General features: G+C 39.1%; 2 protein-coding genes and 1 long non-coding RNA gene across 10 annotated transcripts; 2 read left to right on the top strand and 1 right to left on the bottom strand.

The window, feature by feature from the left end:
* Window positions 1–2168: 2168 nt before the first annotated feature.
* On the top strand, window positions 2169–7062 carry LOC103460551 (uncharacterized). Of its 4 annotated transcripts, XR_014089324.1 has the most exons (5): window positions 2171–2377; window positions 4967–5041; window positions 5438–5494; window positions 5639–5720; window positions 5855–7062. It is a non-coding gene; the product is annotated as an uncharacterized LOC103460551 (long non-coding RNA). The 4 variants fall into 4 exon arrangements; XR_014089323.1 differs by having other exon boundaries at window positions 5438–5720; XR_532948.2 differs by having other exon boundaries at window positions 2169–2377; window positions 4967–5720.
* Window positions 7063–18590: 11528 nt separating this feature from the next.
* On the bottom strand, window positions 18591–88935 carry csnk1a1 (casein kinase 1, alpha 1). Of its 5 annotated transcripts, none has more exons than XM_008402774.2 (11): window positions 88819–88935; window positions 87881–87987; window positions 86040–86166; window positions 74189–74287; window positions 57311–57394; window positions 50247–50386; window positions 42010–42088; window positions 41428–41502; window positions 37858–37964; window positions 35604–35752; window positions 18591–19261 (listed from the first exon to the last, which is right to left on the bottom strand). In XM_008402774.2, the coding sequence occupies exons 3-11, from the start codon at window positions 86127–86129 to the stop codon at window positions 19254–19256; spliced, it is 831 nt and encodes a 276-aa protein (XP_008400996.1). In that variant the 5' UTR covers window positions 86130–86166; window positions 87881–87987; window positions 88819–88935; the 3' UTR covers window positions 18591–19253. The 5 variants fall into 5 exon arrangements, with proteins under 5 accessions (XP_008400996.1, XP_008400990.1, XP_008400993.1 ...); XM_008402768.2 differs by having other exon boundaries at window positions 88204–88855; XM_008402771.2 differs by having other exon boundaries at window positions 35640–35752; window positions 88204–88855.
* Window positions 88936–92991: 4056 nt separating this feature from the next.
* On the top strand, window positions 92992–103331 carry LOC103460553 (storkhead-box protein 2-like). Its single transcript, XM_008402777.3, has 4 exons — window positions 92992–93911; window positions 95973–96125; window positions 96743–99116; window positions 100596–103331. Exons 1-4 carry the CDS (start codon window positions 93572–93574, stop codon window positions 100798–100800), a joined length of 3072 nt encoding a protein of 1023 aa, XP_008400999.2. The 5' UTR covers window positions 92992–93571; the 3' UTR covers window positions 100801–103331.
* Window positions 103332–137834: the final 34503 nt, after the last annotated feature.

Here is a 137834-nt window from a genome sequence, read left to right as displayed (position 1 = left end):
AAGAGAAGAAGGATAGATCTATGTTCCGTCTCAGCCTTTACAAAGAAGTGAAAAAACAACCAGTTCAGGTGTTTCCTGTTGGTTTACCTGCTGGATGCCAGCCAACGGGTTCTTTCCTGCTGCAGTTCAGTAAATAGTCTCCTGACGATTAGCTAAGACACAACATACACGTCCAGAAGTTCATCCATCCGTGGCACCAGATCTCCAGTGATGTGGGCAAGAAGCATGTTACACAGCACAGCTCAGTTCGTTCATAAGGATTTGGACTGAAGTCACTTGTTTTGTATAGTCAAAGTACAGAATCCATATTCTCAGCTCTGGGTTTCAGGATTCATTTATAGCCAGTATCTCTATTAGTTGGACCTGAGTTTTGTGAGTCCTTGTGAAAAAAGGCTGTACAGTTCACTGCAACTGTTAGCAGTTCAGGCCAGTCAGTTTCTTTACATGGTCAATTATCCCCAAACATGACCTTATTAAGAGACGAACCAAAGAGCAAACAGAGAGTCGGAGCAGGACCCATCAGGCCCTTATATGGCCTCAGCAGGGAGATACTAAAGCAAACAACAGAAAATAAGAGTCCAAAGAGAAATAAGGAAAAGACATTATGTTTGTAATGTCTTTCTTGAAGAAGGACGTTTATAACTTATTGCAAACTGAAATCCTCCATTAGTCTGGGCCTCTTTACAAAAGCATATAATGTGTGTTGGCACATATCCTACCTGTTGGGAATGAAGGAGCCCTGATTCGCTGCTCTGATGGAACATCTGCTGTTTTACATGCTGCAGCGTTTTATACACACGACTTGAGAGTAAAAACGGATTTGGAGAAAAAAGTTACTCTGGTACTGAGTAATCTTAACATTAATTAATTTAACATTTAGAAAACTATTTAATCAGACAGACAAAGTTATATGCAATTTCTGGCATTTGAAAACTTAACTAAAATGAAACAAATATAGAAATAAAAACCAATAACTAATTCAGGCAGAAGAAACATTACATTTTAAGCAATATTTACAATATTGTATTGGCTCTAGAAAAAACCCTTGGACAAAGAAGCGTTCCTATTTTTATTATTATTGTTCCATTTTCTGGAGGGGAAAATGGGTGGATGTGGGAAGTGGGGTCAGGAGAGGAGCTGGTGCCTCTCCAGCAGGGCATTAGAGGGGAGAGGCGGGTCACCCTGGACAGGTCACCAGTCCATTGTTGGGTAACACCGAGACACACAGGACACACAACCACACACACAAGGAGAATGTAGAGAAACCAGTGAACCCAACAGTCACGTTTCTGGACTGTGGGAGGAAACCGGAGTACCTGGAGAAAACCCACCATGCAGGGAGAACATGGAGACTCCATGCAGAAAGACCGGGAACCGAACCCAGAACCTTCTTGCTGCAAGGCACCAGCTCTACCAACTGGACCACCGTGCAGCTCTGTTTATTATTATTATTATTATTATTATTATTATTATTATTATTATTATTATTATTATTATTATTATTATTTTATTATTAATTTATTAAACCAGAAGTCTCATTTTAACAAATTGCATGTGTGTATCCATTTCTGGTAAATATTTTGCTAAAACATATAAAACATGAATAAAGAAAATTTGTTGAATAGCCACAAATTTGCTTAATTTCTTCTGAATAAAATTCCTCAAGAATGTTGCAGCAAAACTACTGCAAACTTAAATATTATTATTATTGAATATTATTAAATCTAATTGATCACTATCATTTCTGCTTTTGCACAAATGTGAAGTTTCTTTTACATGTAGATTAATCATCAACTAGAAGGAGCAGAAATGTTGGTCAAGCTGACAATAAAATCCTGATTTTTAACCCTTTATTCACAATTTTTGCTCTTCTATTTCACTTCTTTTCCCAAAGTTTCTTTATGCTCTTTTTATTTCTTTCAGGTTTTTTCTCCCATTTTACACATACCACATTTACCAATAATTTATTCCATCTTTAGTTTCTCTGCAATATTCTTACGTTTCCCTGAAATATGCTACATTCATAGTGGCAACATGAGCTTTACGGTCCGAACCAGAACCAGAGGAGCCTTTTCTGTTCTAAGTCCCACCTTCAGCATCCATACAAGGAGATGGTGGGACGCTTTGGACTGGGGTCCAGCTGCTCCATAAAAGAGGCACGTGCAAAAATCAGAAAGCAGGAATCTGGTGAGAAATCCTCTGATTGCACCTCCGTTTGATCTTAAACTTCAGACTTATAAAATCTGTTATTTATTTCATCACCTCATACTTTCAGGTACATCTGCTGAAACATATAATGGTTGTTTTCAACTGGAAGAAAGTCCACATCGCATCGGCTTCAAAGGACAACATCCAGTTCATCTCTGCTGACCTTCAGGTATGACCACATTCATTTCTCCACAAAGGAAACCAGCAAGTCAACTTTTCAATTTTAAGCTTAAATTGCGTTCTTACAGAAATACGTCGACTTTTTTGGTTGGTTAGGGGGCAATAAATGATCTAGATAGATCCTGTTGGCCTGGTTTTGTGTTGAATCCTGGAGTGAGACATGAAAAAGCTCTAAAGTGTCAGATTCCTCTGACCTGATAGGAGATTTGCTGCTTCCTTCCCGTGTGCACAGATTTGTTTCCACAGACTGAGATACAGTAAACAATATCTATTATAGTATTATATAATGGAGATACAACACTGTATGTGTTCCAGCACACACACACACACACACACACACACACACACACACACACACACACACACACACACACACACACACACACACACACACAGACCTCAGTCAGTACAGAACACAGCAGCTGTAAAACTCCAACTCTTGCTTCTTTCCACTTGTTTCCTGGGATAACAGTGTTGATTTTAAGAGTCTATTTTTCTTTCTAAAGAAAAATAAAATAATAAAAATATTGAATAATAAATTAAAATCAACACTGTCATCCCACTTCTTACACCACCGTCCTGCAGCTGGTCAGATGATCTGTGTCCAGATCCAGACTGAAAACTGAAGGTTATGGAGGTTTTGTGGTCAGGATCTGAACTTATGATTATACAAATCTCTTCAATTGTTCTAAGTCTCTTTTAAGCAAATTTTACACATAAAAAATAAGCTTTTTCCAATTAAGCTAATTTTATCAAAAGATTGGCTTTCAGGTCTATTTTACACGTTATGCGTTTCCAGTTTATACTATTACTTTGTTTAACTCAGATTTTTGAAGGTGCTATACAAACACAATTATATTTAGTTTTATTTAATTTATAAAAGTGTTCATTTATCAGTTACTCGGTATTTAAGTAGCCATTTTATAAAATATTTTTCCAAAAAACAGAGTTATTTTTTGGATGGATGTTTTTTACCTGGGTAAAAATATGCAGAAGTTTCTTCAGTACAATGTTCCTGGATACTCTGTCCTCCTCTGAAATAAGCTTTGAGCTGAATTTACTGGTTGACACTAATCTCACATTGTGGTCCTGCTGCATCAGAAGTTTTGCTCATGTTTTCTCTCCAATGCATTTGAAATCATAAGTTATGTCGGAGTAGCTGTGGCTCTTTGAGTAGCGTAGAAGGTTGTTGGTTTATTTACAGCTTAAATAAACCTACAACAAATAAACCAAGTTAAACTGAGTGTTTGGTCAAAATGACTGGAAAGTGCTTTGTAAGTTCAAGTTTCTTTTATGGATCCATCAAGATCCAACATATTTTATGATCATTTTAGGATTTTATTTTTAAAAAACTGGACATTTTTCATTGTTTCTTCTGTAAAGTTTCCTGCATACAGTCAATAACTCCAGCACACAAACAACGTGTCCAGACTGTATTTGTGTGCTGCTCCATGTTCTGGATGTTTTCCTGCTCCAGCATAACTGAGTCAACATCCAGAGGTTGATTTGGATCAGCAGAACCAGGGGAAACATTTTGATGTTTGGATTTAAGTTGGTGAGCTGGTGAACAGTGTGTCTGAAAATGCTCTGAATATGACAGAGAGGAAAGGAAGTGCTGTATTTATTTACCGTCTAAACGTTTCCCATAACCCTCGACATTGTTTCCCCAGTGGGATTAAGAAACGACCATTCCCAGGATCATGTTCACATGGAGGGGGGGGAGGGGGGGGGGCGATACTGGGATGAGAAAGGTTAATACAAATTGACTGCAGTAAAACTCAACTTATGCAAAAGTTTGCTTTAAAACATTTTGTATATTTGTGTACGAGTGAATGTCTGCGACATTCTAGGATATGAAATTATGAAATTATGTGACTAAATCCAAACAACTTCCTTCCAGTGAAACACCAGTAGAAACCAGCAACAGTTAAAATCACTTATAAGATGTAAATCTACTGGGCTGTTGATTAATTATCTCTATTTATGGTTTAAAACAGATTAACAACAACTAAATCTGATTTCTACTCAAATGCCAAATCATTCTTGATCTGCGTGTGAATCAAAGGGAGAAGAAAGAAATGAGCTGAAATGAAGCTGAGAACATAGAACTGTTTGCTTCCTGCATGTGATTTAAAGAACAAGAAGGAATGAGAAGGACGACCATATTAGGCAATGTTTGGATTAGCAGGAGAGAGAGAGAGAGAGAGAGAGAGAGAGAGAGAGAGAGACAGAGAGAGAGAGAGAGAGAGAGAGAGAGAGAGAGAGAGAGACAGAGATTCTCTGACTCTTATCACAGTCTGCATAAACACACCATTCTTTTCCCAACTGTGGCCAAAAAAGGAGAGACTGAAATCAATCTGATCTTATCCTCACAGTCTTTCCTCAGTAACTGTAATAATGTTTTCTAAATGGCCATAAAAGCCATTTAGCAGAACAAAAATATTTTTCATATGAAATAAACAAGCAGAGGATCCTGCTGACATGAAATACATGTTTGGTGCATAGACATAGACATAGACATAAAAGATTGTGGGGTTTGTCCATTCAACTTGTTTCTTCTTCATTTGGCCTCATTCAGTCTGTTGAGGATGGAGAAACACTGGAAGATAAAAGCTGCCTGAGCTGCATGTCCACTCTGACTGGAAAAGGGAATGTATGTAGCTCTCTCTCTGTCTCTCTCTCTCTCTCTCTCTGTCTCTCTCTCTCTCTCTCTCTCTCTCTCTCTCTCTCTCTCTCTCTCTTTGTCTCTCTCTCTCTCTCTCTCTCTCTCTCTCTCTCTCTCTCTCTCTCTCTGTCTCTCTCTCTCTGTCTCTCTCTCTCTCTTTGTCTCTCTCTCTCTCTCTCTGTCTCTCTCTCTCTGTCTCTCTCTCTCTCTCTCTCTCTCTCTCTCTCTCTCTCTCTCTCTCTCTCTCTCTCTCTCTCTCTCTCTCTCTCTCTCTCTCTCTCTCTCTCTCTCTCTCTCTCTCTCTCTCTCTGTGGGCGGAGCTGTGGACCAATCACAGTCTGGAGGAGCAAATGTTTATCGTATTCTCCTCCAGACTTTTCCAAGGTCCTCAAAATGCAAAAACTACCAAATAAGGACAGAAAGAATTTCTACCAAAGAAAAGTAAGAAACCTCCAGTATGAATTCTTTCTCATTTAGTAACTTCTTATCTCAAGTTTAATTCCTGCAGTGTGAATATCAGATCTGGGCCATAAAATCTTTTTCATATGAAAAGTCAGAACCTGCTTCCTGCTGTGTTTTTCTAAGGTGTTAAACTGATCAGCAGCTGTTCAGACGACAACATGACGGATTCACATCTGGACAAAACGCAGCTCTTCTGATGGAGAAGGTGATATTTCTAAAGTATTGTTATTTGCCTTTGATTAGGATAAAATATGTATTTAAGTGTAAAAGCACATTTCCTGTTCCAACTGGAAACATACATGAGAGAAAGTTTACTTATTGTTTTCTGCTTATTTCTAGACAGAAGTGAAGAATCTGTTTCTGAACCTGCAGCAACTTGAGCATCATGTTGGAAATGAAGTTTGTCTCTTTGGTCTCTTCACACATTTCAATTCAACCCAATTCAAAAATACCTTTTGATTCCAAACGGAAATTAAATATTAAATGTAATAATATGATTTCATTTATTAATGTAGTCATTCATACATAATTCACTCTTTTTATTTCTAACACATAAGTAATGTTAATGACAGAAGATTTTTTTAGTCTTTTGTTTGTTTTTATACAAATGAATGTGCTGCTCATCCCTGTGGCCCCTGGTGCAGTGCTGCATCTCTGGTCAGTCGGTAGTCTGAGATGAAGCACTGTAGCTCGGGACGGAGGGCAGACAGAGCTGCTGTCAGTAACGAGGAAGAAGCATCTATGAAGATTGGCAGGACTGTGACATGTTTCTCTAGAGAAGAAAGGAGAAAGTGAATCTGGCATCCATGGAGTTCTAACGGATATTTGGTCAACCATTCTGTCATTTTTTCTGTTTTGTGTTGCTCCTTTCTTATTTTATGAACTCCAGCTGAGTTCATAAAATACTCAGCTTTTCTTTTCTTTTTTTTCCAAAAGTAGAATTTTGAACAGTCACTCTTTTCAGCTTGTTTTTCCTTTACCCTTTTCTCTGGGGTCCAGTTTTCCCAGGAATCCCTTCACTCATGAGAAAAGGGGATTCCTGGAAATACTGATCTTGGGGGCGAGGCTTCTCACCATGAACAGAGTAGAAGGAATTCATGTGTGTGTGTGTGTGTGTGTGTGTGTGTGTGTGTGTGTGTGTGTGTGTGTGTGTGTGTGTGTGTGTGTGTGTGTGTGTGTGTGTGTGTGTGTGTGTGTGCTCTTCAGCTGAACTCCTAAAAAAAGAGTTGACAGCTGTCCATCCATCCATTTTCTGTCCCTTACGGGGGACGGGAGGGTTGCTGGTGCCTCTCCAGTGAACGTTTCGGGCGAGAGGCGGGGTCACCTGGACAGGTCACCTGGACAGGTCACCTGGTCACCTGGACAGGTCACCTGGACAGGTCACCTGGTCACCTGGACAGGTCACCAGTCGAGTTGACAGCTGTGAGATATCTTTAAGAAGACAAAGTGATTTACGCTCCTCATGTTTTACTTGCATATCATTTCAAATTGTACATCTAATGGTTTTGGTTGTCTGACAGAATAAAGAAAATAGTTCAAATAATTTATATTTTTCTCTGTTTGCTCATTTTTTCCCCAAGGAAAATAGATATGAAATAGATATGTATGTCATGAAATCAAAAACCAATAACTGAATCACCTCCATGCAAAACAATTAGTGATAAAACCTGATTTGTCATAGAACATTTTGAACATTAAATTTATTTTCATGTAAGATTCTGATCATCTCAATAATGCAGAAGTTCAGTGGCAAAAACAAATTTGTGAATTTGTTCTGCAAATGGAATCACATAGTTTTTGCCTTGCAGACTGAAAGCTGTGGGCCGTTTCAGTTTCCTCCACATGTTCATTAGTGCCTGGTGTCACTGTTGCCTTACAGCAAGAAGGTTCTGGGTTTGATTCCCGACCCGGGGTCTTTCTGAGTGAGGTGTTGCATGTTCTCCCTGTGCATGGTGGGTTTTCACCGGTTTCTGCTAAATATGCTACTGGCAGAAAAATGACTTACAGTTACAGGAAAACTGTTGACCTGCCATCCTCAGTGGCTATGCTAACTAGACTAGCACCGCAAATAGTAGTGTAGTGGAGATCATTTTTTTGTTTTTTTTACATATTTTTACAAATATTTAAAATATATATTTTTATAACAACTGCTGAAAGATCCTGAAATGCTACCACATTCTCCTTTCTCATTTTAAGCTGCTGAGCAGCTGGAGGCTAAAACCTGGTTGAACTGCTGAGCTTATCTTAGCTACTTCTCAGTCCAACGTTTCTATAATGGTTCTAAACAGCATTATAGAGAAATATGGCTGTGATGACATACTGAAGGGAGTGTGAGAAAGCATAAGTGCTACCCAGGTGGGCCCCATATGGTTCCCAGAAGGTTTTATCCTTGGTTTTTCATTTATCCCATACAGGGACCCACCTTGGTTTGCTGGCTGGGTTCTTCAAGAGATGGAGGCCAATATAAAGGCATCAGATCCAGCCAGCTGGTGTGAAGTCAGATTTATTTCAAGTCATTTTTGATATACAGGTGCTGGTCAAAAAATTTGAATGTCATGAAAAAATTTATTTAAATCAGTAAATCCATTCAAAAAGTAACATTTGTATATAATATTTATTTATTACATACAGATATATTCCAGATGTCAATTTCTTTTATTGTTTATTTTATTGTTGATGATTATTACTGATAACTAATGAAAACTCCAAATTCAGTATCTCATAAAATTATAAAATTGTGAAAAGAAAGAGCAAGTTTCTTGACACTAGCTAGCTAACATTACTGTATGTATTCTATTATGCTGTGTGTATCACACATGTGAGTGTGTGAATGTGCGTGATTTATTTATCCATCCATCCATCCATCCATCCATCCATCCATCCATCCATCCATCCATCCATCCATCCATCCATCCATCCATCCATCCATCCATCCATCCATCCATCCATCCATCCATCCATCCTCCGTTTATCCAGGGTCGGGTCGTGGGGTCAGCAGCCCAAGTAAGGAGGCCCAGACTTCCCTCCCCAGCCACTTGTTCCAGCTCCTCTGGAGGAATCCATGGCGTTCCCAGACCAGCTGAGAAACATCGTCAGCGTGTCCTGGGTCTTCCCCGGGTCCTCCTCCTGTGGGATGTGCCCAGAACACCTCACCAGAGAGAAGTCCAGGAGGCATCCTGACCAGATGCTCGTCTCGACGTGAAGAAGCAGCGGCTCTACTCTGAGTCCCTCCTGGGTATCTGACCTTCTCACCCTTTTTCTAAGGAAGAGCCCAGCCACCCTGCGGAGGAAACCCATTTGGGCTGCTTGTATCCGTGATCTCTCTTCACCACGACAGATCAGTGCAGCGCCGCTTCACTGCAGAGCTGCACCGATCCGCTGCACCGATCCGCTGCACCGATCCGCCTGTCGATCTCCTGCTCCCTTTTTCCCTCATTGGTGAACAAGATTCCCAGATACCTGATCTCCTCCACTTGGGGCAGGACTTCCTCCCCGACCCAGAGAAGGCACTCTATTGTTTTCCAGCTCATTTATTTATGCATTTATTTATATAGCTATGAATTTTTATTTTATTTATTGAGATGATAAAGAAAGAACCTTGAACACATTGATCAACAGGTTTTGTCATTCAACACATTCTCTCTCTCTTGGTTTTCTTATCCAGGATGTCAGACACACAAATAATACACATGCCCAATAAAGTATAGGTGGTAATGTTAGCTAGTTGGTTAGATAACTAGTGTTGGTTAACTTTGAAGAAGGCCAGCATGTTGATTTGTGACAATAACGCTGTCACAGTACTCATGATTGACACACAAACACATTTGTGAGGTAAAAAATATAGATAATACTTATATTTAGGACTTCTTGCTGTGTAAAATATTATTATTCATGTGTGACACTTAGGTCTCAGTGTGTTTGGTTCACAAAAGAATATTTTCCTGACACTAACAATTGGTAAGAAACAAAGATTCCCATTAAACTCCATAGGAAATGAATGCGGGTCATTTTGGACCCACTGATGGAAGAATGGGGTAGTGATAGAAAATATATTTCTTCAAATGTATTAAAGGTAAATTAAAAAATTTGAATTGCATGATATCAGTAACATGTTTCTTGAGGAATACCTGGAATATGAAGTGATGAAAACGTTTCATTACAAAGGTATTGCAAAAAGATGACCTCACCGGGTCAAAAGATGACCTCACCGGGTCAAAAGGACCCACTTACACATCAATTTTGGGGAGGTCAGCAAAATTCCACTGAAATGTAACGTAACATATAGTTTAAAAAGATTTTAAACCACATTCAAGCTGCAGGACCAAAAATGACTAATAATGCACATGAAACATTGTTTTATTCTCAGTAAGCCTGCAGAGAAGTAAAATTAAAGTTAAAATGTTGCTCAGTCTCACTGATCTAATTTCTGCTACACCTTTACAAAAATTTTAAGTTCCAATTAAAAAAGCTTTAATGTGTAACTGCTCTTAATAAAATAAAACATTGGTTTATTGAAATTGCTCCCAATACAAGTTATTGGCTATTGAAATTATAACTTGTTAAGTTGCTTTATTTTTAAGCCTTTTTTAGTTTTGTCATATCCTGGCTGACTGAGAACCACAAGTAGATAGAAATGAATGTCTGGGGAGAATCATAATTTAAACGTAACACTTAAAGCACCAGGGTTCATATAGAAATATATTCAGATTTTATTTTGTGGTTTTAAAGGCTTAGCTTCCTGTTTTTTCTATCTGTTCTCGACTCAAACTGAGCTGCCGACCTCCCTCCCGTTTCAAACTCTTCTAATTAATGTAAAAGTTAGAGTTAAATATGAATGAGATGTTTGTTACATTTGACAAAAAGCTTAAGTCTATGAAAGCAATGTAGCCAGTTTCGCTAGTTTTGATTTCCAAGGCATAGCAAAGCAGCTTATCATGATTAAGTAGTAAAATAACAAACTTCAGTCTGATTTTTATTGTTAATGTTGTTGAGAAAAATTATTATTTTGAGTGTTTAACACAGTTTAAACCTTTTAGAACGAATTTCTTAAGTTTGAACAGGTTTGTGTTAGTGATTTAAAACCTGAAGAACTATTGCTGGGTTAAGTATTTAAAGTACAAAGGAGAATAGAGGATCTGCAAGAGAATTTCGGCTCAGACCCCTGGAGTCTTATCATTAAAGACAGCAGGTCATAAATTAACATGCAGGAAGGTGGAGGACAGCATCACTTGAATTACTGTGAGAAAGGAAACTTTGGTCGGTTCACGTAACCAGGATGAGAAGTTTTATAAAACTAACATCTGACATGGTGAAAAACTGAATATAACATAAAATGTTTTAAATCACTAACAGTTAATTTGTAAGACATTTTTCTTAGTTATTAATAACATGTTTTGACTGAAAATTCTATTATCTTGTTTTAGAATTAATTTAGTCAATGATGTATTTGAAATTGTATTATTTCTGACTATATTAGAATCACATGAAAATGTTTTTAGTATTAGAAAATACTTAGGTTTATGGTGAATAAATGTCTTAATTCTTATTTTGAATATTATATTAGGTTAGAAACAGGAATTGTACTTCATTATTTTCTGTTGATATTATCTATTGCTTTTGTTTGATATCAGGACTAAACTTTGGAGATGCTGAGTGCAGAAGAACAAATTGGATTTTTGGAGAACTTTTCATTGAATTAAAATACAGTATTAAAGGTTTGTTCCTGGCAGAGCAGAAGAGAAACCAGAATTTCACAGCTACCTGTGAGGTTCATTCATCTGTTTCTCTTTGCCCAGATGGCTGTAGAGCCGGATAGTGTTAAGAAAATAAATTTAAAATAAGTTAGTTTTAGAATTTATCATGACTTGATTGAAATACCATAATTATAGTTTTAAAATGTATAACATATTCTGACCTATTGATCTTTATTTTACTTGTAGTTAAAGCAGATTGTCAAGATCTCTGATCTGCTCTTTGTCTGTCTGGAAACAATCAGTAGGAAGTTCTAACTTTTCACACTGATCTGTGAAAGACATAAACCACCATGAATTCAGAGAGTCTGCTTCCACCTTATTTAACAAAAGGTGTTTGATCTTGTGAACAAATTTCAGGGACTTTCTAGATTCAAAAAGGGCCAGAGATGCCTTCCAGTTGGTCAAGTAGAGATACGCCTTATTTGAATACATTAAAGAGGAAAACACACCTACAGGTATAAAAGTTTGTGCACAAGGGAAACAATTCAGAAAAAAGCTGATTTATTTTACTTCTGCACCAGCTCTTTCTCCAAGGACGTCCTTGATATTTCTTTGTCTTCTTGTCTCAGGTAACAATGTTTGTATCTGTGTTTCTTCAGTTTCCTGTACTATCTTATATTTTCTTCTGATTGGATTAAATTCTGTAATTCTGTGACGTCAACACGCAATGTTGTGTTTTTGTCCCCGCACGTGGCCACGCGAGAAAACCCGGGATCAAAAGGAAGAATCAGAGCCAGAGTTTTGCTAAATTTACCAGTGATATAAAAATCCTTCCTTAACAATGTGTTTCACTCTATTGAGCAGTGAAAGTAAATAAAAGATGTTATATGTCTTTTGCTTTAAGTATTTACTTACTGGAGGAGTTTTTGTGCTGCAGAGCTACAGCTAACAGCTAACAGCTAACGGCTAACGGCTAACAGCTAGCTCCTCACTTCAGCGGCTCTAACGGAACCTGTGTCGTTCAGCGCTGCTGTCCTACAAGTTGGACTGAACCATTGTTCTAACAATGGTAGGGGGGATCTAAAAATGTATTTATTTTTTTTCTTAGACAAATGGCAGATTTATTTAATTCTTTGTTTCTTTTGCTTTTCATAATGATCTCTTGCTGGATGCTGGAGCGGTTCGCAGCCGAGTGTGAAGCAGCCGGGATGAGGCTCAGTGCCTCCAAATCCGAGGCCATGGTCTTGAGCCGGAAAAGGGTAGAGTGCCTTCTCCGGGTCAGGGGGGTCGTCCTGCCTCAAGTGGAGGAGTTTAAGTATCTGGGGATCTTGTTCACGAATGAGGGAAGAAGAGAGCGGGAGATTGACAGGCGGATTGGTGCAGCGTCTACTGTGAAGTGGGCACTGTACTGGTCCGTCGTGGTGAAGAGAGAGTCGAGTCAAAAAGCGAAGCTCTCGATTTACCGGTCGATCTACGTTCCCACCCTCATCTATGGTCATGAGCTTTGGGTCATGACCAAAAGAATGAGATTATGGATACAAGCGGGTGAAATGGGTTTCCTCCGCAGGGTGGCTGGGCTCTCCCTTAGAGAGAGAAGCTCGGTCATCCGGGAGGGACTCAGAGTAGAGCCGCTGCTCCTCCACGTCGAGAGGAGCCAGTTGAGGCTCGGGCATCTGGTCAGGATGCCTCCTGGACGCCTCCCTGGTGAGGAGTTCAGGTCCCACCGGGAGGAGGGGAGACCCAGGACACGCTGGAGGGACGATGTCTCTCTATGGCCTGGGAACGCCTTGGGGTTCCTGGAGCAGCTGGAAGAGGCTGGGGAGGGAAGTCTGGGCCTCCCTTCTGAAGCTGCTGCCCCCACGACCCGACCCCGGATAAGCGGAAGAAAATGGAAGGAAGGAAGGAAGGAAGGAAGGAAGGAAGGAAGGAAGGAAGGAAGGAAGGAAGGAAGGAAGGAAGGAAGGAAGGAAGGAAGGAAGGAAGGAAGGAAGGATGGATGGATGGATGGATGGATGGATGGATGATATTGTTTAAATGCAAACGTTTCTTCAATTATTTTTTTCGGGCGTGCGAGGGGGGTGGGGTGGGGGTGGGAGGGCAATTCTAGCCTTTTCCAAGAATGGGGGGTCCCCCGGGATTTATGCCTATGCGTGAAACAAAACCCATTTAAAAATGTGGGGAGGATTCACAGAGTGGACTGTAGCTGGAGTTAATGCTTCAAGAACCACCACACAGATTTATGCAAGACATGGGTTTCAGTCGTCACATCCCTTGTGTCAAACCACTCTGGAGTCAAAACTGTCCAAATGTATTGGGAAAATGATATTAGTCTGTTTGGTGCATGGAGGCATTGGACCACATTTCTTCTCTCAAAGGTTCTATGACCACATTTGTGGCACATTGTCTCAACCTACCCTGGATGAGGAAGTTGCTAACATTCATTGCGACAGCAGCTCAAAGTTAGTGGCAATGTTAAACATTTTGAAAATTGATCATTAGCTTCAATTCAGTTTCACATAATTTATCTTTTTAGATTCAGGATACAAACACAATCGTAGAGACAAACAAATCCATTATGCAGGCAGCAGATACCCTGAGCCTTGTTGGAGCTTTAAGGTGTGTAACTGCTCTGGAAGAGAGAGACTCCCTGTGCAATCTGCTGCAGACGTCTTTGTAAATGGCTGAATGTGCACTGCATTGCAACAGTAAGCAAGACCCTAATTTTTCTATTAGAAATCTTGCTGTATTCTAAAGTATGACCATATTCTAATTTCTTAAAGGTTTTTGGAAGGTTTGAAGACTCTTAATGTCGTAGACGACATTCAGAAAAGCCTGCAGTCTTTCATGAATTGTTTGTCTGTGAGGAGAAACCACTCGGTACGAGACCTGCACACTAATAAAAGGAGGATAGAAAATCAAACCATATGCTACCGGAGAGACTGGTGGGTGGATACTGAAGGTACTTTTATTGTGATACTGTAAGCACAACCGGTATCAATGACATTTTGTGACCAATTTATCACCACTGTCCAAAAAGAAGTAGTCATAGCTTGAGAATAGAAGCAGGTTTTTTAAATGACTAGTGGCAGGACCAAAAACAATTCAATTGCTAGAAAAGGGTCTTTCCTGGAAAATCTTTTTCTTAAGCTGCCATAGAAATGGTCTATCTTTTACCAGTGAATATATATTAGGTAATCTGTTGCATAAATGCATACTTTTACATACTATTTATAATGATCATACATAGTTATGGTTCATCTTCAAAATGTTTATATTTACTAACAAGAAATGCATCGTCATCACCGATCTATCAAGATTGAGGAGGAAAAGGACAGATTCTGATTTAGTAATGTAATTAGATTAGTTGTGTTACCACCCCCACGCCACTAGAGGCAGTAGCAGGCCCGAAAAGATGCGACTAAGGAGCAGATTTAGAAGTATATCAAAAGCTACAGAATTTGCTAAAAACTGTGAGCTGTGCTGAAGTAAATAAAAGAGAGAAGTTCAAATACATTGTGAGAGTGAAACTCCGTCCTAAAGGTGAAAATATATCACAGATTTCGAAAGAAAATAAAAACGGAAGTATAGGAAATAGCGCCCCCTTCACTTCCCGAGTGCAATGGTCCCATTTCCAAATAAGGTATGAGACTGACAGTGGTCCGTCCCGCCTCTTCCTGTTTGCTGCAGCGAGGTTCTTCTCCCACAATGTGGAAGATTTCTTCTTCACCAACACACTGCACGCCTGTTTGTGCACTGCTGCCTCTCACTGGTGGAGATGGTGTATTGCACTACTTAAAACAGCCTTAAATAATGTTTCAAATGCAAAGTTCAAAGTGCTTTGTAGACAACTTACTGTAAAACTTTAGAATCGATTAAATTAAGAAATTTAAGACATGGCAGAGCAATATAATATTACCACATACAGCTGCATCATCGGTAATACTTTTATAACAAATTGATGTCGGATCATGAGTTCTTGGTTAATGTCAAGTTGCCATAAAGACGTTCTGAATAATGTCAACTTTGCATTAAAAGTGTCATGATTTACCAAATGACAGTCATAAATATTCATGAAGACTTTCTCATGTTCATGAGAAAGTCTTCACACCTCATCAAATAAAGTGTTATCAAATTTTTATTTTTATTTCCTTCTCCAGAATGTATATTTAATTAGTCATGTCTTTAAATGCCTTAACATTTTATAATTAAATTTGTAAGGTTACCTACTCATGTTAATTCCAAGTTTTATTTGTAGTAATTGAATCTTACGAACAATGAATCTTAAGATCAAATGTTCTTGATGTTTGTCACTCCTTCTCAAACATAGTGACATTTAAATCAATAAAGAATTTGCAATTTCTGCACAACAGGCCTGGTATTTCACCTTCAGATCTGAAATATGATGGACTGCAAGATTAACTGATTGAAGTTGATCTTTGGTTTGAGTTGGTTCTACAACTACACTAGGGACCTGCTCAGCATCAGTGGTTGGTAGAGGCCAAAGGTCATGCTGTTGCAGAAGTTCAAGTCTCTGGTGCGTTGGAATTTTCACCAAACACGTCGTTAGCTGCTGTGCTGTTGGCACTCATGTTTGCCAACATCCATTCTGTTCAAATTTGTGTTGGCGTTTTGTGGACTGGTGGTTCCACGCCTATATGAATTGTTCTAGTCGGCTTTGAATCTTAGGAAGAAAAACTATGTGAAGAGAAAGTTTGTGCACATCGTCGCTGGGATCCAAGAGGGCTGAATCTTCAAGATTATAAAACGTGATGTAAAATGGTTCAAGAACAAGTAAAAACACATCCTTCTGTAACCTGCATTACATTCTAGGACTATTAGGATTATTAAAAGAAATAATCCAAGTTAAAAAGTCAATCCAAGTGATTCTTAAAACTCGGTTCGTCTGCTGGAGGGAAGTGGCAAATTGTAAAACACAGACACAACTAGATGGTGCAAAATTGGTGAATTGTATTAATATTTACAATATATACACAAGTTAGTCCACAATGGTTCCTTAAACCAAGGAAGTCAGCAGTCTCTTGCTGATGATGAAAGAAAATAATCCAATTCTTTCTGGAGCGGGTCAGTCCAGAGTGAAGATGTTATGGCTGAATCTCCAACCAATTCGGAAAAAGTTTCTTGATGATAGGAAGTTGATGTGGTATTTCTGTGATCCGCTAATTGGTTAGTTCGCCAGTCTGGTCGTCATGATGCCAGACAATCCGTGATTTTTCCTGGATCCTGAAGCAGATTGCTTGACTGGGAGTCTGCAACACACCTGGCCTGTGTCAACAGGCATAAATAATCAGTTCACATGTATTTTCTTATGATTACATGAGTTTACATAATTAACTGCAACTTATGCAAATTCAATTTCTTTTACACAACAGTGTTTTATACCGGTAAGCATTTCAGTTTAAATGCGCTATAATTATATCAGTGTATAACCAACTCAACAGGCTGGGAAGGCTAGTGCTAGCATGCTAGCTCCCGAACACAACACTCACCAGGTCCCTCTGGACAAACCGTGACCGCTACAATGTTCGGATGAATGATCGCGTCTGCAAACCAACAGAGTCACACGATTGAAGGATTCACAACAGACAGTTGACAACTGCTTTGGAAACAGACCAGAATCCAACCTGCACATCAGTCCGACAGCGTCTCCTGCCATGACGCCGATTTGCAGCCATATAAACAGTAGCTGTCAATTTGGGACACGTGACTTTAAAGCCGCGCGAGAACGATTTAGTTTGTAAAGAATAAATTAAGGAAAGGAGGATTTTTATTTCCAATGAAATCTTTAAATCTAACAAAATGGAAAATAAAATAAACTGAATCTAATATAGAGAAATGATCCTGTTTACACCTCCAAAGACGCCCAATTCTCTGATTATGGATGGATTCACCAGTGATGAGACTCCGACATTCAATGCCCTGACGGAGGTTCATCATCATGGACACACCATGATCTGACCTCACTCTAGAAGGTGACCATTGTCTGTGCTGGAGATCAAATAAGTAATTAAGCAAGAACATCCATCGATGCCACCATGGACCACAAAGCCCCACCCAAATGGAAAAACAAAAAATGTATGAGACGCATGTTGCCATCAATATGCCATAAACTGTTGGGATACGTCACATGATGGACACGTCGAGTCACTGCGCTGCTCCACCTCCTTGCAGTCGCCATTGGGTTGACTTGACCAACATGTCACGGACGTTACGCGGTGGAACCGCCAGTCCTCACGCATTGAACAAGCCTCGCATCATCTGGTTCAAACCACCACACAATTTTACATTTTGAATGTAATCTTTTACAAAATATAGGTTTCAGATTTCACATCTGGTCATAAAAGAATTTTTTCTTATCATTTGTGACAGTATTAAATAAAAAATAATTAGTATTCTGCACCACCACTGTTGAACGTATGACCCATATTTGTTCAGAAGCCATTATTTAGATGCCATACATTAGTCCCAGAATTTGGATACAGGGATTGAAGTTGTCTATCAGTTTCAAGGTCTTCATCAGTCACTGCAGCCAGCTTTCCCATTATTGGACTTTGTAGAAAGAAATGATGTTGAGCATCCCAAGATGTTTGCCATCCTCTTGACCGCGTGTCCTTGAGCAAAAGGAAAGTTGATCTGCTCTCTTAATATGAATAGATGGTCTACCTCGACCATCTAAAATAGAATCATATTCAAATGCCTCAGCATAATGTTAACTTTATACAGAAGAGGGTTTTTCACCGCAGTGAAGTTAGTTTCAAGTTGGATATTCAACATTCGTGCGCTAATTTCAGCCAGCTGTTCTCCACTCAGCACTCAGAGGTTCACTTCACTTGACTGTCAACAAATGTCCAAACCAAACACTCCTAACTGTTAATAAATGCCTTGCCTTGTGACCAACTGATACTAAAAAGTGGCAATTCATCCCATTACGTGAGTCACTCCATCCTCCATTAAATCTGAGTCATATTCAATATTTTCAAATAATTTTAATATTAAATATTTTCTTCAATAGCTTCTAGATCACATGACCTATTGATTCAAAAATCAGTGTGAAATTGTTCTACACTGTAGATGAGGCACACTCATTTTTATTCCCCTTTGAAATTGTTCTGAGCTTAGAAGTTGATTAGTCAAGAGATGCTTGTAAAATATTTGACTGTTGCTGTCGACATCACAGTTAATAACATTGGAAAAAGATTTTTCCTAAAAGTAGATAATCATAAAAACCCCTGAAGATATTTACCTCACCTTTACGAAGCTCCTCAATCGTACATAACGTGACTAAGCAGAATGGAAACAGATGATTTTCTTCCCTACAGAAAGATTTCTTACGTAGGTTCGGTGGTCGATAATAACCATCACAATAGAGTTAAGCAATGTTTTTATTGGCATTTCTGAAGACCATTTTACAACAGACTTAATAAATCATAGTTCTAGAGAAAGGGAGAGAGAAAAAGTATCCTACCAACTGTTGCTTTGCTTCTTATATCAACAAGCAAACTATTCACCATAGGAAAAAAAAATCCAAAAGTTCTTTTTAACTCAACGTCCAGGGTTGCGTCATTTAATCATTTAGGAACAAAAAGAACAGGTTTACATATTTTACCATTTTTTTCGGTAAAAGGAGGGACTGAAATTATTGAAGTAGTGAGAAAGGAGAGGATTTGTTACCTCAGACAAAAAAACAAAACCCAGATCAGCTGACTGTCTCACCCAGTCTCCAAAGGAATAAAGATCAATTAAAAGACATTGATAAATGGGGAGAGATGTATCCGATACGGGAAGAGGCAGCTACAGCCTCACTACCCTTAGAAAATAATTAAAAAAAGAAAACCCCATACATTTCCCAATTGGAATTTTATGATTTATACACATGAAAATATAGATAACACAAATGACAAAGCCTTGTGTAAATCTATACATTCCATTACATAGATATTGATGATGGAAGAGAAGACTGTCGTTTGTCCAGGAGAGATCAGGTTGTCCTGGTAACCAACAGCAGATCAGGTTAGGGAGGGGATGACTTAGAACCCTAGAGATGGACAGAAGAACAGACGGGCAGTATCTTCAATCAGTGGTCAGCAACTTGCTACAAAACCTAAAAAGTTGCAACTATTAGTTCACCTGAGGAATGAGGAACTTCAAGCAAAGAACACAAAGAAAATACATGATACAAAGCAGACCAGAGAATAGAAATGTCAGAAATTAGCCAGAACAAAGGAAGAAAACAGCTTCTTAAGGTCATAAGACTTTTAGCCTTTAAAACATCTAATTCAGATTTGATTTTTTTTGAGATGTGCAAATTTAAACTCCTACAAGCTTTTTAAAACAACAGTATGTAACTTTTACAAAAATATGATTGGCACATTTCTTATCAGTGTCACCATGTCATGACAGTATACTAGGAGACAGATAAGATGTGAAATTTCTACCTCCTCTCAGGGCTAATATTACCGCTTGAAGAAATGTACCACTGTCACTCAAAAACAACCAGAGCTAGGAGGAGGGTCTTAGTGCTGTTAATTAACTTCCAGAAAAATAAAACATTTATCTGCTATCAATGGTGGCTATCCTAACTAGCATGAGCATTCATGGCAAGCTCTATTGTAGAGTAGCATAGAGAGAGGGGAAGGATGCGAGCAGCACATTCACAAGTATGACTGAGGGCGTTAAAACCTTACTCTTGGCTCTGATTGGTTTGGTTGTTTCTGACAGAACAGTGCATTTGTATAGACGACGAGTCCATAGGGAGAAGGTTGAGGAGCTTCATTTGAACTAACTTTTGTGTTTGTGCTTCTAAAAAAGCTTGGTGCACCTGTCCAACCGGATCAACTGGTTAGTCTACAAACTAACCAGTTGATCCCTCTAGACTAATGGGACTGGATTAGCAGTTCAGCTAGTTGAATATTAACTAAAACCCTGTCAGTGAATATGATTTTTAAGGTTCTCATTAATGCATGAGAACCCATGCATGCATTCTGCACAGGTTCCCTTTTCTCTTAAGCTAATTATTTGCATGGCTGTTTTATGAATATGGGCCGACTTGTCACTGAGTTGAACAGCTAAGTTACCAAACCAGGCTTTGATCCCATACCATATAATGTTTTCTAGTAATGCACAGTAAAAAACTGGTATGCTAGAACCCATGAACGACTGTCCATGAACAGTCGTCCACTGTTCATGGATGACCATACAGACTTACTCTTCTTAAAAGGTATGGTCACTATTGAAGTTGTGAGGGCAAATGGTTATTGTCCATCTGGGCCCCGAGGTTTTTGTAGACTGACACTTGTTGAATTGCATTGTCCTTCATAATGACAAGCTAGTGGTCCGGGTGCAAGGCAGGGGATGATGCACTGCCTTGTGGAACTCCAGCCAGCCTCTCTCTCGAGGTTCGGGTCTACATTTCAAGTTAACTGGGCTTTATGACGACAGGCTCAAGGTGGGTCTGGCTGGGTTTTCGAGGCTTGATCTAAACTCTTAGACATGGAAGACATGATCTATGTTGTATTAAAGGTTAGGGGTTATTTGTAGAGGTGTGCCGCTCAATTGGTCACCGATGATAATCGGCCGATTTTCGTGAAAAAGTGTATGATCGGTGATCGGCGATCATTGGCTCTTGTTGCCGATACCGATCACCTGCTTCTCATTTTTCAGCCTGCAGGATGTTGCCGGGTCAACATCCTGCTAACAAGTATTGGCATGTGAAGTTACTGCCAACATATGTTGGCACCAGAGTGGCATCTCTGCATGAAGTCTTGGTATGTATAAATACTTATTTTTATAGAACAGTGAAATGCCAACAGACCTGATGTGGTTTTTGGTAGAACTCAGTGATGCAGAGCCTATTGTCTTTCAGCGTTCCTGTTCCGCCAGCAAATGCACTGGCCATCGACAAGCAGGCATATGTTAATTAAAAGATCAGGCCTTTCTGCTCTGATGAAGTAAAAGGCATTAATTACATGACCAGCACCACAGAAGAGGACGATGGTCTGACACTTTTTGTTAAAGTGAATTAAAATTAATATAATAATGCCTGTAATGTCACTAAAACAGTCAAGTTACAGCATCTGTTTCTCTCCATGAGTCCACTAAAATCCAGTGTTCCTGGACAACTCCACGACAAAGGTCAATAAAGCTCACAGCTTTATTAGACAGCGTCTAAAAAATATATTTTTCTTACTAGATAACTCAGACAAAAGGTCAGGTTTGTTTTGAGAGCTTTTGTCTGTACACTTTTCCAGGCATACATGTTGCCAATCAATGCTGAGCAGTGGGACTAATGCAATGTGATGAACAACCAAAAACACATGCAGGAAGACTTGTTACTACGGAAGGCAATATGAATGAAAGTTTATCATAATTCTTTGTGGGAGTAGTTAGGCCTGTTGTGATAAGCAATAAATCAATCGGACAATAAATTAAAATGAGCTTGATAAAATGAGGGCAATAATATTGCATTCTTTTTTGGTTTCATCACGTCAGGTCTCTCTTTCTACAAAAGAGACTGGATGACAAAAAGCTTGACTCTGGTGTCTGGCGTTACTCCTCCCCTCTCGTTCCCTTGGTAAAGGCTAAACAAACGGGAAGTTAAACGCCTCAGTTTCTGCCACTTGGGCTGAACCCCATACACAGGTCATGATGGCGACGATTTTCTTGTGTGGCGTTGCTAGGCTGCGTGTGCACATTGCTATGACAAAACTTTGGGTTTGTGGGTTCACTCTTTGAGGCTGCGGGCCCACGATTGGTTCCCTGCCCGCTTTTAGGCACCTCAAAGGGTATGCACTCTCACACGAGATCAAGAACCACCTTGAGCAACAGGGACCATCTTTGGTTGGTGTACGGTGTATGCGGTGTGCTCTTTGTATGTGCTGAGTGTGCTGCATAGAATATGACTAGCATACTCCAGTGGGTGCAGTTGCTTCGTCTGAGCTGGGCCCAGATGGAGCTTGTGGTGTTCTGTTATGTTGGTGTTCATAATCATAGGAGGAGGAAATTTGGAAGTGTTAGTAACAGGAGGGGGGGGGGAGGAGGGGGTTGCGTGTGTGGGTGAGAGGGTTAGGGTTAGGTCAGAAAAAGGATATGGTTAGGTTAAGAGTTAAGAAATGGTTTAAGAATATGGGAGGGGGGAAGAGGGGGAAGAAATAGGGGGGGGGGGGGTTGAGAATGTTAGGGTTAGGCAAGAAAGAAGGTGTGGTTAGGTTAAGAGTTAAGGATTGGTGAAGGTTCAGAATAGGGGTTAGGGAGGGGGGGGGAAGAAAGAAGAGAGGAATAAAGGTGGGGGGTTGGAGGAGAAGGAGAGAGAAAAGAGGGGGGGTTTGAGAGAAAATTGGTGGGTTTAGGTTAATAGTTTGGGTTTTGTTAAGAATTGGGGGGGAGGGAGGGGTTGGTTTGGTTCTAATTTGTTCTCAGTAAAGGTTTTAAGTTCTATCCTGGTTTACAGTTTTACTGGTTGGGGTTCTGTCTGTTAAGGTTTAGTTTTCTCAAATTTTTTAATTCTAGTTTTTTTTTTTATGTTTCTTATGCTTTATGTTTTCTTCAGGTCCGATTTTTTGGTTTTGATGTTGGCCTTTCTCATAACTAGTTTTTATAGTTCGGGTCCTGATTCATTTAGCTTGGGGAATTTTATAAGAGGTATCTCTATTTTTTGTGTAGATTTTGATTAAGCGGTGTTCTTTTCTGATTTATTATGGAATTATTTCAAATGTTTGTTTTCCTAGAATAATTTCTTTTCTCTGCTGTTTTAGGCTCCTAATCTTCACTTTTTCATTATATTTTGGGTTTCCTGGGTTCTGGTTGGGTTCCAATTTTCCTCTAATTGTGATAGTTATTCCTGTTCTTTATTCTAGTGTTCTCTTCTGTAAGCTTAGTTTTAGGTCCATTTGAGATGTTTAAGTGTTGTGAGTGTAAGCGGGGCTTCGGTCCCCTTAATTTGTTTAAGTGGGGGTTTGGGTTTTTTTTCAATCAAGCTATCAATTTTGTCTATAAACCAGCCTTCATGGTGGAGGCAGATCGCTGGAAACATAATAAAACATAACACAGTCTGCAAGTGCAAATGCCAGAGTTGTGCAGTAAACTGCTAATGTCCCTAACATTAATATGATGCTGCCTGATCATATTAATGTTAGGGACTACTCACAATAGTCATCAGTAATGATTTATCATGGCAGCTATAGTTAATTGTTATGTGATCAGAAGTTCTTAGTTCATGGAGTTTTAAGTTTGATCTTTTGTGTCAAACATCTTCTACGTAGCATACATCAGTGTGAGTTTGTGGGGGTGGGCATGCAAACGCCTAAATCTTATTGATCAGTTTGCTTATTTTAATTGGCGGCTTGGCGCTTTGCAAGCTAAAAATGAATGAGCGGAGTTAGAACCTTCAGTAGTTCTAAGATTCAGCCTGAACTTTTTACAGTGTGCATAGTTCTGGTCAGGTCGTCCATTTATACGCTCTTTTTGTGGTTTCGTGAACTGAGAAGCTGACAGGTCACGATTTGGTTGACATTAGCAATTTATTTTAAACATTTTTATAATTTACTTTTTAAAAAATTCTAAATATAAAAAGTTATTACTTCAATCTAAAAACATTTGAATAATTTTTTGGCAGTGCTCCCTAATGACAATGGCTATTTTTAGAACTTGCTCTGTGGGCGACGGACAATGTCCCCTCGGGGGACTGGGTGCCCGCGGGCTCTAGGACCCCTGCTCTATGGCCATATCTTTATATGCATCACTCTGCTTTTTATAAAGTTCGACTTTAACACAGGGCTGCACAGTGGAACAGTTGGTAGAGCTGTTGCCTTGCAGCAAAAAGGTTCTGGGTTCGATTCCCAGCCCTGGTCTTTCTGCATGGAGTTTGCATGTTCTCCCTGTGCATGGTGGGTTCTCTCTGGTACTCTGGTTTCCTCCCACAGTCCAAAAACATGACTGTCAGGTTAATTGGTCTCTCCAAATTCTCCCTAGGTGTGAGTGCATGGTTTGTCCCGTCTGTCTCCTTGTTGCCCTGCAACAGACTGGTGACCTGTCCAGGGTGACCCGCCTCTCACGTGGAACGTTAGCTGGAGAGGCACCAGCAACCCTCCTGACGCTGCTAGGGACAGGGGTGTAAGATAATGGATGGACTTTAACATAAAAATCTTCATATCCCACAATTCTAATGAAATTGCTCACACTAGTGGAATACATCAGCATTAGTCAATCCTCAAAGTTTGCTAATAATCAGTGCTTATTTGTTTGAACAACACCAAATCAAACTCTGACACTAAGTGCTGTTAATGTTTTCTCCATTTATACTTGAACAAAACAGCATAAAAAATACATTATAAAAAAGAAGTAAGTTTCTTTATTTAATGTAATTTTTTGATTTTTAGCTCAAACTGCCACATTTTGGGGACACTTTCAATTTTTTTTTACATATATATATAGAAAACGGGAGACTGAGGTAACTCACACAGCCTCCATGTTGTAGTCATCCTATTTTGCCACATGATGGTGCCAAACCCACCCTATCTGGGCCAGCAATCGTCTACAATCTAACTCAGTATGCTTCATGTGTGTATTTATATCAACTTCTATGCACTTTAAAAGGCTTAATCCACATGTACTTTATTGTGGCTCACAAGCACATTTATAAAAAAAATCCACCGGCTCAGTTTTTCTTCCTTCTCTGTCTTCACTGTGGGTGTGGCATGGTCTGCTTGCCACACCCAAGCAGACCATGCTTGGGTGTGGCAAGTTCCCAAACATTTCTTCAAATCTGCAAACTTCATTACATGGTGAGTCTGTTATCTTGTAGCAGCATTGTTTTATATCTAAAGCTACTGCTAGATTGCTCATTGAAGTGCTGTCTTTACCAGAATTGCTGACATTGCTAGATCAGATCTCCACCGGGATTCTGCCGTTAATAGCCAAGGGGCCGCACACTGAGATTAAGTAATACAACTCAATTGAAAAGGAAAAAATGATTTTTCGAGGTCTAATGAAAGCCAAATTATGGACAACGGTCTGATATATGCTCTCAATTTGCATCGGTTAGATTTTGTTGTGTTTTGGCACTTTTTGTATTCAAGCAAAAATGGCAATGAAGTAAAGTCAATTAAACAGAATGTTGCTACACTTTTTGGTTAAAATTAATATTGCGCAGGGTATTATTTTTTCCCCTCTCTTTCTCTCCCTTTGCTCGAGTATTTTGAAAGACTTGATAATGATCTTATTTTTGATCATTCGTTGTTGACATTTTTGTCACCAATTCTGTTCATTACTTTTATGGACCGAATTTCTAGGCGCAGCCGAGTGTGAAGCGGCCGGGATGAGGCTCAGTGCCTCCAAATCTGAGGCCGGAAAAGGGTAGAGTGCCTTCTCCCGGTCAGGGGGGTCGTCCTGCCTCAAGTGGAGGAGTTTAAGTATCTGGGGATCTTGTTCACGAATGAGGGAAGAAGAGAGCGGGAGATCGACAGGCGGATTGGTGCAGCGTCTGCCGTGAAGCGGGCGTTGTACTGGTCCGTCGTGGTGAAGAGAGAGTCGAGTCAAAAAGCGAAGCTCTCGATTTACCGGTCGATCTACGTTCCCACCCTCATCTATGGTCATGAGCTTTGGGTCATGACCAAAAGAACGAGATCACGGATACAAGCGGGTGAAATAGGTTTCCTCCGCAGGGTGGCTGGGCTCTCCCTTAGGGAGAGAAGCTCGGTCATCCGGGAGGGACTCAGAGTAGAGCCACTGCTCCTCCACGTCGAGAGGAGCCAGTTGAGGCTCGGGCATCTGGTCAGGACGCCTCCTGGACGCCTCCCTGGTGAGGAGTTCAGGTCCCACCGGGAGGAGGCCTCGGGGAAGACCCAGGACACGCTGGAGGGACTATGTCTCTCGGCTGGCCTGGGAACGGAGGAGCTGGAAGAATTGGCTGGGGAGGGAAGTCTGGGCCTCCCTTCTGAAGCTGCTGCCCCCACGACCCGACCCCGGATAAGCGGAAGAAAATGGATGGATGGATGGACGGACGGACATTTTTGAAAGTGCATTTTAAATTGATCTATTTGAGATGATTCTGAATGACTTTTTTGCTTGACTATACTTAAAGTATAATAATTTAAACTCTTCACTACAAACAGTTTAAAAATTGTCTGAAAATAATGCAGTCCTGCGCTCCTAGACTACGTGGGGGGCAAAGCTCTGCAGCTCCTTTAATTGAAATGAGAGAGGAAGAAATCAGTCAGGAAGTCTCAACATAGCATAACATCTTTAAAAGTGTCTGAAATATAATCTCCTCTGCCTCCTCCCTGTTCTGCATAATTACTCCGCTCAGTCAGAAACAGCCACTCAGAACTAGCAGTAATCAGCTAGCCGCCATGCTATCAGGAAGTTTTCATTCAGTAATTGTAATCTAATTGTCAGTTTATTGTAATGGATCCTGTATTTGACTTTGAATGTTAAGTTTTATACTTGAATCTTTTGGCAATGTTGAGAGGTTTTATTTTGACACTTATTATTTAGCCTCTTCAGAGCCTTCATATGTTTTCAGTCTGTTAAAGATAGTATTACCGATGGCAGTACAATTTGCACAATGCCCGTTTTGTTTAGTTTTTTTCTTGGAAAAAGTTATTAAAAACAAGTTTTTGTCTAAATTAAGGTGAATTAATGGCTCCTTTTTCCACATAATGTAGTGCTTATGCTTATGATTAAAAAATAATTATGTGATCAGTATCAGTGATCGGCCCTCATGGGAAGGAAAAAATCTGATCGGCACATCTCTACTATATAGGTACTCATATTTTTACATTTCTTGTCTTTTTTTTTTTTTACACAAAACCACGGTGAGGCAGTGGTCCCCAACCTTTTTCTTACCGTGGACCGGTCAAGACTTAGAAATTTTGTTGCGGCCCGGAGGTGGGGGGGTAGAGATTGGGGGATGAACAGTCAGTCAGATAAGGCTTCTGCGTGTTTTCCCACTAAATCCTGAATATGCCCAATTTGGGTTGTCTTGGCTCTTTTATTGCAGCCTGTGGGGTTTTCACTGGGAACGAGAATGCAACCTGTTGAATGAGACAGGTAGCCAATCAGAAAGCACGGTGACATAAGAGCAGAGGGGAATCCCAAACGGCTGACATATCGCGCAACTGAGAGTCCGGTGGACATCGGAGATGATATGTGGAAATGTTTATTATATGTAAAGGTCATTATTATATATTATTATGTTTATTCAGTTAAAAATGTTAACTATGAAAAAACATTCACCTCCAAATCATAATGCAGCAAATAGAGCGGCTGCTCCCGTCTTTTATCCACCGCCTTTTCTTTTTGTTACGTCTTTTATCTCTTAAAATGACTCCACAAACTATCACTATTGTTTCTACATCGTCATCCGTGTTTGGTTATTCTAAATTCCTTTTATGTTGGGGGTTTTACTGGAATATCCTCTGGAATCGGGATATTTGCGACTGGAATCGGTTCGTGTTGCTCCTGCTTTGGACACACGAACCGATCTACCCTGTTGTACTTTTATCAGCTCTGTGGTCACAGAGGTTTGGAGAATCGGCCGACAATTCTTAAATCTTTCCGTCTAAACCAGACTTAAGACTCACAAGCTCTACTCATCTCCTCTCGACCACTGCCCAAACGCTCCGACTCTGGTCGAAATGGTAACGTTTATATATCCCTTCAAAATAAGATACAGATGCGCCACAAAAACGAACATTTCACTTTTGTGAAAATTGTAACTCACGATAACGACTAATGGGAGCCCTGAGCTTGTTTCTCTGCAACGAGACGGTCCCATCTGGGAGTGATGAGAGACGATGACACCCGAGGTGTGTTGCTTGAGCACAGCCTGCTTGGTCTCTACGTGGCGAAGCAGTTTGAAGCTTCATTGTCTCATTATCAGCCGGTCGCCGCATGTTATGCAGAGCGGCTTGTAACGTGGGATTCACCTACCGGTCCGGGATAAATCCATTCTCCTGTCTCTTCTCTGGGCCTTTTCCCCTTTGCAAAGAAACTTTCCAAAGACATCTGATCTGTTTCTTACTCATTTTGCTGTTTGTGGCCTCAGTGTTGGCGGCAAGTAATCGAGAGAATCCAGTTAAAGGATTTTCAAAATAAAAGATCCTCCAGACTCAAATAATACATAAAACGGAAATATTTCATTATTTATTGCGCGGCCCGGTACCAATTGGTCCACGGACCGGGGGTTGGGGATCACTGTGATAAGGGACCAAGTACAAGTACTTTTGTACGGGCTACTGTTTTAGGCTGAAATATAGTCAAATCTGACAGCAAGCTCTGTTAAATGATTTGCAATATTGTTGTTCATTAAAACATTTCCAAATGAAGCCTAGAGCAGACAAAAAAACACCAGCAAAAAGATGACATAAAAGGGTGTAGGAAAAAAAAAACTAAAAATACTAACATAATATGGTGAAGATACAATTAACAGTTGTTACAGAAAGCATTACGTTTCACTTTTTAATTAATATTGGTCAATATGAAAGGGAATTTCAATAACATTACTCATAGCGGCTTCAAAGAAACCTTACGATTAATCGAGTAATCAGATAAAAATGGACAAAATAAAATATTGGTAAATCTTCCATAACACAGGTGTTACTATTGATATCAATATCAGTCCAATTTTTCTTATTTGAGCATCCCTAACAGTTTAGAAAACTAACCTGTAACAATAGCTCACTTTCCAAGTTAACCTGAAGAAAAGTTATACAAAGATCTGAAATTATATTCAATTTAATAATAAAGAGGTAAGCTCACAAATACACTTATAAAAAATGTCTATGATCCATCGCTTAGTTTATGTATTCATCTTCAGTCAATTTAATAGATTAATTCTCACCTTGCCCCATACCTGTCAAGCTTTGGGTTTGAAAATATGAGAAGTCTGGGGAGGAAAGACGACCGGTTGACCAGGGGATGAAAGTAAGAACAGAGGGAGCAATAGGGGATATTAACGGCACCTTCGTTCGTCCCACTCATCTACCGCCACGATGCGCTCCGCCTTCCGTTTGTTCAGACCGGGATGATATGAAATTTACTGTGCGGTTCATCCGTAAAGCTACACTTAACGTAAAGCAGCAACTACTCAGCTGCCCGCTGTGTTCAGTCCGTCTGCTTACCTGTATAAATACTCCCGCAGCTCTCTTCCTGCCGTTCGCTTTCAACCAGCATCCCCCGCAGGAGGAAGGTCGCAGTACTCCAGGCATCGCATTAATCATGTTTAAGGATGTTTATTGGTTCCCCAAAAACTATGAAAACCCGGGTATTATCATCAATCAATAAAATCCCCACGGGCAGAACTTGAAAATTGGACGTTATGCCGCCAACACTTAGCTTTCGTCAACAGCTCAGAGGCGGAAGTCAGAGCTCCGCGCAACGCAAATAATGTTCCGTCCGGAACACGGTGAGCTAAATACTAAAACAAATTAAGGAAGCTTCGAGGCAGGTAAATTTTCCTCGAGGAATTTTAATAAATCGAGGATTCGTTTCAGCCCTAAACTCAATGACTTGCAAAAAAGGTAAAAAAAGAAATAGGATAAAAGTTGACACAGATTTGCAAATTACAACCACTATGAAGAGCTCCCTGCCTGGTTCTGGTCCAAAAGAGCGAGTGGACGTTCTACTGCTGCCTTCCGTTTTTCTTGGCTTCCGATAACATGGAAATTAAAATTAGATTTTGCAGCTCAATCAGTATTTCCTCCTCCAAATTTGAGAGCTAGTGCTGCCGTGATCGCTGTATTTATGATATTGTGGTTAAACACACCTATATATGAAAAAACACCATGCAGCATGAGGAGATCCACATGAGCTTGACTCAGTGTGTCTTGTGGACCTGTGTGTGTAAAAGCGAATGTCCTGCAACTACGTGTCAACTGTTGGACTTTGGCCCAAACACGTTGGCTCCTTGACTCAGCTAATCCATCTCTGATGAAGTGATAAGTTAATTTTCTTTTTCTGAAAACCAACTTCCCTTAAATGTGAGCAGCTTTGATGGCTCCAGGATGACACTGTGCTAAACTTCAGCTTGTTAGATCTTTCATGTCCACAGCCATCACCATCTATAAGAACTCTGAAGAATTTTGAATAAATATGAGTTACAACATTTATTTTCCCTTTGGAAATCAAAATATTTTTGTAATTGATTTGAATTAATAGTCTTCTTTATCACTACTCCTTGAACCACAGCAGTTTTCTCTTAATAATAAGTTGTCCTGTCTAACATTCCAGCAGTTGTTGCGCACTAGCTACCCCACCCACTTCCCTTAAACTCCTGGGCTGACTCATGACCAGATCTTCGTCCAACAAGTCCGGAAGACCCCTAAACCCCTTGAGTCTTACCTTAAGATATGGATTTTGGGATAACCTGTTTAAGCTGGTGTCGAGAGAGACTCATCTAGCCACTAACTACCTACTATCCCTTTGAAAGTAAAGTTGACATGCTAAAAGTCTAAAGAAGTATATCTGTTAACCAAAGTGCAGGTTGGCTAACTAAACTGGCCACAATGTCAGTGGTAACACCCGACCATATACTCTGGATTAGTGAATGACTCAGTGACTTTAGGCCCATATCCCATCCAATAATGACATCAGTAACACAGGTATAAAGAGATATGCAAATTCCAACTCTAATGAGGTGAACAGGACGAGCTAAATGAGGACCACAACTGCTTACTTGTACAACAAATGATTTCTGCATTTGTTAATGGCATTGTTAAATACAGTATAGACATCAAGAAAATAGGTGAAATAGTCCAGTTTGTTTTAACACTACTTAGTTTTGAGAGGAAATGTTAAAAAAGAAAGAGCAGAATTAGAGGGTTGAGATCAGATCAGATCTGTAAGCATTAGCTCAATATCATTGATGAGACAGCCCATTGATCAACCCCAATATAAAAACAACATAAGGGAACAAAGTTAGTAGTCAAATTCCCCAAGGACGTCTTTGCTTCTGCAAGGCAGACCAATTGTACCATTTTTTTCCTAGACATTTTGGTAGGGTTTTTGGTGCTTCAACAAATTAGGCCTTGACCAAAATAATGAAAAATGTGCTTCCAATTTGGCAAAAATATTAGTTATATACCACCTGGCCCAAAAAAGTCAGTATTTGTATTCATTTAAGCATGTAGGAGCATGCCATAGGAAAACTACTGCATTAATTAATGCTTTGACTGATAGCATTTAATTTAACTAAAATAATGTTTTCATTAATTTCATTAGTTTTCAAAGCAGATTAGGAATACAACAGTATTATGTCTTAGTTGTCTCACTTCATCAGCTGTATTGACAACAGAAATGAAGACTTGTCGGGAGTGTTTCAGGCAAAAGGCATTTGGTTATTTTTCCATGTATAAGCATACTCTTTGAAATGAAGCCAGTCATGCAGAAAAGCAACTTTTATAAGTTGTTCTTTAAAATCATACATTTCTGAATACTGCATACAGTGATCCCTCGCTATAACGCGCTTCCCCTTTCGCGGTCTCGCTGCTTCGAATTTTTTGTGCAGTTTTTTTTCACAGTGCATTGTGTTCTGCGTCCTGATTGGCTAAACAGTCTCCGAGCTCCTTCTCTACCTGTGTGCCAATAATGTTACAGTATTTAAATTTAAGTAATACAGATTGGCCATTCAGGAGATGAAAACTGAAACTTTGAATGCCTGCTGGAAAAACTGTGGCCAGAGGCAGCAAAACCCGACTGGAGGCTCGCTTGACGAGATCCATGGCTCTGCCGTAGATACAGCTGAGAATCTTGTGGGGCAGGTTGGAGGAGACGCTTTAATGACATCCACTGACCTGAAGACATTTTTTGTTCTTTGGTTTCAATGTAGAGTATTTTATTATGCTGTGTAATGATTGTAAAAAATAAAGGTAACTACTTCGCGGATTTCACTTATCGCGGGTTATTTTCGGAGTGCAACCCCTAAGAAAAACGAGGGATCACTGTATATCGATCCAAGTTGACGTGAACTGCAAAGTACTTGCACTCTGTACTGCATGGTTTTACAGTCAAACTATACAACTAAACTGTAGCTTAGATGTCATTAGCATAGTGTTAAACTATGCAGAGTTAAATACTCTGCAATGTTCAAAAGTTTGCACACTCTGCAAAATTCAGCTTTGATAATAAGCAATAATAAATAATTTTAAAATCTAAGTATTAATGGATAGAACTGTTATCTTTAAGAAACCAACCTCTTGGTCTCATGTTTCCCACACTGGACAAACAGAATCCAAAGCAGAAGTTTTGAGAACTTTTGGAATGTACAATTAAAATGTACTCATGGCTCCAAAGTTAACAAGTCTACATGGAAATGAATATGGCATTACAGTTACAATTAAATTAGAATGTCATTGTAGGGATTAATTTATCCTCTTCAATTCAGAAAGTGAAACTCAGTTTACACACTGAATGATCTATCAGAACTTTATTTCTAATTTTTTAAGAATATGGCTTAGAGCTAAAGAAAACCAAAATTCAGTTTTAGGGAAAATCTGAATATTATATCCCACCAGTTAAAAAAAGGTTACAAGGAATTTTATGACCTACACAATCAGTAAAAAAAACTGCTGACTTGATGGTTGTCCAACAGACAACCATTCACGCCCTCCACAAGGAGATTAAGCGTTAATATATTTTCAATAAAATAGCTGGTTGTAGACAGGATAATGGAAAGGTGACCGGAAGAAAAAGTTAAATGAATAAGCCTAGTTTTTGGAGGATTGTGGTGCTCAGGCCATTCACGAGTTTTGGGTGAGATTCCAAGGTATCTCACCCAGGTCGAGTCAAGAGTTATGTCACATAGATATACTCAGCACATGGGTTACAACTGTCTAGATGGAACAAAGATTCAAAGATTACTTTTCAAATAAAAGTTTGCAATTCATAAGGGTATCAAGGTTCCATAATCTGGAGGATGAGTAAAGAAGCTCAGAATACACACTGCTTCAAGTTCTATGTGCAGTTCTAACAATTGGCGAGGATTTGTTGAGCCATGTCATCTGCTGATTTTGGTTGATTGTGTTTTATAAAGTCCTAAGTCAGCATAGTCCTCTATAAGAATATTTCAGAGCACTTCGTGCAACGACCCTCTTAGAGGCTTTATAGAAATGCTGATGTCAGAATTCCCTCAGAGCCTGAGTGTTTCCTCTTCACTGTTGCTACATGTATGTTCAAAATGAGGGACTGCTGCAATATAAATGACACATCCAGAGGCATGGATGCTCAAAGTCAAGGTAATCTGCAGGGTTTCCTTAGAATTTCTAAATGAATCAAATTGGAAACTCCTTGATAACTAGGATCACTGGGGATTGGGGAGGCTCCGATCAGGTTTTCTGCTGCCGATTCCGATTATCTATGAGGGCCGATCACTGCTGTTCACCAATCATTGCCGATCGTCTGGACTGGCTGTTCATTTTTTGCGTCAAGTATAATGTTACTTTGTGACCTGGTATAGTTAAAAAAATCATCAGGTAATAAATTCCCCAAATTTAAACATAAAACATGCAAAATACTTGCAGGCACAATGCAGCAGGTATTCAGTCAAAAGGACAACTGATAAACCTGCAATCAGTAAAATAATATTTAACAGTAAGGCTCTTAGCCTAAATTATACACGAGTCAAATAAATCTCACAACACTGAATATATCAAATAATGTAAGGTAAAAAAGAAAACATCAAAATAAACAATCCTGAGTTACTAAATCAAAATTTCCTGAGAGCACGACTAGCTGATTAATGCTGGTTCTGATTGGCTGTTTCTGACCAAGCAGAGTAAATCTGCAGAATGCCAGGAGGCAGAGGAGATTGATGTTATTTTCAGAGATCATCTGTCTTATGTTAGGACATAGCGAAAGTTTTAATATATATTTAAAATCTTTTGCTTGTTTAATTACATGCTGCAGCCTTAAGCAGATGTTCAACGGGAGAGTTCACTGTCTGGTGGAGCAGAAACGGTACTCCGGATGTGAAATATTCGGAGCGGTGGTTCAACAGCAAGAGCAGAACCAGCGTCTTACACTGCTAGCTCTTTGGCTTAAATTATTTTTCGGTTCATTTGTTTAGTTTTATGACCATCATGCCTTTCCGGGTGAGCGTTGGTAGTTGTGCATTGCTTTGCCTGCTGTCTGATCACTCTGGATATCTTTTTTTCCTGCAGTGAACCTTGATTTAGCCAAACTACGTCAAGTGCTTGTTTTTTTAAATGTCATATTAGATTCATTGTGTTGATGCATTTTGATGTGCTTCACGCTCGAGGTAATTTTCCATCGCAACACGCAAACTTCCCCATTCACTCTGATCATTAGTTTCTCACCACACCGCTTAGGATTTGTTGCTGTGTGCTTTGCAGTGTGAAGGAAAGAGGAGATAAGCTGCACACGTAGGCTGCGGAGTGAGATACAGGTGATCGGTTTTGGTGACTGGCAACACAAGACAGTGATCGGCGATCACCGGTCATACAGTTTTTCACAGAAATTGGCCAATTATGATTGGTGGCTAATCAATTGGTACACCTCTATTACAGATGTATGTACAAACTATAGAAATTGAATTGATTTTCATTTCAGGACTTGCAGGGCTTGACAACTGCCCATACTGCTACAAGTACCTTATTACCTGCTCTGAAGACTATGTTATTAACAATGCTTGGTGGGCCAGCAAACCTGTCTGACTTAAACACAATTGAGAACTTATGAGCTTTTGTCAAGGGGAAGATAAGAAACCAGAGCCCACAATGTTGCTGAATTTTGGATTTTCATTAGTTGTCAATTTATAATCATAAAATGACCTTCAATAATCAAACCATGCAATCATTTTGTTTAATATTTCTATGCAGTAGTTCCAGTTTCAGAATAGAATTACCAAAACAGATGAACTATTGATTCAAGATTTTCATCTACTAAGCTATGCTTATTGAGTCCATTTGTTTAAGGTCACAGTGAATACAAGCTGTACTCTAACTAATCAAAATGAAAGACTTTGTCCAGGCAAAACTGAGCTTTTCTATAGCAATCTTGTTCCTGAAGTCACAATATTTAAAAAAAAAAAATTGATTCCACTCAAAACACCACTAACGATCCAACATTTAATAGTTAGTAGCTCCTATTTTTTCCCACTGTAACGCGTTTCCAGAAGGAATATTTTTAGGATTCATAAAACAATTATTTCTCCATGCAAAGCTAAAATATTAAACTCACTAAATGCTATTTAAAAGTAAATGGCACCCAGGCATATGACTTTTTTGAGCCAGGCAGTCTTATGTTCAAAAGGATAATGGGGGTATGTGTTACTTAAACAATATTTACTTTTCTACATAAAAAAACCTCAATGAATATATGAGCAATTGGTGTCGGTAAAAAACGTCACTTGGCTGTTTGCTACTAACCTTTCAAGTTAGGCTTGGATTTGTCAGTTTGCTTGCCTGTGGGGGTTTGTGCCTGCTGGCCCTGGCCCCCTGAAGAGGCCCCTTGTTGTGCTGCTTTCTGTTTCAGCATGGTCCAGTCAAATGTGTAGTCATACTGGTGATTCAGAGTCCTAGGTCAAAATAGAAAAACATCAAATTATCAACATTTCTTCCAATAATTATTTATGTCCAGCAGACTGAAGTCCTAGAGAAAATATATGAATGAAAAGCTCTTCAAGTCTTGTTTCATGTTTGAAAACCCAAGTATGTTACTCCAAGTATGAACTTATAAGAATTTATTTTTTTGTCCGACGTATGGTTTTACACCTAGTTCAAAACTCCAGTCTCCACTGCATTTTATGGTTATTGTATAGAACATACTTTCTGTATGCCATTTCTTCAATGGTCTGATTTAATCCATTGTTAGATCGTGTGACATAATGAAAGTACACAAAGACTCCAGAAGCAGCTGATGGGTACCGGCGGGTGAAGCAGCATGCGGCTCGGGTTGTCGCTAAGGCAAAAACTCAGGCGTGGGAGGAGTTTGGAGAGGCCATGGAGAAAGACTTCCGTACGGCTTCGAGGCGATTCTGGTCCACCATCCGGCGTCTCAGGAGGGGGAAGCAGTGCAGCACCAACACTGTTTATAGTGGGGATGGTGTGCTGCTGACCTCGACTCTGGACGTTGTGGGCCGGTGGGCGGAATACTTCGAAGACCTCTTCAATCCCACCAACATGCCTTCTGTTGAGGAAGCTGATCCTGGGGACTCTGGGTTGGGCTCTCCAATCTCTGGGGACGAGGTCGCCAAGGTGGTCAAAAAGCTCCTCGGTGGCAGGGCCCCGGGGGTGGATGAGATCCGCCCGGAGTTCCTTAAGGCTCTGGATGTTGTAGGGTTGTGTTGGCTTACGCGACTCTGCAATATCGCATGGACATCAGGGGCAGTTCCCCTGGATTGGCAGACTGGGGTGGTGGTCCACCTGTTTAAAAAGGGGGAGCGGAGGGTGTGCTCCAAATGCAAGGGGGTCACAATCTTAAGCCTCCCTAGTAAGGACTATTCAGGGGTCCTGGAGAGGAGGGTCCGTCGGATAGTCGAACCTCAGATTCAGGAAGAGCAGTGTGGGTTTCGTCCTGGTTGTGGAACACTGGACCAGCTCTACACCCTTAGCAGGTCCTGGAGGGTGCATGGGAGTTCACCCAACAAGACTACATGTGTTTTGTGGACTTGGAGAAGGCGTTCGACCGTGTCCCTAGGGGGGACCTGTCGGGGGTTCTCCGGAAGTATGGGGTACCGGGCCCTTTGATACGGGTTGTCAGGTCCCTGTATGACCGGTGTCAGAGTCTGGTCCGCATTGCCGGCAGTAAGTCGGGCTCGTTTCCGGTGAGAGTTGGACTCCGCCAAGGTTGCCCTTTGTTCAAAAGGATAATGGGGGTATGCCTTACTTAAACAATATTTACTTTTCTACATAAAAAAAACCCTCAAATGAGGTTCTTCATTCTGTAATGAACAGAATGATTCTTACAGGATCACCAACAAGTGTGGTATTGTGTTACTGTAGTCCATCTACTTCAAGCTTAGGCGTGTTGTACTTCCAAAGATGGTATTCTGAAGACTGTAAATGTTATTTGAACTACTGTTGCCTTTTTTAAAATCCTCTCAAACCAGTGATTCCATTCTCTTCTGATTTTTCCATACAACTGATGTTTTCATTTCTTTTTCAGGCATTCTCTGAAACTTGAGATAGTGAGAGTGAAAATCCCAGTAGATCAGCAGTTATTCTGAGACTAACAACCATACCATGTTCAAATCACTCTCCCCCCCCACCCCCAGCTGGTCACTTTGACCTTGAGCCAGTCATCTTTATTATTTCTAAATGAATAAAAACACTTAGTTGCTTACTTAAGGTTGGTTTAAAAAAAACAAAAACAATAACAACTGAGCAGCTGTACCAATTAAAGTGGTTAGTGAATGTAGATCAACTACAACTACAGTGACTGAGACCATTGCCACAGTTAACCCTAAACCATAAAGCTGGCTGAAACAATCATACATACAATAAAATCAGAAGCAACTAAAGGTCAGTAAAATGAGATTAGATTTTGGGTTCCTTTTCAGACTTGTAGTCAATTTGAACAAGACATTTTCATCTGGTAAGTATTTAAAGGTAAAGAATGTGTCACATGACTACTATTATAATAGTCATAGTGAACCCTTTCCTTGTTTGTCTATGAGCTTACCTGAAGAGAATGCGAAACAGTTGGCGCAGATACATGTAGTCTGGTGCCTCTTCAAAGCGCAACCCACGGCAGTAGTTCAGATACATGGCAAACTCTGCTGGAAAACCCTGTAAACATGCATTAACAAAACTTTAATGTACGTGCAGTTTTCTATATTTTCTGAATGTATCAAAATGTATATGGGATATTCACTTGTATAAACTTTAGCAAATTTATTAAAACAAAGGCTGAATATCTAAAGAATATTGTCAAGTGGTCAATTCACATGTCAAACATAACTTTAGCAACAGAAGAGATTCAACAAAGAGTAACATGGAATAGCAAGAAAGATGGCTTAAACATTAAACAACCCTAGTAACACAAAATTCAGTGTTTAAGTGTTTATTATGAAGTAGAACAAATTCCAACCAGCAGGACTCAATTCTAATTCAATTCAAAAAATACTTTGATTCCAAAGGGACATTAAACAATGTAAATTAAACAACTCACTAAAATTAAGCGACTTGAAATTAAACAACTCATTAAAATTGTTCAAAAAAATTATTGTAGATCGAGATGGCTGTTGGTTGGAAAGATCTCTTGTAACGGTCTGTGTTACATTGAATTTGAAGAAGAATCTGACTGAAGATACTCTGTTTTCCCATGGCAGTCACATGAAAATGGTGTTCAGGGTTGTCCCTCTGCAGGGGTTCTACAGTCGTCCCCAGAACAGAACCAGCCTTCTTCATCAGGTTGTTGAGCCTTTTTAGGTCCCTGGTTCTGATGCTGCGGCCCCAACAAATGACGGTAGAAGAAATGACTCTCTCAACAGACTTAGACTTATAGACCTTAAAGGATCTTGGCTTCCTAAAGGAGTACAGTCTGCTCTGTCCTTCTTACAGACGGCTTCACTGTTGCATCTCCAGTCCAGTCTGTTGACCCAACAAACTTCTGAGGTATTTCTATTCCTCAACACCCTCCACTTCTCCCATAATGGAAATAGGGTTGGATCTAATCCTGTTTCACTTGAAATCAACAAGTGAAACCTTTGTTTTGTCTGTACTCAGCCTCTTGTCCATCTCTGATACACCGAACAACTGCAAAGTCATCCAAGTATTTCTGTAGATGACAGGAGTCGGACGAATGTTACAGGAATCTGAAGTGTAGAGTGGAAAGGAGTGGTGAGAGTACAGTCCCTTGTGGCACTTATGTTGATGACCATCTGGCTAGATACAGTTTTTCAGTCTCACAAACTGTGGTCTGTGGGTGAGGTAGTCATAGATACAGGTGATTGTTGAGGCCTCCATCTGCGTCTTCTTGAGTTTCTCACAGAGCAGATCTGGCTGAATTGTGTTAAATGCACTCATGAAATCAAAGAACATGATCCTCACAGTGCTGCCTGCTTTGTCCAGATGACATTGGGTTTGTTGAAGCAGATGCATGAAGGCATCTTCAACTTCAACTCCCAATTCTACAGCAATAAGCAAACTGCATTGGGTCCAGATATGCGTTTGTCTGCTTACTCGGGTTGGCCAGAAGGAGTGTCTTCCAGAACCTTCATGATGTGGGATGTCAGGATAACAGATGGCTGAGTTTTCTTTGCTACTGGAACCAACAGGATGTCTTCCACAACAGTGGAATCTTCTCTTGCGTTTCCTGATTTGGTTGAAGACAAACTTGTGGAAGCAGAAGAGTCCATGAGTGAGGTGGACCGAGTTTGGTCTGGAAAGATTTTCGGGGGACCAATAGGCATCCTTAAATTTACAAGCATAATGCTTGGAGTATGACAGACTTTCTCCCGGAGGTGCTGCCTGTTGGCCGGTTCAGAGCGAATGGCGAGGAAGATTGCAGCTGCAGTATTTATACAGGCGAGCAGATAGACTGAACACAGCGGGCAGCTCTGCTGTAGTTGATGCTTAACATAAGTGTAGCTTTACGGACAAACCGGCAAATAAATTTCATATCATTCCGATCTCATCCCGCATCGTGGTGGTACATAGATGGTAGATGTGTTTCTTTGTGTGACGGAAGAGCCAAATAGAGTCGCTAAGAATGGATAAAAGCTATAAATTCTTGGAAATACGACAGTTCATCTATTAAATTGACTGAAGATGAATACATAAAACTAAAACCTGGAATATAGACATTTTTTGTAAGCGTATTTGTGAGGCTGCCTCTTAATTATTAAATTGAATATAATTTCATATTTTTGTACAACTTGCCTTCAAGTTAGAAAGAGAGCTATTATTGTTACAGGTTAATTTTCTAAACTACAGAAAAGTAATTGTTAGGGATGCTTAAATATGAAAAATTGGACCGATGTTGATATCCGATAGCAACACTGCAGTTACATTTACCAATATTTTATTTAATCATTTTTAAAAATCTGAGTACTCGATTAATCGTTATAATAATTGATAGAATACTGGCTTACTAAAGTATTTGTTTACAACAGCTCTAGTCTGTAACCTACCAACAACAAAACTAATGACATCAGTAGGCCTGTCGCTATAAACAATAAATCAATTAATCGCATGATAAATGAAAATTATCGACCTCATTTTAATTTATCGGCTTCATCGTTTCTTCCTACCATTTTCTCATTCTACTGATAACACTGAATGAAAAAAGACTCAACTCCGGTGCTCTTCGCTGACCCCTTCCTTCTTCATTTCCCTATGGTAAATGGTAAATGGACTGAACTTATATAGCGCTTTATCCGATCATTTTTGACCACTCAAAGCGCTTTACACTAGAGTCACATTCACCCATTCGCACTCACAAACGCTCACACATTTATAAATCGGGGCAAATAAAATTGTGTAGTGTGAACAGGGCTTAAGTGAGGAGTGAACTGGATCAGCTAGTGGGATATGCCCATCTTCTCCATCTAAATTCTAATGATTATTGAGGGGCAATATAGTTTACAGATTTCATAATCTGTACTCTTTTGGTTCAATGTAGTTTTTATTTCCACTTTGGTTTTATGTTGCATTTAGTTTTTATTCAAGTGCATTTTTTGTTAACAGAGACTAGAGTCCATTTTTTTTGGCTGCTTTGCTTATTTTGTTTACCAGTTCCAGTGTTCTTTAGAAAATAACGTATTTTTGGCAGGATGTTGCTTGTCATTATAATGTCATTACCATTACATCAGTTTAAAATGGTCTTCAAACAATATTATCGTTTATTGCAATAATTTGAGACAATCGAACAGCAAAATTTGTTGTCGTGACAGGCCCAGACATCACATACATTACCAGCAACAGCTGAGGGTGCAACACATTATTCCTTCATACCAAGTATTTTACATGGCATGACTTTTGCTTCACAGGAGACAGCAGTATCTCTGTAGGCAAGACTATTATCACCAACCAATCAAACGAGCTACCCAGTGGTTGGCCCAAACAGGAACATGAACCTGAGTAAAATATTGGCAGTGTATGGTAAACACAACAACTCAGTTTTTCCACCCAGCATGAGTTGAAAAACAAACAAAAAATTGCTGGATAGGCTCAGGGTTACTTGCTGGTTTTAAGACAAACCAGCAAGTAAAGGTTAGGAGATGACAGCATGGTCTGTAGTTTATTTTACCTTGCAGAGAACCTCAACAGGAGTAGACATTTTCTTTTCCGAAATCTTCTCATACTTTTGCTTCTTTGTGGCTGCCTAAAAAATAAAGGGGAAAAAAAATCAAGTGGTACAGCAGATTGATCTAAAGTTGATCACAAAATAATTCAAACCCCTGGTGGAGTTTGGTTAAACGTAATTTGAATTTTAATGTTTTTCTTGGTAAAATCTAGCCATAAACTTGGGGAAAGCCTTAGGTCAGAAGCAAAATAAATCTAGTATCAGCACAGTTATATCATTTAAGTATTGATATACGTTCATATAAGATCAATGAACGTCTAACCTGTCTTGTGTCTAAAAGGGTCTTGTCTGTTGTACAGACAAAGTGCTTCATATAGACTTTAAGCCTCGTCAACATAATCACAGACAATTGAGGGAGAGACAAAGACATACATGTGGTTCCAAGATGAATGCTGAAAGCATAGTTATAACTATAATGATAATCATAGTAATTAATAGCACAGTGATGCCTGAAAGACTAAACGTGTATTTGTGAATGCATGGGCTACAACTTGCACTAACATGAATTATGCTGAATATTCATACCTTTAATCCTTGCCAAGGCAGACTGGTTCTGTTAAAGTACATCAGCACGTAGCCTAGAGACTCCATGTCATCACGGCGACTGCAAACAACATTGTGAATTAAGTATAAAACCAGGATGTACTTTCAAGATACAATTGAAGCCAAATATTTGTTTACTTCTTCCTGTGTTTACCAACAACATGTTGTTCATCTGGGGTCGTGTTCAGACCTGACATCAACATGAATCCTGACCAAGTTGCAAGAGAACAGCCCTAAGCATGACTGTTAACCTCTGGGATGGTGATTAAAAAAAACAAACATATTTTAAACTTACTAGAATTTATTCAAAAGCCTTTTCAAACATAAGCAACTTTCACATCCCTGGCAGATTAGGGTCAAAATGTTCCTTCTGACTGATCGTAGGGCTGGATGATTTGCCTGAAAAATGTATCACAATATAAAGGTTTTCTATTGGTTGACATCAATAATTAGCAACTTGAGGAGAAAAGCTGTTTTATTTCATCCATCGTGCGTCATTTTCAGGATGCCTATTGGTGCCCCGAAAAACAACAACCGTACATTTTCAACAATCAATGAAATCACCCAGGACAGAAAGTGAAAAGTGGACATGTCAGGGGAAAAAAACGACATTTGGTAATACGTTATGCTGTAAGATTGGTCTATAGTTATGTTAATTGCATTTAGCAGTTGTCTACAACTCCCTAGCAGAAGAGAGAACATAATCAATAAATTGGCCAGAACACAGATAGCTAAATAAAACAATTTAACAAAGCTTTCTGGTTGATAATTTACCTCAAAGAATTTGAACCGAGTTACTCAAATTATTCCAAGAATCTTCACAGCCTTAGTAAAAAACCAAAATATTTCAAAAAGTTGGTCAGCAATTATATGCACTGTTGTATTACCACTACATTAGATTTTTCCACTACTAATAGGAATCATACAAATAATCAAATAATGTAGCAATAATTTTTTTTTAAATTAAAAGCTTTGTTAAAACATTATCCTTAGTTTATAGTTTTAAGAGATGCCCGACTTATTTCCCATCAGTAACAACCTCTTGATTGAATGGAAATCTGTATTTGTCTGGGATACGAATGATTAATTATTGTTTTAACCACAATTGTATTAAATTACATTTCTTTATTTACACAATGCAGCACTAATTTCCAAGTCAGATATTAGACAGTGTAGATGTCCACCGGGTATTTTTATTTAGTTTTCACATTTCAAGAGTGAAATGTGAAAACATTGACTTGTTTGAGTTGACTTGAAATTCACAAGTCAATTTCAAATATTGACTTGTGATATTTCTCTTTTTAAAACCACTCAAACTGAACACCGGCTGACCTGTATGAACATTTATATCAACGCTCTGGGAGGACCCATGTTCTTTTGAAGATTTCTTCATTAAGGTATGAGTCAAGTTTAAAAGTCACCGTGTTTGGTCTGCTTGCGAAGCTCAGGGTGAACTGAAAGTATAGGCGCACGTTTAGAGGTGCGCGTTTAGCATGCGGTGAGAATGATACTTTTGTGAACAAAGAATTATGTGCAGCATGTGTGTTTATATCTCAACATGCTACCCAGCACATGGCTCTGTGTCTGCGCTGATAAAGTTTATGTGTGTGTTCCTCCGTTGGCCGGTGCGTTAGTGAACCAGTAGTTCAACCCACGGAGATGTCACACTCGCCTCACGCAGAATGGTGGTTTTATTACTTTATTTTATTTGAGTTTATATGGCGCAGTTTTGTCTAACGCAATGCTTTATCTTATTAGAGTCAGGCAGAGTTGCTGCGCATGGACATCAGAAAAATTCATCCTATAAAACTCAGGCAACCAAATCAGTCTGTGTGGCACTTACTAAACTCAATAAATATGAAATGGAAGAACTACTAAAGCCACATAATTTAAATCTCCCCGTGTGTCCCACTTTGTCCAGCAGAGAGATGCAAAGTGCAGCAGATTTAGCTCATCATGAACACCCGGTTCAAAGTTGTATAGGCCTTGAGCAGAATTTCAGTTAGAGGCCCCTTTTGCTGCTAAGAACATTAGCACCACTAACAACATTTCAACACAGGTTTAATGGAATCAGAGAATGAGGGTAGTTTAATTGGCCGACCTTACATTTAAGGTTCCTTTAGAAAAATAGTTTGAGATCGAACTGTAAATCTGGTTGCTGTATTTGGTCTCTAATTGGTTAGCAAATGTTTCAAGGTGTTAAAGCAACCAAAAAGCTCTTCTTCTAGAAAAAAAGTGAGGTTTACGTGACGCAACTAGAGGAGAACTGAGACCAAGGGCCGTGATATGATTGTATCCTACTTTTCTTGCAGTGACACATTGGTGTGGTACATTAATGACATCACTAAAGCACCACCCACTTAAAGAAAATAATGATTAGACAAAGTTGCCATGTGCTGCCTTGTGGACGTGTGCAGAAATGACAGAGCGAGAAGGTCAAAGGCACCGACGGGGTGGCGATGACGTAGCTCCTGTGGTTGCCCTTAGGTTTGAACGGTGCTGAGCTATGAGGGCCACCAATGCTGCTTGCAGCTTTCACTATGTATTTATGGGTGGCGATGGGGCGGTCCATGAGGCACCAGCAGCTGCACTATATTTCACACAAATGGGGATGTATAAAGGAAAGATGCGCAGCCATCTGTTTGCGCATAGATTTAGACAGAATTTTTGTGTGCTGCACGTTTCAAAATGTGTCCCTATGCCAACTTTTAGTGTGAAAGTTGTTTCAAAATTGTTGTTGAAAGTTATACATGAAGCCCCAGATGAAGATGCTGGCTGAACTTGGTAAGCGTGTGTCATTAACAGTGCAATGAACATAGGATCGACATAAGCTGAAGATTCCCTCTTCACTATTCTGGTATTAAACGTATATTGCAGAAAATTTTATTGGTAATCCTAACTGACCTAAAATAGGAAAAGTTCAATTGGATTTCACATCTGACAGTGTGAAAAAATGAATACCGTATATTCTGGACTACAGAACGCACCTAATTAAAAGCTGGATGCTCTAATTTTAGAAAGAAAATCAATTTTGTATGTTGCTGCACCAGATTTTAAGTTGTAGGTATCTCATTTTGTAATGAGATATTTACACAGAAAGATATTACATTTGAGGATTTTTTTTACCTTTTCCTTTAATCCGTATTGTAATATAAGCAAACACATATGGCAAACGCTCCAACAAACAGTCCCTGTAACACAGCTACCTTTATATATACACGTCCGGTGAGCACCGCTGGAACCGTGACGCTTTCAGGGCATGGGCTCCTCTCTTGGGCAAACCCACCACTGCACCTGACCCACAAGAGCCCAACCACATCCCCAAAACATTACGAGCATCCAGGGACGCCATATAAGGGGAAAAGTTAAAAAGGTCTAAGGATCCTTGACCGACAGAGTGCCCCTCCCACAAAAACATTTATTTTTTTTCTCTTGTAGAAATAGAAAAAAATGGGGGCCCTGTCAATTACAAAATTAATCATGTAGTGTTTTTAAAATTGTTTAACATAAAATTGTAAAAATGTTATGTTACCACTCCCAGACCAAACAGCACACATCTATACTTTGACTGAACACCCTGGATCTGCATGAAATGGTTCATCCCTGCTTAGCGCTCTTGACGACGGTGTTCAGCAGCAGTCAGTAGAAGACTGATTGCTGCTGACAAGAACACCTGTGACGGTTACTATTGCTGCCAAGAAAAATAATAGTCAGGTTTTCAAAGAGAAAGAGGGAAAAAAAAAGACAAGAGTGTCAATTTATAGCACAGGTTTTCTGCTAGAGGTGGGTATAACTGTGTGAGATTATCAACCATTTAGCATAGTTAGCTTAGCTACAGACTACTGTTTGCCGCCATTTCACTAGCATTTAATGAACAAAGGAAATAATTGAACAACATATTCATCAGGGTTTCCCCCAATGTATAATAGGTCTGACGGCCCGCCATCCTTTACTAGTGCCACCGCCAGGCTAAGCCTTTTTTGTTTTTCTTTTTTCTTTTTCTTTCTTTTTTTAAGCCGGATTGCTAGGGCCTCTGTTGCTCTGAGTGCTTCACTGGCAGAGCAGATTTATTCCTAAAAGATATGTTTATAGAAGATAGGTTTATAGTTTATGCATTTAAAGCCAGACCAATCACACCGCTCCCGCCCCTGCGCGCTGCATTAACTGGATTAAGTTTACCTCAGCGTGGATCCCGCGCGCCTCCTTTCACAGAAACTGGACACAGGCTGACCTGTATGGACATTTACATCCACCCCTGTGAGGAATTATGATTCTTTCCAGAGTTTTTGATCAAGGTAGAACTTTAAACACCACTCTGGTTAGCTCTGGTTGCGCACCTCTATGTGAACTGCAGGTCCAAGACTGTATGAGGCCTGGAGCAGAATTTGATTTAGGGGTCCCTTTTGTTGCTGAAAACATCAGCACCTCTAACAAATGTGTTGGATTTAATCTGAGAGAGGGGAGTAGTTTAACTGGCCAACCTAAAACCAATAAGTTATAATTGCAGTTTACTAAATTGTATTTGTGAACAAACAGAGCTCAAACTCAAAGATTAAACTCACAGCATCAGACTGTAGCTATGGGAACAAAACAATCCAACTATAAATATTGTTCTTTGAACTTTTACAAAGTAAACTTGCTAGCTCCTCAAAATCTTACATTTAAATGTTAAACAATTTAAAATCTTTTAATTTATGCATGCTGAAATTGAATCAAATTTAGCAGCATTGATCATCTCAATAAACAAGTGTTACATTCATGTATCTGTTGTCTGTGTTAAAATATTAGCATGTAAGGGGGCTCTGAAGCCCTGGGAGGCTGGGAGCCCTGGGAGCTGCTGACTTAATTTTGATTCAACAAAAGTGCAAATAATTGATCCATCCATCCATCCATCCATTTTCCTGCACCCTTTTTCCCTCAGTGGGGTCGGGAGGGGTGCTGGTGCCCATCTCCAGCCAAATAATTGATATTCATTTTAATTGTATATTTTGATTTGTTGTTTTTAAGACTAGTTGTGGGTTTAAGTAGTGTTTCACTGGCAATGTTTTCCCATAACGTATAATGATATTTTAAAATTTCCTGTCACCTTAACATCTTTTAATACAAAAACACGGTGGACCGCCTCAGCACCCCGACCACCGGGCTTAGCAAGTTTTCTGGGGGAAACCCTGTTCATATATTCAACTTGTACCTGTACCTCTTACCACACTTAACAGATGAGTCGGTCAGCAGCAGCTCTAACCCCCGATACCAGCATAACCCCTTTCCCCTGTCCCAGTGAAAAAGGTGAGCAACACTGTTTTCAATGACTAGTTAGCATCATTCCAGAGGAGATTAATCTTTTCACAGATTATCTGTTTCACAGCAAACTGTCGTGACATGGTGACAGCTTTAACAAATATGAAAAAAAAACTTTTTTAAAAAAAAAAATTCAAGTAACATTTTACAGTTTCAACAAAATGCAACATAGCATTTTTTGATAAGTCTGGATTGCTTCATGTATATTTTGCACATTGCTTGTGACTGTTGTTGCTGGGGAGAGACATTTCAATGAACAAAAACCAATTTAAAAAAAATTTAAGCAACCTATTTGCATACAGTATGTGAACTGTTGCATGTAAAATTCACTAGTGAATATTGTGCTAGTATCAGCATTGGACCAATGAAAGCAAGGCAGTTGCAAGCCTTTAAAATTGTGACGCTTTATATGGGTCAGATAGACTCAAGAAATTGTAACAGCAGCTGCGAAGGGAGGGAGGCAATTTAATTTTATTGTCATTGGGCCCAAGATTTTACGGTGCCCCTGCACGCATCATTAGGCTATTTTGTCGCTGTTGCACATAAACAGCCTAAATCTAGTACACACAAATGCTGGCCATACGCACATGGTTCACAAAAACAGCATCTGTAAATTGCTGTTTTATACTAAATGATAAGGAAAAGCAAAGCCCCCTATGATCCGTAGCAGGGCTGTAGCCATACACTGATCTTGCGATACACTGCTACACGCGATATTCTGCTCACAATATATATCAATATTCAGAAAACGATATGATTCAATACATTTTTAAGATTTTCTGAAAGAGTTGAGAGGGACAGATTTTATTGGTGACGGATTTGGATTTAACTAATTGAAATGATAGTGTAATGCTGGTGCAATAAATGTTTTTGTTATACATTTGCTTTGTTTAAATGTTAATTGTGTGGCTTTGTGAATTTGGCTATGCAGAAAAGGAACCCATCTTGTCTTATTCACTTATATTAGAGCATGTAATTTATCTATTTCATTTAATTAATTAATTGTAAATGGTTGTGTCATTACATGTCATTTTTAATGTACATGTGCAACTGGGTAAAAAATGTCATATATGATAGCTGTCATTTAATTCTTGTGGATATGACATAAAACTCAAAGCAGGATTTAATGCATCGATACTTGCAGATGAAAAATCAATACTTTGAGGGGTGGGGGTAAACAAAAAAACAATAAATATCGATAAAATTACCGTATTTTCCGCACTATAAGGTGCACCTTCAATGAATGGCCTATTTTAAAACTTTTTTCATATATAAGGCACACTGCATTATAAGGCGCATAGAATAGACACTACAGTTAGGGACGAGATTTGATCCGTACTCTACAAATGTGGATGTGTAATAATAAAGAAGTGTTCCCTGAGTACTTTATAGAGTAGTCTGCCCCAGTCATTGTTTCACTCATGGTGTTGCAATATTGTGCCCAACTGCTTTCTGGGTAACAGACCAACCGACACGCTGCCGCCGCAGTCTCTGTCTCTCTTCCCCCGTTCCCCCGTTCCCCCAGCTTTAAATGTATAGAGGCTGGTCCCTTGGGAACCCTAGTCGAAGCTCCCGGATGAATGTCTAAAGCCACTTTGTTGACATAAAGAATGTCAAAGTGTCCGACTCGGGTGGCGAGGAGAGCCTTCCGTGACTGGGCCGGGGCGTGGCCAGACGATGGTCACCCTTCTCCGTTCGCGCACAGCATGTTTGTGGAGAACCTGGTGCTAAAGTGACCTGCAGACGACCTGATTATCAGGTCGGTAGGTAAATAGGTCGGTCAAACTTTCTGAACAAACCAGCATTCTGACAACTATCCCAGCATGCACCGTGCACTTCTTCTACGGGCGAAAATGAAGTCGGCGGCTGCTTACTGTAGTTGCTAGACTTGTTGTGGCTCAATATTGGTCCATATATAAGGCGCACAGGATTATAAGGCGCACTGTCGGCTTTTGAGGAAATTGAAGGTTTTTAGGTGCCTTATAGTGCGGAAAATACGGTACACCACCCTATCATTCAGCAATCTTGACATTTTGCTTCAACTAGTCCGCTTCCTCTATACTTTTTTTGCATGCGACAGCAATACAGAATGTTTGAAATTATGTCAGGAATTATATACATTTTGAGATTCTTCTCTAAATAACTACAAGACTGACAAATGGCTAAAAATGTCTGGATGTAAACAGCAATGCCAGTTGCGTACAAACTGGGGATGCAGGGAGGGAGTGATTACATTTAAACATGGATTCATTTTTAAATTTAATGCAACACTTTAGTGTCTCCACTTTTAAATTCTACCTTGCAAAGCAAACTAGTGTAGATCACAAGGATTCTTCGCACACCCATTGACTAAAGCAGAAATCATCATGAATACTTGTTCTGACTTGAAAATTGATTTTGAATTGAATCATGGCCCCATAAATCAGAATTGAATCACTTGATTCCCACTGCTAACAACTGTCTCTTCACATCAAAAACCTGAGTGTAAAGAGATTTTCTTCTGATTTTAATTTCCCTCAACAGACTTCCTGTTAAGCCCAGAACAGAATTTAAAACTCTAATCACATATAGCTTTCCCGAATGGTAGAGATCTGACTGTTCCATGTGTTACAGACAGACTGTGGGTTTACTCATGGTTCGTAGAGTTCAAGGAATAAACTGGAATTCATGCGATTGACTCTAGATGTGTCCAACGCTGGATTGAACAAAATATACAATATGAATTGGATGCATTTCTTTAAAAAAAATTGCTTGGCAAAATTATCAGGCATGAAATAGAGCAATATAGAGAAATCTAATTGAACCGAAACTTCCATGTGTTGTATCAATAGAGCCATAGTCCTGAATCTGATCACATCCCATGTGACAAATTTATCACATTACAGATAAATTAGCCGTTAGGTAAAGTAATAGATATTCACCTCTGTTCAATGCCCAGATGTGCGTTGATGGAGGCATAGCGTGCAGTCCCTGTCAGGTTCTTGTCTTCTCTGTAGGGGATGTGTTGTCGTGTTCGATTGTCTCTGTACTTCTTTGCCAAACCAAAGTCAATAAGGAATAACTGAAAGAGAGAGAATACAGTCTTTAGTCACCGAGGACTCAAGTAGCACTAATATGAAAGTTAACACATTAAAAATGGACGACTGAAAACATTTTATAATTCAGATCTTTCACAGATAATGACTGTCACCAGCCCCTTGTATTATACTTTCCTTTGTCCAGAGGGAGTGGGCCCTCAAATCACTGAGAAACAATTGCTGGAATGTGTTGAAATGTTAAAAGTACATTTGTATGTAATGCGCAACTTCAATGCCATGAAGCTTACTGGAAATTGCCTGAACCATAAACAAACATCCTCCACTGTGAAGAGAGAAGAGCCGAGCGAATTGGCTGTTAATGTTAATTTAATCATTGGAAGTGGAGCAAACACAAACTGAGCGGCTTTGTTCATTTCCCTTGGTGCTAGCTAAAACTACAGGCACACTAGAACTCTAAAACGGCTCAGAAAATCAACGTCGTTGTTCAGAACTTCTTCTGTTCATTGATTGGCCTGGTGAAAATTCTACCGGAGAAATAAAAGTCAAAGGCAGACAGCCCAGACTGTGCTATGAAAGATTATATTTAAAATTAATTGATTTCAGTTATCTCCGTAATGTACTCAGTAAAGTTTAAAACGTCTGCACACCTGCACTATGCGGTCAGGTGTGTGTATCCTGTCTAAATGGCCTTCAGATTTTACCGCCACCGTTCATAAAGACTGGTCAAGGACAGACACCATTTGGTTAATGCAACACATATCAAGTTTTACTTCAAGTTGACATCAATTGGTTGTGTCGGACTGGAATCTGACGATGTCAAAAGGCTCAGTCTGTTGACATTGTTATAGGTCATAGATCAGACAATAAACCTGATCTATGCTATTTTTCGCTCCTAGACTTGACTGAGTTAAGTCCAGGAGCTGCCGTCTATGCTCAGCAGACTGAGCATAGACGGCAGTCTGCTTGTTTTTGTCTACCTTGAAATATCTCCAAACTACTGACACCTCCTGCCACCCAACTTCTTTTTGGAGGATCAGCAAACAACTTACTGGTGTATTACCACAACCACCTGGTTTGAAGTGTGGTTTAGCATTTGAGTTACACCGCAGTCCAGCCCAGAAAAAAAACAACTGAAAACTGGTATCAGTTTGGAGTATGGGCTTGCTTTTACAAGTATGTGTACTTGATGCTGGTATAAGGACATCACTACCAGAAACAATAATTTTTTAACCATGTTGCAGAGTGGGCAAATTTCAGAAAAATGATTTCACATTTCCCTGTACAAGACCTAATTAAACATTGCTCCAACGCTTGGAAAACATTTATACACTAGTATAAAATAAAATGCAGAATATACAAATTCATGTTTGAATACACAATGCAACCAGTTTCAAGGCCTACTTCAGGGTTTCAGGAGTTATTCTAAACATCTTGATTTAACACAAACAAGAAACTAAATCTGGGTTAAAATGGAGCAATTCCAAAGTCTGTTTTTAGAGACAAAAGGTATTTTGGCCAAAGATAAGGACTGGTTCAATTGCTGTAGGTTTGTTTTGAAACTATACCCTGAACTATGATCAATCTGTTGGGTACAATATAATGAGTTGTGCACTGTGGAGTTTAGCAACACTTACAACTCAAAGAGCCATTTTTTGCCAGCTGAAAACTATTGTTGACCATTATTGCCATTGCTTGTGGAAAACACTGCTATGCATGAAAACACTAAAATTATCTCTATATTTTAAAATGTTAAGTTCTTAAGCATTTTTGCAAAAGTTAAGAGTACAGAGCTGCAGATTGAAGAATCCTGGCCTACATCCATTCTGCGACTGAAAACAGGTTTACATAGTAAGAGTAATTTCACAGGGACAAGAGCTCTGCCCTTTTCTATACAACATCATTTTAAAAGGTCAACATTTAAGAGTAACTTTAATGCGAACCACTTAACTAGTTTAAATGAAGATATCAACGTGGACCGCGTACATTATAATAAAAAGCACCAGATCAATGGTTGGCAAATGTTTTTGTTAATAAGAGGTATATTTATTTAGTTTCAGTTAAGTTTCATAGCACTTATGAAAGTTGAAAATTACAAATGATATGTCTTGAGGACAATAAAATCTGAATGACACTAAACTATCATCTTTAAAATTTTGGCAAGACAGAAGTTGTTTTTGGACCAGAATCTATGAAAAAGAAGCCACTTAGTCAATCACCTGATCTGGGTGGCATCCTCCGATAATAAAGAAACTCTTATTTTTGATTAGGAAATGTCATCTCTTACTAAACAAGTTTTAAAGATTTTCTTTTTTCACCCATCTACGGAATATTGCAGAAAACAGACATATCCTATCCACGGGTCAGGCTGAAAAACTAGTCAATTTGTTACTGCAAGTCCACAAAACAGTTAAAAGTCTTCAGCTGATCCAAAACGCTGCAGCAAGAGTTTTGACAAAAATTAAAGAAATCATATTTCTCCTATTTTGTTTTCCCTTCACAGGCTCCTTGTCAAATATAGAATAGAATTTAAGATTATCCTTCTCACATATAAATCCCTTCATCAAGCTACATCATACATCAGACTGATCCATATGTTCCTAGCAAAGGTTTAGGCTACTGGAGGACAAACTGAGCACTTTTTCTCATCATCTTCTACTACTCTCCAAAATGCATCACTTGCTGTTATTTCAACTGTTAACTTTGTTTTCTTTCTATAAAAGCTACATCTGGTCTAGCTGAAATAAAGCAGCTATCAAATAATTTTTCTTCCTCTTCCATTATTAACGGATAAACTGATGTAGGATTATTTCTGATGTTCATCAGTTTCTTCTTGTGCATTCTGCTCTGTATTCTCAAACGCCAAGTCAACCGTGGCAGATGGTCATTTGTACTGAACCAGGTTCTGGTTCTGCTGGAGGTTTCTTCCTGTTAAAGAGGAGATTTTCCTCTCCACTGACACTTCATGCATGCTCGGTATGAGGGATTGCTGGAAAGTCAACGACAATGCAAGTAATTATCACAATGTGATCGTCCAGGAGGAGTGAATGCTGCAAGCCAATGACTCAATGCATTCTGCTGGGTGTCATTACATGGAGACATTTTAATCTACTTTGAATAATTGAGCATAGTGTACAGTTTGATAACTAGGATCAATTGGAATGTATGTGTGAATGAATTGAAATTTTTTTAATAAAGTGCTTTGAGATTACATTTACCATGAAATGGTGCTATATAAATAAACTGAATTGAATGACAAAAATACGAAACATGCACAAAAACAACATTGCTGAATTATTGCACAGGTGTCTAGTGTGTGCAAAAGCTTTTGGATGCACATCATGGGGAGGAAATCCATCCTTTCTTCAAGAATTACCAGTCAGCAATTCACCTGGTACACTTCAAAAATATTTTCATAACTTTTGGTCACCATCTTGTTTCTCACCAGAGCACTCATCTTTCCTGGAGAAAGCACACTCACCGGCCACTTTATGAGGTACACCCGTCCAACTGCTCATTAAGGCAAAAGTCGAATCAGCCAATCATGTGGCAGCCTCCACGACCTCGCCTTGGATAAGGAGAAGCGATGGGGGATGCATGTCAGGTTGTGGAGGCTTTTACGTCTGCTAAGTGCACATCTAATACCCTCAACAACCATTACCTGGTTGAGCCAAGTCCTTTCCTCAAAGAGCCAATCAATGTGAACCTGACCAGATCTCATCTGATCTCTCATCGCTGATGTCAGGAGCATATCAGCTCTGTCACACTGATTTTGCATGTGTCAGCAGTTTCACCAAAAAACACCACCAGACAAACTTCAGGGCACCAGCAAGGTGTGGAGCTTTAAAAACATGGTAGTGGCAGGATGAAGTTGCTGAGAATCTCCCTTTTTGTATGCTCAAACCTTATTTTTGTGACTGTGCAACAGTAACACTTAAATGGAGAAAATGTTTTACATTCTCTTTTATATTTTAGTTTCAAAGGGAATGTATTGGCTATTATATTTTATTCCATAACACCTTTGCTAGTCTGTAATTGCAACTTCTTTAATTTGTTTTATATACATCAGGTTTCCCCCAGAAAACCTGCTAAGCCCAGCGGTAGGGCGCTAGGACAGTCATCAAGCACCCTATGGTTGAGTTAAAAAAACGTTTGTATGTTGTGCTTTACCCCTGCAATTTACTGACAGGAAGTGGGATAAAAAGTTATGAGGTATTTATGCATTATTGGAAGACATTAATAACTGAACACCAACTTTGAAGTCTTTTGAAAAAGGCAAACAAAAAATACAATTAAAATAACTATTCTTTGGAACTTTGGTTTCATCTAAAGTTCCAATTTTGTGATCCTTGATTCGCGACTTGTCACCTTTAGCTGAAGACCAGTAAAGACAGGTAGTGGTTACAGAATTCCACTGCCTCAATAAAAGACACCTGAACTCATTATGCTTCCAGCTCTTTAACCCACCTGTGCTACCACTGTAACACATTGCTACTGGTGTACTGGGAAAAAAAAGACAAAAAATAAACAATTCTTAGCCTGGTGGGAACGCAAGTAAAGCCTTGTGGCCTGCCCGCCCAGCCTACAATGCACTGGGGGAAATCTTGTATTTGCTGTCAGCTGTGCAGGGCTTTGAAGAACAGAATGTTCTATTCAGTTTCATTAGTCCCATTACGTACTCAAGTATCTTTTTTTTCTTTTTTTTTTAAGGTTTTATCAGCTGGCTCTAGTGGCCTTTATTTGATAGTGAATTGACAGGAAAGTGGGTAATGAGAGAGGGATCTTGCATGTCTTGCATGTACGAAAGGTCAACAGGTGTGATGTCCACATTGCGGATTAAAGCCTCTATTTGTGGGTTGTGCCACAGACAGGTCTTTTCCATTTAGAATACTCCAGGCAAATACTGAATTTGCTTGGGTAAATACCCAGCAAATCAAAATATTGCATCAAGCAGCAGACATTACGAAAAGAAAACGTCATGCAAGAAATACATGATTTTCCTACCCAAAGAATATCATTGTGGGTTATTATTTGCTTTAATATTATTGTAGGTTGGAATGCATCTGAACAAACCAAGCTCAAACAAAAAGGCTAAACTCAGCATCAGGGTGTAGCTATGTTAAACTGAAGATTTTATTTATTTATTTTTTTTACAGTTTACAAAGTAAACTTGCAAACCCCTTTCAAGTCTTAAATTTAAATGGAAAGCAATTTAATTATTTTAAATTTTTCTGATACAATCATTAAATCAAATTTAATAGAATTGTCATTCTCAATTTTAGATCTATAGTCTTTGATAAAATTCAATTCCACTTATTCCGGCTCTGAACGTGACCAGCATAGCTTGTTTTAAGGCACTTGGAACACTATTGTGCGTTTAAATATAGTCACTGTCTTCCAATAACATATAGTTACCTAGTCATATTGTTACATTTCCTGTCAACTTTAAAAAATTTTTTATAAAAATTACACAAAAATACAGTTGGCCATTGGTGGACTGCCCAAGCGCTCTTACCATCAGGTTTAGCTAGATTTCTGGAGGAAACCTTGGCTTTGGTCAAACATGTACAAATAATCTGCAACAAACATTATTTCAAATGGTTCAGAAAACACAATTTGGAATTCTAAATATCATACAAAATAAAGCATAAAGTTGCTCAGAGCACAAAACATGAAATTGGACTAAATACTTCTACCCTTTTGGATCAGGCACATCGTCACAAATGCCCAATCTATAATTTTTTTTTCGATTTTAGAACCAATAGAGATGATATGGGATCAGTTAACCTCGAGTTATTATGCCAGGATTTAGGTAGTTAACTGTATATATAACAAGCAGTGCAATATGGCTTAGTCTGCAAACTTAACCCTTGAACTTTTGTCCAAAATATTAATGAATATTAAAGTTCAGTTTAAACCATTTGAGTTTCCTTTTTAGCCAACAACGTAATCAGTTGTGGCAAATCAATAGAGGGTCTATTTACCCAGAAAACAACCATGAGTGAATATTTGTGATATTTTAAGGCATTTTAAACTTCCAGCATTCACATTGCAAGCTACCATTCTTCATGTGATGTAGCCAAGCTCCTTCTTGTTGTGACAGAAGTTTTAGCATCACCAATATATCAATACCTTTATGCCAACACCGATGACATCTGCAGAACTTGAAAAAGTCCGTTTTTAAAATCAGCTAAAAGTGATTCTGACTTCCTGTTGGATAAGAAAAATTTACTTCATTCGAAAACCATGGAATTATGTATGTAACAGAGAGTCCATGTCACCATGGTAACACAAAAAAGTCACATTTTCAATATCAAAATCACAAACTTCCGACAGTTTGAAGAGACAAAGAAGGGCATCCAAAAGTGCAACATGGCCTTAACTGTTCTGAGAAGGGCTTTGCCAGAAAGTTATGTGGCTGTGTTGAATGGACAGCGACAACCTTCAAACACCAATACCTTAAGAGTATATTGATTTGTCTTTCAGTTGCAAAGCCAGAATATCTAGTGGGATTTTACATAGATCAAAGATAATGAACACAAAATGATAGTTTAATCATCAAACTGTCAAAAGCAGGAAATCAGTGAACTTAGTATATCCAACTTGCAACTTCATACATTTTCAAGTTTACCACTGCTTCAGCTCCAAGGATAAAATATTAAATCAGGCATTCCAAGCAAATTATGAGAACAAAATGAATTGGGGATTACAGAACACAAGAAGTCAAATTTGACATGACTAAAATAACTGGAAACTAGAATAAGTACACATGACAATTTTAATGGGAGTTTCCAATCTTCTCGCACAGCAAAAAGATGACAGAATACATGTTTCCAGTACTATGCCAGGGTATGATGGAAGCTTGTGGACCAATGCAATTAAAACCAACATACAATAGCAAAGCAACAAATGCTGTAGTGAGGCAGCGGGTGTTGTGGTAAATGTCACACCTGGTTTAATCCTGAGAAAGATGGGTCCTGAGAAGAGCTAACAGCCAAGCTTCTTTTCCTCTTCCCCACTGACGAGTCTAAACACTAGGGCAGACAGTAGAGGGGCAGGGGTCAAAATTAAACAGCTGCTTTCCACCTTTAGTCAAAATTAACATGAGCAAAACAGGCAATTCTGTTGCGCCCACATGGTTTTCTCTGGTACGTGCAACTGGCAGTGTTCTGTGCAGCTAGAGAGAAGATCGACTTCTGTATAAAAAAAGTTCCAAAGAGGATGAGAAAGCTACTAAAAAAATTGGGTACTCAAGATTTGATATTTGAGGCCATTATTCAGGGGGAAAACTAAAACTATGGCTTTCTGAAGGAAACCTTCAGAAGGATGTAGAAGGGGGGCTGCGCAGGTACATATCTCAAGTCTTGTTTCAGCACTTTTTGCCACAGTCAGAGTAAAGAAAACTAAACACGTCATTTGTATTTATTCAGCGGTGAACAAAGCATCAAACTCAATTCCTTCTTCACCACGTAAAAACTTTCTGAAGAATGTTTAAGATAGTCAAACATTGAACAGCCCTGGCACTTTGGTTTTAATCCAAGAATTATTCTACCCAATCAAAAATTAGGGTTAATTGCAGGACGGTAAAAAGTTTGGATTAAACTGGAAGTTGAGCATGGGAGTCACACAAATTTTTCTGTATGGGGCAAAGGATGGCCTACTACTATAATCTCAAAGTTTACTGCTCAAGCTGTTTTGTATTTGTCATTGTACTAAAAAAAGAGAAAGTGTAAAGAGAAATTGAACGACCCCAATGCAGGTAGTGCTCCAAATTTTCATATTCATCCATTTTGTTCCTTTACTCTCATTAGGTGCTTCAAAGTTAGTCTAAAAATATTTTGTGAATGTGTGTCAACTTGTTGCATTTCATTAATTGATGAAATGTTCAATAATGTTTTACTTTATTTCTGAAAGTGAGACTCCAATTCATTACACAGAGCCTTTATGTCTTGTAATATTATTGATTATGGCTTACAGAGAGCACACCCACAAAACGTTAAAAAAGTAGTGCATATCATACAAAGTTAACTGGAAGGAAAAAGTGTGGTAGGAAAATGTGCACTAGCAACAGGGATAATCATATCTTCGAGCAAAACGCATCGAAGAGGCTGAAGTGACAAAAGAAGATGGTCTAACAGAAAATTTTAGAGCACTTCATAATTCCTTCTGATGGTAAGTTTTATGGAGATGCTGTTTACATTTTGCTGCAGGAATCTGTACTAGCCCACAATGCTAATGTACTAAATGCTGGTTAAATGACCATAGTGTTGCAGTGCGTGATTAACAAGCAGGACTGCACTGATCCCATAGAAAATCTAGAGGATATTATCAAGATGAAGTTGAGACACCAGAACCAACAATGCAGATTATCTAAAAGCTGCAACAAAACTTAGACTTCAATTTTACACTTCAGCAGAACCACAAGCTGAACTCCATACCTCACGGAATTGATGCAGTAATTCATGTAAAAGGAGGTCCAACCATGTATTGAGTGCATAAAAATAAACCCACAGACATCATTTTTGGGTTTTCATCATCTGTAAGCCATATTTATTAAAATTACAAAACATGCTTGGAATATTTCATTGTATTATGAATCTTTCTGAAATCAGTGACAAAATAGTAAACTTTATATAGGGCTAAATAATAAATCAACGATATATATTGCAATAGACGTGAGCTCAATATCAAGAGATGACATATCTGATAAAATACTAAATATACAGAGTATTCGCTAAAATCTGATCCAGAACCACACGGCATCCTGTGAGTTGTAGACAGAGGAAAGACTTTAGCTGCTCTACTAACTCACTCACTGTGGTTACCTAGCAACAACTTGAGTAACTTAAACATCAGCAGTTTAAGTTTTGCCACCATGCCTCTTAAGAGCTCAACACTAAATAACAGCATAGAGTAAACTGTGGATAAAAGAGGAAAGGTCACGCTTAGTCACACTTACAAAATAAAAATGTAACCCTAAACAGACATCTAGGGTGATTAAGATTTTACCTCTTAATGCATGGCTATCAAAACTAATGACTGCATTTATCTGTATTCCCAAGTCTGACAAGACTTCAAATTAGGGGTAAGAGTAGAGAGATCAACACCAGGAGAACTCAGGTAAAAGTTGGGGTTAAATAAAATTATGCTCTTCACAATCAAAATTAGAATCTCTTAATAGTTGTAATTGCAGGCTAAATAAAGCAGTGGCAGTAGTAGAATTACCAAATAACAAAAGTTGTATTTAAAATTTTTTTAACTTAAATTTCACAACATACATCCTGGTTTGACCCTGCCTCTCGCTCTTTGACTGCTGAAGATGGACACCAGCCCCCCTTTGCGATCCTGCAAGGATAAACGTGTCAACTGATTGAGAGATAAACGGACATCCTGGTTTGTTGTGCAGGCAACTCAAAACACATGTGAAGTGCTTGAGAAAAATAAAATACATCAATATTATCCTTGACAGTACATTCAGCATCCTATGTCTACACCAAAAAGAACTTGGCAACACCACCTTTTCATCCAACAGATCTATTTTAACCATCTACAAGGTGAGAAGTCCAGGAGGAACTCTGTACTGCTTCAATAAACTCCAACGGCAAATGATGCCATCAACAAACCATATTTTTGAAAACGATGCTGATCCAAATCTGATGATGCAACAAACCAAACCATAAGCCTGCCAGTAACTTCCTACCACAGGCCCGAGCTTAAACACAGGGTCTTCACAAAAATGCAAGCTAGCCAGTTAGCTACTTAGCTGAGCTGAGAATACAACGCATTTAAGTCCACTTTAAAATGAATTAATGCAAACTTTAGCAGATAGAATTTTAATCAAAAAGGACACCTCACAGCAGGGCCGGCCCAAGGCATAAGCAAACTAAGTGGCCACATAGGGCCACTGGGGCCCCTTGAGTGGAACTAATTTTTTTGTTTCCATTTACTACTTTGTGATTATATTAGCAAAAACACACCATTACATTATAAAGTTGTGATTTGTTTTTACAAAAATATATATTTGATAATGTATGTAGAAATTATTCTTTAAAAGGGCAAAAAGAAAAAAAAATTGCTCTTAGGGACCCCCTGGTGGTCACGGTAGGTAAAGAACTTATCCTTCAAGGAGAGAGAGAAGAAAGAGGGAGAATAGAAAAAAGCCAAGATAAAGGTATGTTTTCAAGTGTCTTGGTAATGTAATGTTTATCAAAAAGATTTGCAGAGCTGCTGATAAAAAAAAATAAAAAATAAAAAATCAGCTTGATAGTGACCTTCAATGGTCCAGTTCACCAGCCAAACATTTATGCTAGCAAGTTTTTGTTTGTGTGAAGCCGAGTTTCAGTTTTAAATGGGTTGATTCCTGTGGTTGGCTATATATCTTTTTCTACGTTTTTTTTGGTTTCAAAATGGTTTGGTCGATAACGTTTGATAATTAAAACTTCTCAATGTTTCACATTGTCTAGCGAAACATTTTTACATCATGCTACATGGTTTGTACTGTACTGATATAGTGAGCTACTCTGAGCTGTAGCTGGCGATATGTTTGCTACTGAGCATAATTCATGTGGCTAAAACAAACAGTTTTACATCAACTTATAAGTTAGGAAACTTTTCATGTTAAAATCATTTGGAGGCACAGAATCAGCCCAGTACCAATCCACATTCTCTGGTGAGAAAGACTCAACTGGTATAAATGTAACTTTTAGCTATTGGAGTTACGCCTGAGACAAATTAATTTAATCAAAGTATGTCATGAATATGTCTGTTCTCCACCTTAAGTAGTGCTGCACCAATTGCAGTTTTCTTTAAAAAGCCTTATCTGCCCATTTTGAATTTGGCCGATACCAATTTTTTCGTCTGAAATGTAGCATCCTATGTCTATGATGCTAAATATAGCAAGAAAGTTGCTGAGTTGGTAACAGTTGGGTGGCTTTTAACTTCAAACGTGCGGACACGATCTGGTGTCCGGTCTGTCAGTCAAACCTCTCACTGTAGAGCAGAAGAGGACTGTGGGTGATTTTTTTAAAGCCTTTGCTGAGGTAGATAAGATCAGCTTCAGATGCAAGTATTGGCCGATCACCGATCTCCCAAGATTAAGTAAATTGGCCGCCCAATAAATGTATCCCGTATTATGCATACATAAATGATATAATGTAAACAGCACTATCAGAGATGCAAGAAGTTCATAGCAGGTGTGTGAATACTCTAATCATTGACTGCAGCAATCCACGTTGTTAGCAGAAAGAGAGGGCCCCAAAACCAGATTTCGCTTAGAGTCCCATGGAGGCTTGGGCCGGCCCTGCCTCACAGTCTGAAAAAATACCTATGTTGAAAAAAATACACCTCTAAAACCAAACACTTGATTTACTTTCTAAAACCCTGCAGACATCCTGACAATACAATAACCAACCTTTTAAAGCATTACATTTGTAAGAATTAAGTCCAAAATTATCTTTAAAATCCCCAATAGCACATCAGGAAACTTGAAGATACAATGTTCCAAACTCTGATAAGCTAGCTCCACAGCTTTGACTTGGACTGGAAAACATGGCACAACATGTGAGGCAACAAAAGAAATGAATAAATAAAAATAAAAAAAAACTCTGCTCAGTTACCATATCATACCTAGACCAATGATGCGTGTTAATTTTTCATGCCCAATTTTCAAACAGCATCCAAAAATTATTTGAATGCTGGCGAGTCTGTAAAGCTGGAAAACTTTTTTGAAAATTTCATTTAAACAATTGGAACTCCATTTTAATATGCAGCAATTAAATTATCTACAAGGCACATAAAAAACAGAAATGGAGTAAGCTAGCATTGGCCTACAGATGATGGAACATTGAAACGCATTATTAATAAAACAACAGTACATGAAAACAAGTCCATAACATAACAGCATCCATTTATTGTAAATACAAATAAAACATGCCATTAGGTTCAAATTGGTATATAAACAAAAAACAACTTGAACTTATGCTTTAACACAGTGTTTGTCAACCTTTTTATTACCGTGGACTGGTGTGAACCTTCAGATAAGGCTTCTGCATGATGGTGTTCCCGCTAAAGCCCGAATATGTCAAATTTTGTGTCTTGGCCCTTTTATCGCAGCCTGTAGGGTTTTTCCCCGTCTGGAAATGAGAATACAACTTGTTGCATGTGACAGGTATCCAATCAGAAAGCGCGGTGACGTAAGAACAGAGGGGAATCCCAAACAGCTGACATATCGCGCAACTGAGAGTCCGATGGATATCGGAGATGATATGTGGAAATATTTATTATTATATGTAAAGGTCATTATTATATATGTTTATTATGTTTATTAAGTTAAAAATGTTAACTATGAAAAAACATTCACCTCCAAATCATAGTGCAGCAAATAGAGCGGCTGCTCCCGTCGTCTTTTATCCACCGCCTTTTCTTTTTGTTACGTCTTTTATCTCTTAAAATGACTCCACAAACTATCACTATTGTTTCTACATAGTCATCCTGAGCCATCTGATCTGTCTCTTACTCATTTTGCTGTTTGTGGCCTCAGTGTTGGCGCGCAAGTAACCGAGAGAATCCGGTTAAAGATTTTCAAAATAAAAGATCCTCCAGACTCAAATAATACATAAAACATAAATATTTAATTATTTCTTGCGCGGCCCGGTACCAATTGGTCCACGGACCGGGGGTTGGGGATCACTGTTTTAAAGCATTACCGCCTCACCGCCCTCCTGCTCTGCATGTTTTAGATATGCCTCTATTCCAGAACAGCTGATTCAGATGATTGCATGACCAAGTACTGCAGAAGCCTGTTAATCACCCAGAGATACAATACAGGTGTAGCAGAAGGGATTCACCTAAAACATGCAGGACAGGAGGGCGGTGAGGACCAGGGTTGAGAAACACTGCTTTAACAGATGGCACCTGAAAAATTTAATATTGTATGATGAATTTAGGTCAACTATGGTTACTCTTAAGAATTTAGATATATTTCAACTATACAAGACACATGCTTTGGTTAATAATTAATTATGTTAGAACCAGATGCAATATCACCCCAGAGATGTCAAACAGAAAAAACTGTGTTGCATAGTTCCACAGTGGTATACTTAAAGCAATATTTTGTGACCCTTAAATTGATAATACATGCAAATATTCAATCTTTTTGTCAATTCATCCAACTGCATACATTCAAGAGAGCCCAGAACAAATAAGGCAGGAATACAAAGTATTTCTATGTTTGGGATGGAAGGCAATTTCCACTTCCCTCCTCTATACCAGTCATCCCCAGTAATTCAAAAAATAATTAAATATTTCCGTTTTATGTATTATGCAAGTCTGGAGGATCTTTTATTCTGAAAGTCCTTTAACCGGATTGCGCGCCAACATTGAGCTACAAGCAGCAAAATGAAAAATGAGTAAACAGATGTCTTTGGAAAGTTTCTTTGCGAAGGGGAAAAGGCCCAGAGAAGAGAGGGGAGAATGGATTTATCTCATTAGTTGATTCCCACATTCGAAGCCTGTTCTGAATGATATTCGGCGATTGGCTCGATAATGAGGCAATGAAGCCTTCAAAACTGCTTTGCCACGTAGAGACCAAGCACCCTGTGCATATAAGCAACACTTCGGGTGTCAGTTTCCCAGATGGGATCGTCTTGTTGCAGAGAAACAAGCTCCCATTAATTTGCCGTTATAGTGAGTTAAATTTTTTATGGAAGTAAAACGTTAGTTTTTGTGGAGCATCTGTATTTTATTTTGAAGAAATGTGTAAACGTTAGCATAGCAACCAGAGTTAGCGAGCATTAGGACAGTGGTCAAGACGAGAGGAGTAGAGCTTGTGAGTCTCAAGTCTGGTTCACACAATGATTTTAGAATTGTCTGCTGATTTTCCAAACCTCAGTGGCCACAAATGAGCTGATAAAAGTACAACAGGTTTGATCGGTTCATGTCTCCAGCCACACATGATTGCATGATTGCAGGAGCAACACACCACACATCAGTGTTGTAGTACTCGAGATCGGTCTTGGTCTCGAGACCATTTTTTGATGATCTCGTCTCGGATTCGACCGCATTTGGTCTCGGTCTTGGGCGCAGAGGACTCACCATTTTATTTCAAGACCTCTCCTTATTTCTGTTGATATTCCTTGTTCAAAATGCCGAATAAACATTCATGCTGTTTCCACATAATCATAATCTCCAATGTCCACCGGAGTCTAGGTTGCACCGTGCCCGCTATTTGGGATTGCCCTCTGTGCTTATGTCACCACGCTCTCAGACTGGCTACCTGTCACATTCAACAGGTTGCATTCTCGCTCCCAGTTGGCGAAAACCCCATACGCTACGATAATCGGGCCAAGACAATCCAACATGTTGAATATGCCTGATTTTAGATTGGAGCGGTCCCAACGTTCTACGTAACGCACCACGTTACGTAGAACGTAGAATGTTCTAAGATTGTCGTAAAGGGAAAATCAGGGCAAAAAATTTTAAATTGTGCCATGTGAACAAGGCCTTAGCAGGCAGAAAACCATGCAGAAGCCTTGTCTGACAGTTTACCACCCCCGAGCCGCAGTAAAATCGACGAACCTTGATCAATCCACGGTGAAAAAATGGTTAGAGACCTGCTCTATACAACATCACTCTATCCTAACATTTAGTTTATTGCTGAGCAGGTTGAAAAATAAATATTTTTTGTGATTTTAATGGGGGGAGGGTTGTGAAGTAAAAAGTATCATGGCTCATAAGTACCTCTTATTTCACAATATTGGTCACATAGCAAAAAGTTGGACACCACTATAATAGGTTGAACTGAATACTTTTTGCACAACAATTTTGTTGTTAGCTGGTTAACAGAATCGGTGTTCCACAAAGAAGAAAACCACACCGCTCTTCCTAAATTCGAGATTTTACTATCTGGTGAGTGCCTTCTTAGGGTTTTGAAATTTGTTATGCTGCTGCCCCTGCAACCCAATCCCAGATAAGTGGAAGATGATGGATGGCTGAATGGTAAACAGAGAAACTGCTGCCTAAATTCAATGACTCAACATTTCTCTCAGAGCAGTATACTGTAAGAAGTTAAACAGAACAGGTTTTGCATTTAAATTTACGTAATGAATGATTCTGTCAGTTAATCCCTTAATCCTAGCCCCCAAAATCACCAAAAACGCCTGAAAGGGCATACCCAAATTAAATCAGCTGCTGTTCTGGAACAATTTGGAGTACATGTCTCTGTCTCTTTGTGAAGATGACAAGTTAAATTTTCCATTTATGCCGTCAAAAATACTTTAACTGTAAGTAGTTTGTAGCCATTATGTTTGCAACATAAAAGAAATTGAATAATTTTGTTTCACATACCTTTTTTATATTTATTTCTTGTAAATACACACCAAGTGTTGAATGTATTGACTGGAAAATACAATAAATCTGTGGAATAAAGTATTCTGCTCGTGGATTTCAAGATTGATCAAAATAGCACAAAAAGACGTCATTTTGGACATGTTTATTTTTGAAGCTGTACGGGTGTTGTCCAAGTGTGCCATTTGGAGTCTCCTAATGGCACTCATTTTAAAAGACATAAAAAGAAAACGCTTTGGATAAAAGACGGCAAGAGCACAACAGTGAGGGTTATAATGAAACATAATGACCAGAGGAATCCTCCGGTAGACACAACATTAATGATAGTGTAAATTACTTCTAATTATATAAAGAAAATAGCATATCTCGGGGGTCAGGGGAGGCTAGGGTACAGTCAGACCTCCTCCCCCTTCTTGCAATACACTGTCCATCCCTGTCCCCATCCGTCCGCCCCGCCACCCCCACCCCCAGCACTCTTAACGATACGCCAGGTGTTATGTTTGCTTGAACTAACCTAGTGGGTTACAAATTGAAATGCTAATTTTATCTCAAAGCATTAGTCATCAATAATTTACACTAGTGGTGGCTAGCTTAACTGCCATTGTTTTGGCCACCAAAGAGTCGCTGTCTTCACAGGGCCTTGAAATAGGCAGGCACCTCCATGTATGAGAATAAGCCTGTATCCAGTTGCATGAGGGAGTGACAGTGCAGCAAATAATGCTTCCAAACCACTCGAGATATCTGAGGAACCGTCAAAGTTATGGATGTCATTCACTCACCATTTTTATTGGAACGAATAGTGGAACAGTTCTGTTGAAAGATTTTGTCGAAAAATATTAAAGGCACAAAATTGTGTAAAATATTTTGATAAAACGGGTGAATTCTGAAACTATTCCCTCTACCTTGGAAACTATAAGGGCTACCGATACGATTTCGTCACAGTAGGCATCAGGAAGGGCCAGTGAACAATCATGCCTTCTTTCATGTGAGAACCCTTTTCTGTCTTTGAGCTGTGATGATGTAAAAATATGCTTCATAATCAAAAAAAGATTGGAGAAAATCCGATTTTCAACTTTCTAATAGACAAAATTTAAGGCAAAACTGTAACGGGTAAGAAAGAAAAATGCATACATTGTGAGCACCAGAAAGGTCTGAACTGAAATTTTGTCAAGTTTGTGTTCCTACATTGCATTGTTGAGGAGATATGACATTACGAAAACATGTCTGAAGCCAGCTTAGTTTAGATTTTTTTTCTTCTCCCCCACAATATAGTTTCCCAATTTGGGTATGCCTCGATGCATTGGGCTAATTTGCCAGAAAACTGCAAGTTCCACATCAATGAGTGTTACATGGATTCAGAAAATACATGTCTGGTACGTTTTGATGTATAAAATGTGTAGAAAGTGAAAACTGAGTGCGTGATCAGAAGCTGTTCGGGGAGGAGCTAATTGAAATCCATTATGAAGATTAATTATGATCATAATGCACCATAAAGTTGAAGAGGGATTTTATGAAATCGGTAAAAGATATGAAAAAGCAGAAACATACGGAAATAGTTGAAGGGCATCATTAAATCTTAAAAGTTGAATGATGTTTCTAGGTGAAAGTATGTGGAAATAGTAAAGTTTGCAAAGCAGGCAAATTTTACTGAAATTTTTCAGGTTTTTGTGGAGCTGAGTATTGTATTAAAATAAGCGGATTATTATAAATATTACATAGGTTATGAATAGCATAAGTAATGGGATCTTTTGAAACTTTGTTCTGAAGTTTCAAAAGATCCTGAAGATAAGGGGCAAACCCATTCAACACCAAGTTGTTAAAAGAATCTTAAAACTTATCCAATATGCAACAGGGAACCGGCATAACGACGCCAATATTGGCCTTATATGGTCAAACTTCTGGGTGCCTGTAAGAAATCGACTTGCTGCATTCTGGATCACTTGAAGACGCTGTGTCAAGGATTTATCTGTTTTTCAACCTTTTTTGAGCCAAGGTACATTGTTTTAATTGAAAAAAAATCACGAGGCACACCACCAACCAAAAATGGAAACAAAGATACTCTGTAGCCGCCTATATTACATATATAGTCATTCTTATCAAAGTGTCTTGAATAGGAATCAAACACAAAAACGTATTTTTATCACATTTTACATTTCTTTTTTCAAATTGCACTTAACATGTCCACTTCAAAAATACACCTGAACAGCCACAACACTGTGGTGTTAAATTTAAAGAAGTTGTAGAAAACTTCAAAGTGTTTTACAGACTAATCCACAAGCATCTTATAGCCAGAATACAGAAAATAATTCTTATTCTGAATGAAGCAATAATATTTGGGAAACATTTCACTTCATATTCACTGTTACAATATGAAGAGTTGCATGTACAAAATGTCAATATCTGTATATTTTACCCACCTGGTGTGAAACCTGAGCATGTTTGGATGAAAACAGCTGATTTCCTGGCAGAAATGGAAGAAAGACAAAGCTCTTCCTCAACATCTCAGTCTCTCTCTGGTTTTAGTTTTTATAGTAACCAGGCTTCAGAAGCTCACTTCACACAGACATGTTGTGGGAAATGGACTCATGTTCTTTCCAACTACTGCTGAGCTTCACTGTCTTTTCCATCACTGTCGTCAGTCTTGCTAGATTCAATGCTCTCACCGCTACCTGTAGCATTCATGCATCACTAATTCTCTTGTTTTAATGTAAAATGCTCTGTACCTACTGCCATCTAGTGGTAAGAACATTACATAATTACACAGCTAGTCTCTACCACAGCAGACACTCAAAGATGGCATTATTTGCAGATGATTCATTTTCAAAAAATCTTTTAAAACCAATTACCATATTTTCCGGACTATAGAGCGCACCATACTATAAGCCGCACCTTCAAACTTTTTGGAAACACACAAACAAAAGCAAAAAACTGGAAAGCTGCACCGGGCTACAATCCGCATGGTTCAAAGCTTAGGAAAAAAGTAAGGGCAGTCTGGAAAATACGGTACCGTAGGTGAAATTTAATAATTTCCACGACACACCTGATGATCACTCATGGAACAGTGGTTGGAAAAACACTGCTTTATATAATTAATTACAATAATCGCGATGTAATGAAGGCATGAATAATTCTTTCAAAATCCTTAAAAAATATAGAATTTAAACCTTGCTAAAAGCCACTGGTGGTAAAAACTTGATTTAATCAAATTCAATCAATCAAATTTTATTTGTATAGCACATTTCAGCAGCAAGGCATTTCATTTAACAACTGAACTTGCCGAATTTTAAACAGCCATCAAAGAACCAAATGTTGAGTAAAGTAGGAATGTTTTAACCAAATAATACCAACAATAATTGAGTTTTGTTGTGGCTGAAATGAAGAAAATTTAGGTCTATCCATGATTTAACTTCAGCTAAACAATCTATTAGATAAACACCCACACCACAGAAGAAGTTAGCGGTGATGTTTGTTTGCAACGTGACGTCACACACGCAATTGTCTGCCTCCTAGCTCCCTGCAAAAAACTGTTCTCCGACAATGACTACCATCTGTTTAAGCTGTCAAGTTGTTAATATAATGCCCTAAATTTTAAATGTGTGTTTGACATGCAAAAGAAAAAGGGTTTAAGTGCTTTGTTAGTAATTCTCAAATTTTTTTTCTGAATTGATATTTAATTAGAAGAAATTTATTGGAGTTGGGGATTCTCCGACCAGGTTTTTTTTGCTGCCAATTCTGATACCCTATTGTCCATGAGGGCCTATCACAGCTGATCTCATGAATTGGCCATTAATTTAATGTAGGTACAAGTGTTACTGGCTATGTGATCTGCAAAATGAAACCAAAAATCATCTAACTTAGACAAAAACATACAAAAAAACTTGTAGGCACAATGCAGCAAGTATTCAATCAAAAGGACAACTGTAAAACCTTCGGTGAGTAATACAATATTTAATAGTAACAAAAATATGCATAAAGTCAAATATCACAACATTGTTTCCTTTTTTACTTGACATTATTTGATATAGCCCTTCATTCAAAGTCAAATGTAAGTTGCATTCAAATAAACAATTCTTACTAAATCAAAACTACCAGAGTATGGCTAGTTGTTTTGTGCATGTTCAAATTTTTGCAAAGTGGTAAAGAGAGATCTGCTTCTTGGCTCTGATTGGTTGTTTCTGACTGAACACAGTACTTCTGCAGAATACATGTAGGAGGCAGAGGAGCTGAATTTCTTTCACAGATTATCCATCTCAGGACAATGCGAAAATTTTAATCCAAATCTAAAGCTTTTTTTCTATACTGCAGCTTTGAACAGATGGTGAGTGTAAGAGTCCACTGGTCATCTGGTCAGGTTACCTGCTTAGCATTCTGATCATCAGGCTCATCCAGATGAGTGTTGGCAATTATGCACAGTTTTGTCTGCTGTCTGGCCGCTCCGGAAGGCGTTTATCCTGCAGTGAAACTCGACACATCTCTACTCCTTTAAGTACTTTTTGTTTTTAAGTGTCATTAAATTCAGTGTGTTGAGGCAATTTGAAGTGCTTTACCGTCAAGGTATTTTCCGTGAGAAGACACAAACTTCCTCATTCACTCTCAGAACATTAAAGATCCACATGACATTGCTGCCATGCGCCTGCACAGTGTGAAGGAAAGTGGGAGATGTGCTGCACATGGGGCCTCTGCAGGTTGCCAAGTATGAGATACAGGTGATCGGTTTTGTGACTGGCAACAAAATAGTAATCAGCAATCGTATACTTTTCACAAAAATCAGACGATTATGATCGGTGGCCAATCGATTGGCCCAACACTAATTGCAATGCATTGATAAATCAAAATTTTGCTCCACCCAATGTTGAAATGAAGCACCTGAGACTCCGTCATCTTCCAGTGTTGTACGCATTACAGATGTCATTCTGTTTGTAATTGGACATCCTAGGACACTCATGACTGTTAAAGAGCAAACGTGATCATTTGGGATCAGTCACATTAACCTGCTATACGATGGTTATTTTTTATCTTGACCCAACTCATCAACTAGCCAATTGTGCACTTCTACTTCAAGCTCAGGCCTTTTATCAGAGACCTGAGAGCCAGAGGGTTCTGTGCAGGATGTTAGCCGTTCTTAGGCTTGCACTCTACTGGGAATGTGTCAACTACATAAAACTTTATTTGCAATAGACATTTGTCAACACCTAGACAGCAGCAGGATGGCTGCCATCTTGCAGCATCACTGCGTTACCTGAGACATTTGGTGAGGCACAGTTTTTGGCAGACATGTTGAAGGATTCATGTGGCAGACATTTACACAGAAATATAAATGCATCACTACCTTTAGATTTTTGGCAATGTCATTTGTGCTCAGTTAAGCATCTGTTACTGTAAGACAACATTGCATTAGCATGTAAAATGCAAGTTCATAATACGTGGAATATATTAAAGAAATAAAACAGCAAGCAGCGTTGGTGACCCTCACAGCTCAGCGCCGCACTGGCTTAATGGCGACCGCAGGAATTCCAGCAAAAGCCACCCAAACACCGTCGTCATCACTCTTACGCAGACACCGCACCAGTCTACTAGGTAACGTAACTCGATGTGTTGAGCAGTGCTCCTTGACGCATTAAAAAATAAATAAATAAATAAAATAAATAATCTAATGCAATTTTGCTGATGTATTTTGTTGACTTTGGAATAATCTGGGGGCGCAGTGGAGTCAAATCACAATTTAGTGCCATTAGCCTCTTTAGAGGTTAACAAAGGTCAATCATAAGTTTGGTTGCAAATCGGACGATGCATATGTGATATAGAGCCAATCATTTGCAAACGGGAAGGGATTAAAATTCACCATAAGGCCACTCCCACACGCACTAGCCAGTGTTTAGAGAAGGATTTACCATCATGTTGTTCTGTCATTAAACAGGTTTAAACTTGTATGAATCAGAGTAAAAGAAAACTAGCAGGAAAACAGGTGACTTCCTGTTGAAAGGGGGCATGCCGAAGGTGATGTCACCAACTGACCGCATGAATGTGAGGAGCTCTGGTCTGCTGTGACACAAATAAAGTTTGATACAGCTCTGAGCTTGTCTGTGGAAGTTACTCCATCTTGATGTTTCATGGTGAATGGTCAGATTTTGAGGCTTGGCCCCGCCCACATATTTTATGCAGGAAAACTATTTTGATAACTTAACTTTCTGCGCCTCAAGTCTTTACTGAGTGATTCTGAAGTCTGTATGTCAAAATATGTAGGAAGACTTCCCTCAGATATAACGTGTAAAAGAGAAAATGGCAGCTTTGATCCAAAATATCCGACTTCCTGTTGTGTTTGGACCATGGCACCAACAGAGTTTTTGGTTCATCCTTACAAGATACATCTATACCAAATTACTCGATTCTCAAAGTATGGCTTGGGGCTAATTTCTTAAAGATTTTTAGGAGACACTGTGGAGGAATTAAGCCATGCCCACCAAATATTACACTGTATTCCTGTTGAGGGCCTAATTATTGCACTACAGTTCTTGTCAATGTGAATATAGCATATACAGATATTAAAATGACAAGAAATTTGTGATACATTATGCAGCCCTAGTTAACACTATTTATATAGTGCCAATTGACAATGTCGTCTCAAGGCACTTCACAAAAAATCATTTCAATTCAATCATAAATACATTTAAACTTATCCAAGCTATCAAACAGAACAGTATTCTAAATTAGGCAAGCTCACTCCGCCCCCATGCAGGAGTAGAACAAACCTCCGACAAACACTGTTATATGGTGATGGTCACTGTGTTACCCGAGACATTTGGTGAGGCATCTTTGCATTACCAGTCAACATTAAGGCAAAGAAGAGCAAAATATTTCTAATGAGTCATTATCAGCTCCATTATTTCACCAAGACAGAAAATTGACATTAAAGTCCAAGGTTCTCTTAAAAAATGAATGCATTTCATACGAGCCCGTAAAGGCGGGTTTCATTTTTGTTTGTTACATAACATGGCAATATTAGTTTAAATATGTTTTTAATGCATGAATATTGTCATCACAAACGGAAGAGAATGGATCTCTTCTCTATTGTACTGCAGCCTGTTGCAGAAGTGGGAGGGGCTCACGACAGCTCTCACTACTCACTGTACTATCGGTGTTTCCCCGTTTTGTTACATGGCTTATTGCATGTTAAGTCATGTAAATTTATAATCTTTCATAAAACTCCTTCAGTCAAACAGTGCAGTTGAATTTTCCAATTTGTTTAAAATGGTATGGCTTTTCATCACTCGGGATAGGATTGGAGTATAAAACCATCCCATTCGGACACAGTGCTCTGCCCTATGGTGAGTCGGGAGATAGAATAGTGAGAGTGGCTGCAGTGAGGGTTGATCATAGCATTACTCAGCTTTCCAAATGTGATTTTTCTTTTTTTTTTTGTTTGCAATCTGGACATGGAGTAGAATGGGTCTCTTCTGCTGTGAATGTTGGCGATGGTACGTAGTAGGACAGACAACTGACTGCGGTGTTTGCTGCTTACTCAGGACAGTTGACCACCCCTGCTCTAGAGCATCCCTGCTGTAGTTTTCATAAAAATTGCTGATTCAAAGCTTAACTTTGTGTTTGACTTAAACGCCTTGAAGAGATCTGTTTGACCAAGTGAGTTCCCGTCCTTAACTGCTGCTAGTCCTTACTCAGTACCAGTTCTGTGTGTTTTCACCAAGACAAACTCTGGAAATAGAGTTTGAACCAGTGAAAAGAATCCATTTTGTTCATTGATAGCTTTTGTCAGGAGCCATCAATGAGTTCATTGCAGCAAATCAAACCTGAACGACAAGAATAAAAATGCAAAATTCTGTTTTTGATCAAATCTAAAATAAAAAATAAAATCTATGCTTCAGCAATAAAATCAGATTACTACAATAATAATTAATCATAGTTTAACTAAACTTACAGCTGATCATTTCCCCCACAACCCATAAATACCACGAATGACTAATTTCTTTAACACTGTTGATAGTTTATTATCCTCCTAATAAACCTTGCTTTAAAAGTCGTCTTTGATTTCTGTTTTCTAGCTGCTGGATAACAGTTAAAGTCTGATGACATCATACAGAATCAGTTTTTTTTTCATGTTTTTTTTTTATTAAGTGATAAGTTTGCTAAAAGTCTGTTCTGAACTTTGTATTGCAGACCAGCATTTTGCTGTTTTAATCCTTTTTTGTGTCTTTTAGTCTTTAATATTTGTCAGGGTGTCTTCTAATCACTTAATGGGCCGCTGTGTAGGCCTGACCCCAGTATGAGATTAAGTTGACAGCATGCAGTCTCTCTAATGCTGTCAGCCCACATTAAAGTTATGACACCACATAGTCTTACAAAAACTACACATGAAGATAAACTAAATGAACAATTAGACAAATATTTGTATTCACCTTTTTGTCAGGAGCTCTACACAGGTTTTTATGTGCCATATTTAAAAATATGTATAGAAGCTACAAAGACCTTACCTTGTTACAGTGACGGCCAATGCCCATGAGAAAGTTGTCCGGTTTGATGTCTCTGTGGATGAAGTTCTTTGTGTGTACATACTCAATTCTGCTGATCATCTGGGAGAAAAAAACAAAGGGGGGGGGGAACATGAGTTGCTTATCGTTCAGTTAATACAGAACTACTTGCAGAAATTGTTAGGAAACTACTGGCTCAGAACTTGTCTGATTTATTAAGGAGCTTCTTCACTGGCAAGTCTCAATGTAACCGGTTAATGTGCAGTTCAGTGCAGTGGTGAGTTTTTCCTCATTACTGTGGGGGAGTAGGTTTTGACCCAAATATGATGGAAAAAAAATTCAGATCAGATTTTCTTTTTCTTTTTTTTGCTATGCGTATTTTGGCATACAAGATTTTTTTATGTAAAACTATTTAGATTTAGGTAACGCTGTTAACAGCTCCTGAAATTTTTATTTTTTCAAAATCCAACAAATAATAAAATGCCCATCACAACAAAAAAAATATTAAATATTTTTCGTTTGAGCGTCAGGCGCGTCCGGTTTAGCAAACGTGATTCAGAAAGGAAGGTGGAAAAATTATTTTCTACAAAATGATACGCAGCTCACTTCACTGAACTTAATTGATATAAGAAATCAATGTCGGGAAAAACTTTCATATTCGTGCATCCCTAAATTACTTTTCTGTAGTTTACAAAATTAATTTGTAGCCCAAGTTGAGTTACAGGGAACAGAAATAAAGAAGGTGAAAAATTTTAAGTACTTAGGGTCAACAGTCGAGAACGGAGAGTGTGGAAAAGTAGTGAAGAAACGCGTCCAAACAGGTTGGAGTGGGTGGAGAAAAGTATCAGGTATGATGTGTGATAAAAAGCGTATCAGTGAGAATAAAAAGAAATGTTTACAAGATGGTGGTGAGACCAGCAATGCTGTTTGGTTTAGAGACAGTGGCAATCACGAAAGGCAGGAGGCAGAGCTGGCGTTAGAGTGAAGATGTTGAGGTTCTCTTTGCGAGTGACAAGGGTGGAAAAAAATCAGAAATGAATACATCAGAAGAACAGCTCATGTCAGATGTGTAGGAGATAAAGTCCAAGTAGCCAGATGAGATGATTTGGACATGTACAGAAGAGAGACACTGAATACATCAGTAGAAGTAGGTCTCTACCGAGCAGAAACCGCTAAGCTAAAAACTAATTACGAAGTGAATGCTACCAGTAGAAATTTGCATTAATTTCGCGATCTCACTGTTTTTGCAGCTGCTCCGTTCGCGCCGCTAATCTGTTCCGTTTCTCTTTCACGGTTATTTGCGCAACTTTACTTCGTTTCTCAGGAACAAAATACAGCCCATCGTTATTTATTGAAGATTTTACATTATCAAAAACACAGGAATCTAATGTTTCGCTTCGTTTTGTACGTTTGGAAGCTCATTCCCTCTCACATAATCGGAAAAGCCGGGGAATGGCGGCGCTTTTGACATTTCTCTGACATTCGAAAAACATGGTTTACTAATTTTAGCATAACTCCGGTTATACTTGGTCCATTAACACAATTTAAAAACTGGTGTGTAGTTTATAATGTGCACTTTAAGCTCAAGTTGAAAGTGAGACTGAAGGAGGCGGAGCCTTGCTGCTACGCCGTAACAAACTAGACGTTAAAAAGAGCTATAAGGCTATGGACCCCTATGGTACCCTTAGGGTACCCTAACCCTAACCAATTTCAGTAAATCTAACAGAAGCTGTTAGTGGTGCTGATGTTTTTTAGCAGCAAGAGGGGTCCCCAAGTCAAATTCTGCTCCAGGTCTGATGCTGCCTTGGACCGGCCCTGCATGATGAGCTAAATCCGCTGCACTGTGCGCCACAAATGGGAGATTTAATTTAATGCTGCTAATATGGCTTTAATAGCTCTTCCATTTCAAGTCTGTTGAGTTTTTAAGAGTCACAGGATTGCTCTATGTCAGCTTGGGGCGGAGCCGGCGCCATGCCAATTGGGAGGCTGAGTCTATCAAATACTTGGATGTTTCACTACTTAGGGCCTTCTCAAGATTGTTTGATATAAATTACAGCCCACAAAATTTGAAAATAGTCAGACTTAAAATAGGAACAACATTCCATCTATGTATAAGCTCCTGGTTAGAATCCATCAAGATGAATAGCATTCCAAAAATCCATCCATCCATCCATTTTCTTTACACCCTTGTCCCTTAGTGGGGTCGGGAGGGTTGCTGGTGCCTCTCCAGCTAATGTTCCGGGCGAGAGGCGGGGTCACCCTGGACAGGTCACTCTGTACATGTCGCCAGTCTGTCGCAGGGCAACACAGAGACAGACAGGACAAACAACCATGCACACACACACACACCTAAGCCGCTTTTGCACTGCACAGAACGGTAAGGAATGGTTCCAGCCCTGTTGTGTACGCATTACCATCAAAGCGGTACTGGACGTTTTTTTTTTTTTTTGCAACTAAACAATGGTTTCGATGTAGCGGCCGGCTGTACTCGTTCATCAGCGAGTAAGCGGAGGAAAAAAAATACCTCATCATTAGACCAGGTGATTACACTATATTGAGACGAGTCCATTGCCAATTAAAACTAATAATAAACATATTGAAAAGAGCACTCTTTACAAAATACAGTTTAGTAAGAGCCAGCTGTCAACGGAAAATCAACGTCTGACTCTATAACCAGCGGCCAATCAGCTGCTGGTTCTAAGCAGAACCGCTTGGCCGGCTCGATTGGAACCACAGCTCTTGTGGTTCCATGGGGCCGGGTGGAACCAGTCGCAAGTTGTAATGCGAACATGCTCGGAACCGTTCCGTACAGTTCGAAAACGCCTCTAGGGGCAATTTAGAGAGGCCAATTAACCTGAGAGTCATGTTTTTTGGACTGTGGGAGGAAACCAGAGTACCCGGAGAAAACCCAAGCATGCACAGGGAGAACATGCAAACTCCATGCAGAAAGACCGGGGCCGGGAATCGAACCCAGAACCTTCTTGCTGCAAGACAACAGCTCTACCAACTGCGGCACTGTGCAGCCCCATTCCAAAAATGCCGTACTTATTTTAGTGTTTACCAGTCAGAACACTACTCTCTAATCTGTCTTAGAATGGGACAGATTAATAGCAAAGTATTTGTGGCAGGGTAAAAAGGCCAGAATTAAAGATGGGACGCTGCAATGAAGAAAAGGGTGGAATGGGCTGAGACCTTTAGTCCGCCTTTGTTCACCATCATACATTGCTGTATGAAAGGCACAATGATAAAAGGAATCCCAATAACAGCTCTACTTAATTATTATAATTATGGGAAGAACAGCAGATTCCAGGAGACTAACATGTAGCTTTCTCTGGGCCACTGTGGCTGTGTGGGTAGAGTAGTCGTCTTGCGATCGGAAGGATTCCAGCTTCCTCCTGCCATGTGTCCTTGTGCCCTTGTGCAAGGCACTTAACCCCAAATTGCCTACTGATCTGCGTATCAGTATATAAATGTGTGCGCATTTGTGAGTGTGAATGTGACTCTAATGTAAAGCGCTTTGAGTGGTCAAAATGATTGGAAAAGCGCTAGATAAGTTCAGTCCATTTACCATTCTCAAGTCCTGACAGGAATTGGTTAAAATTTGCAGAATAGAAGACATCTAAAAATAATGAGGTGATGTGCCTATGTTTTGGATTTTGCACCAAATAGAATTGATAAAATTAAGACATGGATCTCAAAAGGAATAACTATTCATTATTCATTTGTCCACAAAGAGCCATTTCAGAGATTTGAAACCTTACAGAAGTTACATTACATGGACAGGAAGCAGATGATTGTTTTAGGTAAATGGAGGGGAGACATTATTTTAATAGACATTTTAAAAAGGTGATGGAAAAAGGTGATTCAAGTTTCAAGGAGGTATTTCTATCACAAAGTCCAGATCAGACAGCAAAATTATTTCTAAATTATATAATGGTGGGAATTCAGATGGAACAACATTGCACAATATTTTGTTCCACTCATTCAGAAACGTTAACAAGGCAACAGGGATGTAAACATTCCATTCAAATGTGAAACTTTACATTTGGCCAATTTACTGTTTGACACATGGACCAACAAAGACAAAAACTGCTGGCTACACTATTGGCAGCCAGTAAGAAATCCGTCACGAGGAAGTGGTTAAAACCAGAACTTTCCACTACTGATCAGTGGATTGAAATTGTCAACCAGATTTATGTTATGGAAAAGATTTCTTTTTCGCCCCCAAGATGAAAAAGAGATGTTTTTTTGTAGGACGTGGACCAATTGGTCCATGTGAAACCAATTAGATCTGACTTTGACTATACTTGTGAATTATGTGATCCTGCCCTTTTTTGTTTTTGCAGTTTTTATTGTTTGAGGTGGTGCACTCCCAGTTTTTGTTCAATTCTGTTGATTTTGTTATCGTATTGTTCACAACTTATATCAGTAACGGTCCGTAAAAGAAAATACTAGAAAGGCTGTCTGGACAAAATCACTTGGACTTTCAGCTTCATATACTCAAGCTGAAAGTCCATCCATAAAAGTCCACCCATCCGTACCTTAAATGAGTAAAGTTGTAATTAATGAATGTGATGGAAATCTGTCTAAATAAAAACATTTGAGAAAAATAAAAGCAGCAGGCTCACAGACACTTCTAAAATAATTTCTGTACTAGTTTTAGTTTACATTTATATTCAATCAATTTAATATCTGAACTTTCACTTTTCCCAGTTATTTATAGCCTTTGTCTCAATATGAGCGACAGGATTTGATACCTTCTTCACATACAAACACATACGCCAGCTACGTACCAGTATGGTGCATTCCACCACCCATTTGTTGCAACTGGTATGGCAGGAAATTTATTTTCGGTTCATATGTAAAGCTACACTTGCAGTAAGCATGCATTATATCCATCTATATCTGCATGAGTATCCGCTCCACCTACACAAATAGTCATGGCCAAAAGTTTTGAGAATGACAAATATTATATTTTCACATGATCTGCTGCCCTCTGGTTTTCATGTGTGCATGTCAGATGTTTTCATCACATACAGAAATGCAATTGCAAACATATTATGACTAATAAAAGCTTTTATTGACAGTTAGAATGAGTTAATGCAGCAAGTCAATATTTGCAGTGTTGACCCCTCTTCTTCAGGACCTCTGCAATTCTCCCTGGCATGCTGTCAATCAACTTCTGGACCAAATCCTGACTGATACCAGTCCATTCTTGCACAATCAATGCTTGCATTTTGTCAGAATTCCTAGGTTTTTGTTTGTCCACCCGTCTCTTGATGATTGACCACAAGTTTTCAATGGGATTAAGATCTGGGGAGTTTCCAGGCCATGGACCCAAAATCTCTGTTTTGTTCCCTGAGCCAGTTAGTTATCACCTTTGCTTTATGGCCAGGTGCTCCATCATGCTGGAAAAGGCTTTGTTCATCACCAAACTGCTCTGGGACGGTTGGGAGAAGTTGCTCTCTCTCTGAGGACATTCTGGTACCATTCTTTATTCATGGCTGCGTTTTTAGGCCAGACCGTGAGAGAGCCGACTCCCTGGGCTGAGAAGCAACATGAATGGTTTCAGGATGTTTTACAGCTGGCATGAGACCAGACTGGTGGTAGCGCTCACCTCGTCTTCTCCCAACAAGCTGTTTTTTAGATGTCCCAAACAATCGGAAAGAGGATCCATCAGAGAAAATGACTTTACCCCAGTCCTCAGCAGTCCACTCCCTGTACCTTTTGCAGAGTATCAGTCTGTCCCTGATGTTTTTCCTGGAGAGAAGTGGCTTCTTTGCTGCCCTCCTTGAGACCAGGCCTTGCTCCAAGAGTCTCCGCCTCACAGTGCGTGTAGATGCACTCACACCTGCCTGCTGCCATTCCTGAGCAAGCTCTGCACTGCTGGTAGCCTGATCCCGCAACTGAAACACTTTTAAGAGACGGTCCTGGCGCTTGCTGGTCTTTGTTGGGCGCCTTGGAGCCTTTTGGGCAACAATGGAGCCTCTCTCCTTGAAGTTCTTGATGATGTGATAGATTGTTGACTGAGGTGAATCTTTCTAGCTGCTCTTCCCTGTTAGGCCATTTTTGTGCAGTGCAATGATGATGTTTCTTTAGAGATAACCATGGTTCACAGAAGAGAAACAATGATGCCAAGCACCAGCCTCTTTTTAAAGTGTCCAGTGGTGTCATTCTTACTTAATCATGACAGATTGATCTCCAGCCGTCCTCATCAACACCCACACATGTGTTAATGGAGCAATCACTGAAACCATGTCAGCTGGTCCTTTTAAGGCTGCAATGAAGTTGAAATGTGTTTTGGGGGATAAAGTTCATTTGCAAAGTCAATATTTGCCTAGAAATTAATTGCCGTTAAGCTGATCACTCTTTATAACATTCTGGAGTTTATTAAAATTGCCATTATAAAAACTGAAGCAGTAGACTTTGTAAATATTAACATTTGAATCATTCTCAAAACTTTTGGCCATGACTGTACACTCGCCATGTGGAAGTGATGCAGTTACAGGAAATAGAGCCGCTCCCTCTCCATTCAATTTTTACGAAGCTTACACAGTGAGGCGACAGTTATCCAGCCAAGCGACTGATGAAATTACGAGCTCGTACACATGGACATGGACATGCACATGCGTGCATGCAGGCTAGCAAATTTATTAAAATTGACATTTTAATAATTTAAATTTCAATTTTATTCAGTTTCAATAAAATGTATTGAAATTTCTCAAATGTACTTATAATTTATTTACACGGTTTATAAAAACTAAACAGCCTACAGTATTACTGTATTGTTCTTGCATCTAAAATAGGATTTCCCCTAGAAAACTTGGTAAGCCCGGTGGTCGGGGTGCCGAGGGGGTCTACCAGCGGTCCGTGGCGTTTTTGTCTTAAAAGATGTTAAGTTGACAGGAAACGTTAACATATTACTAGGTAATTGTAAGTTATGGGAAGACGACGCCAGTGAAATACTATTTAAGACTATAGAGTCTTAAAAAAATAAATGCAATTAAAATTAAAGCTGCAAGCAGCATTGGAGGCCCTCGCAGGTCGCTGCTCCAGCCTTATGGCGCCCGCGGGAGGTCCAGCAACGCTACCCGCTCTCGCGCAGTTCCCACACCTGTCCACTCGGCGATACACAATGTGTTTAGCAATGCTCCTTGACAATGCACAAAAAAATCTGCTGCAGATCAGTTGAAATCTTAAAGGGATATAGCTGTTAGAATAAACTAGGAGGCACAGTGAAATTAATTTACAATTTAATGCTATTGAGCTCTTTAGAGGTTAACAAAGATCAATCATAAGTTTTGTGAAAATCAGATGATGCATTTATGATTTAAAGACAACTGTGTGCAAATGGCAAGAAATTAGAATTCACCATTTAGCCACGCCCACATCATCACGCTTTGAGGGAATTTTTCTGCCATAATTCGAGAGCACACATTTTCAGTCTGAAAGCAGAATTTTATGTCTCTTGTTCTCAAAACTTTTATTTGTGCAAACACACCCAGTATGACATTTGCATTCTATTGGTTGAGAGGTAGCCAAGCGACTGTATTTTTTTGTTCCAAGTGCAAGCAGAAAATGATTGCGTTTGGATTTCGAGCAGAGAAGTTTGCAAGCGGAGATTTGATCCAAGCAGAGACAAGTTTTGAGCGTGAGGAGAAAGGTTTGAAAAAGGACAAATAATATTTGAAAGAGAGCAAAAGTTTTGAATGCAAACATTACAGATTTTGAGAAGATGGACTCAAAGCCCTGCTTTCAAACTGAAAATGTGTGCTCTCGAATAATGGCAGAATTCCCGCCAGTGTTGAGAGGAGGATTTACCATCATGTTGTTGCAGGGCAAAGGTGATGTCACCAGTTGACCATATGAATGAGAGGAGCTCTGGTCTGTGATATAAAGAAATTTTAATGCAGCTGGAAGCTTATGTGGGAAAGTTATTCCACCTTGATGTTTCATAGAGAATGGCAGATTTGAGGTTTAGCCAAGCCCACACACTTTGATGTATGAGAAAGATTTTGATCATTTTTGACCTTCAATGCCTCAAGACTGTGCTGTCTGATTTTGAAGCCTGGATCTCAAAAGCTGCAGGATGCATTTGTTCAGATACAACATGCCTAACAGAGACAAAATGGAAGCTTTGATAAAAATTGCCGGCTAACTTTCTCTTGGGTGTAGGCCATGTCTCCCAGAGACTCTCTTTTTTACATCCTGTCAAGATGTACATGTATACCAAATTTCTAGGAGGCGCTGTGAAAGAATTAGGCCACACCTACCAAATATTCGACTGCATTCCTCTCGGGGGTTTGACAAGGATTGATCATAGTGAGTTTGGTGCAGCTCGGCTGAAATATGTGGAATTTGTGACCTGTGACTTCACCGCGCTGCCAGATCCACGCCCTCCATCGAAACCTCTTCGCACTTTAGAGCAAGTGAAACCAACTAGTTTCTGTCTTCTGACACAAGATCATCTTGATAAGCTCAAGGGGGTCAGAGCATCCAACCAGGATCACTCATGCCAAGTCTGGTGCCAATAGACCTTTTCATGTGAAAGTTATAGCTTTTCGTTTGCTTTGGCGAGTACGGCAAGTTTGCTGCTTGGCCACGCCTTCTAAGAATATACGAATATTCAGTTTTTTTGTAACATTAAATGCCCCACACCTTAACTGCATCCTGACCAAAAATGAAGTTGATAGCTCGAAATCACTAGGAGGAGTTTATTAAAGTTTGAGGTGTGTAAAATTGAAAAATGGCCACAATATGACAAAAAATGGCCACCTCCCTGTACATTTTTGGGGTTCCTCCACAAGACTCTTTCTTGATTTGGAGTGCATCTACCAAATTTCAGATCTGTATCACCCACAGATTGTCTAAACTCATGCTAGAGGGTGCTGTAGAGCAGTTTGGAAACACCCACTTGTGATTCCACTAGAATCCAAAAAGTTTAGTTGGGGACAATTTTGGGTGAAATTCACTGCTTGGGCCTAATAAATATCAATTATTTGCACTTCTGTTTAATCCAAATTAAATCAGCAGCTCCAGAAGTCCCCCAAGGACTACAAGGCTGCCCCATAAATGCTAATATTTTAACACAGACGTATAAATGTAATATTTGTTTACTGAGAAGATCAATTATACCAAGTTTGATTTAATGGTTTCAGCCTACATAAATTAAAATATTTTAAATTGTTTAACATTTAAATTTAAGATTTTTAGGAGCTGACAAGTTGACTATGTAAAAGTTCAAAGAACAATCTAGATTAGCGGTTCTCAACGTGGGCGGTACCGCCCCCCAGGGGGCGTTCATAAGACGGCATGGGGCGCTGGCGGACATTTTTACAAAAGGGGGGCGCTGAGATTCCTCTGGGGCCGTTTGGTCGAAGGTAAACTTTACACCTTAAATCCACAACAACATCAGTTTAGACTTTGAGCAACTTGGTAAAACTGTATTGTGTAACATTAAATCATGCTTGGCTGCAACGATATAGATGGCAGCTCTTCTATTCAGTGTTTGTAGCTTATTAGCGCAGCTCTGCTCCTGCTAGTAGCTTCACCGGCGCATCAGTTCAACGTTACACCGACTGATGACGTTGCTGAGATTCACTTTGTCTGGTATTTTTGCCAGTTCTGTGATCATGTTAAGCAGCAACTTATATTAAAAAGTGTTTTATTTCTGTTTGAAAGCTGCACGCTTCCATGGAAGAACAGAAAATCTCTCTTGTAAACATGTGATTACTAAAATCACAATACCCTCACTTTGATTCCCTCTGAAAAAATTAACCTATTTAAATAAAGAAATCCCTCCATGGGTGATACCTCGATAGAGAGCGTTCATTTTATAGCGTTAACACGGTGCTGTAAGTGGTCCGGTATGAAACGAGGTGATAGAACAATGGTACCACAAATTTAAATAATCAGAATACCGAAATTGTTTCCGTTGTTTTAAAAGGTTTATGTCAGTCTGCCTTTTCCCCATCGATACGCTTCCCGACCGCCCTGCACCTTAGGGGGTTAAAAAAAGACGCAAAACTCTGAAACAGGAGAAGCGGAACATAAAACGGAGCAACGAAATAGATGTGAATTATGGCATAAAAACAGAGAATCCGACGCTAAACAGTGAAAAATCAACACATGATGTGAAACATGACGATTAGGCGGCGCAGCAGGTGATGAATGAAGATTACTGATGGTTAATAAATGATAAAATAAATCTAGCAACAGGAAGAAACTAAAGTGAACATAGCAATAAACCAAGAGAGGATAATACTAATCAAATGAAACTAAATGGAAATGAATGAAGAACAAAATGCAAGAATAAATTAAGAAACTAAAGTAAATACAGAGGAATAAGCTGGTATGGCAAGACCTTTAGAGCAATAATTAATACAGAGACTGTATGGCAAGAATAAACAGACACTATTTCCAGATAAAAGGTCAAATAATATTGTTGAAGTGTCATGGGTTTGTTGAGACCACATCTAGTACTGAGGATAAATATATCTTACAGACCATAACAGTAAAGAACTGATCACTTATTTATGTTTTAATTAGATTTGATATATTTATTTCTTCAATATTATTTTTCATGTCAGTGTTAATGTCATGAGGCTGATGACTCCATGACACTTTCAATTTGACTCATTAGGATTTGATTAAGAACCAGATTTGTTCTTTGTCATTTCTGTCCAGTAAAACTATTAATCTATAATCAATAGACAGATCTATATAAAGATATAATCCATGTTTCTGTCTCATATTTGTATGGCATTAAAAGGACCTGGAACTTTAGTTTTTCCACTGAAAGCTCTGGTTTGAACAATAAATGCCATGTGGGTGAAGTTTTATGGATGATACTCTGATGTCCCATTCTCCTGAAGGCAGCACAGAGCTGCACCACCAGAAACTGACAGAAACACTGAAGAGAAGAAGAGTTATGATTAATGTAGTTACAGTTCTATCCATGTTTTAATGCTGCAGCTCAGTCGTTTTGCAAATAGTTCAAAGTCTAAACTGGCATGTTGAACATCTTTTATCTGGTCATTTTGTGGAATATTTAACAACCAGAAAATGGCAAAAAATAATATTTTTTCCACTCTGATTGGCTGCTGTTAGACCTACAGATTTTAACTTGAATGTTCATTGCATTTTTCATAGACGCCTGTGGAAATAATTTCTATTCCCGTGACTTTTTTGTTCTCTGGGAAATTATTTTTGATGATAAATACAGAAACAAGCATAAAAATCAAAACATCTACAATAGTGATAGTAATATTAGTGATAAAATAATAGTCAGTGCAAAGTAGCCTGCAAACTCTTTGGTGGGGGGGTGAGGGACCTGGATGAAGGCTGTGGGGGCGCTGGGCCAAAAAAGGTTGAGAAACACTGATCTAGATAGTAAGATTGTTTAGTAACCACAGTGACAATCTGATGCTGTGAGTTTAATTTTTGAGTTTGAGCTCTGTTTGTTCCCAAATATATCTCAGTAAATTACAATTATCACCGATTGCTTTTTAGGTTGGCCAATTAATTTACTCTCCTCCCAGAATTGACTAAAATTGTGTTGAAATGCTGTTAGTATTGCTGATATTTGAGGGGCTCCCAAGTCAAATTCTGCTCAATGACTCAAACAATCTTGGACATGCCCTGCCTGATGAGTTAAATACGCTAAACTGCGCCTCTCTGCTGGATATAGAGGGACAAACACGAGACTTAATTTGTGTGGCTTTAGTAGCGTTTCCATTTTGTGTCTGTTGAGCTTTTAATAAGTTAATAAGTTTTTAATAAGGGCTACAGAGAGTGTTTTGGATACCCAAAACAAGCTTTATGGGTTAGGGTTAATTAGTGCAATTTTACTTACTTGGTCTGCCAGCATGAGGACAGTTTTCATGGTAAATCGTCGAGAGCAGAAGTTAAATAGGTCCTCCAAACTGGGTCCAAGCAAGTCCATGACTAGGACGTTGTAGTCTTTCTCCTGGCCATACCACCTGATGACACAAAAAAAATATTTTGCAATGTGCATGTGACAGTTAATTGAGTTCATGCTGTTTTTGATCTGAAAAATCTTACTTGTAGCTGCATAATGACTTAAGCACATGACCACCACATTAACTTCACACAAGTTTAATGTAACATTAAACTGACAGCAGCACTGATCTCCCACTCTCATGTAAACACACACATATACAAACACATCTATACACAGCCCTGGAAACATTTAAGAGACTACTGAACATCATTGAAAACCTCAAGGTTATTCCATCTAATATTGATTTCTGAACTCTTCCCGAGTTAAAACATTAGTATTGTTTCTAAATGGATAAAAACTTGTTTTCTTTGCATTATTTGGGGTCTGAAAGCACTGCATCTTTTTCGTTATTTTGACCAGTTCTCATTTTCTGTAATTAAATACTAAATTTTTGCTTGGAATTTTGGAGACATGATGTCAGTAGTACATAGAATAAAAGAGAAATGTTCATTTTACCCAAACGTATACAAAAAGTAAAGACAAATTGATTATTTTGAGTGGTCTCTTATTTTTTTCCAGAGCTGTATAAACACATAGATATTAGAGGTGTTCCAATCGATCGGCCACTGATCATAATCTGCCGATTTCCGTGAATATGTGTATGATTGTCTGGTGTTGAGAAATCACCAAAACCCATCATCTGTATCTCACTTAGAAGCCTGTGTGTGCAGCTTATCTCCTCTTTCCTTCACACTGCAAGCACGCAGCAACAAATCCTAAGTGATGTGGTGAGAAACTTCAACGCTCAGAGTGAATGGGGAAGTTTGCGTGTTGCAACGCAGAAATACCTCGGGGGGTGAAGCACGTCAAAACACAACGAAGCTAATATGACATTTAAAAAAACAACACCTGACGAAGTTTGGCTAAATCGACGTTCACTGCAGAAAACAAAAAGACATACGGAGCGGCCAGGCAGCAGGTGAAGCAGAGCACACCTTCCAACACTCACCCGGAAGAGCATGATGGTCAGAAAGCAAATAACTTGAAAAATAACTCAAGTCTTCGGGTTAGTGGTGTCAGACACCGGCTCTGCTTTTGCTGCTAGATCGCCGCTATGTGCTACTGGCAGTAATATTTCATAGACGTAGCACCGTTTCTGCTCCACCCGGCAGTGAACTCTACCACCAAGCATCCCCAACACACACACACACACATATATTATATATATATATATATATATATATATATATATATATATATAGAAACCGTGTACAGTGCGCCTGTGTGACAGCGTCAGCAAAATTTTGCTCAAAATATACGGAGTAGAGATGACGTGCGTGTCGCTCTGAAGACACAATTTTAACGATCCGGTAAAAAAAAAAAAAATCTGGTTTGACCAGCTTCTCTGAGGAACTCTGTGTCTTCAGAAAGCTCCGCCGCCATTTTCTAACAGACATGTTGGGAAGTAACAACAAAAGAGGAGCGGCCATTTCCAACCACATAGCTTTTCCCTGCCTTGGATCCAAATGCGGCCTAAAGAGGCTTCACAGTGAAATAAGGTTGTTTGGTTGAAAATATATCTTCACAAGAATTGAATCATAATTAGCGAGCCCCATCTCAACGAGACCTTCGCTAAATCACTGTTGGTTCTCTGCGTCTTGGATGGCAAAACAAACGGAACCGCATAAATACGATGACACCAACTGGACCAAGGGGAGAAAAGATTTTCTTACCTGATGTGTGGAATCCCGACTCCACCTTGAAGGATCTTGTACAGCTTGCTTTCGTATAGGAGTTGTGGATGTCTGGCTTTTTGGGATTCTAGTTTTACAGCTACCTCCTACAAATCACACACAACATAGTAGCTGTTACCGCTGCAGTTCAAGAATTGAGATGACAAACACTTCCGATATACCAATAGGCTAACATGAAATCTTCTTAGTTCTCCGACAAACAGGCAGGGCAGTGTTGCGATCTGCCTCTCATAGTAAGAATCTAAAATGAACCATCCCATTCCCAAACAAAAACCCAGAAACAGACTGATTCACCAAGTTACCTCTCCATTTGTGATGTTGATTGCCAAATAAATGTCGCCGAAAGATCCCGATCCAATTTTTCTGACGAGCTTGTACTTTCCACCGACTATGAACTCGGCTTTGGAACCACTGCTGCTGGCCATAATATCAACCGAAGAACAATTACCAACAGAAAAGCTTTAAGATCTTTGCGTTTGTTGGTCAACCTTGGTTATCGGTAGAACATAAAGTTGCGTTATTAGTAATACTACTGCACAACCTCTCACAAACAATCCCCCCCCCCAAATACGAAAACGGTTATTTTCGGTGGATCTCGACCAATGATATTGGTTTTGTCATAAGCTAGAACCTATAATTTCTCTAGAAAAACGTCGTGCCAAACAGAAGGAGTAAATCCAAAACTAAATCCCAACAAGCTGAAGGCCTTTAACAAGAAGCTAACGTCAGCACAGCAAAGTTTAGCATCAAGCTAACGTTGTAGCGAGCAGCAACACTGAAAAGTGTCCCAAGTTTCTGTCACAAGGAGCTAAAAGCAACGCTCCCGATGATGGTAATGGTAGTTCTACAGTCTCTTAACTGCTTTTCCGGCTAACTTTAAGAACCGCAACCGTCTGTACAAAGCGCAACCCACTCACTCCGCCATCTTGTCTTCTCTACCCTTCCTCAACTGGTTTCAGTTGAAGGCGATTAGCTATGCTGTCTCATGGCCCCTTCAAGTGCTGTTGGAAATTTCACAGCTATCAGGAACAAAACACGATTTCTAAAGCATAAATTGGCTACCTTATTTTTATTATGTAAAATTATACATCATGTTTATTTTTATTGTCTTTCTTGGTTAATTTAAGTTGGTAAATTAACCAACTTAATTGTACAAATTTTTACGTGACTGGCGAATAAGTAAAATAAAAACAATAGAAAAGAATAGCGGGGCAATATCTTTATTGCACATGTGTCAAACTAAAGGCCTGTGGGCCAAATCCGGCCCGCCATAGCTGTTTATGTGTACCTATACATTCTAGAATAAACACTAAATGAGCTTAAATATTAAGTTATCAATCAAATCAATGCAGTTTTTATCTGTTTATTGCCAAATTATATCAATCAGTCCCTCTAGTTTCTTGAGAATTATTGTGGAAATGTATGCAAAATCAATAAAATCCCTGCACTTTTTTTGCATTAATACATAATTGGGAGTTTATTGCAGATTTTTCTCAAAAAATTCTAAAAAACTTTACTTGTACTAAACAGCTAACTTAGCCTTAATTGATTTTAGATTATAGTTCATGATCTATACAGCGAGTAATAAAAAGTCGTATTTACCATCATAAATAAGCTCAAATATCACAAATATTTCCAAATTAGTACCACAAACACTTTGAGTTTTATTGCAAAAAAATCACAAAAAGAATCACGAAATCCTGAAGGGACTGAAAAGATGTTCAATAATAAATAGGTTTTATCAAAACATTCTGGCACAACCGGCCCTTTAAGAGCATTCATGATCTTGATTTGACCCAAAGTGAATGAGTTTGACACTCCTGCTTTAGTGTCTCACAGTTTGAATATTCTAGTGTTAAAGCCGCACATTAACTTAAGTAAAAAAAAGGAACTTAATTCATAAAAAAGGAAAACTTACAAAAATAGCAATGAGACAGCACTATATTGAAAAGAAATTATGACATAAGAAGTGCACCATATAATTATTAAAATAGTATTCAAACTGAGTGTGAAATTCAACTCAGCTTTCTTTGATTAGCTTTAAACTTTATTTCTGAATTGACGTGTTTCAAGTATTTGCAGTGGTCTTCAAAGTATTATTATTTTGTAAGAGTTTTAATGTAATTTACTTCAGACTTCAAGCACAAGTCCAACTTCTGTCATCTACAGAAATGGTCAGATAACTCTACAGTTAAGGAGTTTATCAGCAGATGGACTGAGTACAGAAAGCTGGTGGGATGCTTTGTGGCATGGTGTGGAAACAACATTGTTTGCCCAGATAGCACACGATGTTAAATCAACGTTGAAAAATAGTTAGAATCGTTGATTTTTGGTTGAAGTCGACAAATGACGGTGGATCAACCGTCAAACAACCATCCACCTCTAGCCAAAGTAACTAACGTTGAAACTGTGTCATTGAATCAACGTTGTTTTGTCGTTGAAATCTAATGACTGAAATGCATTTGTCTGATCAATATCTGATCAATGTTGAATCAATGTCAGCTGTTTTGCTGCACCCCTCCCCCTCCTCTCCTCCTCATCAGAGCTCTGGGTCAGAGCATTTTATTACTGATCGGGGGTTAGCATGTTTTAAATTAAGCACTGTAGAGGATAGTCTGTGCTGATTCCTTTCTGTACATTTTCTTACTTGTTCATAACAATTCTTATTGACTGTTTGTGTGGGATATATTGACACAAAAACATCTACAACTTACTACAAGGAGTGGAGCGGTACACCCCCACCATTTACATGAGTGAGATGGCCCAACCACATAGCCACTTTGCTGTTGGCTTGTTGGCAAAAGATGTCAATTCTACCCATGTTGACATGTGGCAGGAGGGAGCTGGAATTGAACTGTCAACCTTCTGATAACAAGACAACTGCTCTGCCCAGAGAGCCACGGTGGCTTACAGGGAATCTGTCCCTGGTTAGCTTGAGTCATTGTGTCAGACGAGGGAACTTGATTTCAAGTAAAGTCAAAGTGAATCCAGTGGGTTTCAGCTCTGGTCCTCCAAGCCCTGCAAGTTTGAGGCATTTCCCTAATGCGGCACACATGATTTTAATTGATGTCTGATTAACGGGGTTTTGCTGAAATGAAAACACGCAGGTCAGTTTGCCTTGAGGACAAGGTTTGGGGAAGAACTCGTGATCTAAATGTTCAATCAAGGTAAGCTGTTTTTCACACCCCTCTACACACACCCCTTTCCCCCCACCACTCGCCCCTCACCTGGGCCCATCTACCCCTCAATCTCCTCCCCCTTTCCTCTCTCCTCCCCTCCTCCTTGGGCTCTGGGTGAAATAATTTAAATTTTTGGTGAGGGTTTTAAATTTTCACATTTTATTTTGTTAAAGTTTTTTTGGCTCTAGTGGCCTTTATTTGATAGTTAATTGACAAGAAAGGGGGAAGACATGCAGCAAAGGTTGCCAAGATCGGGAATCGAACCTGCAGGGGTGGGCAACTCCAGGCCTGGAGGGCCGGTCTCCTGCAACTTTTAGATGTGTCTCTACTTCAACACACCTGAGTCAAATAATACGGTCGTTAGCAGGACTCTGGAGAACCTGCCTGAACAGAGGAGATGATTCAGCTATTGGATCCAGGTGTGTTCTACCAGGGAGACATCTAAGAGTTGCAGGACACCGGCCCTCGAGGACTAAGGCCTCCATGTGTGCAATCTGTGCAGTTTGTTGCACCCCTCATCACCTCCTCCTACTCCCTCCCAAGCCTCCCCACACCCATCTGCTCCTCCCAGCCTTCACCTCTTTACCCCTTCTCATCCCTTCTTCCCTCCCCCCATCCTTGAGCTCTGGGTCAGAACATTTTATTACTATTTGGGGGTTAATCATGTTTCAAATTACGCACTACATGTTGAGAACATTGGGTTGTGATTCCTTTATGTACATTTTCTTACTTGTCTGTAAATATTATTACTGACTGTGCATAATGTGTTGACACAAAAACATCTACAAGTCTCTACTAGGAGTTGTACAGTCCGACTCCCCCTTTTTACAACCAAACAGCCACTTTGCTGCTGGCTTGTTTGCAACCAGCTTCTGAATTGAATTCTCCTCTGAGCAGTTTTGTGGTAAGTTTTTCAATATTACTTTGATCTTAAATGTGTTTATTGAAAAATAAGGGCATTGTTTTGTGCCCATAGTAATCCTGGTTATTTTGGGGCAAAACAGATATTTTTAATAATTGAGGTCATGTCTCATTTTGTATTATTTTTATCCAGCCCACCGCTCCAGGCCTAAGTATGAAATCCTGTGAGATTTGAGTTTTTTAAATAGGGCTGGGCCTGTTGTTTGGTCTGGGAGAGCATATGGTGGACAAGGAAGTGTAAAGCTGGCTGCTCCAGGTGGGCTTTAAATTGTTGTGATATGTAATGTTTCAATGTCAGCGTTCAACGTTGATTCAATGTTTCTGGCTGACATTGATTCAATGTGGTTTCAATCATTCTGTGCTATCTGGGTAGACTCCTAGAAAAAAATCATATGACCCAGCTTTCCACCAGCACTTAAGAGCGCCACTTGTGCACAAATCTGAGGCTCTCATGAAGCATGAAATGAGCCTCAAAAATCATTGTGCACTCGTAATCAGATCTGTGCGTAAATGCAGTTTCATCTGTATCAGGCGACTCGTGCGTACTTGTAGGAGGTTTGAATTCATAATTATCAGATTTGTGAGGTTGTAGTTAAAAAAATTGTGTAGAAATTTTACGTTTGTAGAAATTGTAATTGTGTGTGTACTTTTATTTGATCACATATTTACAAATTACGCACATTTTCTTTTTACGGTTTACAAATCATGTTTCACAGATACAACTATCCAATGTTTCACACAAAGATGCTTACGCAGATTACAAATCCAGTATTACATTCGCACAGGTATTTTGAGACCATTTTCACTCCATATAGATGCATCTAAAAGTTGCAGGTACCCCTGATCTAAACGATAAATAATCTACAACTAGAATGTAAAAATACCAAGAAATTATATTTTGATCTATTTTATAATAGAGCGAAATTATACATATTTTTCGTTACAAATCGTAGTAGGCTTCACATACTCTGAGATGACGCTGTGGTGACGCAGCTTCGTAATGACGTTTGCTTTCGTTGTGTCTGGATGAGACTCCTGCATCCAGCTATGGTGTCGGTCCTGAAGCTGCCCGGTCGCCAGATGAGGACTTTGCTGCACAGCGACTGTACATCTGGCTGCTTTGCGCCTCACGACGGGTAAAACAAAGAGGCGTCCCGCACGGCTGGCTGCTGGGGAGGGCAGCTCGCGCATCTGTTGCCTGGGTGAACTAACATCACGTTAGCATTTAGCTAGCTAGTTTGTGACCTAACAATGAGCCTGTTTTTCATATGTGCCAATGTCATGTCGTGCTTTCGTTCGAAAGCAGTTCTTCACTGATCAAACGTCCACGGCTCGACGGGCTGCGCTCAGAGTGGGACCAGAAATGACTTTTATGCAACCTTAAAAAGGCAGATTTTAGGCTAGCACCGTTTTTTAAAAAATAATTGTGGGCTATGCGGTTACTGCAGAGCTTAGCCGCATTGCCGGCAAATTTGGAGTTTTTGATTCCCAGTTTATCTAAATGTGTTGGAAATTAACAAAACCGATGGCTATAAGCGAGTCAATAATCAGCTAGAAGGCCGTACTGTCAATGGAATCTTTCCTGCAGATTGCTCCCCATTCTCTGGCTATTGTACTGGCCAGAGATGGAGGTGCTGAGGCATCAGCTGCAGCTGGTGTGTCAGAGAGCGACGAGCTTCCGAGGCACCACACTGGTTATGAGATTTTTGCCGATTTTAAAGCGGAAAACTCTCAGCAGCATATATGGAACCAGCGGATTACTGAAGCTGTGTCGGAGACCTTCTTCCTGGGATGGATAGATGAACACGTGCTACTGATCCAGGGAAAAGAGGACCATCTGGAGGTGCTAAGAGAGGGATGGATGCGGAGATCTCTTAACCCTCCGCGGGGCTTCACCATCAAATGCTTGGGTAAGGCCTGCACACTCTCCTGGGTTGTTCATTCCGGTCAATTCAAAAATATTTTCTTAATTCTTAAGGAAGACTAATTATTTTCATGGCATTGCAGGATTTTATGCACAACCTCAAACAAAAACTGCTCACACATGCTCGTAAAATGACAATTGTTTTTATATGTTGATATCAATGCATTTATGGAAAGTATTGGGCAGCTATCTTACATTATTGGAATTTAATTTAACTAGAATTTTTGAAAAGATTGCAGCCTCAGACTGCCCTGCAGGATCTTATAGTACATAGGTCATATTCCCTATTTTAGGCAACTTGGTAGGCAGGGGCGCCACAAGAAATCTTGGGCCCAATGACTAAAAATTAAATTGCCTCCCTCCCTTCGCAGCTGCTGTTACAATTTCTTGAGTCTATCTGACCCATATAAAGCGTCACAATTTTAAAGGCTTGCAACTGCCTTGCTTTCATTGGTCCAATGCACAATATTCACTAGTGAATTTTACATGCAACAGTTCACATACTGTATGCAAATAGGTTGCTTAAAATGTTTTCTTTATTAGTTTTTACTCACTGAAATGTCTCTCCCCATCAGCAACAGGCACAAGCAATGTACAAAATATAAATTAAGCAATCCTGACTTTTCAAAAAATATGATGTTGCATTTTGTTCAAGCCGCAGAATATAACTTTAAAAAAAGTTAGTTTTTTTTTTCAGATTTGTTAAAGCTGTCACAATGTCACGACAGTTTGCTATGAAACAAATAATCTGTGAAAAGATCAATCTCCTCCACCTCCTCCCTGATCTGTTACTGCTGTCAAAAGTAATGCACCATTCTGACCAAAACCAACCAATCAGGACCAGGAGGAGGGTCTTGTAATTGACAGGGCCCCCTTTTTTTTCTATTCCTATAAGAAAAAGAAACATTTTTGTGGGAGTGCTCCCTGTCGGTCAAGGGCCCTTGGAATTGTCCCATCTTTTCTCCCCTATTCGGCGCCCCTGTTGGTAGGAGAGGTCATTCCTCCAAGACCAAGAAATGCTGAACCGCAGTTGTTTTTTAATGCTTTTTACACATTGCATAGCCATATCCTGAAATTATAATTCCCAGTTAAATGCTACATTGTTTTCCTTTCTAGTCAATTTTTGGGGCCTGTTTGTTGTTTTCTGTGATGGTTTAATCATTCTCAGTTTTGAAAACTGTGTGTTTGGAAATAAATCAAAGAATTGCCAAGTTTTCACTCTACAGTATGCAACTTTTAAAAAACTGTTGTTTACACATTTGTTAAAGGTTCATTATTATGAATCCTATAGGATAGGTCTGTAGGTTATGCAAAACAAGTTCATTACTTTCAATACACAAAATCATTCACCCACTCAGCTCCCTAACGAATGTGCTGTTTTAAGGCTACGTCACGATGCAAATAAACTGCTTCTGGCCACACCCTGATAAATCAGTGTTTATATTTCCACCTCAGGCACATAAAAGTGGTTACAAGCAAGTCTCATTGTAGTGTGTCACAACACAAACTACAGATAATGATGAAATTACAAATACAATAAGGTTATGTCATGAAAGTTCTCTATTAAGAAGTGAAGACACTGGGTCAATCAGACAACAGAAATGCACATTTTGCCTTAATTTATTCAAGAAGCTCAAAACAGGTCCTTGAATGCTCCCAGAGTCTGACAGCGATCTTACACGGTTAAAACATGCTTCTTATGTCTTCACCATGAGGCACACTTTGTACAACGCTGCATTTCGTCAGCAACTTATACAGAGAGAAAACACGTCTCACAGCTGTGTGCTTTCACATCAGGTCTCCGTGAAAAGCAAAGTTCCTTTTTCCTAAGTAAGTCGAAGCAAAAAGTTCAAGTTTAAAATTATTTTTTCTCAATAGTTGGTATACAACTTGCCTCAAATATTGATGTATTAAAAATTCAGGGGCATGTCACAGTCTCGTAGTGTAATATTTACATTTTGGGACAGAAAAAAAGAATACTTTGTACTTAATAGAGTTTTTTGTTAATCTTAGTCACTCAAAATGAATGATGTGGCTCTTTTTCCAGGTGATGTCTCTCCCATCAGTATGTCCCCTATCAGCCAGTCGCAGTTCATCCCACTGGGAGAAGTTTTACTATTGGCTGTCTCTGCTATGAACTCTGCCCACAAGACTGTCACTCAAGAGGCTCTAACAGAACACCTGCAGACATGTTTTCCAGGTAACACAAGAGACAGTCAACACAATTCACTGGCATCTATTTAGATTATTCAATTTACACTTGGTTAAGGCATAAACGGCAAAAATATGGTATGAAATCTTGTAGAATGTTCAGTCATTTTACTTTATAGAAAAATCAGCAAAACAATGGATAACAAACATTAACTTGACAGATGAAAATTTTAACTTTGTAAAACAGTCAGAAATGCATTAAAATTGCATTCTTTGATAGACAGCTGTGCTTGCAATGAATCTATCTAAAACAGCCGTAGACCGTCTAATTTAATGACCAATCCTGAGCGTACATGGCATAGTACTCTCTCTTACACAAAAAAGTACTGTTAAAATAAATGGTGGTATGCAACAAGTTACAAAAAGTCGGAGGTGTATTACCAGGCAACAGTGTGTGAGGCTAACATGTGGTGGTGTGGACAGGCAAGTAGATTCTGGTGACCTGTCAGATCTATAATGCACAAGGGAAAATCCTTGTACAAATTCATCAAGAGTTGAGGAAATTGAAAATATTTTCTTGTGCAGTGATGTTGGTGGATGTATTGGGTGTTTTAATGAGTTTAAAATATATTTGTTAATTCTGTAACTTTTCTGATATTTTCTTAGGTGTTCCTACACCAACAGAGGAAGCTCTGCGCCACACACTTGGCTTACTGGTCCGGGAACGTAAAATTTACCCAACACCCGATGGATATTTCATTGTAACTCCTCAAACCTACTTCATCACCCCAAGTCTTATTCGAACGAGCTCAAAGTGGTATCATTTAGATGAGCGAACTTCTGACAGATACCAGAATCAGAAACAACAGCGGCATCAGCAAACTCAATGCATCTCTCCTCTTTCTGGCACCATAACACCATCCAATTCAGGGGGATTTCTTGATTGCACACACACAAAGTCCAGCCAAAGCCGCTGTGCAGGAGGTGATGATTTTTTTTACAGCAGTGGTTATCGTGCAGATGATCCACCCAGCCACCACACTACACTTCAGCGACGGTCTCCGAAAGAACACAGAGACGCATACTCATCACAGTACTCCCCACAAACACCTTCTCAGCAAGCAGCTGGCAACTCGGAAAAGAATCGTAGTTCCCTGGGAATTCCGTTTAAGGCAGACACCCTCACCAAGCACAGAGGAGGGCCTATTGGAGGAGGAGGATGTGGGGACCTAGACAAACAAACGCTGGGCAGTGCTACAGGTGGGAGAAAGTTTGGGTTGAAGTTGTTTCGTCTGAGTTTTAAGAAGGATAAGACCAAGCAGTTGGCTACCTTCTCTGCACAGTTTCCCCCTGAGGAGTGGCCACTCCATGACGAAGAGGAACCCAACCACTTGCCCCGTCACGTAGAAATGGAACTTATACGTAGAATCAACCCTGACCTTACGGTGGAAAATCTGGCCCGACATACAGCAGTTATGAAGAGACTTGAAGAAGAACGCACTCAGAGGAGCAAAGCATCATCAGCAAATCAGAGCTCCAGAAGTAGAAGAAGTGGGGGTAGGCACAGAAAGCAATCTCAATCCAAACTCAGTCGCTCACAGAGTAAGACGAGGGCATTCCGCTTTGAAACAACTGATGGTACCCATTTAGAGCTAGTTGACAAAGATTATAGAGGTTACTCTTCCTCACTTGCACGATCACCAAGAGAGCAAGCTCTGGCTGTGGAGCGTCAAAGAGCTCGACATCACCTTGCACACAGCATTCCCAACATCCTCGACTCATCTCATCTGCCTGTCACACCAGAATGGGATGTATCTGGGGAGCTGGCCAAGCGCCGCATGGAAATGCCTTTCCCTGAGCCAAGCCATGGTCCATCAACTCATTATTCCAAAGTCCACCGCTCACACTCTCATACCCAGGAGAGAAAATCAAGGAACGAACGCAGTAGCAAGGCTAAGGAACGTTCTAGATCTATGGACAATTCTAAAGGGCCGCTAGATGCTGGCTTGATTGGACCACCACCTGATTATTATGATGGCCGCAGTCATTATTTTACTGATGATTGCACTCTACGAGATAATCAAAGCTCATCTCACTACACTCGAACCACACCACCTTCATCTAAGATTGCAGCCGATTCTGCTGGTTTGGATGGTGCCAGAAATTATGAGAAGATTAAGAGTAAGGACAGTTTACCAACATACTCACCCATACCTCTATCTGCGTCCAACCCCTCTGAGGATTATTTTCAGTGTACTGGTAATTCTGAAATTGCTCTTACAACAACAGTTATATTAGGAACTCAAGGCAAAAACAGCCACAGTGGATTAATGGCAAACATTGCTGACAGGCAGACAGAGAGACAGACTTCCAGCCCTTCAAATGAGGATTTGTCAAATGTTGGACCTAAAGGTGGAAGCCTACCTCCAATACCTCTGTCTATCCCTGACCCTGCAACTTCAAATGGACAACCATCCCACAGTGCCTCTGTTGGCCAGGAGAAACACAAGGAAATTTTTAGTAAAGATACGCTCTTCAAGCCGCCTCCCAACCTCTCGCTGCCTGGCTATAGCTCCTTGAGGAAACCTACAGTTCTTGCCTCAATTGCTCTGTCTTCATCCTGTGATGCTCTTGATTCCCACAAAGGATTTGATGCTCCTAAACCACTTATAACAACTTTGTCTGTTCCCAAACAGGGAGTGGAGGCCACATCTAGTGCTGCAGAGAACTCTTTTGACTACTACAATGTCTCGGATGATGAGGAACTTGAAGATGAAGGGACTAAAGTTCAAAAGGGAGAGGGAAAACCTAAAGGAGGTGTTTCTGAGGTGGAAGGTTGTGGAATAGGGACCATGCAGTGGCTGTTGGAGAGAGAGAAGGCAAGGGATTTACAAATGAGATTTGAAAGAACCCTTACTTTCTCTGGTGTTCAAGGAAACCATTCAGAGCCCCGCCAGAGCCAGCATTCAGTCCACTCTGCTAGACTTGACAGTATGGACTCCAGCTCTGTCACAGTTGACAGTGGATTCAATTCACCACGGTGAGAGCACTGGTATTAATGCTTTCTTGCAAAAAGTTTTTAAATATATTTTTTGCATTTGTCTGCAAATGTTTAAGTATTATATCAACCCTATTCCTTATTACTTTAATATTATTTCTGTTAGTTTATTAAACAGTTTTATGTAGTCTCCTTTCCTACCAGAAAAGGAGACTACACACTCTCTTAGGGAGAGAGTGTGTATGAATTTGTTGCCAATTCCAATACCGATCATCCATGAATCCGATCTTTGCCGATCACCTCGAATGGCTGCTAATTTTTTGCTTTAGGTAGAAGTAATACTAAGTGATCTGGCAAAATTAAAAAAATTATCTGGCAATAAATTCACTTAATTTAGACATAATAGACATATTTTAATACATATCTAAAATCATTTTTTTAGTTGCATGCTGCATCTTTAAGCAGACGTTCAGCGTGAGAGTTCACTGTCTGGTGGAGGTTGAGCGGCGCCAAGTCTGAAATCTTACCACCAGTAGAGCGTAGCGGTGGTCCAAGAGCGAGATCAGAACCAGGGTTTTACACCACCAGCTCGAAAACTTGAATTATTTTTTGATTTATTTGTTTCGCTTTCTGACTGATGCTAATTCATGACACTCAGATGTCATGATGTCCTTTTTTTTTCTGCATTGAGCCTCGATTTAGCCGAACTACGTCAAGTGCTTGTTTTTTAAATACCATATTATATTCGTTGTGTTGATGCATGTTGACCCGTTTCACTCATGAAGTAATTTTCTGCCGCAACATGCAAACTTCCCCATTCACTCTGAGCGTTAAAGTTCCACACTGTTGCTTGTGCAGTGTGAAGGACAGAGGAGATGAGCTGCACAGGCCGGATGAGAAGTGAGATCAATGTGATGTGATCATCGATCAGACACTTTTTCACGGAAATCGGCTGATTATAATAGGTGGCCGATCGATCTGCACACCTCTACACTCTTTATCTTTGTGTCTTTTTTTAATTTCCTTATAGGAATATTATTATGTAAATTTGACATTTTTGAGCATCATGTTATAATCATCCAAAACATACCTGGAGTGTTGTCTTGATTGTTTCATGCATGTTTGAAACAATCCCCTCTCCTCCCCTCTCCCACTCAAATCCTTCAGACTAGCCAGCAAACACCGGGTGCATCTAATGAGCTATTTATAAGCCACATCCTAGTGCAAACCACAAACATTGTCAAAGGGTTAATAGACGAGTGATGATGTGGTGACTTCTTGAAGGCGGCGTTTCAGAATGACAAGAGACTAAAGCCCAATTTCAAGGTGTTAAATACATGCAGCATTTTTATAACAACTGAAGGTAACACAGTTACTTGATTGTGCCTAGAAAACACATTCTACTACCCCTGTAAATATACTGCGTGTTTCCTCTTGTTAAAACTGCAAATTTGTTTTACTGGCAAAACAGCTACCATGTCTGTAGGGACATCTTTTCATGTTTTGTGTCTGTCTTTTCAGAACAAGGGAGAGCTTGGCATCAAACACCTCTTCAATAGTTGAAAGTAACAGACGTCAAAACTTAGCCCTGAGTCCTGGACACCTCGGCACCACTACTGGCAGCGGTCCTCCTTTTTCCTTCCGTGCTATTTCAGAATCTGCCACCACCCAACAGGAGAAACTACAGAAGCCCACTACCTGCCTTGCGTCAATCACCAGCGTCTAGTACCAGAACTAAGGGCTGAGTGAAGCACAAAGTCAGTGAAAACGGACAGAAAATCCTAGAACCGACTGCTACACCATGAAACTGACAGACTGAACTAGGGAAGCTGTGATGGGTCAACCATGGGAAAAAGAATCTAGAACAGTTCAGTTCTGTTTCTGTCTTGCAGATATCAAAATGTGCACTCATCAACAAAGACATGCACAAATGAACTGTAACCCACTCGTTAAATTCAGTCTTTTACACACCAGTGCTCTAGCATTTTTTAAATCATATATATTTTGTTTGAGGCATGTGTGTGTCGATGATATGTATTATCTGTAATCTCAGGTTTGTTGTTTGGTTTTTTTCAGTCTCATTTCTGTTTTTCCTGGTCTGTATCTCCTGCTGGTGCTACACAGGTGAGAGCTGTAGCTCTGCTGAGGACTGTTACTGATGCTTTTTCAGCTCTGGTGTCATATTAGCCACTTGCAGACACCCTTTAAGGCAAGACAGCAAGAAAAAAAAGATTTTTCACACATTGGTATATTTTGTGGTAATTTATCATTCATAAATCTAATTTCCAGATTTTCTGTAAAACTAATAATTTGTTGATCTTACACTTTTTCAGATAAATGTGACAAGTCTTCTAGGTTTGAAAGTATTAGAAAGCAATTTTTACAGCTTTCTAAAATGTGACAAATTTGTGGTTTTATTGCCTTTGAAACTATTTTTTTGGTAAAGAGAATGTTGAAGACAATTTTTACTTCTGCCAATTTGGTGCTTCTTAAACTTCTTTAGAAAAAAGCTTATAAATTTGATGTCTAAAACCCAACGATTTAGAAAATGTTTGGAATTAGGTGCATTATTGTCATAAATAAGTAATCGTAAAGGAATTTTCTTTTCCCCCAGCACTGTCTGATCTATTTAGGAAGTGTACTAGATAACTATCTAGTAACAGAACCTGTAACACATTTATTACAACAATATTCAGGAAGGAGGCGGAGCCAGACGGTTAAAAGTAAGCCTTAGTAATTAGTTCTATTTTATTTCAACTGTGAATTGAAAAATGGATGTTATACATTGATGACCGCCTGTGTGTTGTAAGTAATGCACTACTTTAAGAAAATGAGACATTAAATTAATAAGGCATTTCAATTTATTTATATAGTGCCTATTTACTCAAATATTCTCTGAAGGCACTCTTTAAAAAGAAGACATATCAAACATTTTATATGCATAAAATGTACAGTTTCATACTAGCTAATAACTCATCCAGTTAAGTTCAATTTCTAATCAAAATTGGTGGAAAATAAGCTTTGTAAGGAAACCAAGTTGGTTGCTTGAAATCACTGACTTTGAAACACTCATCTCTCTTGAATAAACAGGTAGTGATGGTTTGGGTTGCAAACAACTATCCAAAGTGAACGATTGTGTTAACTTTGCGGCGATCCGTCATAGTGAGAATGGATACAGCAACAGTGGAGACGTCCTGTTTTAAATGGTATATAGAGCTTTTCCATTCATTTTACCCACTGAAAGCTTTACCAGGGTTTCCCCCTGAAAACTTGCTAAGCCCGGTGGTTGGGGCGCCGAGGCGGTCCACTGGCGGTCTACCGGGTTTTTGTATTAAAAAACTGCGGTGTAACTTTATTTGACGGGGGGTGCATAAGGCTGACATGACACTGTCATTAACATGAAGTCTTTATGAATGTTGTCATGAAGTGTCATTTGGTAAATAACACTTTTAATGCAAAGTTGGTGTAAAAGTTGCATTAAAAGTCCATTAAAAATGCCAACTTTACATTGTCATTATTTACCAAATGACACTTCATGACAGCAGTCAGACATTCATAAAGACTTCATGTTTATAACGGTGTCATGTCAGCCTTATGCACCCATCAAATAAAGTGTTACCAAAACTGTTAAGCAGTAAAAATATTACTGGGTAATTATATGTTATGGGAAAACATAATCAGTGAAATGCTGTCTAAACCCACAGCTAGTCTTAAAAACAAATCAAAAAATACAATTAAAATGAATATCAATTCCAAATAAAGTCAGCGGCTCCATCAGGCCCCAGACCTTCAGGGGCCCCATAAATGCTAACATTTTAACACAGATGTATAGATGTAGCATTTGTTTATTGAAACTATCAATGGTGCTGAATTTGATGTAATGGTTTCAGCACATATAAATTAAAAGACTTTAAAGTGTTTAACATTTAAATGTATGATTTAAAAGTTCAAAGAACAATATAGTTTGTTTTGTTCCCATAGCTACAATTTGATGCTGTGAGTTTAATCTTTTACTGTAATTATAACTTATTGGTTTTAGGTTGGTCAGTTAAACTACTCTCCCTCTCCCAGATCAAATCTAACACAGAAGCTGTTGGTGCTGCTGATGATTTTAGAAACAAAAGGGGTCCCTAAGTCAAATTCTGCTCCAGGTCTCATGCCAGCCTTGGACCGGCCCTGCATGATGAGTTAAATCCGCTGCACTGCACAAACGGGACATTGAATTAAATGCTGCTAATGTTGCTTTAGTAGCTCTTCCATTTCGTGTCTGATGAGTTTTTAATAAGCGTCACAGAGACTGCTTAGGTTGCTCAAGTTTGTGGGACGAGTTTCTCTGATCTCCACGCGGCCGTGGGCACCAGCTCTGGCTGACTAAGTGGACAAAGCATTTAATAGGGTTTGGTGCATCGTGTAAACGAAAAAATAATAATAATATAAAACCAGCATGAAGCGTGACTATGAGGCGAGAACGAAAGCTCCTCACTGGGCTGAACCTGCATGATGAGGTTAGCGGTGGTTCGTTAACCATTAACGCACCGGCCAACCGGGAACACATTCATGAACTTTACAGGGAAGACAGAGTCACATGCTGGGCAGCGTGTTGAGATGTAAACGCTGCATTTAATTCTTTGTTCACAATTAGAAATCATTCTCACCGCTCGCTCAACCTGCACCTCTGAAAGCGTGATTCTGTGAAAGAGGTTCTGATGCGGCGGGTTTGAAACTCTTTCCTTCATGTGGAGTTCACCAAAGAAACTCACTCCACACAGGAGGTTGATGTAAATATCAATGCAGGTCAGCCTGTGTCCAGTTTGAGTTAAGAGGTAAACTTAAAAGATCAAGTATCTGCAGCGAGGCAAGTCAGAGCTGTGATTTAAATGCATAAACTATAAACTTGTCTTTTAGGAATAAATTTGCTCCGCCAGTGAAACGCTCATAGCAACAAAGACGCGTGTCATCTAAATTAAATAAAGACTTTTTTTATTATTATTTTTTCTAACTAAAACAAGCAACGGGCCTGGCGGAGGTGGGGAGTTGGGGGGGAGGACTAGGAAAGCATGGCGGCCGCCAGGCTTACAATACACTGGGGGAAATACTGTTTACTCTTCCCCACACACATTTATACTCTGCAGATTGGTGGGCAACTTGGGGTTAAGTGTCTTGCACAGTTGTCCCACAGTCTTCTTGCATAACGAAACTTTCAGTTGTACCTTCCTCATCGTGGAAGCAGCCATTGGCTATGACTGGATGATGGTTTGAGAAGATAGACATACATAAAACACAAAAGCAAGGATCTAGGAGAAACACTTGTAAGCATATGTCTGAAATTTAAAGGGTGAAAAACAGCCCGCTCATACTTAACTTCTGCAACTGCAGTTTGAACAAAAGTCAATAGAGACAGTAGAGAAATGAGTGTCAGCTACAGCAAGGGAACAGAAAGCTGGTGGCAGCAGTAGCTGAGCTGGTAGTTTCCTTCAGGAAGGTGACGGCTGAAGAGAATACCAGGTGAGCTCAGCTCCCATGAAAAGCAAAAACATTGAGATAAAGTTAAAAGGATATATAATGCAGAACTGGAGAGTAGTAGGATATTTGAACTTAGTGAGGCAAGGTGGTCCAGCAGCAGAACTTCCGAGATAGCTCAGAATAACCTACAATTTTATCAAAAGGAAAAACCTAGTCCTAAAACTACTGGAAACTGATAAATATAGACTTGAGTTACAGTAATGTCTGAGCTGCAGAGATGATTTTCACAGCAGCATGTTTGTCGATTACATCAGCTGTTGACCAGCACAGCTAATTCACCTCGTTTCCTTTTACTGCCTCTTTTCAATTCTCAGACAGCTTTTATAGTTAAAAGCAGAAAACACTGAATTTGGGGATGTGATTCTAAAGCAACTTCTCAGAAAAACACTTAACACTGCATTTCCACCCTGTGTGAGTCCATTCCAGCATTTGAACTTCATACATTTTATTTGTCATAACCCCAGTTGTGATCAGAAGAGATGATGTGAACTTTCTCCTTCTCTTTCTCACCACTTTGCTCCTGCTCTGTGTCTTCATCATCTATTTAATTCATCTGAGATTTGAGGTTTTAGTTTAGGTCGTATTCAAGCTTTTGAGCTGTTGATTTGCTTCTCTGTTGTAAAAAGAAGTGCCTTATTGCTATAGTTATACATCATTGCAACTGCCCAAAAGTAAAAAGTACAAGCAAAAATTCTTCCTGCTGGGTAGCATTTAAAACCAGGGAAAATGAGTCCAGAAAGCAAAGTTTTCAACAGGGACAAAATGGAAAGAATGTGTAACAATAAAAAACAAACCATAAGGAATGTAACAGAGCTTCTCCAACAAGGTGATCCTGTGATTCTTGAATCAATGGTGCTATAAATATATCTCATCCTTGTGCTTAAAGGTTTATGCAGCACAATACAGAATGTATTTCCCCCACAGGACTTACACCATTGCCTATGTGACAGTGGCTAACTACTAAAAATGCTAATACTGAATAAATCATTAGGTGAAAACAGACTTTCATTTCTTGGACATTAAGGTTCGGTTAAAAGAGCAACAGTACCCAGACTTATCAAAGACATGAATGTCATTCATTTTTCCAATATTTAATATTTTATTTGAACAATTGTTTTCTGAAGATAGAATAAACATCTACCAATGAAATTTAAAAAAACATTAGTTGCACAATTTGGTAAGGTATAATTAATTATCATTGTATCATTTGCAAACTTTATCTGCAAAAGTCAGCATCTCTGACTTATGACTACAATCTGCAGCTGATCACTTAAACTAGCTAAAAACCTTCTGGAGAAAGTTTTTTTTGGCAGTAATGAGCTCTGAGCTCTTTAAATAGAGTTTTTAGCTTAAAGCTTTTAAGCAAACAGCTTAAAAGCAAAAGCTTAGGAAGTAGAGAGAGCCGCCATGATAGTTTATTAGCTATCATTTTGAGTAAATGGGCTTTTTAAAGGTCTCTGTCAGGGAAGCAGACACAATTTGTTGATGGATGCCATAAGTATTTTTTCTCAAGAAGAATTGAAAGCACTTTCCTCTAACAGGATGTATGTATATATTTGAGCCTCTGTGTAATTTTGGCAGTGTGGAGGAGAGAAACTGCGCTAAAGTTCATCTAATCTCTGATATAAAACTTATTGGTTTTAATATGGAATGAAACCATTGACATCCATGTCCATGAGGCAGTCGCTCAATTATGAAGCTACTGTTAAGTCACTTTTATTAGAGTATCTGTTGCTGTTTCAATCTTTGCAAAATGTTTTAATATTAGGTAGTTTTGTTTTAAATTAATATATGGTGGATACACACCCTTGTTCAAATGCCAGGTTTTCATTATGTAAATAAATGACAAGACAAATCATTTCACAACTTTTTTCACCTTTAATGTGACCTATAATCTGTGCAATGCAATTGAAAAAACTGAAACTTTTAAATAGAATAGAATATACTTATTTATCCCCAAGGGAAAATTACTTATTAATTGACAAGTTACTCCATCCAAGGTGTTAAATCAAGGTGTTAAATCAACCGGACCAAATGTGGAGGCGGGCCGGATCCGGCCCGCCTCCACATTTGGTCCGGCCCCCTGAACAATACCAGAGAGCAGTCAGATTTTTTTCATATATTGTATTTTCCGGTTTATATGTAGATTTTTCTTCAACCACCAGGGGGCTCTTTAGCAGGAAGTGTGTCCTGTAAACTGTGGGTGTTTTGCATGGCGCATTGCTGCCATCTGTTGGACTTTTAGGGAACTGCTGGACTTTTATGTTATTTAATCAGTACAGTTGTAGAGCAGATGAACAGTGTTTGTTATGAACGCCGCATTCCAGGTCGAGTTCTTTGAAGTAATGCCTGTAAGTAGCAGCTTATACTTCAAAACGAGCCTTTATGTTAACATATGAGGAATTAATATGTTAAAGTTACTTTCCCTCAATGGAATATATACTAGTCAGTCCCAGTGACCGTTTCACTAACAGTTTTTGCCCATGTGCTTTCTGGGTAAAAATCAATCGAGAAACGCGCTGCTCCCCCCCTGAACAGTTTCAACCTTCAACCCCCCTCCCCTCCCTCAACAATCTCCGGCAGCCCAGGTGATAAACTTGTAACACATTTTCTGTTACAAACTGACTCGGCCCCCAACAGAGAAGGGAAAAGTTATGTGGCCCTCACAGGAAAAAGTTTGGGGACCCCTGTGTTAAATATGAATAATACAAATATAACCATAAGAGAGAAAGTTTATAAAAAATATATATACCCAAGTATAATGTAAGTAGTTCAATATGACTGAATATAAATAAATACATAAATAAAGAAATAAAACAAGCATGCACATGCAGTATTGTACAGCTTAATGGCTACAGGCAGAAATGATTACATGTGGTTCACTTTGCACAACGAGTCTCTGACTGAAGGGGCTCCTGTATCTGGCCAGCATGTCATGAAGTGGATGAGACTCGTTGTCCAAGACGGTCTGCATGTTGGACAGGATCCTTCAGTCTGTTGGTTCCTCCACTTGCACCTGCAGCCTGCTGCCCCAGCACACCACAGCATACAGGATGGGACTGGCAACCACAAGGGAAAAATATAAAATAAAAATATGATTGCATAAATATGAACACCCAAAGGTGCCGCAATACTTTATTGCAGCACCTTTGGCTTTTATATCTTTTTATATTTATATTTTTGCAAAATTTCTCCAAATCTGACACCTTGCAAGGAGATGGTCTGTGTACAGCCCCCCTCAGATCACCCACAGATGTTCGGTGGGATTCAGGTGTGGACTCTGGCTGGCATTCCAAAGCCTCGATCTTATTCCGGTGAAGCCGTTCACTAGTTGATTTAGATGTGTTCTTTGGGTCACTGTCATGCTGAAAGATAAAGTTCCTCTCCAAATTGCCCCTAGGTGTGTGTGTGTGTGTGTGTGTGTGTGTGTGTGTGTGTGTGTGTGTGTGTGTGTGTGTGCATGGTTGTGTGTCTCTGTGTTGCCCTGCAACAGACTGGTGACCTGTCCAGGGTGACCCCGCCTCTCGCCCGAAACGTTAGCTGGAGAGGAACCAGCAACCCTCCCGACCCCACTGAGGGACAAGGGTGTTAGAAAATGGATGGATGGTGGATGGATGGATGGTCTATTAGTCAACAGCATCAGCTCCACTTCACACTCCAGACCAGATGGTGGCGGTAATGGACACATAAAAACTCCAATAGAAGAAGAGCAGCATCACCGTGAAGCCAGATTAAATGAATTCATGATAACCGGCTTGGAATCTTTATCCTATTCTGCTTAAGATATAAAATCTTAAGGTAATAGTCGAAGAAAATTGATATCCTAAATGGAAAATGAGAAAGGCTAATTGGGCAATATATAATAAGATAGTAAATGAAATTTATGGGGATTATGTCTAATTAAGTAGTAATACTGTGACGATCCCCTCCTGTCCAGTAGGTGTCTCTAGTCCTCTGTGTTTTTCTGGTTTCTTTTCAGGAAGCAGGTAGATGGGCAGTTAATTGGACACACCAGCAGACTAGTCAGTCACTGTCTGCTTGTTTGCCCTCTGGACCCGGCCGGAACCAGCAGCATTGGTCCACACTTCTCTCTGACTGGCTGGCTTGATCTCCCGCAGCGTATTTTGGTCATCAAATAAATGATTGTTTCTATAGATCCGCTCGTCTGTCTCCCTTTTTTGTCCTCGCCTTTGAGCTGGGCGTGACAATACTGAAGAATTAAATTAAATGATTATAACTATGTGAATCTGCAGAAAAGGACATTGGCAAACCTACTGAATTAAAGAAAAAGAAAATAGTTCCTTGGTGGACTAATAAATATAAAGAAGCTATTAAAGCTAGGAATAAAGCATTTAGAATGTTAAAATGTAATTACCGTATTTTTCAGACTATAAGCCGCTACTTTCTTCTCACGCTTTGAACCATGGGCTTAAAGCTTATAAACTGTGGATTTTTCTTCAACCACCAGGGGGCTCTTTAGTAGGAAGTGAATCAGTCAAAATTGGAAATCAAAGAAGAAAGTGCTGATTTTCATTTAAGCACATGCTAGCAGCAGGAGCGATGGAGAAATGTTCCCAAACTCATACCTGTTCATCATGGAAACATGACGCAGCTTTTAAGCTGAAGGCTGTGGATGGCAGTACAGACAGATCATCAGAACATAACCATGAATGAATCCATGGTTTGACATTAGAGACGCAGCTCTCTGCCTGATGAGAAGTTATTATTTGATCAAATTTTTGTATTATGAGAAAAACTCGTCTGAAAATAAAATAAAACCAGCGTGATGAGTGGCTAGGAGGCAGAAAGCTCCTCCATGTGTTGGACTCTTAAACCACTAATGCACCGGCCAACCGGGTCACATCCATGGACGGACAAAGCCACACACTGAGATTTAAACGTCACACATAATTCTTTGTTCACAAATATAAATCATTCTCACCACTCACTTTTCCCATTTTTCATGAATCTATTTTTCATTTAACCACTTTTCAATTTCCCTTTTTTATTAATCCAATTTTCAATATCCCAGTTTAATTGATCAATTTCTCATGCTTCTTTTTTCATTTAGTCATTTTTCCTTCATCTATTTTTCATTCAACATTTTTTTGAAAAATGTATAATTTTCCCATTTTTCAATTTCTCTTATTCATTTGGTATTTCCTTATTTTCTTATTTATGACGTTCCATTTTCCCCTCTTCGTTTCTGCTTTAATATGATAATGAGGGGCGGTGTCTTCAGGCTACAATGGCAGCCTATTGGTTGATTAGATACAACTGCAGCGCAGATCTTTTTCAGGACAACCGGAAGCTGCATCTGAAAGGGCTGGGCTACTTCCTGCTTTTGTGACTGTAATTCAACCGGGTATATCATAGACATAATGTAAGGACAGACGCCTCATGGCGGCTCTCGCCTATTGTCGCTGACGAGATTTAGGACGGCCTAAATCTTTATGTCTTGTAAAGTCAAAACATGCTTTTAAGTTGTCCAATTTTTTTGAAACGTTTCATACTATAATGTACTGCCCTGTTGTATGTTTTTTTTATTTTTTATATTTGTTTCATTCTCTTTTCCTCTGTCCCAGTTGTCTGGCTCTGTTGTCATTTTGTTCTCTGATCTTATAATGTATACATTACGGTACCTTTATGGAGCTGATTGTATGTTTATATTATAATAATAATTAAAAAAAAAGTTTCTCAGGGAAAAAAAAAAAAAAAAAAAGATTTAGGACGGCCATCTTGGAGCGGTCGGCCATCTTGGAGTGGTCCACCATTCCACTCAGCGTTTAGCAGAACAATGACGTATCAGCGCATTTAATCGATCATAACATGCTTTTTGTTACTGTAAACCATATTCAAACATCTATCAAAGCTACATTTATAAAAAATTGTATTATTTAAGTATGTTTTAAATACATAGTTCAGAATATTTAAATATGCTTAGTGGCTATAACAATAGAATAGGAATGGAATATTCTGATATTGATGTATGATGAGCAGATTACAAAGCACACAGCCGTTCATAATTCATTTAATGAATTATTTAGTAATATCAATAAATATTTATACAACTATACAAACACAAATAAATAATGATTAATACTGAATAATATATATTGGATACATGTTTATATGTATGTATATACACTGCTCAAAAAAATAAAGGGAACACTTAAACAACACAATATAACTCCAAGTAAATCAAACTTCTGTGAAATCAAACTGTCCACTTAGGAGCAACACTGATTGACCTGACGAGGGTCCCTGTGGTCAATCAGTGCTGCTTCCTAAGTGGACAGTTTGATTTCACAGAAGTTTGATTTACTTGGAGTTATATTGTGTTGTTTAAGTGTTCCCTTTATTTTTTTGAACAGTGTACATAGAACATATTTAGATATATATGTTTTCCAGGCGATGAGTTCTAGCTTCAGAGATTCAGCAGCTGAGATTGAGTCCAAAATCCGATGTGAGATTCATCAGTGAATCCGTCTCTCTTTATAGATTCTCCCTCTTCTTCCTCACATCGTGTCTTTATGAAAACAATAACGGAAGATTTGGGATGTATCTTACTTTTGACAGAGTGAAAGAATTACATATAAATAATAGTCTTTACCACCTGTGTAAACTTTGCTGGTGAATGTTATAACACATAATATAAGTTTTATAATATATGTTATATTGTCACATTTCAAATATAGGCTCTTGTGTCAGATAATCTAAGTCAATGTCAGAGAATAATTCATTTTTCAGATTTACAGAATCTCAGTTATCCTTCATAGCGGCTGAACCCGTATTACACCAAGCACTGTAGCTAATATTAGCTGGTATCTCGCTGGTGGACATAAATACAGTAAAGTAATATTCTAATCACATATATCCCATAGTATGTCAATGGGGTATATGCCACGGACCTCCGTTTTAGCACTTCCGCATTTTTATGCCACATAGAATGGTTCCGGTTCACAGGCAACAGTATGTTAACAGTGGCTCCTCAGTAGCTGCAGGACTATTAATGATGCCTATAGAATTATTCAGACGTCCTGAAACGCTCCAACAACAACAAAGGATTTATGCTGAATGTGTCACACTTCACAATAACTTCGAAGGTAAGTTAATAAATCGTTTGTATTCACCATAATGCCTCATATGTCTGACGTAGCAAACAGGGACAAGCTTACAAAGGTGCTATGTAAACGCAGGGGTGAAAGTAAGGGGGTACGGCAGGGCACTGCGTACCCCTAAAAGATTTAGTGGAGGTATCAGTACCTGCAAGAGAGAGCAGCGACTGTCTGCTGTAAAAAATCAATGTGTTCACTGATCAGCTGTGACTGATTAGTTTTTCAAGAACGATCTAAAACACGACTTAATCAGTTAATAAATAACTTTTTTCCCATTTCATATTGTTTCTGAACTGTTCGTGCTTTGCTAGAGCAGCGGTGCAACACGACGATCTCGGAAGGTTTTGAGTCGATCTCAGCATCAGGTGACAAACTGAACGCAGCCAGGAGGCTGAGAGCAGCACGACCTCCTCTGATTGGCTTAAAACGTTCAGAACTTTATTAAAGAACAACAAATAAACACGACATGTTCAAATTAATGACCCAACAACAATAATAGTCTCAGTATTTATTGTTTCAACAAGGTGTTGCGCAATTCTGTGCGTTTCGGTTCCATAACCAAAATAACTAGCAGAGCAGTTTAAAATTAACTCATCAACCACCGATGTGTTCAGGGAGCTTATTAATGATCGCAAAATAAATATCAAGCCTGAAAACCTAATATCGTAACGGACTGAATGTTGTTTTTAACGTAATCTCTGGTTGGCTTGGAGAGCGCAGGATGTTGCTATGGCAACGTGTGTGCTTAAATGACTTTCTCATGGCTCTTTACAGCCGCTGTATTTTCTGAACGTTCAAATAAACGACAAACTTGGACTAATTACGTCGTTCTCTGTGACTATACGTTAATCACAACAAACATCAAACACGGTAAATATGTTTAATTAAGTATTTAACAAATAAATGGCTTCTACCGCAATAATTATGTGAAATTAAATTAATTGTCTAATATAAAAAAATAGTTTGGTGCTGTCGGGCTCAGAGTCTGAGAGGCTTTTCCTTTATCAAACACTTTTTTTGCCTCTTATTTAGTGGAAATATTGATGTTGAGACTTTCTATAAAATAATAACCTTTTCAACGTTTATAACTCCGCTGTTGAAAATGAGGCTCTAACATTCACAAATGACACTGAAATAAAATCCTGTACAACATCTGGTTTGATTCCTCTGGAACCTGTTGGAGGAAAAATATCCCAACTTCAGAAGATGAGCTTTAACCTAACAGCTCTGTGGTTCCTCAGTATGAGAGTCAGGGTGAGGAGGCGCCATGTTAGGAAGAGAAGTGGAAGCTGCAGGATCTTCAGAACAAACAGGTCATGATGCTGGGCTACTGATTATCCCTCTGTCTGGACACAGGATCAATAGAACCAGTTTAAAAGCTAAAATGAATGGTTATATGCCAGACATGGAAAACTGGGATCACTCCATGCCGTGATGTTCAGGATTTAGGTCTCATGGCATCTCAAGGTGTCAACATTGCAGCCAGTGGGCTGTAGGAGGAAATACAGCTTTATTTTGTAGCAGTTCAAGAGCTACCAGCTTTTATCGCTTCGCAAAAAAATTAGTCAGCACAGAAACTCCAAAGCACACAAAGAAGCAATATATATATATACTTTTGTCATAGTACCCCCAAGAATTTAAAACTACTTTCACCCCTGTGTAAACGTTAAGTGTTTTGATTATCTCTGCAGTGTGCATCTACATATCTATAGATATATATCTATCTATCCATCCATCCATCCATCCATCCATTTTCTTACACCCTTGTCCTTCAGTGGGGCTGGGAGGGTTGCTGGTGCCCATCTCCAGCTAACGTACAGGGCGAGAGGCGGGGTCACCCTGGACAGGTCGCCAGTCTGTCTCAGGGCAACACAGAGACACACAGGACAAACAACCATGCACACACACACGATATATATCTATATAAACATATGTAGATTTGTCTATATTGTGTCCAACCTATCAGTCGAAGCTGAAGTTAGATTCCGAATGTAGCATCTTATTCAGAAAATAGCTAAAGGGAGATTACACTTAATTTTTCACTATCTTGAGATTTTTTAATTTGTTGTTGTAACGAGTATGCAAAATCAGCCAGAACCCAAAACGCAGCCAAGACCAGAGATCAGATCAAAAAAAGTTTATTAAATAAAGGGAAGGGGGTGGGTTCCACAGGGAGTGGTCACACTGGTGAGTGAGGAAGTGGGGGACCAGCGGGGTCGGAGAGCCAGCTTGGAGAGGGTAGGGTGAAAGGGCAGAGGGGGGCCGCGGGGACTCAGGGAGGAACTAGATGACAGGGACAAAATCCACAAACCAGAGGCTAGTCGTTAACACAGTCCAGGGTCATGCACAGGGGTTTCTCAGGCAAGGTAATCCAATAGACGGCAACCAGGAGGCAGGGTCAGGACCAAGCAGGGTTCAGCAACAGGAGGGCACAATCTTCAGAGCAGAGGGAAAAGGCAAAATCAGTGGTCAAAAAACAGGCAGGATCAGGAAACCAGTAGACTACTTGGAACACGGACAAGGCGAGCAGCTGCTTAAATAGGGAGCAGCACAGAGCAGGTGAGGGTAATGAGTAATCAGCCCACTGAAGGTGGAGCTGAAGGGCAGAAATCATGACAGTTGCACTTTAAAAACCACCTAGACATTTCAAACATAACTAGATTATTCTGTACTAACAGCAGAATAAACTAGAAAATTCCTGCAGAAATTTTAAGGGGCATGCCAAAGTTTGCCCGTCGGCTTTGACCCAGCGTTATGATGCTAAAAATTAGCATCAATGCTAAAGAAAGCTGCAATGTAGTCAATAACCTGTGGAGAGGCAGAAGCATGTTGACTAAGCTGTACTTGTACCATTCATTATGTTAAAATTAATGCATAAACTAAAATTAGCCAATATTCTAATGTTAGCCTAAATGCTGGCAGTAGCATGTGGAGCAGCACAACCATGTTTTAATTTTACTTGCTCCATTCAGTATACTAAATATGTCTAATTAATAAGAAAATTAGCTAATAGCTAACTTTAGGTAAAAGGCTAGTGCTTGTCAAGGGCAGTGAACTGCTAATGTTTGTGCTAATGTTAATGAACTGCCTTGCTGTGCAAGACAGTTCATTATCCTGAGAAAAGAAAAAAGGCAAATATTGCACCACCTATGGCGGTGCACTAACCTGAGGGGAATATGCAGACTGTTTTTTTTTTTACTTTCAGTAAGCTTCATTTTAATGACCACACCAATTCAATGTTTAACAGTAGTTTGTTTAAACCAGTCACATAAAGCCCAAATAGCAATTACCTGATGTGAAAAATGTCAAGGCTTTTATTTTGAAATTTTCAGAAGGCTTCATTTTAAATAGCCGCACTAATCCAATGTGTAACAGTGGTTTGGTTAATCCAGCTATATAATGCCCCAGACAGCAAGTAGATCTAAATACTGTGCACCACTGTGCTATTTGCGGTGGTGGGAAGTAACGTACAGTAAAGTACAGTTTTCGTGTATCTGTACTTTACTTAAGTAGATTTAATAATGGATACTTTCTACTTTTACTCCACTACATTTTACAGTAAGTATCTGTACTTTCTACTTCACTACATTTCTACAAAACCGTCTCGTTACTCGTTACATCCACGTCTCGTTGCTCTTTTTGTCCGTTAAAATGTGAAGTTCAGGGATTTAAGGTGGCGCCGTAAAATCCCAGCAATAACGTGACTTAGTGTCTGTTGTCACCCATCGGCTCCACCTTTACTCGCACGCGGAGCTCCAGACATGCGCAGTGGTTTCCTCTGAGCGGGAGAAGATGTCTGTCTAATGTCAGTTATATAATAGCTGCATAAATCAAACGATATGGCGACATGTAAAATCAGCAGCGCTTCGCTTTCAGACGGTGGGACTTCATCCAACTTTTAGCGTCACTTGGAAGGAAAGCTTAAAGAAAGGTAAGATCTGTGGACGTGATGCTAGCTAAGCTAGCTGTACAGAGACACATGTTGCATCTGCGATGAAAATAAGTTGTCACTCATGCGCTGAATTGTTGTGTGGAGGTGTTGACTGAGGTGTCGCACATATGGGACAACGCTGGTACCAAAGTGCAATAAAGTGGTATATGATATTCAGGAACGATCCGATTCTTCTGGGCGGCAGTGGCGGAGCTAGACTTTTAAAGTTGGAGGGGCCAAGGGGGGGCCAGGACTACGTCTGGGGGGGCAAAATTTAAAATGTGTGTGTGCACATATATATATATATATATATATATATATATATATATAAACTAACCAAACTGAATACTGAATATTTGGTTATTTTTTAAGCCCCTCTCATTTGACATGTTATAATTAACACCTTTGACTGGCACATGGAGACATGATAGACTTTTACGCATAGAGTTCATCACAGAGGAAACTAAAATCAATCAAATAAAAGATCCTTTCTGAATATCATCTCATGGACACTGAACTAAATGCGTCTTTCTGACCGGGAGCTGACAGCGTGTTGAAGAGTTATGGACACCTTGGTTAGGAAGCTCTGTTTGGACAGGTCATTTGACAGGTAACAATATTTCGGGTCGGACCAGAATTATTTGCCTGATGGTGGTTCGGGCTTCTAATGAGTTTACATTTAATGAGTTTGCAGCACACAGAGAAAACCTAAAGAGAATGTTATGATCTACTTATTGTAGTTTATGTAGAGGAATAACAGCTGACTGTTGAGAGAGGAAAGAAATTAAAGTGCAGATCCGTTAGGCAGAAACAAGCGCAGAGCGCTGGGCAATAAATGCTCCAATTAATCACACGAGACGACAAACGCAAAAATATACAATTTATAGTTACACTGCTTACGTTAATGGTGTTTTAAAATCAAAACCAGTAAAAACTTAACCTAGTTAATATGTCAGATTCCCTCCTCAGCCTCGTCTTGATGAGAACAGAGAGCAGTTCGCTGTCCAGAATGTGATCAGCTGACCACTTGGTGCTCAGACAGTTTCAACTTTACGCACAGAGAACATCGTGGAGCTCATTATTAATCAGACTAAGAACAATATCTGTCAGAGAATCATCTCTGATCTGGACGCTTTAACGGACCAGAGGCTTTGGAGCGTCCAGCAGCTGATCCGCTTCTGCTGGTTTTTCTCCCGCAGAGGGAAGTGATGCGGTATCAGAAAACGATCAGAGTTCTGTGTCTTCTAATCACGTCATTTCGTGAAATATTACCTGATTTCAAAAACGTTCTAACAGAGAAATAATAAATGTTTCGTTGGATGACTACAAATTGGATATAAAATGATTGTTTTCTTTGACGGACAACAAAAAAAACTCTAGCGCCACCTCTGCTCCAAACTAGAACATTGTTCGCCCCTTTTTGGTTTTTTCTCTTTTTTGCGGAGGATCAATAAATAACTTATTGGTGTTTTACCATCACCACCAGGTATGAAGTACTTTAGCCTTTGAGTTGCACCACAGCGCAGCATAACTGAAACACCAGGAGAAGAATATCAGCTTGTTGTTATGACAAAGGAGGCTGGTATCGTGCCTGATCTAAATCTATTTATTTATGTCACATGGACTTATATAAAGTTTTATACATTTTCTTTTCATATATTTATTATTGTTTTTCTTCTTTAGATATTAGGTTGACTTAGAATGATTCCAAATAATGTACAGGAATGACCTGGTGCTGTTACATGTCAATCATCAGAGGGGGCCACTGGGGGGGCCAATCAGATGACGGGGGGCACTGGCCCCCCCTCTGGCTCCGCCACTGCTGGGCGGATCTTTACTGATTAAATTTATTTCAGCAAGTATTTAATATCTATTTTTTTTTTTATAGGAATGTGGATCTTTCAGATCAATTTGAGAAGCAATTTTGATAGGTAAAAGTAAATTTTTTTGTGTCACGTAGCGCGGAGTGTTGGTCTTGACTTGGTCTTGGGTAGGTGGTCTTGTCTACAACTCTGCTACTGACTCCTTGGTTGCCTGTCCTCTCCCACCCACCTTCTTTCCATCCCCTTTATGTTGGATTTCTTTAAAAATAAAAGTCACTTGTAGCAAAAAAAAGTGAAGTTTATGTTATGTTAGGACAGGAGACAAGATGTTTCCATCCCTGAAATTATGATGCATAGATGCATAGTCTAAACTATGTTACAGAGTAAACACAATAAAAACATGCTTTATCTGTGGCATTGTTCATTAAAATGGCACATTTCTAATGTATTAAAATTAAATACGATCGGTTCACTTAATGATATTAGCGATTAGGTAATGCATTCAGCAAGTACTTTTACTTTTAATACTTAAGTATTTTTAAAAGCCAGTACTTTTTTACTTTTACTTAAGTACAAATGTTAATGTGGTAGTTTTACTTTTACTTGAGTACATTTTTTGAGTACTTTCTCCACCACTGGCTATTTGAGAGTTCCGCCATGTTGTAGTTCTGACGTTCAGTCATTGTAGTTCTAAAGAGCAGCTCAACTATCATGTGAGTGAGACACAAAGAATGAAACAGAATTCTAACTGTTTGTAGCAGTTAGTTTTTCTGAACAAAAGCAGTCCAAACATCTCCTTCCTGTTCAGGATCTGTGAGAGTGATCAGAAAACCGTTTGAAGCATATAGTCAAGGGCAGTGAAATGCTAATGTTTGTGCTAATGTTAATAATCCTGAGAAAAAAAAACATTAAAAAAAGCTAAATATTATTGCACCGCCATAGGCGGTGCACTGATGTGAGAGGAATATGCAGGCTTTTATTTTGAAATTTTTAGTAAGCTTCATTTTAATGACCACACTTATTCAATGTGTAACAGTAGTTTGTTTAAACCAGTCCCATAAAGCCCAAAAGAGCAATTACCTGATGTGAAAAATGTCAAGGCTTTTATTTTGAAATTTTTAGTAAGCTTAATTTTAAATAGCCGCACTAATCCAATGTGTAACAGTGGTTTGGTTAAACCAGTTATATAATGACCAAAACAGGAAGTAGATCTAAATGCCAGCTCAGCCGTAATGTGTGGTATCTGAGAGTTCCGCCATGTTGTAGTTCTGACCTTCAGTCATTGTAGTTCTAAAGAGCAGCTCAACTATCATGTGAGTGAGACACACAGGGAGAGATTGAATTCTAACTGTTTGTAGCAGTTAGTTTTTCTGAACAAATCAGTCCAAACATCTCCTTCCTATTCAGGATCCGCAAGAGTGAATAGAAAAGAGTTTGAAGCATATAAGAGGGCAATTTCTTGTCTCTGATAGTACTGCAATTTATATCTGCATCTATCTGCATTAACCTGAGAGAAAAACATAATAAAGGCCTGAGAGCTCCTTTATACAGGCTTTTATTTTGAAATTTTCAGTAAGCTTAATTTTAAATGGCCACACTAATCCAATGTGTAACAGTGGTTGGGTTAAACCAGTTATATTCTGTTCACCCTCCTTCTGTAGTAACTCTGCGTTTCGGCAGTTGGAAATTTCGCTCGTTTTTCGCTTTTTACGTCGCGGTCGTAACGCCGATCCCCAATAAAAATATTAGCTCCCTTCTCGGCATCGAGCCGCACGATTTGATACCACTTTTGTGAGTGGGCACGCAGCGGTACGAGCCGCATTAACGGTGATGGAAGAAAAATAAAGAAATAAAGAGGCATTCTATTAGGTGGAGAACAATAGGTGCAATGCATGGAGGAACCATTTTAAATAGCCGCACTGGAACTATTATTTTGTATAGATCGGGTTGGAGAACTGGAGCACATGCTAGGTGCTAATGCTAATATCTCCCGATTGACAGATTAAATAAACGGAGACTTGATGTCTTGTGGTTTGTCTGATCAACACACAACACACACAAATCCACCGTTTCAGAGGCAGTGACTCCATTGCTATGACATGCCCCTAATAAAACATTTGTGAAACCTTCTAATTGATTTGTGAAATTTGTAAAATGTCAATAATGGATTCCAGAACCCATTAGATCTGAATTATTAATTTGGCATTATTTGTTATTTTAACTTTTCCGTTTTCTTTTTTTTAATCTTTATTATAGTTGGAGTTGGACAGGAGTTCTGTTTGGTGGCTTCCTGGAGGGAGAGATCAGCTGAGCTAATGTTACCAACAACTTTTCTCCTGCTATTAACTTTTCTGCTTTTCTTTATATAAAGTATTTCTATCAGTTGCTCTGTTTCCATTTTGCTATATTTTTTATTTTTACCTTAATGCTTACCTGGTCAGGTGAGGTGGAAATGTACATCCTCTTGATTACTGACAAATGTCAGAACCACATGGACTGAGCTGGTTACATCAGATCAATCTGAATCTTTATTTCTCATTAAAACGACTTCTTGTAATTTTAAGACATTGTCATAAAATGTCATCTTTATTCTGCTGTAACGATGACTGCATTCTTGTATTTAAAATGTCTTGTATCCTGACCGTAATGCTCCCTTATACAACTCACAGAACAGATGATTGAAATAAAGACATTTTTTGAAAGTATTTTCTGTGATTTTATTATAGAAATTGAGGATGAGAGGAATCGATTAAAATCAAATCTGGTATGAAAAAAAATCTTGCAAGTCATATCATCCAGCGTTATTCAGTATATTAAATTATATGACTAACTGCATATTATCTAATATTCACATTTCTTTGCTGGTATTATTTAACATCTCACTTGAATTCCTGATCTACATGCAAATACTTGATATAATGTAAACACAGAGAAAAGGGGGAAAAAGGTTTGTGAAATGTAGAGTATTATACATTTTATTGTAGGAACAAACAGGATAGCAAAATGAACAGTGAATATATAAAATACTTCCTGGCAGCTAATCAGACATCAGACTTGTTTTGCCTTTACTGGTGATGAAAACTCGTCACTCTGGAGGAGAGGAAGTCCGGCTCAGCCCCGTCCAGGATGACTGCAGGGTCAGGGTAGCCAACAAAGTCTGCAGGTAGATTTTTGCATATCTGGTGCTCCGGGTTCTAGATCATAGTTTAACCAAGTACTGTAAATAAAAAGTTAGTCCACGTTGTGATGATCCGGCAGACCGTGGACTGATGGACGCCGTACCGGTCAGCTGGTCCAGGTGCTTGGATCCAGTGGAAAGGTAATCGGCACAGAGGCTCAATCAAGACTCAGAAACATCACGAGGTGTTACGATGCAAACCTGAAAAATTAAAAACAAACAAAAAATCTAATAAGTGTCCATATTTAGCTGCACAACGTAATCAAAACTAATAAATTCTCAGCTCTTTTTGAGAGTTTTGTTTGAAAATAAATTGACGATATCTCAGGAAATTAAATGTTTAAGTGAAATAGTTCTGGTATCACAAAGAAACTGCAAAAAAAATGTTTCAGATGTGTAACAACACTGAAGTTACTGAGTGAACTGAAATATTTACTACTTAGAAAATGCATGTTAAAATCTGAATACTCTTGAAAGTGTGCAGCTGAAATTAATTTAAACTACTAGCAGGCAGAGAACAGTGTTAGCCTAATATTTGTACCAACAAAAATACAAAAAATGTATTAATATAAGAGGCATTAGTTTATAAAAGTCGAGGCAAACCTAAATTTACATTTTAAAAACAAAAAGCAGCAGGAGAATGTAACTTCATAACCTCATTTTCTAAGCAGAATCTCAGAGGAAAAAAAGAGAAATTACGTCTCTGTAACGCAAGAACAAATTATAGCAGCCAAATGGAAAAATTCACTCCAACGTGGATTATAATTATGAAACAGCGAAGGTAGATGTCATATTTTCAGGATTCGGGAAATATGTGATTTGTACCATTTGTTCTGTGGGTTTTTAATGTGGATTGGTGCCACTTAAACGGCTGTAAAGCGAAGGTTTTGAACCTTAATCTGACTGACTACTGTGTGGTTTGGATCGGGCTGAAGCGTTGCTGCTCTCGGTTGTTCTTAAATTACCTGCTCGGTGTCGCTCCCACTGCATGTTAAATGTATTTTATATAATTGTCACATAAAAAAAGCTAAGGAATTCCCTAAAAATAATTTCATACTCCGTATAACACAAACACAAACATCAACACACGTATTGACTCACCTTGTGCCGAATCGCTGCCTCTGTTCTCAGCCTGTTCCCGTTGCAGTGAATTTCCTCCGGCATTATTTTTCTCCAACAAATTATTCCAGTGAACGAAGCTCGTACAGCTTCCTTTTAACCTCCGTCTTTCCATTTCTGACGCTGGATCTTCAATATCCTTAAGCTTTGAAATAGCAGGCAGCTACAAACCGGGTGTTAGCTGTAGTGGCTAAGTTTTGGCTACAGTCTGCTGTCACCTTGATATCAGCAGGAAAATGAAAAAATCTAAGCACTGGATGGTACCGGCTAATTACTGGACACAACGGCACACCAAAAAACTCGATTGTTGTACCAGTAGCTCACAGATATTTTAAGTTTTGCGTCTTGTTCATGATACAGATCAATCAATCAATCAAATTTTATTTGTATAGCACATTTCAACAGCAAGGCATTTCAAAGTGCTTTACATAATTAAAATAAAAATAAAAACAGAGAAAGATTTAGAAAAAGATTTAAAAAGATAAAAACATTAAAAACATCGATCCACATGAGGACTTGCCTTTATGGGGTCTCCTCAAACAGAGTTTTAGCAGAGCGACAAGGATTCTTAAACCTAAGACATTAAAACCCTAATTTAGCCATAAGCAACTCTAAACAGGTGGGTTTTAAGTTGAGATTTAAAGGCACTCAGAGTTTCAGCTGTTTTACAGTTTTCTGGAAGTTTGTTCCAAATCTGTGGTGCATAGAAACTGAATGCTGCTTCTCCTCGTTTGGTTCTGGTTCTGGGGATGCAGAGCAGAACCAGAACCAGAAGATCTGAGGGGTCTAGACGGTTGGTACAGTAATAACAGATCTTTAATGTATTGTGGTGCTAAACCGTTCAGTGATTTATAAACTAACAGTATTTTAAAGTCTATTCTCTGATCTACAGGGAGCCAGAGGAGGGACTTTAAAACTGGTGTTATGTCTCTATCTTCCTGGTTTTAGTCAGAACAGCAGCAGCAGCATCTGGATCAGCTGCAGCTGTTTGATTGATTTATTAGTCAGACCTGTGAAGACGCTGTTGCAGTAATCAATGCGGCTAAAGATAAACGCATGGATGAGCTTCTCTAGATCTCGCTGAGACATCAGTCCTCTAATCCTGGAGATGTTCTTCAGGTGATAGAAGGCCGACTTTGTGACTGTCTTAATGTGGCTCTGAAGGTTCAGGTCAGAGGTCAGAGGTCATCACTACTCCCAGGTTTCAGGCCTGATCGCTGGTTTTCAGTTGTAATATTGTAATAACTGAAGCTGAGCATTGATTCTGGTTCGCTCATCTTTAGGTCCAAAGATAATAACTTCAGTTTTGTTTCTGTTCAGCTGGAGAAAGTTTTGTCACATCCACACATTGATCTGTTCTAAGCATCTATTCAGTGATTGGATGGGGTCAAAGGTCACCTGGTGACATCGTGATGTAGAGTTGTGTATCATCCGCATAATTGTGGATTGAACCTTGGGGTACCCCATATGTGACCTTTGACCTCTCTGATGAGAAGTTTCCAATTGAAACAAAGAATTCCCTGTTCTTTATGTAACATTCAAATCAGTTGAGCACTGGACTGGAGAGTCCGACCCAACTCTCCAGTCGATTCAGTAAAATGTCAAAAGGTCAACAGTGTCGAAAGCTGCACTGAGGTCCAACAGAACCAGCACTGTGGTTCTCCCAGTCTGTATTTAGATGGATATCATTGAACACTTTGACTAGGCCGTCTCCGTGCTGTGGTGAGATCAGAAACTAGACTGGAAGGAGTCAAAGCGATTCATTATTGTTAGGAAGTTATTTAATTGTTTAAAAACAGCTTTTTCAATAATTTTGCTGCTGTGCCTCGAGGACCAGGGTTGGGAAACGCTGCACTAGACAAACTGCTGCCATGAAGCGTGGTCTGCAGATGGAGTCTGAGGTGATGGCAAACTGCTGAGATGTTGAGGGTCAACGTGCTCCCTGTGGGATTCATTGTTCGCCCTGACACATCATATATTGGTGCAACTCCTGATGGCAAGGTGTATGACCCATCAGAATCACTCCCGTTTGGACTGGTTGAGGTAAAAAGCAGTACGAAGAATTTTGTGTGGCGTGATCAGTCTTTCATAGATCAAATGAAATCTAAGCTGGACTTATTTTACTTCAAAACATTCATTGATGTGTTCATGTCAATGCAATAAGAATTATAAAATGTGTAACTTAACCTTTTGTTCCTTTGCATTTCAAATATCATATCTCAAGTTGTGTGAATCACTGTAATTAGTTCTTACTCATAAAACATACACAGATGTTCACATTTCTTTGAAAGGAAGTCGCATAATTTATGAAAATTTGTTTTAACTGCAGTTGTCTTGTAACCTGTTTTAAAAATGGTTCTACTTAAGGTTGTCTCAAGTATTTGCAACTATTATTGTTGGAGCTATTTATTTTTTATTTTCTTTATCCATTTGAATTGTTAGTTTATTCTTAAATTTATATTTTTTGTATTATTTACAGAACTTATTTGTAGGTTAATAATTGTTGATTTTATTTAACTTTTGTTTTCTTATTTTTCTAAGCAAACAGGAAGTGAGGTGGGTTGGTCCACTTTCTATAAGTGTAGAGGCCTGGTAAAGGACCAGCAGGCATTTGGGTTTGGGGCCGATGGTTTTGACCAGTGCAAGAGAGGCAGAAGGAAAGTTGATCTCTGTAATTGTTTTTCTTGCAAAGATGTGAAGAAATAAATAATGAAGAACAATTTACACTTTTGATTTTGAACCTTCTTTTGCCTGCGTTAAAGAAACTTGAACCCAGAGCCTTAGTGGCTTAATGGAAGTTAAGTTGGATGTTTGGTTTGACAAACAATTGCCACTACAATTATTGTTTAGATTTGATATTCATTTGCAGCATAATTTAAATCAATGTATGGTGTACCATTTTAAAATATGAAATAGTTAAGGGCTTTTTGTTTTTACTAAATATTGTAAATTGTACTTGATTTGTTTTCCTTGCAATTCAACTTAAACAAGAAAATACAAAAGAAATAGTACAGTATGCTGCTCAAGTGTGTTTTAATTGAATAAATCTTTTTTAAAGTCTAGACATTTAAACAACTTTTTACATAGCACTACAACAATTAATATACAGAAATAATTTAGTCTGCAACACAAAATAGGCTTTGATAATTTGCCAAAACACAACAGCTGTGCCAGATTTGATTGACTATTAAGAGGCACCAGAGAATCCCAGATGTGGTAGCACTTAACTCGCTCTACAATGATCCGCAGCCCAGCAATGGTCTGGGTCTCCTCTGTCTCTTTCTTGCTGAACTGGCCAGGATGCCTAAATGGTGGAATGGTGAGTTTGGCTCCAACTTCATGAAGGAGGTCTTGAATGAGGAAGCCTTTACCCACCATGACTTCATCTCCCGGTTTCAGCAGAGTAAGGATTCCACTCACCTTACATATTTCTTTGTCTGAGATGCAGCCTGTGTACAACGCTGATGGCGTCTCCAGAGGAACCTCTGTGCAGTCCAAGATGACACGGACATTTGGAGAGAACTTCAGAAATCTCAGAGGCATACTGGCTTTTACCTTCTCACGACTAATCCACAGGTTGATGGAAGAGAACACAATGAAGAGGTAGTTGTCCCAGGTGATGGTCCCTCGGCTGACAGTAGCTCTGCTGACTTGAAGCATGTCAGCAATGAGCTGCTCCTTCATGCCCACTGCTACCCTGAATGAGTACATCAGGAACTCATCGATCAGAGGCATGCAGTGGCAGGGCTGGCTTCAGCACATGCTTCCTCTAAAAGTTTCTGTGCTCTGGTCCAGTACACAAGGCGTGATGCAGAGGGTGCAATGGACCCCCAGAAGATCCGGAACAGACATTCAGATGGAAATTTGGTGTAGAATCAGATCTGGTCATCAGAGGCACAGTAGCGGCTAAAAAGTGTGGCAGACAAATCCACTTTTTGAAGTCTGGCCTCCAACAACTTGATATAATCCAGAGCTTCATCAAGTGCACCTGTAAAACCACAAAATAAAACAGCATAACATACGTTAGCAAGAAGTTTTAATTATTGCTTCTCTGAAGATCAATACATGCTGTGAGTCTGAGCATGTCTGTATATAGCCATTGATTTCATCTCTCCACAAAATTGTGGTACATAACTACAATTTTGTGGTAGTTATGTACCACAAAATACATAACTACCATATAATCTCATAATAATGATTTAATTATTATGTGAACATAATCACATTATTATAGTAATAGTTATATTTGACTGACATTGTCTTACTTGGTAAATGTATATACTATCTTAATTTGATGTTTACCTGCAGGTGAATGTGCCACATAATCATGGTCCGCATGCAGTAGCATCTTCAGCCTGGCTAGCTTTCGTTTCTTAACCCTCTCGAAAGCAGACTCTCTTGTTGCTGGTACAGTGAAATTATTACCGCAGTAAAGTTTTTATTTTGTATTAGTTTTTCAGCATATATTATTTTCTTTTTGCAAATGCAGCGGCTGGAAACCTATTTTGAGTAGCTCAAACATGGACCGGATGTGCGCTTTTATTGTGAAAGCAGCACGTAAATGGGTGTACCATAATGTCTTCAGCTGCCATGCACTTGTATATCGTGTGCTGGGCCGGCGGGTCGCAGAGCCGGCTAGCTTTGACTCCAGTCAAAAACGGAAGGAACAGCTCCACTTCTAAGGCGGCTGGTGGTAGATCCACTAACAAAATCCTCCGGTGTGAAGTGGCGGCTACAGGAAAAAGACCTGAGTGAAGTTGGCCCCCCCACCTTCTTCAAATCAGGCAAAATGGGTGTCAATCAACCTGACTATTTCTGTGCTGGTTTGCTATGGCTTTGAAGATAAACATTTAAATTTAAACTCTTTGATGTCAAGCAACATTGAGCTGGTTTTACTTTGAAAATATTACAGAAACCTTAATGAGAGAAGCTTCACTTATTTCATTATAACCAACTCATGATCACAATTGTTTGGAAATGACTTTTATTTATCTTGATTATCTGGCTTTACATTTCATAGCACAGAATATTCAACAACCTTCTACAATAAAAGATTAATTTGTTTAAAGAACACTACATTCAACCTTTATGTTTCATGTCACCAGGTGCTGAAAGTTGCCCTTCTGGTACAATAAATGGTATTTTTGGTGTTATCCATGTTGAAAGACCTTTATCAACTAACATTAACACCCTGCCATGTTAGTTTTATGTTCAGAGCAACATATGGCTAATTTATTTAATATGAAAGATTACTAAACATAAACTTGAGTTGAACAATTTTTAAAATAAACTATGCATTCAATTGGACAAAAACGTTACCATGCTGGTGACGAAAATAGGAACCATTAGTCTTCTGTACAGAGCACAGCGTGAGGGCATATGCTGGTTTTTCAGATGGTGTCATTACTTCTTTTCTGAGGTCATCGTACATTTCCCAGGTGCCTCTTACAAAATGCCACATAATGCACAATTGTTTTCTCTGTTCTTGAAGTTGAAGGGTTGATGGAAATTCACTGAGGAAAAACTGCTTGGGTTTGGTGACACTTTGCTCCATAGTTGTGGCCCAGAATTGTCCAAGGTCTGTGACTGTGACAAACAGTCCCCATTTTCCTGACATGTCTGTTTTACATACTGCTGGGCATCTATCAGGACTTTGGATTGGTCTTAGGCATGGAGATGCTGCAAGGTGGAGCCCTTGTTCAACAGCAGACTGAAGCTGGGCTATGCCAGAAGATGACAGGACGGACAAGTCAATGGAAATGAAAGGTACTTTCCTTGTATTTGGAATGTAAAGTGTACAGTACTGAGAGGAGCACTGTCTTCTGAAGTGAATACTTGGATTTTCTGTCATTATATTTTGAATAACTGTGGACACATTGCACTGTGCATCAACATGATGAACACCAGACTTCAACTGAACAGGACTGAATATTGAGCTCAGAATCTCAGCTCTCAAAGAATAGGTATGTGGAGTGACACCCTTTGAAGCATCTCTTTCACAAGCTGGAACACTTTATTTTTCTCTGTACCTTTTAGCTCATTCTGAGCAGAAACACTGTCACAGAAAGCGCAGCACAGACTTTGACAGACTGCATCAAAGGCACAGGTGTTGGTGACGCAGTATCGTTCCTTGTTGACTCTGATTGGTTGTTGCTTATTTCCATTTTTTAAAAGTCCCAGCTTAACTTTTTTCAGTTTTACAGCTGGATCAGAATGTAGCCATTCGGGACAAGTGGAGAGGTATGATGTAAACTTCCTCTTCTTTGGTGGGACTGCAAGGCCTCTCCAGTTTTCCAATGCTGCTGTTTCTTCTGTGTTGGGTTCCTGAGAGCAGTTTTCATCCATTTCTTGTTCCTCAAAACTTTTGATTGGATTCTGAAGCTTCACTGTCTCTTCTTTCCTGGCAGATCTGCTTCTTTTTTTATTTTTTTGGCAGAACTGATCCTGTTTCCCTCAATGAAGCCAAGATGGCGTGAAATGAATTTATCAACCCTAATAGGAAGATTTTCATGCTTGAACAAGCCATGTTTAATGTTCTTGAACTTCAACATTAGCTGAAGATGCAGTGAGCTTTTCGCTGTGAAACAGGGGAACCATTACTCCAGTCCAGAGAGGTAGGTATCTTATAAGGTGTGGTACAAGCTCAGGTAGATAGTGCATATTGTCTCGATCACCATTGACATCAGCGTGGCACTTACTCTCCTCACAAATATCTGTCACCCACCTCCTCAACTCAGTATTTATTTGTGTGCATTGATCCACTCTAACCTCTTCTGCTTCCTCTTCACTGGAAATGGGCATAGTGTCATCTGCGATTTTGCTTTTAAGGTTTGATTTGCACACTTCTGACATGACGGGATTACCATGACTGTCATTACCTTCTGTCTCACTTAACGCAATGCTGCGTATTAGGACCTTTGATTCCTCCAAAGATTGCGATGACCAGCTGTGCCACTGAACGCACATAGACGTCTTTCAGCCGATGAGATTTTTTCCTCAAACAATCCCACTGGGAAATCATTTTGATCAGGTGCGCCACATCCACTCGGATGAAACATGGTGGCAGTTTGCTGCATTTGTTTTGAAGCAGAACTCCGAAGCACTCATTCACATAGCTCTTCAAATCAGACAGATGTGTGAAACCAAAGCACCAAGTAAAGCTAAAGAAAAATCTGAAATTGCCTCATTTGGGACTGGTGCTCCAGCGGGAATCCATTCTAACAACCATCTTGTGATTGCCTGGACATCATGTCGCTCTGACAGCATTGGCTCTTTTAAATGTAAAAGTGCAAGAACTTTTAATGTCATTCCAGATTTCCTGGTTCACAATATGAGTCCATGTGCCTCTCTTCAAAATGGTGTATGCCCTTTTTTTAAACATATCATTTTTGTATGTGACTCTCTGGAATCATATGCATCCACTGTTCAAATGGAAGCTCCACCTTGAAAGTCTTATTGTCTTTGTTTTGTAAAGGAGACATGCGCTGGTCAAAAGGACGTCACTCTCACTGTTGTCTGTCTCCGTCATGTTCTTTTCATTATTGTAATCAAGAGTATCCCATATATTGTGTCTGTTTAATTTGACGAATGTGTAAAGGGCTTTTGGTGTTAGCTTTTCACCAAGTTTTTTGCTGAGCTCTCCCCATATCCCATCGCTTGGAGTTGCAATGTTGCCATTTCTCATGACTGTGTTTTTTGAAGCAGAGGATTTAAATTACAGCTGTTTGGGGAACCAATGATTTCTTTGGCATCTGTTTAGCAAAATAACAATAAAAAAAAATCCTGTTAGTTGAATATGTTGAAATATTTCAAATAACACAACAGAGAATCAATAGGTTATAGCTGTCATTGAAATTTTCAAAGCTGCAGTATGCAACTCCTGTATTTGTAAATGCCAATATTTTGCAATATTACAGATAATCTGTGAAAATAAAAATAAGGACTCCTCTGTCTTCTCCCAGTGCTCCCATATATCTATACATGCATAAATATTCATCTCTCCATCCATCTATTTTCTAACACCCTTATTCCTAGTGGGGTCAGGAGGGGCCTTAGTTCCCATCACCCGCTAACGTTTCAGGTGAGAGGCGGGGTCACCTGGACAGGTCGCCAGTCTGTTGCAAATACATATATATATATATATATATATATATATATATATATATATATATATATATATATATATATATATATATATATACTCTAAGAGCCTTCATTGCAAACTCGATGGGGCTGTGGAAAACCACCCTTGAAGCCAACTGCAAACCACTTGCACAAGTGTCCATCAAATGTGGCATATACCAAGGAGACGCTCTGTCCCCACTGCTGTTCTGCATAGGCCTGAACCCTCTCAGCCAAATCATCAACAAGACTGGCTACGGATACCGACTCAAGAATGGGGCTACGATCAGTCACCTCCTCTACATGGATGACATCAAGCTGTACGCCAAGAGCGAGCGAGACATCGACTCACTGATCCACACCACCAGGATCTACAGCACTGACATTGGGATGTCATTCGGACTAGAGAAGTGTGGTCGGATGGTTACAAAGAGAGGGAAGGTCGTCCACACAGAAGGGGTCTCACTCCCAGAAGGAACAATAGCAGACATAGAGCACAGTTACAAGTACCTGGGAATACCACAAGCAAATGGCAACCTCGATGAGGTCACAAGGAAAGGAGCCACAGCCAAATACCTCCAACGAATAAGGCAAGTCCTGAGAAGCCAGCTCAATGGCAAGAACAAGATCCATGCAATAAACAGCTATGCCTTACCAGTAATCAGATACCCTGCCGGAATAATTAGCTGGCCAATGGAAGAGATGAAGGCCACGGATGTTAAGACTAGGAAGCTACTAACCATGCATGGAGGGTTCCACCCCAAATCCAGCACCCTGAGACTGAACACGAGCCGTAAGGAAGGAGGCAGAGGACTAGTGAGTGTGAGAGCCACTGTCCAGGATGAAACATCCAAGATCCATAAATACATCAAGGACAAAGCCTCAACAGACGATGTGCTCAGCGAATGTCTCAGGCAATGGGGAACAGAGGACGAGGTGCTGGAGGTACCATCATGGGAGGACCAGCCCCTACATGGGATGTACCACCGACAAATAACTGAAGTGGCTGATGTCAGGAAAACCTACCAATGGCTGGAGAAAGCTGGACTCAAGGACAGCACAGAGGCTCTCATCCTGGCCGCCCAGGAACAGGCCCTAAACACCAGAGAGGCTCAGATCTACCACACCAGACAAGACCCAAGGTGTAGGTTGTGCAAGGAGGCCCCTGAGACAGTCCAGCACATAATAGCAGGGTGCAAGATGCTGGCAGGGAAAGCATACATGGAACGATATAACCAAGTGGCGGGCATAGTGTACAGGAACATCTGTGCAGAATATGGACTGGAAGCCCCAAGATCAAAGTGGGGAACACCCCCAAAAGTGGTGGAGAATGACCGAGCTAAGATCCTGTGGGACTTCCAGATCCAGACAGACAAGATGGTAATGGCGAACCAACCGGACATTGTGGTGGTGGATAAAGAACAGAGGAAAGCCGTTGTGGTGGATGTAGCAATACCAAGTGATTACAACATCAGGAAAAAGGAGCATGAGAAATTGGAGAAATACCAGGACCTCAGGGAGGAACTGGAAAAGACCTGGAAGGTGAAGACCACAGTGGTGCCTGTGGTCATCGGGGCCCTCGGGGCAGTCACCCCCAAACTGGAGCAGTGGCTCAAACAGATCCCAGGAACAACATCAGACATCTCAGTCCAGAAATGTGCAGTTCTAGGTACAGCCAAGATACTGGAGGAGAACCGTCAAGTTCCCAGGCCTCTGGTAGAGGACCCGAGCTCAGAGGATGAAACAGACCACCCGCGGAGGGTGAGAAGGGAATTTTTTTTTTTTTTTATATATATATATAGAAAAAAATTGCTTTTCATCATTCATGTAATATTGCAACTTTATTAAACTAATGCATCAGACATTTCAATATTAATTTGAAATTATGTTGTTCAACCGGGTCTTGTAATAAAACACACTACTAAGGCAGACAGAGGTTCCATGTGCAGCACCTGGTGGTTTTTTTCTGCTTGACATCCAAAATGTCTGCACACCACAGTGTTCACGCTGTCATTTATGAAAACTGCTGTCATTCTTCCCTTTGCTCTTTCCTATGTTATAACTTTGTCCCAATAGCATTGCTTGTCAGTTCTGGCTATTTAGCATAGCCAGTGATGACTGCAGATAAACTGTTTTCCTAGAACAGTACATTGTTTTTCTGCCATTTTCTGCCTTGAGACAATCTCCTGGCTCTGAACGGTTGTTGAGGGGTGCAGTTCTGCAGTTGGAGGAGAAGCCAGATTATTGTTGTTATTTTTTGCACAGATGAGATGTCTTATACTGTACTAAAATAGCGACAGTTTTGGAAAATATGTAAAAATACATTTCTTTTATGAGCCTTGCATACTGCAGATCCAAGTGGACAAACCTACCTTGATGCACTGTTATGAAGTATTAAAAAGAAGTGTTGATGATTGCTCTTGATCATAACATTGAGCTCAAAATGGGTGAGTAGATGCCAAGCACATGTTTGGTTTTATTCTTATTTTTTTGTTTTTCAAATGTACAGTTCGTCTAATAGCACCCTCTAGTGATCAGAGGCTACAATACAGGTCACCGAAATTGCTTTGGGAGGTGTTGTACCCACAGACATAATATAAGAGTAGACCCCGCATTGGCTGCTCTGGCGCAGGAAATACGGCGGCCATCTTGGAGAGGTCGTCCCTCCTACTTTGCTCAATCAAAACAGCAGAAGATGCCTCAGCACTGAGGATATTGTTGTTCTGATCGACGGATTATTGATGTGAGGCTCCACAGACAACATTTCACAAGTAAGATGGACATATTATTGTGTATATTTTGGGATTAGAATATTACTTTACTGTATTTATGTCCACCAGCGAGATACCAGCTAATATTAGCTACAGTGCTTGGTGTAATACGGGTTCAGCCGCTATGAAGGATAACTGAGATTCTGTAAATTTAAAAAGATTATTCTCTAACATTGACTTAGATTATCTGACACAAGAGCCTATATTTGAAATTAAACAATGTAACATACATTATAAAACTTACGTATTATAACATTCACCAGCAAAGTTTACACAGGTGGTAAAGACTATTATTTATATGTAATTCTTTCACTCTGTCAAACATAAGATACATCCCAAACCTTCCGTTTTTGTTTTGAAGGTTTCATAAAGACACGATGTGAGGAAGAAGAGGGAGAATCTATAAAGAGAGACGGATTCACTGCAGGATGAATCTCACATCGGATTTTGGACTCAATCTCAGCTGCTGAATCTCTGAAGCTAGAACTCATCGCCTGGACGAATATTAGACTGTACATGTTTAGATGTATATATGTACATATATACAGGTTTTTATATGCATATAAACATCAATCTAATATATATTATTTAGTATTAATCATTATTTATTTACATTACATATATTTTTATATACATATATACTATTACTAAATAATTTATTAAATAAATTATGAACGGCTATGTGGTTTGTAAAATTCTCATCATACATCAATATCAGAATATTCTATTCCTATTCTATTGTTTTCCCCACTAAGCATATTTAAATATGCTGAATTATGTACCAATGGAAATAACAATACGTAAAAAATACAATTGTTTATAAATGTAGCTTTGATAGATGTTTGAATAAGGTCTTCAACAACAAAAAAGCGTGTTATGATCGATTACATGCGCGGATCTATTATTGTGCCTGCTAAACATATAATGCTGAGGCGGCCATCTTGGACCGCTCCAAGATGGCCGCCCTAAATCATAAGGCATCTATTCTTATATTATGTCTATGGTTGTACCTACCTGTTCATTCTAAATAAGAGCTAGTTTGAATTGAATTTCTTCCAGGTTAAAATTAAATTATTCATGTTCATAGGTTAGCAACTTACAATTTAAATGAAATTCCCAGTTTCAACATGAACAGGTGATCATTGACCTCTGATGACCTCTAGAAACTTTTGTTTTAATATCTTCAAAGCCAAAGCAGCAGCAAATAATGCTGTAGGTTATTTAGTTATTATAAATTTTAATAAAATATTTTCACAGAAATGTCGTCATGTTTTTCACACTGCAATGCATTCTGGGTAAATGACGTGTATAGATCCAACTGTCTTGCTCCTCAAGCCGAAACAGTGATGAGAAACTTTATTAAGATTTTTTAATTAGAACCAGAGAACATTGAAATTGATCGGAACATAGAAATAACACAAGGTGATGAAGAGGAGGAGCAAACAGAAGAAGAGGAAGAGTTGGCCAGAGATTCTAGATACACCCTTTCCTCTCACTCAAGTTTGACAGTTAGTTTCAGGGGGGGAGGGGCTGGGGGGGAGGAGGGGGGCTAGTACCTTTCGTCAAAAGTTTGACAGTTAGTTTCAGGGGGGGAGGGGCTTGGGGGGAGGAGGGGGGCTAGTACCTTTCGTCAAAATTTTGACAGTTAGTTTCAAGGTGGGTGGTCTTGCGGGGAGGGAAGGGAGGGGCGAGTACCTTTCGTCAAAATTTTGACAGGTAGTGTTTTAGAGAGAAAACAGGTGTTTTGAGGACATTGGGTGTTATGGACAGCGGCAGCTGTAAAGGTGGGGAAGGGGGGAGTTTTACTGGTATAAATAGGGGTTTCAGAATATGACGCTCTACTCCTGGCTGCAGTCTGGTTCTACTCGCGTCATCATGTTTCTGCAGAACGCTCCGACAAAGAATGGATCTCAACTCATTCCTCCTATTACTGAGGGTCAAGGATCAGCCACTCCAGGACCGCCTCTTGTGTATGAGATTCCGATATCAGTGTACCCTGAATCAACCGTTGTTCCAGACGCCGAACATCATGAGGAGTGCGCCGCGTCTGATGCAAAGGTTTTGGGCACCCCAGCGCCGAGGGGGCTGACGATGAGCGGGAGTTCTATTCTGTGTCAGACCCCAGTATCGATCTATGACTACTCACCTCGCCTGGAGAACGCTCCAAAGAAATCAACGTTCTATGTATGCCGTGTGCAGAGACCGGCTACATTTTCGCGGCTGAAACGAGAATGGTCTTTGGAACCGCACGGATTATGGGGAGCTTTTGGGTACGTTTTTCAGGTTTAAATACATTTGAAACATATAGATTTTTTTCTGTAACACTTGCTAGTGTGATACATTTCAGTAAAAGTTCCCCGAATATGTGACAGGGACTAAACAGGTCCATGTTAGGCTACTAATATTTATCTTTCACTTTTCCCCAATGTTTAAAGTTTTTTACACTGCACAACCACACTCCAAGAGTTGCTCCAACATGGTAAATTGTTTTGTTACCTTTAAATTATCTGCAGCTTTTGTCTCTGACTTATACGCAGTTTGTTTTTTTGGCCCAATGATTTCTTTCCCTCCATCCGTAATCTTACATGCTTCAATGTGTTCACCAACAAAATATAGTACACCCGTAGTTGTTAAGGTTCCAATACTAAGAACTTATAAATTATCAATGTGAACCATCAGTCTGTATTAAAATATTTAGTACAATTTGTATTTTTATTTAGATTTGATGTTTTGATGTGAGCATTTGGATTTCTATCAATTTATTGAATGATGTTTTAGGTCATTTTATACTTGTTCATGTTTAGTAGTTAGTCAATTTTAAACTTTTTTAGTAGGTATGTCATTTTACACTAGTTCATGTTTAGTAGTCATGTCATTTTATACTTGTTCATGTTTTGTAGTTATGTCATTTTACACTAGTTCATGTTTTGTAGTTATGTCATTTTACCCTAGTTCATGTTTAGTAGTTAGGTCATTTTACACTAGTTCATGTTTTGTAGTTATGTCATTTTACCCTAGTTCATGTTTAGTAGTTAGGTCATTTTACACTAGTTCATGTTTTGTAGTTATGTCATTTTACCCTAGTTCATGTTTAGTAGTTAGGTCATTTTACACTAGTTCATGTTTTGTAGTTATGTCATTTTATACTTGTTCATGTTTTGTAGATATGTCATTTTACACTAGTTCATGTTTAGTAGTTAGGTCATATTAAACTTTTTTAGTAGGTATGTCATTTTATACTTGTTCGTGTTTAGTAGTTATGCCATTTATACTTGTTCATGTTTTGTAGTTATGTCATTTTACCCTAGTTCATGTTTAGTAGTTAGGTAATTTTATACTTGTTCATGTTTAGTAGTTAGGTCATATTAAACTTTTTTAGTAGGTATGTCATTTTATACTTGTTCGTGTTTTGTAGTTATGCCATTTATACTTGTTCATGTTTAGTAGTTAGTCAATTTTAAACTTTTTTAGTAGGTATGTCATTTTATACTTGTTCGTGTTTTGTAGTTATGCCATTTATACTTGTTCATGTTTTGTAGTTATGTCATTTTATACTTGTTCATGTTTAGTAGTTAGTCAATTTTAAACTTTTTTAGTAGGTATGTCATTTTATACTTGTTCGTGTTTTGTAGTTATGCCATTTATACTTGTTCATGTTTTGTAGATATGTCATTTTACACTAGTTCATGTTTAGTAGTCATGTCATTTTATACTTGTTCATGTTTTGTAGTTATGTCATTTTACCCTAGTTCATGTTTAGTAGTTAGGTCATTTTACACTAGTTCATGTTTTGTAGTTATGTCATTTTACCCTAGTTCATGTTTAGTAGTTAGGTCATTTTACACTAGTTCATGTTTTGTAGTTATGTCATTTTATACTTGTTCATGTTTTGTAGTTATGTCATTTTATACTTGTTCATGTTTTGTAGTTATGTCATTTTACCCTAGTTCATGTTTAGTAGTTAGGTCATTTTACACTTGTTCGTGTTTAGTAGTTATGCCATTTATACTTGTTCATGTTTTGTAGTTATGTCATTTTATACTTGTTCATGTTTTGTAGTTATGTCATTTTACCCTAGTTCATGTTTAGTAGTTAGGTCATTTTACACTAGTTCATGTTTTGTAGTTATGTCATTTTACCCTAGTTCATGTTTAGTAGTTAGGTCATTTTACACTAGTTCATGTTTTGTAGTTATGTCATTTTACCCTAGTTCATGTTTAGTAGTTAGGTCATTTTACACTAGTTCATGTTTTGTAGTTATGTCATTTTATACTTGTTCATGTTTTGTAGATATGTCATTTTACACTAGTTCATGTTTAGTAGTTAGGTCATATTAAACTTTTTTAGTAGGTATGTCATTTTATACTTGTTCGTGTTTAGTAGTTATGCCATTTATACTTGTTCATGTTTTGTAGTTATGCCATTTATACTTGTTCATGTTTTGTAGTTATGTCATTTTACCCTAGTTCATGTTTAGTAGTTAGGTCATTTTACACTAGTTCATGTTTAGTAGTTAGGTCATTTTACCCTAGTTCATGTTTAGTAGTTAGGTAATTTTATACTTGTTCATGTTTAGTAGTTAGGTCATATTAAACTTTTTTAGTAGGTATGTCATTTTATACTTGTTCGTGTTTTGTAGTTATGCCATTTATACTTGTTCATGTTTTGTAGATATGTCATTTTACACTAGTTCATGTTTAGTAGTCATGTCATTTTACACTAGTTCGTGTTTAGTAGTTATGCCATTTATACTTGTTCATGTTTTGTAGATATGTCATTTTACACTAGTTCATGTTTAGTAGTTAGGTCAATTTATACTTGTTCATGTTTAGTAGTTAGTTAATTTTAGACTTTTTTAGCAGGTATGTCATTTTATACTTGTTCATGTTTAGTAGTTAGGTCATTTTATACTTGTTCATGTTTAGCAGTTAGGTCATATTAAACTTTTTTAGTAGGTATGTCATTTTATACTTGCTAGTGTTTAGTAGTTATGTCATTTTATACTTGTTCATGTTTTGTAGATATGTCATTTTACACTAGTTCATGTTTAGTAGTTATGCCATTTATACTTGTTCATGTTTTGTAGTTATGTCATTTTACACTAGTTCATGTTTTGTAGTTATGTCATTTTATACTTGTTCATGTTTAGTAGTTAGTTAATTTTAGACTTTTTTAG

The sequence above is a fragment of the Poecilia reticulata genome, chromosome 10 (assembly GCF_904066995.2).
Source record: "Poecilia reticulata chromosome 10, P_reticulata-male-v2, whole genome shotgun sequence".
NCBI classification, from domain to species: Eukaryota; Metazoa; Chordata; class Actinopteri; order Cyprinodontiformes; family Poeciliidae; genus Poecilia; species Poecilia reticulata.
This window is presented reverse-complemented; position numbering and strand designations above follow the sequence as displayed.

Coding starts and splice junctions, on each gene's coding strand:
- csnk1a1 (XM_008402768.2), bottom strand. CDS start 88,326: ATGGCCAGCAGCAGTGGTTCCAAAGCCGAGTTCATAGTCGGTGGAAAG. Junction 87,988..88,203: donor TCAACATCACAAATGGAGAG/GTAACTTGGTGA, acceptor TGTGATTTGTAG/GAGGTAGCTGTAAAACTAGA. Junction 86,167..87,880: donor GTCGGGATTCCACACATCAG/GTAAGAAAATCT, acceptor TTGTGTCATCAG/GTGGTATGGCCAGGAGAAAG.
- LOC103460553 (XM_008402777.3), top strand. CDS start 93,572: ATGGAATCTTTCCTGCAGATTGCTCCCCATTCTCTGGCTATTGTACTG. Junction 96,126..96,742: donor CCTGCAGACATGTTTTCCAG/GTAACACAAGAG, acceptor ATATTTTCTTAG/GTGTTCCTACACCAACAGAG. Junction 99,117..100,595: donor AGTGGATTCAATTCACCACG/GTGAGAGCACTG, acceptor CTGTCTTTTCAG/AACAAGGGAGAGCTTGGCAT.